This window comes from Schistocerca cancellata, chromosome 10 (genome assembly GCF_023864275.1).
Source record: "Schistocerca cancellata isolate TAMUIC-IGC-003103 chromosome 10, iqSchCanc2.1, whole genome shotgun sequence".
Lineage (NCBI taxonomy): Eukaryota > Metazoa > Arthropoda > Insecta > Orthoptera > Acrididae > Schistocerca > Schistocerca cancellata.
In genome coordinates, this window is record NC_064635.1 from 56,464,571 (window position 1) to 56,586,466 (window position 121,896).

Sequence of the window (121,896 nt, forward strand, 5' to 3'; positions counted from 1 at the left end):
ACATACATGACCATATCAGCAGAACTAATCAGGTGACAATTATAATTTAAATAAATAAGCACAGCAGGCACATAATAAAAAAAGTGACATCAGTGAAAAAGCAGTGCAGCCAAGCGATGCATAATATACATAAGTAACAACCCTGTTCATTATTCAATCATTGTCAAAATCAGTTAACACAAAGTATAAATCACGTAATCGCAAGCAGCAAATTACGTCTAAAGTACGTACCTAAGTGGAAATATGTTACCTGAAAAATAAACTCAATTAATAGTTACCTTTTTAGTTTATTACTTTGTTCTTCGAAATTGGATTCTTCCTGAAATTTTCTCGATAGCAAGTCCTCTTAACGTCGGGCACACACAGAATTTACCTGAAGTACTTAAATATTTTATACAACCGTATCCTGAAAAATACTGAACGTTAATAACATAATTTATCAAGTCACTATAGCTTTATGCTGAATTTATTCTGAGAAATTAGACTGTGTATTTGTTTACGGCTGTCAGTGCATTCGCACTGAGCGCTCGATCAGCTGTAGGTAAGCGTGACGTAGGAAGTAATTGTTTGCGGTCAACGACTGCCTTGTGCGGCGCGCAGACTTGACTGTTGCTTTGAGTATGTGCCGCCGCCAGAACAGGGCGCGGTATCCTTGTATTCTCTGCGTGTTTACGTATAACTGTTAGTTTCTCAGAAGTATGTCATTCCACGAAAATTTTAACGTTCGATGCATGATGTATTCCCTTAGAGCGCCGAGATTTAAGAGTTTCTATTTCGACAGTGTTATCACGAATAATTTTGCGAACTCTATATGGACCGTTATAAAGCAGAAAAAATTTGCGACTCAAGCCTTTTCCTTTGTGAGACAAGCGGTGAGACTTAATTAACACCTTTTGACCAACTGACAAGATTTTTAAACGACCAGGACGTTTAGCTGATTTCTCTCTTCTAACAGCCACAGATGCAATATTTTGTAGAGCCAGGTTGACAACTTCAGAATGCCGCAGTTTCCGTGAAGGCGGAAAAGAAACGATTTCAGAAATGCGATTTGTCGGTGCTTTATTTTTTAATATCAATATAGGTGGTAAAGAAGTTGAATCATTAGGGAGTTCATTCAGAATGTTTTGAAAAATATGAAGGTACTGATCCCACGTTCTGGGATTCTGATGACAATAAAGTCGACACAATTTATTGATTTCCTTCATCCATCTTTCTGAAGCGTTAGATTGAGGGTGAAAAAGTGAAATGAAAATTGGTTTAATCTTACGACGCCATAGAGCATGAAGCCAATTTTTAGAGCGAAACTGTGATCCATTATCTGATATAACCTTATCAGCATGACCCACTTCTTTAAGAAAATGTTTGATGAAAGCACTAGATACTGAACGAGCTGTTGCTTTGCGTAACGGTGTAAAACACACATATTTTGATGTCAATTCCACTGCTACCAAAATGTATGCAAAACCATTAGTAGAACGAACCACTGGACCGAACAAATCGACTGCACCCATCTCCTTTAATTTCGGTGGAATGATAGGAAACAACGGTGCTCTGTGAGAAATAGTTGGCGGCTTAGCCTTTTAACATAATTTGCATTTGGCAAGAACAGATCGAATACGTTTTTCCGTATTAATGAAGTAGCAATTTTCTCGTAATTTATGAAAGCATTTTCTGGGACCAAAGTGTGCATAACTGAAATGTGTATACCAAATCAATTTATTAACCCACTCATCAGGAATGCAAACTAAGCAAACAGAGTTGTCAACTGATTTTCGTTTAAAAAGAATATCATTGCGAACTAAATAATACTGTCTAATCGCTACGCTTTCCTTTCTCGTCCACTTCTCCTTAATGTCCTTCCAGAGTGGATCCTTGTTTTGCTCCTTAGCGATGTCCTGGAGCGAAAACGAAATAAAATTTTCAAACGCAACACCTTGAATATACATCAAACAATAATTGTTTTCTTTGCAGCCCTCCTCAGCACTTTGTTTCAAACCCATAGGTGCACGTGACAAAGCATCAGCAATAATATTTGAAGAACCCTGTATGTAAACAATACTAAAATCAAATTCCTGTAGATACAGCGCCCATCGTGACAATCTCTTATGTGTTAATTTTGTTGACATAAGAAATTCCAGAGCTCAATGATCGGTGTAAACCTTAGTATGTCTGCCATACAAAAATATATGAAATTTTGTGAAAGTCCAAACAACAGCCAAGGCTTCAAGTTCCGTAATCGAATAATTCTTTTCTGATTTAGAGATAACACGACTTCCAAATGCAATAGTTTTCTGTACTACAACGCCGTTTTCTTCTATCTCTTGAAATAACTGTGCACCTAGGCCTTTGTATGATGAGTCCGTCGCCAAACAAAGGTCTTTAGATAAATCCGGATGTGAAAGAAATGGAGCAGCAACTAAAGCATCACGAAGTTGTTCAAATTCTGATTGAGCTTCCTCATCCCAACACCCTCATTAGAATTCTTTCCAGATAGTTCACATAAACGAGGTGTGGCCAAATTGTCCAATCTAACAAAGCGTCTAAGAAAATTACAGACACCAAGGAAACATAGAGTAAATATCTCTGGAGTGGGCATTCCGTTCTGCGCATGTTGTCAACATTAAACCAGGATTGTCACGTGTTTTCGGGACTTCGCTTTGCGTGTGTGCTTTCTGCAGCGTTTGTAGTCAAGAGCTTTTGTTGTGTTTCACCGTTTGTTGATAGGGTAATAGGGGTCTAGTGCAGCAGGGGATACAACCCGTCGGCTTTGAACAATGACGTCATTCCTTACTTATAGATCGTAATGTCTTCACTTCGAGGCATAGATAATAAAGCAGTTCTGTGTTCTAATAAGCACTATCATTAAAATAATTGAATGTAAATCTAAAAGCGATCGCTTGATATTGGGTGCATCATTTTACTGATTGCTTAATGAAGTAGGATCAGTTTATTCTATCTCGTGAGATTTTTTTTTAAAAAAGCCAAAAAACTCTTATTACGTACTGAAGGGAGCTAGAACACTAAGAAGAATCGCTTCTCGGCTTTTGACAAGATATTGCTTAATAAAGTAGGATCAGTTTATTCTATCTCGTGAGATTTTTTTTTAAGCCAAAAAACACTTATTAGGTACTGAAGGGAGCTGCTTAATAAAGTAGGATCAGTTTATTCTATCTCGTGAGATTTTTTTTTTTAAAAGTCAAAAAATCGTTTCTTTACTGATTGCTTAATGAAGTAGGATCAGTTTATTCTATCTCGTAAGATTTTTTTTTTAAAGCCAAAAAACTCTTTTTATGTACTGAAGGGAGCTAGAACACTAAGAAGAATCGCTTCTCGGCTTTTGACAAGATATTGCTTAATAAAGTAGGATCAGTTTATTCTATCTCGTGAGATTTTTTTTAAAAGCCAAAAAACACTTATTAGGTACTGAAGGGAGCTGCTTACTAAAGTAGGATCAGTTTATTCTATCTCGTGAGACTTTTTTTTTTAAGTCAAAAAACACTTATTACGTACTGAAGGGAGTTAGAACATTAAGAACAATCGCTTCTCGGCTTTTGACAAGATATTGCTTAATAAAGTAGGATCAGTTTATTCTATCTCGTGAGATTTTTTTAAAAAAAAAAGTCAAAAAACACTTATGCTTTTGACAAGATCAATGTTTATCTCTCTCGCATTCTTTTGTTTCTCAACATTCTCCTCAGCTCTTTCATCTCTGTAATACATGCTCTCTGGCGACTTGTGACGTCATTGTTCAAAGCCGACGGGTTGTATCCCCTGCTGCACTAGTCCCGGTAATAGCGATGGTGAATTACTGTTGTTGCTACGGATGCAAAGAAAAATATGTGACTGGAGGGATAGTAACTTTTCATGGGTACATACCATGTAGCTCTAATTATAGTTATTATATTAGTAAAGACACTGTATATGTTTAAAAATTTCGAGACGCATTATAATTAAGGCATGATTCTGTAGACCTATTTTTCTACGATTTTATGACTATATAATACATATTACGGCTCGTACAAAAGCTTACAAACAATCGCTTCCTCTCGTAAATTTGTTAGTGGAACAGGAAAGGGAATGGTTAGTTGTTTCAGCAAATACTATCCTCCATGCATTTATCAGTGACTTGTCGATTATGTATATAGATTACTCAGTCTACTCCTTATTTAATAAACTGGGAGCAAATACGTAAAATGCGTTAAATAAATACTTCAAAGTGTCACCAGTAAGAAAAATTGTGCTTTAGGTCGCAAAAACGAGAAAATAAATACGCAGAAATAGCAGAAAAAAGGACGAATTAGTAGGGATACAATCGCTGATGTGTGTCAAATTCGGTGTTTATCGGACACTTGCAAAAGTACTAGCGTACTGTCAAGTCGTTTTGCAAGACTATCACTGCAAAAATGTACGTCAGGCTCTGTAATACTATAAAGTGCTGTATCATACCGAAAACTACCAAAAATCGAGTGCATCTGAACTGTGACACCTATCGCAAAGAAGCAGGATGTAATATCACTTGCCCTTGAAAGTTACGTAGCTGGTATCAAATGGATACTGTTAAAATGACTGCGCAACATTTATAAATAATCCACGACACGTACGAAAAGAATCCGTCTGTACTAGGGATGTAGTGACATTCTAAATATACAGGGCGCTATACGGACAAACACACGACGTCCCGAGTCACGTGACCAGGCCGGCAATGTATGTTGACAACACAAAATTTGTTCTGCGCATGTGAATGCTCACTCCAGAGATATTTACTCTATGCAAGTAAACTACGAACATCACGTTTTGTGGTAGGAACAGCATAATTACGAATAGCGTCTAGTTTCTCTGGATCAGGAAGAATATCTTCTGTAGAAATAATATGACCAAGAAATTTCACCTGAGAATGACCAAATTCAGATTTTTCCAAGTTCACTGTAATGCCAACTCTTGCAAAAATACGTAATAATGAGTCAAAAATTTTGTTATGCTCACTCCAAGAACGTTTAGCAATAAGAATATCGTCAACATATGAAGTAATATTGTCACGAAGATAAACAGGTAAAATTTCGTTTAAACTAGGAATTAATGCTGCAGAAGATATAGTAAGTCCAAACGGTAATTTCCGAAATCACCTTTGGGTAAAATAGTCATATCCGGTTATTCTTTAGCGACTCTCTAGATAGATTGATAGTTGAAGAGTTGTTTTGACAGATACAACGAATAGTAAAAGAGTAGGCAGCGGTGCAGAAAACTAAAAGGGAAATAGCACCACTACAGCTCGGGGCCCTTTGCACGCTACGGCACATATTCACTTAGTGTAGCGAATCCCCTGAGGACTTAAATAGCCGCACATAAATTCCAGTACGTGACTTAGTGGCCAATTTGGTGGAAGTGCGTACATAAATTGATCTAACCATGAACATGGATGTACGTCATTCTTAGAATTGCGAAAGATCTTAAATTTCCGAACAGTTAAAAAGTGTTTATAGTCAAAGTATTCGCCTCGTGGCGACAAGACCTACCGCGTCTGTCCCAGTCCGAAAGTCGATTATTGTCAAGTTCGCGCGCCTGGCGCTCCCTTGTTGCATCCCGTAAATGAAATAAATTATTTCCTTCAAAACCCGCTGCTATCTGTGATTCCAAATTTCTTCTACTGTCTTTTCCTACGATTTCGCTTTCAATTTGTTTAACTTGCTTTCGTAACGCCTCAAATTCCCTTTTAACGCGTTCATTAAATTTTCCCTGACTTTCTACATGTTTATTTATATTCTGGTACTCTTCTGTTTCTGCAAATGGCAATGGAGCTGTATCATCTGAATCTCTGTCCCCATTTAAACCAAGATTTGCCAATTTATCTGAAATCTCCTCAACTCTTTCCGATTAAGTCACCTATTTATTCTTTCTGTTTATTTACGTCTTCCATAAGTGTCGCGACTCGGGTTTCAGTATTGACACATTTAGTAGTTAACTGTTCATACTGTTGTGTTAGGTTATTTATTTTGTCATTTGGTACTGATTCCTCGATTCTTTCAAATATTTCTTCCTTATCGTGTGCACGTTGTAAATTTAACTCTGAAAATTTTTGTACTATCACGCGGTCTCTTTCTTCCTGTTCTCTATCCTGTTCCTTTTGTCTAATTTCTATTGAAATTAATCTATTATTGTGAGCGTTCAAAATCCGTTGTACTTCTTCTCTAATTGCTTTCTTTAATTCATCTTTCATGTTTTTTAAACATTTCCCTATTCGTGAGTCTAACCGTGTTTCCATTGTTCCCACATCAGTTTCTAACCGTGTTGCCACTGTTTTAAATTCAGATCCTAACTGTGATCCCAGTGAGTCTAACCGTGTTTCCATTGTTCCCATCTGTGTTTTTAATTCAGATCTTAACTGTGTTTCCATTGAGTCTAACCGTGTTTCCATTGTTCCCATACCAATTTTAATTGTTCCCATTTGTGATCCCAAGTTTAATATTGCACCCATCAACTGCTCCATTTAGCTGGTTCAAAATTCTTTTCGCACCTAACATTTCCCGTAAAACTAACTTCCTTCAGCATTGCCGTAAAGCTATCTGTGTTCGATACTATTTCAGAATCTTCTGTCGTTAATCTCCTATTCTGAAAATTATCCGATTGTGAAAAATTTTGAACTGGTTCCGAACTATTTTCCCGGCTAATTAAATTGTTTTCTACTTCATTATTCATCATACTGTTCTCCTGTGTTGGCGAGTTCGCCATGTTAACAATTTCGTCAATCTGACTATCCATCATTTTTGCCTTTTTCATCGATCGCGTAATCATTTACAAAACTCGTCACTATACGAAAATTACACACAATATAACACTTTATCACCAACAATACCATTCACACGAAATGCTTCCCGACAAACACGATTAACGAACAATTGAAATCTTCATAATTGCACAAAATTGTCAAACCCGTATACAAGACATCAAAAATTAAATTCTGCAAAAATACCATTAGAAGAATAACAAGACAACTACAAATGTTCAGTTACCAAATCTACACATGCAATATAGACTACAATTACTAAACTGCAAATTACTACAACAATCCTACTGTCTGCTATTTTTACTATCAAAAGAATTCCAAGGGACGATCCGAAGCAGCGGTCGCCACGTGCATGGGGGCTTAATTATATAAAATGCAATAATTTTAGTTTTAGTAGCCGTGTGTCCGGTTACGAAGTCTCGTAACCGGTTGGCCCTGAGTAGTATTAGTACGCAATCTGACTGCATAGAATAACAATGAAGAATGAAAGGAAATTTCCGTTAACACAATTTATTAATGAAGCCTACAGCAACTATAAAATCTACGAAACAACTAAGCACAAGTGTAACTGTTCTCTGTGTGGAAGTGTGATTCAACGTACACATCTGGCACGGTTCTTCCTCAATACGACAATATATTTTAAATACCATTTACAATGAAAAGTAATTTTAAAAAACCAGAAATACTATAATTGTACATAGTAACCAGAATTACAGTCTAATACATAAACACAAGCCAGATGCTTTGTTGACTGAACCTGTGGCCAAGAGGCACCGTTATTTAGGAAATTGAAATAAAAAAATTTTTTGTTACCTTCATATATATTGACGAAAAATACACTATGATCATTGCAACATCCCCAATCAAACAGCATCTGCTGTCTCGTCCAACAGAACAACTGCACACGACATACCTTCAACTAGTACTGCTATCGACATCATCTCAACAAGCACTGCCCACGGCAACCTCTGAACTACTACTGCCCAGTGGAGGCGGCACAATCATACTCTTTGGCGCAATCTCTGGCACTGTGACTCAGTGTAGCCACCTTTCATGGTTTATGGTGTGAGAGTTGTTCAAAGTATTTTCATTGGGGGGAATGCAGTGGGGGACCCAGAGGACATTCTAGATAGATCCTCTCTTGGAAATGCCGAATTTGTAGCAGAAATAAATTGACAGAGGAGCAGGAGCGTAAGATCTGTGCACTTCAGGTACTGTTACAAGACGCAAAGGAGGAATTATATAGGTTGAGGAGTTGAAGGGCACCCGGGAATGGGAACTGTACCTTGCGTATAAACAATAAATCCGACCAACTCTCTGAGTTGAATGGAGAGGAGCCTCTTGTAGCTGTAGGTGTAGGAAACATTCAGCAGTTAGGAGGCCTAAGTCAGTTGCAAAGTCTAACAGAGAGAAGAAAGTTCTGCTGCTAGGTAGTTCACTTGGCAGAGGTGTGGGCCAGCAGTTGCAGGAAGTGTTGGGGAGTGAACACCAGGTCACCAGCATTGTGAAGCCTAGCGCAGGGTTGGCTCGGGTGACATAGGTGAGTTATGTGGGAATTTTACGAGAAAAGATCAAGTAGTGATTGTGGGTGGAGCTGAGAATAGTCTTGATAGGGACGGGGAATACTGTATGATGTAGGTGGTGACCTGGTAAAGATTGCTACTCAAACTGGTGTTACTAGCTTGCACTTCGTGCAACTGTTTCGGTGTTATTATCAGCCTCATCTTAATGCTGTAGTTAGGTGTGTTAACATGGGGCTGGAGAATGCACTGATGGAGGAGGGCGTGGCTCACATTGCACCGGTGCCAGTTGAGTCTATCAATACAACGGGTTTCCCCAGGCATGGCCTGCACCTCAATAGGTATAGGAAGTGGAGACTGGCAAAGCTTATAGGTGACAGTGTAGTGGGTGGCGGTGGGATCACTCATGGGAAAATTCCTATAGAAGTTGGTGTTACAGCTGCACTTTTTTTAGATTATTGACAAGGGATTTCACATCGATTCCGTATTTCTGGTTTTCCAGAAGGCTTTTGACACTGTATCATACAAGCGGCTTACAGTGAAATTGTGTGCTTGTGGAATATCGTGTCAGTTATGTGACTGGATTTGTGACTTCCTGTCAGAGAGGTCACAGTTCGTAAAAATCACGGAAAGTCATCGATCAAAACAGAAGTGATCTCAGGCGTTCCCCAAGGTAGTGTAATAGGCCTTTCGCTGCTCCTTATCTATATAAACGATTTGGGAGACAATCTGAGCAGCCGTCTTAGGCTGTTTGCCGATTACGCTGTGGTTTATCGACTAATAAAGTCATCAGATCAAAACAAACTGCAAAACGATTTAGAAAATGTATCTGAATGGTGCGAAAATCGGCAGTTGACCCTAAATAACGAAAAGTGTGAGGTCATCCACATGAGTGCTAAAAGTAATACGTTAAACTTCGATTACACTATAAATCAGTCAAATATAAAGTCCGTAAATTCAACTAAATACCTAGGAATTACAATTACGAAGAACTTAAATTGAAAGGAACGCATAGAAAATGTTGTGGGGAAGGCTAGCCAAAGACTGCGTTTTATTGGCAGGACACTTAGAGAATGTAACAGGTCTACTAAGGAGACTGCCTACACTACGCTTGTCCGTCCTCTTTTAGAATACTTCTGCGCGGTGGGGGATCCTTACCAGATAGGACTGACGGAGTACATCGAAAAAGTTCAAAGAAGGGAAGCACGTTTTGTATTATCGCGAAATATGGGAGAGAGTGTCACAGAAATGATACAGGATTTGGGCTGGACGTCATTAAAAGAAAGGCGTTTTTCTTTGCGACGGAATCTTCTCTCGAAATTCCAATCACCAACTTTCTCCTCCGAATGCGAAAATATTTTGTTGACACCGACCTACATAGGGAGAAACGATCACCACGATAAAATAATGGATATCAGAGCTCGTACGGAAAAATATAGGTGTTCGTTCTTTCCGCGCGATATATGAGATTGTGATAATAGAGAATTGAGAAGCTGGTTCGATGTACCCTCTGCCAGGCACTTACATGTGATTTGCAGAGTATCCATGTAGATGTAGATGTTGATGTAGATGTATATATTGATTCAAGTCAGTTCAAAATCAAGTATACCCGATTAAAGGAAGTCCGTCTAACAAAAGAATCACCTGAGGAGGTCAGGTATTCAAATAGTGAAGGAATCAGCATATTTCTTCAAAATATAAGAGGTCTTAGAGATAAAGTTAGTGAACTGCTTATAGATGTTGGCTCTGTCATTATTGGTATATTCGAGCACCATTTAAATAGTTTGACAATTGCGAGGCTTCCTTTACCAGGATACAGATTAGCTGGCTGTCTTTCAAGCGTTCTCTGAGGAGTGGAGGCGTGGCCATGTACATAAAAAACAGTATTCCATTTGAGTCCATAGACATAACGCAGTACTGTACTGAGCAGATATTTGAATGCTGTGCAGAGGCACAACTTCTGATTGTTGTTGTTTATAGGTTTCCTAACTCTGACTTCAGAGCATTTCTGCTCAAGCTAGGGAGGGTTCTTGGTTCACCTTATAGGAAGTACCAAAAATTAGCTATATGGGGTGACTTCAGTATTAATTTTGTATGCGTATGATGTTAAAATTCATACGATCTGATGTAGACTATGTTCTTTTCCAACCAGTGTGCATGAGAACAGTAGCGCAGCCATAGACAATATTTTTATTCATTCTTCATTACTAGACAGGCATTCTGTTAGAAAAAGGGTGAATGGCCTTTCAGACCATGATGCACAAATTTTAACACTAAACATAGAGAGAGAGAGAGAGAGAGAGGGAGAGAGAGAGAGAGAGAGAGAGAGAGGCCAATGTCAGAATACTCAGGCTAATGAACGGGGGTCGACAAGAGGCTTACGAACTTACACCACTTATTGTCCGAACCATCCATTTCTAAGCCAAAAATATCTCTTGAGAATGGGAAATGTTACTCCAAAATATAATACCACACGTCATAAGCGGATTAAAATAAGCGAAGTAGATTACTCTTCGTGTGGAACTACCACTTATTTCAGATGCTTCGAATAGTAAACATGGTAGCATTAAGTCTTTGAACAAGATCCTAAATGTGGGTTTTCCATGACAGTTTATACCTAGAAATTTGAGCTGTTCAGTTCCACTAATCTTATGCTCATTCTGTGAACTTAAAACGTCGGATTTGGTTGAATTGTGTGTTAGAAACTGTAAAAACTGAGTCTTACTGTGATTTAGAGTAAGTTTATTTTCGACAAACCTTGAAGTTATGTCATGAAGTGCACTATTTGAAACAGTACCGATGTTGTACACAACATACAGTACTACCAAGCTAGTGTCATCAGCAAACAGAAATAGTTTACAATTACCTGTAATACTAGAAGACATGTCATTTATATAAATAAGGAACGGAGGTGACCCAAGAACTGATCCCTGGAGCAACCCCCCTCCCATCCTCCCCCTTACATATTCCTTCACTTTTTTTTTGCGGGAAGGTGTGCAGTATATTACTGCATCCATTTTCAGTAAGTTACCACAAGAATTCAAAAATTGTAGCAGTAACCCACGAGCTTTCAAATCGAGACTGAAGAGGTTCCTCATGGATCATTCTTCCTATTCTGTCGAGAAGTTCCTTGAAAAGTGTTATATTGAAGACTGCGTTTACATAAACTAATGGCTTGTCTTTTTTGGGGTACTCAAACGTTTAATTTTAACTGTTGTTCTTTCATGTTGTAATTTCATGTACTGATACATTCATGACCTTGGAGATTTGATCGTCAATTTGATCCTATCGAACTAAATGGGTAAAAAAGAAATAAAAAAAATAAAAAAAGCAATCCAGCATGGATTCCAAAAACACTGATAATGTGAAACTCAACTCGCACTTTTCTTACATGACATAATATAAGGTTTGAATCAAGGCAGTCAGGTAGAAGCATTATTTCTTGATTTCCGAAGAGCATTTGACTCAGTATCACATCTAGGCAAAAGTACGATCATATGGGGTACCGAGAGAAATTTGTGACTGGATTGAGGATTTTTTGCTGGGGAGGACGCAGCATATTATCTTGGATGGAGAGTCATCGTCAGATTTTGAAGTAACTTCGGGTGTTCCCCAGGGAAGTGTGTTGGGACCCTTGCTGTTCATGTTGTATATTAATGACGTTGCAGGCGATATTAATAGTAACCTCAGATTTTTTGCAGATGATGCAGTTATCTCTAATGAAATATTGTCTGAAAGAAGCTGCATAAATATTTAGTCAGATCTTGATAAAAATTGAATGTGGTGCAAAGATTGGCAACTTGCTTTAAATGTTCAAAAATATAAATTTGTGCACTTCACAAAACGAAAAACCGTAGTATTCTATGGCTATAATATCAATAAGTCGCTGATGGAATCGTCCAACTGATACAAATAGCTGGATGTAAGACTTTGTAGGGAGTAAAGTAGATGGTAGACTTCGGTTTATTGGCAGAATAGTGGGAAACTGCAATCACTCTACAAAGGAGATCGCCTACAAATCATTTTTGCGACCGGTTCTAAAGTACTGCTAAAGTATGTGGCATCCATACCAAACAGAAGTAAAAGAGAATATTGAACGTATTCAGAGAAGGGCAGCAGGAATGATCACAAGTTTGCTTGATCCGAGGGAGAGTTTCACAGAAATACTGAAGGAATTGAGCTGAAAGACTCTTGAAGATAGACGTAAACTATCCCGAGAAAGTCTAATAACAGAGATCCGGAAAGGGCGTTAAATGATGACTCTAGGAATATACTACAATATTCTACGTATTGCTCACTTAGAGCTCATGAGGATAAGATTAGAATAATTACAACATGCACAGAGGCATTCAAACTATCATTCTTTCCGTGCTCCATATGTAAATGGAACGAGAAGAAAACCTAACAGCTGGTACATTGGTACGTACGCTCTGCCATGCACCTCATAGTGGTTTGTAGAGTGTAGATGCAGTTGTAGCTGTAGATGCGGAACTGCCGGATCTCGGTAATGGATAACAATACTTTAAAAAGTTTCAAGTTTCCCAAAGAATATTATCTTAAGAACACATGGTAAACATTTCTCCGATCTCCTATAATTAGAAATTATAGAAAGGGCCATTCCCCACAACTGGTTATTTTCGCAGCCAACAACCGTGGTTTTCTGGGGTTTCCTCAGGAACCGCCCATGAACAAATGGTGCTTTTGTAAGCCATCTAAGGCCCACTCTAGACCAAACCTAATGGGAAAAAACCAGCTGATTTACTCAATTTGCCCGAGTTCGAGGAAGTGTGTAATGTTTAAATTTTGACCCTGTACTGAAGGACAGTTACAGTAAGCCCGTTCTTTCGAGAGGTACACAAATGGTCATTAGGCGAAGGTCCACGCAAAACACGTAGCGTCTGCTACGGAGGCCCATGCCTTGATTATTTCATCTAATTGAATAATGTGTCCAACACCTTCATAGTTCTCCTATATGTAACTGAAACTCATTCAACCTGATATTTGAGCAGACCCATCACCTCAAACAGGTCCCATAATTGAAGTGTTCTCTGCGAAAAAGCTGCAATAGTTTAGTATTGAAAGGTCTGATATTTCCCTTACTTACAGTTACAATAAGATTCAAATTGCATTACGCAGAAAGTACTGAATAAGTCTAATTTTTTAACTAACTATCACACAGCTACAGCAAGTGCCAGAATAATATTCTGCATAGGCCTATATCTACATCTACATCTACGTGATTACTCTGCTATTCACTATAAAGTGGCTGGTGGAGGGTTCAATGAACCACCTTCAAGTTGTCTCTCTACCGTTCCACTCTCGAACGGCACGCGGGAGAAACGAGCACTTAAATTTTTCTGTGCGAGCCCTGATTTCTCTTATTTTATCGTGATGATCATTTCTCCCTATGTAGGTGGGTGCCAACAGAATGTTTTCGCAATTGGAGGAGAGAACTGGTGATTGAAATTTCATGAGAAGATCCCGTCGCAACGAAAAACGCCTTTGTTTTAATGATTGCCACTCCAATTCACGTATCATGTCTGTGACACTATCTCCCCTATTTCGCGATAATACAAAACGAGCTGCTCTTCTTTCTACATTTTCGATGTCATCCGTCAGTCCCACCTGGTGCATATCCCACATCGCACAACAGTACTCCAGAATAGGGGGGACAAGCGTGGTGTAAGCAGTGTCTTTGGCAGACCTGTTGCGCCTTCTAAGCGTTCTGGCAATGAATCGCAGTATTTGGTTTACTCTACCCACAATATAATCTATGGGATCGTTCCAATTTAGATTATTTGTAACTGTAATCCCTAAGTATTTAGTTGAATTTACAGCCCTCAGATTTGTGTGACTTATCGCGTAATCGAAATTTAGCTGATTTCTTTTAGTACTCATGCGAATGACTTCACACTTTTCCTTATTCAGGGTCAATTGCCACATTACGCACCATGCAGATGTCTTATCTAAATCATTTTGCAAGTCGTTTTGATCATCTGATGACTTTACAAGACGGTAAATGACAGGATCATCTGCAAACAGTCTATGGTGACTACTTAGATTGTCTCCTATGTCGTTAATATAGAACAGGAACAATAGAGGGCCTATAACACTTCCTTGGGGAACGCCGGATATATGAGGTGTTAAAATACGTTGAATGAATTTTTTTTAGGAAAAAAGTCTACAAATGCTAGAAACGTAGGTTTGCCCTTCCTTGATCTTTCTTCTAAGATAAGTCGTAGGGTCAGTATTGCCTCACGTGTTCCAATATTTCTACGGAAGCCAAACTGATCTTCCCCGAGGTCGGCTTCTACCAGTTTTTCCATTCGTCTGTAAAGAATTCTCATTAGTATTTTGCATCCGTGACTTATTAAACTGAGAGTTCGGTAATTTTCGCATCTGTCAACACCTGCTTTCTTTGGGATTGGAATTATTATATTCTTCTTGAAGTCTGACGGTATTTCGCCTGTCTCATACATCTTGCTCACCACGTGGTAGAGTTTTGTCAGGCCTGGCTCTCCCAAGGCCGTCAGTAGTTCTAATGGAATGTTGTCTACTCCCGGGGCCTTGTTTCGACTCAGGTCTTTCAGTGCTCTGGCAAACTCTTCACACAGTATCGCATCTCCCATTTCATCTTCATCTACATCCTCTTCCATTTCTATAATATTGTCCTCAAGTACATCGCCCTTGTATAGACCCTCTATATACTCCTTCCACCTTTCTACTTTCCCTTCTTTGCTTAGAACTGTGTTTCCATCTGAGCTCTTGATATTCAGACAAATGGCTCTCTTTTCTCCAAAGGTCTCTTTAGTTTTCCTGTAGGCAGTATCTATCTCACCCCTCGTGAGATAAGCCTCTACAGCCTTACATTTGTCCTCTAGACATCCCTGCTTAGCTATTTTGCACTTCCTGTCGATCTCATTTTTGAGACGTTTGTATTCCTTTTCTCCTGCTTCATTTACTGCATTTTTATATTTTCTCCTTTCATCAGTTAAATTCAATATTTCTTCTGTTAACCAAGGATTTCTACTAGCCCTCGTCTTTTTACCTACTTGATCCTCTGCTGCCTTCACTACTTCATCCCTTAGAGCTACCCATTCTTCTTCTACCGTATTTCTTTCCCCCATTCGTGACAATTGTTCCCTTATGCTCTCCCTGAAACTCTGTACAACCTCTGGTTTAGTCAGTTTATCCTGGTCCCATCTCCTTAAATTCCTACCTTCTGCAGTTTCTTCAGTTTTAATCTACAGTTCATAACCAATAGATTGTGGTCAGAGTCCACATCTGCCCCTGGAAATGTCTTAAAATTTAAAACCTGGTTCCTAAATCTCTGTCGTACCATTATATAGTCTATCTGATACCTTTTAGTATCTCCAGGATTCTTCCATGTATACAACCTTCTTTTATGATTCTTGAACCAAGTGTTAGCTATGATTAAGTTAAGCTCTGTGCAAAATTCTACCAGGCGGCTTCCTCTTCCATTTCTTCCCCCCAATACCTACTATGTTTCCTTCTCTTCCTACTATGAAATTCCAGTCACCCATGAATTTTAAATTTTCGTCTCCCTTCACTGCCTGAATAATTTCTTTTATCTCATCATACATTTCATCATCATCTGCAGAGCTAGTTGGCATATAAACTTGTACTACTGTAGTAGGCGTGGGCTTCTTGGCCACAATAATGCGTTCACTATGCTGTTTGTAGTAGCTTACCCGCTTTCCTATTTTCCTATTCATTATTAAACCTACTCCTGCATTGCCCCTATTTGACTTTGTGTTTATAACCCTGTAGTCACCTGACCAGAAGTCTTGTTCCTCCTGCCACCGAACTTCACTAATTCCCACTATATCTAACTTTGACCTATCCATTTCCCTTTTTAAATTTTCTAACCTACCTGCCCAATTAAGGGATCTGACATTCCACGCTCCGATCCGTAGAACACCAGTTTTCTTTCTCCTGATAACGACGTCCTCTTGAGTAGTCCCTGCCCGGAGATGCGAATGGGGGACTATTTTACCTCCAGACTTCTGACGCTACAACCATTTTATATATTTTTTCCGGTAGCCTGATACACAGGCAGAGTCAAGTTAAAACATATTCTGACTCGTCAGAGATGATAAAGTGAGATTTGTTTACCGTGTCTCGCTTTATGGATTTCGAGCAACGCATGAACTTTAAGTTTTGCTTTGCGAAAATGTACCAAAAACGCATGACATGTTGAAATTGGTGTGTGACGATAGTGCTGAAACTCTAAGATTGTTTATAAGTGATATGAGCGATTTAAAAACGGAAACGTTCGGGACGTCCATTAACCCCAAATATAGGAGAAAACATGCAAAAAGTGGCAAAAATTGTTCGTTCAAACAGTATACAAACTATTAAGAACTAATAGAAGAGCTTAGCATCTCGTAAATGTCCTGCACTTTCGGCCGGCCGCACTTTCAAATACGAGTGCCGTCTGTTACGCCGTCGCCTTTCCTACAACCGCCACCGCGCTATGAGGTCGCTGCAACGGACGATTAGCCGCTGCCAATGAGATGCAAGCATCGCCTTTCTGGAGCCCCATCGGAGGGTGAACTTGTTCGAACATTCATGCAGTGATCCCATCGTGTGTGTTTGCCAGTTGAATAACGGTTGCATTTTGCAAACTTTCACAGTGGCCAGGGGTCGATATCTTTTGAATAGACATTGTACTGAATGAAGTGTGACAGATTTATAAATCATTTTGTATCTGTATATATTTCTAAATTCAAATGTGTTAGCAACTGACGTTGCCTATACAGCAACAAAGCTATTTATTATTCTCACTATTTGATGTTAGTTGGAGAATAAATTAATATCTGAATTCTCTGTTCGTGAATGGCATCTGTTCCTCACTCCTGTACCCACTAAAAAGCACACAGCGTGCAAAGGAAGACACAATAGGTCCGTCCAAAGTATTTTAACCGGTAATTTGCAAGTGAGATGGCTGAGTCCAAAATTTGTTCCCAGACTTTTGAGTGATGGATGGAAGGAAAATTGAGTCAGTTTTCACAGAGATGAAGGATCGTCTTCATTCGGGTCCGGCCTTCTTTTTCAGGAAAATGGTTTAAGATTCGGAATTACGTAAGTTTTTAACAGTGTCGAATCTGGAACTTCAGTGTGCCTACTTACAAATCGCCATTCGTCTTACAAAATGTTAAATATACTCCATACCCCAAACATTTCCTCCCCCCCCCCCCTGCCCACCCATTTTCCTGCAAACTATGCTATGGGCGGTTTTGTTCATGCCCAGAATTGCATCTGGATATGAAATTTGGGCCTAAGAGTGCTACCATGAAACGAAAATTCGGAGTTCTCTATGGAAAACCAATGAACCTCCTCGTCTTGGTTCAAATGGCTCTGAGCACTATGGGACTCAACTGCTGAGGTCATAAGTCCCCTAGAACTACTTAAACCTAACTAACCTAAGGACATCACACACATCCATGCCCGAGGCAGGATTTGAACCTGCGATCGTAGCGGTCGCGCGGTTCCAGACTGTAGCGCCTAGAACCGCTCGTCCACTCCGGCCGGCTCCTCCTCGTCTTGAAAACGAAAGTTATTCCAAATCGAATACTGAAGTCATATTCACTGTTTTTGTTTTCGGTATTGAGGGCATAGTGTGATCAGAGTTCGTTCCATGAGGAACAGCAGTAAATGCCTAAATTTACTAGGGCGTAATGCAAGATCTGCGAAACGGAAAGAGATCAGAAAACGGAAAAATTGTTCCTGTATGCCCATATACACCTTTCTCTATCAGATTTAGCACCATGCGACTTCTGGCTCTTCCCTAGAATTAAAACAGGGTTTAAAGGAGAACGTTTTGACACCATTCGCGACACTGAATGGCCACGACAAAGCAGCCGAACGTCCTTCGAAAGGAAACCTTCGAGAAATGCTTCCAGTCATGGATTCAAAGTTCAGATAAGTACATCGCTAGCCAGTGACAGTACTTTGAAGGAAATTAAATCAAATTTCATGTAAGCTTATTACTTTCTTTCTAATAAAATTATTCGCCGTAGTTTTTGATCGCACCTCGTACATTTATATTCTGCAAACGACTGTGAAGTGAATAGCAGAGGGCGACGTGTACAGGGTTACTGTATATTCCTCAAGTCCTCCTCTAATATTGGTTCTTGAAAAATTTTAAGTAGACTTTCGCGGGATAGTTGGTTTCTGTGTCAGCATCTCCGTGACTCTCTCCCAAGGGGGAAACAAACTTGTGGTTACTTGCTGCCCTCCTTTGTGGAATGTATACATTCAGTATTGCCTGATAGTCCAATTTCTCGAGCAATAATCAAGGATGGGTCACATAAGCGTTTCGTCTCCTTTGTGGACTGATCGCATTTTCTCAGTATCGTACCAGTGAATCGAAGGCTGCCACTTACTTTACCTACCTGAGGCAATGTGAACGTTCCATTTCATCTCCCCAGAAATTGTTATATCGAGGTATTTGTATTAGTTGACTGTTTTCAGTTGTGAGTCAGTGATATTGTAGTCACAGAATAATACGTTTTCTGTTTTTTTGGGAAGCATAACTTTATATTTTGGACATTTGAAGCAAACTACCAATTTTTGCAACTCTTTGATGTCTCGCCGGCCGGAGTGGCCGAGCAGTTGTAGGCGCTACAATCTGGAACCGCGCGACCCCTACGGTCGCTGGTTCGAATCCTGCCTCGGGCATGGATGTGTGTGATGTCCTTAGGTTAGTTCGGTTTAAGTAGTTCTAAGTTCTAGGGGACTGATGACCTCAGAAGTTAAGTCGCATAGTGCCCAGAGCCATTTGAACCATTTTTTTATGTCTCAGTGAATATTTGGACAGCTTTTTTGATAGATAATGGCATCATCTACGAAATGTACGAGGCTCCAATTAATATTTTCCGCCAGGTCATTAATACACAATATGAAGAGCAAGGGTTTCATCCATCCTTCCTTTAGCATGCCTGAAGTTATATTTACATACCGGTACGTCGATGACTCTGCGTCCAAGGTAACATGCTGCATCCTTCCATACTCATAAATTGTATGCGCTCGAACACTGAGAGCATATTTTCTTGTTTACAGTTACCTGTTTTGGAAGGTTTCTCATTTCTGTGCTGCGTTCTCCGCCTATGAGTCAGGAACCCAACCCAAACCTGTTTGTCAAGCGCATGCAGAAACCTTCCACGAATCGGCACGGCGCACCTTCCCCCCCTCTCATGGTATCGTTGCACAGATCCCCACTCCAGACGGTACAGGTCACATTCCATAGTCAAGGCAGGAGGGGGCGTTGCACGCGCGGATAACAAACTGGAGTAAATTGGCTGTTGGCCGCTTCTCGCTATGTGCTGCGCGACACTTACGTCATTGTCACTGTAGTAAAGTTTATTTTAAAAGTACCATCGAATAATGAGTGCTGCCACGTGAAGTTAATCAAAAAAAGTAATACGAGTCAGTGGCGGAAAAGTAAATGACACTCGTCGGTATTTCGTAATTTTGTTTTTCGCCCACGTTGAGAGTACTTTCATAATCGTTCGTCTCAGATAACATCTGTGCCAGATTACTTGCCAATCTGTGATCAGAGGGTATGTTTTTCAAACCTCATCTTGCTTCGTTGTGGTATTTGTTTTTGTAACCGGTGTTGTTTGTTTGGGTTGGCGGGTGAGTGAAAGTAAGGTTAAGGACGCAAGCTGGCAAAACTTCAGCAAGGTCACTCACGCTTTCTTGATCACGCCAGCAGTAATTGATGAATCATAAATTAGTGGCGTTAACAGCGGTTGTACTAGCGGGAGCTCAAATGTATACAGAACAGCCGTTTCCTGACGTGTTGCTGAATTCTTATCTTTCAGCTATAGGCGATAAATCGTACGACGTCACATTGTCGGAGGACGAAAAATAGACACTAATTATTGGATACTGATAAGAGATCTGTAGTAGTGAAACCTGTTTAAGTGTGTTTGCGTACCATCTTTTCAAAGAGATCTGCTGTTCAGAAGTTTTGTTGGGAATATGTGCCTTCCAGCAGAGTGAGAGTTCCAGTTCCATCACACACGCAGAGAGAGAGAGAGAGAGATGTCCAAAATGACAGAACAGAAAGGTAGGCCAAATATCATCGGATATTGGATGTCGGAGAAGAAGAGGCAGAAACTGAACTGGACAGAATTTGGAACTACGTGCAAGTAAGCGAAGATCATTTAATACTTTTCAATAGATTACTGATAACTAATTCATTATGAGAGCCACAAGATATATATAACCAATAAGTCATTGATAAATTGTTGAGTTGTATCCATTTAAATATTTTATAGTTCGTTGTTGCATGAAAAGCTAGCTAATATTAAAAGTAGGAGAAGTATCGGTTTAAATTCATCTGAGCTAATTATTCAGTTAGCATTCTGTGACTCACAATCAACTTTTTCCCTGAAGTATTCATTTGGTGAAGGAAATGTGTTGATGCATGAAACCATTTCTGTGGTTGTCAGTGCATTCAGTCCTCCGATACGGCAGAAACTTGAGCTTTCTGCTCAGTATATTAGGTTGCCGTTGTATAATCATAAATGTATATTGCTTTTTCCGATTTTATACGTTTCCAGTGAACGTGAATATGTTTCTGTACTTATAATTCCAACATGTAGCGTTCTTCTCTCTGTATTTATATTCTTTCTCATACAAATTGTTGCCTCCAAATGTCCGCCTTCTTTACTGGGTATTGCTACAAATTATGAGAACATCCTTCTGAAATATTTTACTCCTAAAGCAAAGTAGTAGTTAGGCCTACTTGTGTTTTGTAAATTGTGTTTTATAACAACGGGAATAATTAAGGTAGACACACTAGTCTTTGACAGTAGGCCCATAGTGAGGAGATTTATGTATTTCCTAAGAGGTTCACAGTCCATTGCTTAAAAATATACCCTTTTATAATCTAGGCTCCCATAAGATCATTGTGGATACTCTGAGTAACTTTTCACCAAAGAATTTGAAGTCAGTATCTGTACTAGTGCCAATTCTTGACACACAAGATTTTCATATGTACCCAGTCATTGACAGTTAGCTGACTGCAAATTTAAAGGCTTCTAAATCATTCCATGGCAGTTCAGATATGGAGAACTTAGTTCATAGAATAGTATATAAATATGTATCTTATTAATGAAGTTTAAGGTGGTTAGAAAAGTTTGATAAAAAATTATGAACAGGAAAAGAAAACATGTCTAAACAATAACAGAAATCAAAAACATGCTTAATAAAGCTGTGGTCAAAATTTTTTACAACTGAGGCTTGGGAACCTGTTTTTTAGTCTTACTCCTGTGACCAAGAGAAATGTCCTGATAACTTCCCAGCGGAAGAGTCGATACAGAGAGATTTATTGGCTGTAAAATATGTCTTGAGTTAGGGACCACTGAAATAAGCACTATGGTATACTGCTCTGAGAGCAGAACTCAGACATGTGTAATGTCAAGTAAGGTACACGACCATCAATGAAGAATGTGATAGACCTCGGATTTATTGTTTCAGTTCTTGGAGCCAAGAATTCTCTCATTTGGGGAGGGGAAAAATCTCATAGAAGAAGTAAAATTACTAACAGCATTTGATTTTACAAATACAGAGAGATTTTCTTTGTCATCATGCCCTACACTGTATGCATAGGCCTGCAATGTTATTCCCCATACATGTGATTACTTTGCCTGTTTAGATTGCAAAGATCAACGGAAATGAATTTCCCATAGAGGATCGTATAATGTAGTTAGTTTTGGTCACAGGTATGTTTTGAACTCAATTGTAAAAATGTAAAAGTAACACCATGGTACCAGTCATTGATCATTGATTTGAGGGGGGGGGGGGGTGTTGCCAAAGACTGGAACATCACAGAAAATTATGGACCAGTCTTATATACTTCTCCTTAAAATTAACAGCTGGGACTGATCACCGTACAATATCATGGATCAGTCTGATATAATACTATTGCTAAATTTTAACTTGCAGATATTACTCGTTATGCATTAGGGATGTGCCCTAGTGTAAATTTTGTCATTTTGAAAAAAAAGTAAAAGCTGGTCTCAGGCCATGGATCTGATGGCCTAGAAGACATACAATTTCCTTACACATACTGAAGAGATAGGTTTTACTTTCTGTAATCATAACAAAAGACAAGTGTCAGTGACTGGAGCACTGGAAAAGACTTCTGCTTCTACCTCATCTGTTTGTTAATGGTGAGCTACTGTGATTACAAACCAGTATTAGTTAGTTAAGCTATAGATTTTCTTAAGAACTCTTTGATCATAATGTAATCATTGGAATTATTAAGAAGAGTGCTGCTGCATGACACTATGTCTTCAATCTAAATTTGACTTCCAGGAGTCCCATTTCATAGGCTCGCATAACAGGGTATATTAGCCTGCACCTGAAATCTTGTCCAGGCCTACACACTTTTATTCATTATAGAGCTCTGCCACTTTTTTAGAAATGATCACCTGTGATGGTTCTAAACTGCAGATTTAGCATTGCTGAGAGCGACGTAAAAGGAAGTGGATTTAGCAAGCGTGGCATAACTTGTGTTTGATTATCAGTCTGTTCATAGTGAGTCATACCATTTCCTTGGCACAGCAGAAGTTTCGACACTGTTTTACAGTTGTGGCACATGTGAACCCTTACCGGACAGTGCTGAAATAGAGACCCCAAATCTTTTATCTGTTGAAGTTTTCTTTTATTATATATTTCTACCCCATGTCAGACAATTGGTATCATTATGTTTTCACTTGTTACCAAGTCATCAGATGATCTGAGTACATAACATAGTAAAGTGTAGACTGAAGAGACCCACTCGCAGTTTAAATTTGTCTATGTTTTGATATGTTTCAGTTCTAAATCCCCCTCTGAGCCTTTTCTAGTGACAAATTTCTATGTCAGCTATTTAGATCATCTGATGACAGGAGTTGGTAATAAGTTAGAACTGACAATGATACCACTTGTGTGAATTGAGACAGAAATACATAATTAAAAAAAAAAAAAACAAAAAAACATAGAATATTTCCCTAATGTGAGTATGCCTAGTCTGTAAATGATTTCTGTGTTGGCATAATCTGTATCACTTCAGGCAGGGGGTTACCTTCATAGTCTTGGATGTTACTGAATTAAGCAAATGTTAAAATTCAGGAGTAACTAAGAAACATATGTTTTTCTGTTTTCTTCAAAAAAATTCCTGCTCCGAGATACAGGCCTCCAAAGATGACTCTGCAAACACCATTTTGAAGATGCGAATTTTGGAAAAAGTTTTAAATGCTGTAGGCCTATCTCTGTAACAGTTCTAGATATTTTGTTATACTTTTTTTTATTTGAAAGATAATTGCTTTATGATACAATGGTATCCTCCATTTGGACATAACTGTCAAAGTTCTTTTACTTTCGCCTTTTGATTTTTTTTTTTATTTACAGGTTTCCCCCCCCCCCCCCCCCCCCTCCAAAAATGGCAACCCAGGAAAGTTTGATTTTTTTCTGTTGATTAGTACCATGTAGTACAAGAAGTACAAGGCCATCATTGGAGTAATGTCCAGGTTTCAATTTTTACAGGAGTGACATATTTTCAAAACAAGACCACAAGTGTTGCAGTTGTAACTGATGACACAGGACATGACTCAGCACATGCTTTGCTAGCAATGCGCAAAATTCTTCAGCTGCAAACAGGGGCAGAGAAGATCATCATTATTTCTGATGGTGCTCCCAGTCATTTTAAAAATCATTACCAGCTGCTTGAATTGAGTAAATCGCTTGTGCCAACTGACTTGGCATACAGTGCTATTGGTCGTGGGAAGGGGTCTTGTCATGGTGTAGGGGCCTGCTGAAGCACCATGCTACTAAACATAATCTTTCCAGGCCAAATGCAGTGGCAATTCAGAATGCTGAGGATTTTACAAGAGTCGTGAAATCTTACACATCCACAGCCCTCATTCTTTTGTCCAAAGAGGAAATCGAAGAATTTTATGAGCAGGGAAAAAAAAAAAGAATGGTCTGAACAAACAACTCCTGTGAAACGAATACAGAAAACACATTTTTGTACTCAAAGTGATGGGCGAACTCATATTGCACACACTTTAAAGAGCAAGAAAGAAGAAATTTTGTTCGTTCGTCCAACACCACAGAAACAGCAGGATAATGTTCAGATTCACAACCGGAGAAGGGGGATGTGTGTGGCTTGTGTGTATGAATGTGAGTGGTGGATTGCAGAGAGTATGGACAGCAGTTATGAGTTAAATGAAATTGTAGTGAAGTTTATGCTACCGCATGGACCAACTGCTGGATATAGGTTTCCAGCTGAAGGACAGCAACACCACCATCAGTGCTCACTCCCTGTTCACAATGTTTTGAAGATTGTAAGTCCTCCAGTTCCTATTGGTTCAACGGGAAGGCATCACTCTGTATCAAAGGATGATACTGAAGCAGTGGAACACGTTTTTAGTTCATTGACTGGCTAATTTTAGTACAAAACAGAGCCCACAGAAGTTGTATAAATTGAAACCTTTAAGTCTTTGGACCTTTCACATACACTTTGGAACCATTTAAAATGCTTGAAAAATTAATCTCTTACTCATCTTTCAAAACTAAAATTATGTTAAATAAAGACCAGCTTTCGATTTTTATGAGCCTGTAATGTGATAATGTGGTAATAAAAAGGGGCATATGTATGGCAAAAATTTCAATTGTATATAAAACCTGTTCAACCTAAAAGTGGAAGCTCTCCTTTTCAGGGAATGTAGAACTTTATGGTACTAATCAACAGAAAAAAATTAAAATTTATTGGTTTGGCATTTTTGAAAAAAAAAAATTCCATAAATTATAAAAAAAGTTCAGAATGCTATAGTAAAAGAACTTTGACAGATAAGTCCAAATGGAGGATTTCTTTGTAGTCATAAAGCAATTATATTCCAAATAAAAAAAAAAAAAATATCTAGAACTGTTCCAGAGATACAGCTTTTTAAAATTTTTCCAAAATTCACATTTTTAAAATGGTATGCGCAGTGTTGTCTTTGGAGGGCTCTATCTCAGAGCAGAATTTTTTTTGGAGAAAACAAAAAATATATATTCCTTACTTAGTCCTTCATTTTAACATATGCTAAATTCAATAACACTCGAGACTAGGAAGGTAAATTTTTTTCTTAGCCTGCCTGAATTATATGAACTATGCCCGCTTTCTTCCTCATACAGCCCTTACTGCTCTCCAGAAAGGGGCAGTTCGAACACCGTGCATAAAGTAAACGTTGCTGCAGTGTATCTCCCCAGTATATCTCTGTTTCTGTTCTCAAAAGGACATCCCTTTTCCCTGCAGCACAATTTACTCTCAACAGTACATTATCACATGTCTGTAGGCAAAAAGTGAACTGTCAGAGCTTGCTGAGACTGCATGTTCATCAAATTATTTCGGATTATAGGTTGTGTCATTAGAAAAGACTAAAACACTATACCACAAATGTTTTGGCTGTATTTGCGTTGGTCCTTTTCAAGGCAACTAAACTGCTAGATTTTGGACATGTTCTTCCTGCTCTGGAATACTGGTTTCATTCCTCTGTGATCCACTAGGACATAGTGTGTATAGGAAACCAATGCATACCAACAGATATCTGCATGCAGTCACACGACCATCCAGCACAAAAGATTACTGGGCCACATATGCAAACGGCCTGAGCTCACCTGATTAATGGTAGTGGTAGCCTCCAGTGTGAGCCAAACTAGCTCCAGTCAACATTCTGCATAAATGGATATAGGATTAAGAGCCTACAGTGAACAATGGGGTACTGTGATGTACAACAGAGGAACAGCTCAGTATTGCTCTCTTACTTAGGGTGAGAGGTGTCAGTGACCTTGTAGGCTAGGTGCTGTGCCACAGAGGAATTAAACCAGTACTCTAGAATGGCTCCAAGATCTGTTGAGGTACACAAAGCATTCCATAGATGCTCTCCACATTGCAGGTATCTATGAACCTCGATGTGAATGCACCAAAGTTGACACTGGTGGAACTGGGAGCACTTGCTTGTCACAACATGTGCACTACTTGCAACTGCTGCAACACAACAACTGGCAACAGTTGGACACCACATGGACTGCAGCTGACCCATCCATTTTCAGTGACATTATGTGCTAGCTCAGTAGCTTTGAATGAAGCAGTGGAAAATAAGAGAAGCTATCAAAATGATGTCCTACCATAAAGAAGAGGGAGAACGGCTGCAAGTCGCCAACAACCCGACTGCCGGCAATCTCGGTTTGACCGGGTTCTTGTGTTCACCAGCCAGCAACATTATAAAGAAGTGGCCATGAGAGAACTCCTGCGCAGTGTCAATACCTCGTTGCAGGAAAATGCTGCTCCCGAGTCAGAGCTGCCAATTCATTGTGGCCAGCCAGCCTTCTGCCAGAGTAACACAGTCACCCGTACATACGCATATTTGCTCGAACTGTCCAGCGGAATACCAGAATGTCACGTTAGCAGTTACATCACCACCTAGCAGTGGCAGTCAGTTATCAAGCTGTAGCACACTGTAAATATCGCACTAAAAGTATGCCATTTCTCTTTGAATGCGAGTCCGGAATTGCACTAAAAATTACGCCATTTCCCTTTGAATGCAAGTCCGATACCACACTAAAATTGTGCTGTTTCTCTTTGAATGCCTGCTGTTGTGCAAATAAAACAGATGAAAACCTGTTTTATAGCACTCTATCCATGATGACTAGAAACCTGTGTCGAGTGCTGAAATGATGGTCAGCCATGATATGATCAACTCAGAGAAGGGATGCGGTTGTCTGTTTTCAATTGCACACACTCTGATGCGATGTCATCCTTCGTGGCACTGTGAGTGCTCGTTAGTCACAGCAACGGGACACTATATTTGTTTGAAAGTACATGTAACGTATTGTCCAAGTGTGGGATATGAAGGAGTTTTGAGGAGCAGTTGATGTAACAGTGCCATGCCCGAGTGGTGAAGCACACTGTCAATTCATTTGCTTGGCTTTGATTCCGGCTGTTGCCTTCCTGTTTTTTCCCTTTTTTAATCATCTCATTTTGTTCCTCACTGTGTTAGTCTATTAATTGTAAAATTTATATCTAAAAACAAAGAAGATGTGACTTACCAAATGAAAGTGCTGGCAGGTCGACAGACACACAAACGAACACAAACATACACACAGAATTCAAGCTTTCACAACAAACTGTTGCCTCATCAGGAAAGAGGGAAGGAGAGGGAAAGACGAAAGGATGTGGGTTTTAAGGGAGAGGGTAAGGAGTCATTCCAGTCCCGGGAGCGGAAAGACTTACCTTAGGGGGAAAAAAGGACGGGTACACACTCGCACACACACACATATCCATCCACACATATACAGACACAAGCAGACCTTGTAAAATTTAAATATATTTAAACAGTTAAATTCATAAACATAAAATAAATATATTCAATTTAGTTACCATTACTACCATTTAAGTTAAAAGACTATAGATGGTGGTAAAAAGTGAATATATGAGGAAAATTTAGTATTGAAGTGTTTTTTTGTAGATGATGTTCTAAAGAGCCCCTTTCGGAATAAGCTTTAGAAGAGAAAATCATTTTTTGAGAGTAAAGTAGATCTACTCCAAATGTAATTCTAACAGCAGGAGTGTGTGGGATGAGGTCACTGATTTTGCTCTAATTGTGCGAGTAGAAGCAGGGAGATGCCCCATTCAAGCTCGTTGAATATTTCACCTGAGTGAGCTGTAGGGAAAGGTAAAACACACTTAGAGATTTACCCATAGGATATGAGGAATTTTTGAGCAGCAGTTCACATCTCGGTGTGATAGCAGAGTGGTCAAGCACACTGACTGGTAATTCGTCGGCTCAGGTTCGATTCCTCCTGGAACCATAATTTCTTTTTCATTGTTATTTTATTCCTCACAGTGTTACATGATTAATTATAAAATTTAAATACATTCAAACATTTCATTTTATATATGAAAGAAATTAATATACTTAATTTAGTTATGATTACTAGCGTTTTAAGTCAAAGGCTGTAGGCTACCAGATGGTAGAACATTGGTAAAATTTTGGCTTAGCCACCACTGCATCAAAATAGGCATTATATAAGAAAGAACATCCTCAGGATCTCGTATCTTTGTCGCCCTAAAGAAGACCTCTGCAAAGATGGTGTAAATGTTGGTGGTATAGTCTTTTATAGTGACACAGCCTAACACAGAAAATAATTTTATTCAACTTGACGTTGGCTGTGGAAGCATACAAACTTATTCTATATATTCAGTTTAACACGACAGAGTGATTTTAGTAGGCTCCATAGAACACTGTAGGTGTGTTGATCTATACTAGTTCTGTGGAATCAAAAGTGTCGCAAAGGGTGAATACCATATTGTGCACCAGAAAAGAGAGAAGCAGCTTTGTGAACAAAAAAGTATTGGGTTCATAAATATCAAACATTTGAGAGACAACAACTTCTTATTTTCCTCCTGTCAAATTTTTATGATCACAAATTAGTTACATTAAAATTGGCTATTTTATTCCCCCTGCCCCTTTCTCCCTCTGTTGGCAGAATTTGTGTGGACATTCACGACATCATCAGTCTAATTCATTGGTTCACCTGATCTACAGTAATCTCCTGTAGCTCTGCATCTCAGAGGCTTCAGATCATTTGAGTTTTTTCTACATTTCCCTGTTGCACACCCACACAGAGCTGCAATACCAAACATTGCTTTTAAATAATTTTAAGAAACTACTGTCTTTATGTGAACTCAGTGTCAGTAATATTAGGTAATTTCAACACATATTATTTTCTTATAATGTCAGCAATATTTAATATTGCTAGGAAGTTAACTATATGATGTCTTCAGAGTTGTATTATGTCAACACATTATTTAATGACAAAGTATGCATTTTCTTTTTTTATTTCTTTATTTCAGGAGGCACGGATTTGACTTAGTTAAGGTATGTTAACGTAACTATATTCAATCAGCATTGATAATTTGTTATTACTAGTTTATTTAAGATATGAAGTGATATGGTAATGTTAAATAATTAGCTCATTCCCTGGAGCTTAAAGTTTTTGTTACGATACAGGTTCCATTACCGAGAGAGAAAAAAAAGGGAAGTGAGATGCTGTTATACTTATTCGGTTCCACTGTAACTGTGACTTTATTAAACTCAAATTTTCTGTGACCAGTACCATTAGAGGTGCAGCATAAACATATGCAGGGAGTTTCAGACGGAACTGTAAATATTTTATGATGTGGTCATTGTTATGATCTTTAGTCTGAAGACTGGTTTGATGCAGCTCTTCATGCTACCCTACCCTGTGCTAGCCTCTTCGTCTCATAATAACTACTGCAACCTACAGCCTTCTGAATCTGCTTACTGTAGTAGTTTCTTGGTCTCCCTCTATGATTTCCTCCCCCCCCCCCCCCCTCCACCTCCTGCCTTTCCACACACAAATCCCTCCAGTAATAAATTGGTCATCCCTTGATGTCTCAGAATGTGTCCCGTCAACTGATCACTTCTTCTAGGCGGGTTGTGCCAGAAATGTTTTTCCCCCCTAATCTCTTCAGTGCCTCCCCATTAATTACATGACTTACCCATTACAACCTTCAGCATTCTTCTGTAGTACCATATTTCAAAAGCTTCTATCCTCCTCTTGTCTAAAATGTTTATCATCCATATTTCACTTACACACATCTACATCCACACAGATACTCTGCAAGCCACCGTATGGCGCGTGTTGGAGGGCACCTGTACCACTGTTTGTCATTTCCCACATCTACATCCAAACGATCTTCCTACTCATTAAATTATATTTTTACAGATGTAGGGCTAGCTGCCGTTCATCACACCAACTGGAAATTTTGTCTAAGTCGTTTTGTATCTTCCTACAGTCACTCAACTTTTGACACATTACCGTACACAATGGCATCATCAACAAACATTTGCAGATTGCTGCCCATCCTATCCGCCAAATCATTTATGTGTATAGAGAACAACAATGGTCCTATCACACTTCCCTGGACACTTCTGATGGTAACCTTGTCTCTGACGAACACTCGCCATCGAGGACAACGTACTGGTTTGTATTATTTAAGAAGTCTTTGAGCATCTTGCATGTCTGTGAACTTATTCCGTTTGCTCGTACCTAACAGCCTACAATGGGACACCATGTCAAATGCTTTCCGGAAATCTAGAAATATGGAATCTGCCTGTTGCCTTTCATCCATAGTTGTCAGTATATTATGTGAGAAAAGGGCAAGCTGAGTTTTGTCCAAGCAATTCTTTCTAAAACCATGCTGATTCATGGACATAAGCTTCCCAGTCTCTAGAAAGTTTATTGTTAATTTGTTCAAGGATTCTGCACCAAATAGAAGGTATTGATATTGGTCTGTAATTTTGCGGGTCTGTTCTTTTACCCTTCTTATATACTGGAGTTATCTGCACCTTTTTCCAGTCGCTTCAGACTTCATGATGGGCAAGAGATTCACAATAAATGCAAGCTAGGTAAGGGGCCAATGCCGTCGAGTACTCTTTGTAGAACCGAACTGGGATTCCATCCAGACCTGGTAATTTATTTGCTTTCAAATCTTTCAGTTGTTTCTCTACTCCAGGTATGCTTATTACTATGTTGTCCATATGTCAGTCTGTCTGATGGTCAAATGATGGTATGTTTGTACGATTCTCCTGTGTGAACAATTTTTTGAATGTGAAATTTAAAACTTCAACTTTCCTTTTACTGTCTTCAACTACCCCACCAGACCTGTCAACAACAGACTGAATGGAATGTAAGCGTAGGCTTCCGCGGCCGTTGTCATCTTCAATAAAATTCTTCAGTTTAACGTAAGGCCCTGATGAAGGCTAGCTGCAACGCTGGCCAAAACATTGGCGCATTTTAAATTATGACAATGCGGTCTGATACCCTGAAGAATTTTATTGAAGACTGAATGGAAGTTGTGGACCCATTTAGCTATTTTACATATGACCAGAATTTTCTTGGGTTCTCTGCCAGATTAAGGTGTGACGGTAGTAGTTATTGTACGTTTTGCGCATAGCTCTTTTCACAGTTACACAAATCTCTACTGACCTTCGCTCATTGTCATTCATGCGTTCCCTTTTGAACTGAGAATGGAACAGCCTTTGCTTCTATAACATCCTCCAAATTTCATTATTAAACAATATTAGGTCTTTTCCATCCTTTATCCAGACACATACCCCTCCAGACCATGATTTACAATCTGTTTAAACTTTGCCCATAATTCCTCTACATCCATTTTACTGGAACTAAGTGATGCCAATTAACTGTCTAAGTGAGATGTTAATAACCTTTTATCTGCTCTATCTAGCAGAAACACTCTCATAGCCTTCGTGACTGACTTATTAACTTTCGTAATCATAGTTGCTATAATGACATCATGATCGCTAATCCCCGTTTCTACACTGACATTGTCGATAAGGTCCAACGTATTTGTATCTGCAAGGTCTAAGTATTTCCATTGTGTGTGTGTGTGTGTGTGTGTGTGTGTGTGTGTGTGTGTGTGTGTGTGTGTGTGTGTGTTTTTCAAAAGTACTGTGTGACACATAGGAGACGGACGGTTTTGAACTGCATAGTACTGAGGGCACGGTGGTGGGAGGTGGTCGTGGTGGGGATAGTTCTGATTCACACAAGAAGCCATTCCATTTACTCAGTCACTATGGAGCAGTCGGACTTGCAACGTCGAATGTTTGTCTATGACAGTTTCATGAAAAGTGGTGAGTCTATTATTGCCACGCAGTGATTGTTTCGTGCGCGGTTTAATGTCGGTCGACATGGAGCTGTTCCGAGCCGTAACACAATCCTCAGATGGGTGGAAAACTTCAGATCAACTGGAAACATACTGGATAAGAAGCATCCTGGCCCAAGACGCAGAGTAACGACACCAGCAAATGTTGAAAGGGTAAGGCAAGCAGCAGTCAGAAGCCCAGGACGGTCAGCTAGACGTCGTGCTAGTGAGTTACGAATCAATCATGAATCAGTTAGATGAATTTTGCATAAAGAACTAAAATTCCATCCCTACAAAATGCTCATTGTCCAACAACGTAAGGAAACTGATTTTGCTGTACGAGAAGACTTCGCTTACAGAATGCAAGGGATTTTCTGCTCGAGTGAAAATGAAATTTTATTGATGAGTGATGAAGCTCATTTTCATTTAAACAGGACCGTGAATAACCAAAACCTACGTTACTGGGCTCCAGAGCATCCACACCTTATCCACCAGTGTCCTCTACACTCAGAAAAAAGGTAACAGTCTGGTGTGCTCTTGGCTCTGTTGGCATTATTGGACTTAGTTCGGTTCGTTACACTCGTATGCTTGAAACCAGAACTAAGAGGACAACAAATCCCTTTAAAACGCATTTGGTTCCAGCAGGATGGGGCAACATCGCACACCCCAAACACTTCGATGACAGTTCTTAGACGCATGTTTCCTGGCCGGATTATGTCATGTTTTGGCAATGTTCCTTGGCCTCCCAGGTATCCCGACTTGTCAGTATGTGACTTTTTTCTGTGGGGGTACCTTAAGAACTGTGTCTATAACCACAAACCACGAAATTTGGACGAGTTGAAGAATGCAATCATTCAAGAAATTTCTGCCATCCCTGCAGAGATTTTAGTCCATGTGCTGGAGGATTTTGAGAAGAGACTTGAGTCCATCATTCGAAATGATGGACATCACCTTGATGACATTATTTTTCACAAATAACTTTGTTAACTAAAATGGCAAATAATGAGCTTAGATTTTGTGTAAATAAACATGCATTAATTTTAAAGTTGGCTGAGTATTATTTCATTAAAAACCGTCCGTCTCCTGTGTGTCACCCTGTATTTTGCATGTCTGTCTGTCTGTCTGTACCCCACACAATGCATCCCTGGGCATCCCAGTCTGTACTCAACAGGTAAAAGTTTCCTGCAACTAGTATTGCATGATGTGGGTATTTACACGCTGTTGACTGTAGACTTTCTTTGAATGACTCTAGAAACTGTCACAGCAGAATTGGGTGGCCATTAAAAACTCCAGTAATTAATTTGGTTTCACCTACACCTGTTCTACACATCAGATGACTTCACTGTATCTCAGAGCTTTGACCTCAATAGACTCAATGTTTGCATCAACTGCAATGAACACACCCCCTCCTATGGTCTTTAACCTGTCTTGCTAAAATATGTTCTGTGACTTGCTAAATATCCCAGAGCTTTCCACTTCAGGTTTCAGCCAGCTCTTGGTCCCAAGAATAATTTGAGCATGAGCACTTTCCTGGAGTGCAGTACATTTGAGAACTGTATCACAAATACTTTGGCAGCTTACTGATAAAATTATGACAGGAAAGGTGTCTTTATTCTGAACACTGTTTGACTTTCCTTGCTCGATATCGACTGGCAAGTGTTCCTCAGAGTACCTCAAACAACTGCCTAGCCTAAAAAATCCTCATGTGGACTCCACAGGTACTCTGCTACCCGAGTAGCTGCTTCCTTTGTGTTGTGCACCTCTTACCTATCGAGGGGAGACCTACACTTCCCACACAATAATGCAGGTCTAGAAATGTGCAGCCAAGACTGTCACAGACTCGATGAAGCCCTTGGTTGAGACTCTCCACTTGGCTCCAAACGAAAGGATCCACATCAACTTTGGGAATGATGCTGCATATTGAGAGCTCTGCTTGTGCCCCATGCATGAGGCCAGCAATCTTCACCACCTCTGCCAGCTGCACGTACGAACTGGGGATCGTCTCGGAACCCACGCGACAGGTGTCATTGGTGCTGATGTGAGCCACAACATGCAGACGACTGTACCCTGCAGGTTCGATAGCCACAGGCGAGGCCACCTCCAAATCGTGGATGAACCCTCCCCCTCTGGCAGACATACTGAGTGCACACGGAGTTTCTTTCCAGCCCTGAACGCTATCTGCCTAAGGGCCTCCATAACGCACCTAACATTGGAGCCCCCAGTAACTACTAAACCCCTCTCCCCGTATGCCTGCTCGGACCCTGCTGAAGGAGTGGTCACCTGCCCACTCACAGGGTGAATGGGCGAGGCCAGGCAGCCCGTCTCCTCATTGGCCCTCTGCCTTGAATGACACGAATGCATTACCACCTACCATTCGCCCTGTTGTGAGGGTGAGTCCACCACATCGGGTTCACTAGTAGGTGCCTCGAAAGCAGAGCCCACGGGCAAAACAAGTGACACCTGAGGTGTCCAATACAATGTGCTGATTCTCCACCACCGTTACACCCCAAGGTAGCAGCCTGAAGATGACTGACCGTAGTCAAAAGCAGATGCAGCTTTCGTGAACTGCAGTCAGCTCTTCCTGCATCCACAGACAGTATGCACATATCCTAGTCTTCCTAGCAAAACTAACGAAGGAAGTGAACTATATAAGCAGACAAAACTAGATATGTAATTTGCTACCCTCCTGATGTGTCACCAGTGGATGCTGATGCGTTACTGAATTACATAGCTAGGATTTTCACTGAGCAACTATTACAGTACAGACTGAATGAATTTACACATACAAAAATGTGAGACTAAACCTCTCATACAGAAAAATATGCACAAAATTTAGTAAATGTGCCACTTGGAAACACAGAAAAAGATAAACACTCAACTTAATACTCCATAGATGTATATCAGCCAAGAGCTGGAGCCTGACCTGCTTACTAATTGGACGACTAAACTCCGTACAAGTACTTTCAGGAAAGACTTCCTGACACTTAAATCCATGCTCGGTGTTAAGAAATTTCTCTTCTGTAGAAACGCTTTTCTTGCCATTGCCTGTCTACATTTTATATCCTCTCTACTTCCCCATCATCAGTTATTTTCCTGCCCAAACATCAAAACTCATCTACCACTTTAAGTGTGTTTCCCTTGGCATCACCTGGTATAATTTGTCTACATATCCTTTTTCCTTGTTTTGCTTTTGTTGATCTTCATTTTATATCCTCCTTTCAAGACACTGTCCATTCTGTTCAGCTGCTCTGACAAGTACTTTGCTGTCGCTGAAAGAATTACAGTGTCGTCGACAAACCCAAGTTTTTATTTCTTTGCCCTGAACTTTAATTCCTTCTCCAAATTTTTCTATGGTTTCCTTTATTGCTTGCTTATTATATAGATTGAATAACATTGCGGATAGGCTACAACCCTGTCTTACTCCCTTCTCAGCCACTGCTTCCCTTTCATGTCCCTCTTGTTTCTGTACAAACTGTAAGAAATGTTTTGCTCTCTACATTTTACCCCTGCTAACTTCAGAATTTGAAAGAGTATTCCAGTCAACATTAGCGAAAGCTTTCTCTAAGTTTATAAATGCTATAAATGAAGGTTTACCTTTCCTTAACCTATCTTCTAGGGGACGTCGTAAGGTCAGTATTGCCAGGTGCGTTTCCACATTTTTTCAGGAATCCAAACTGATCTTTCCCAAGGTTGGCTTCTACCAGTTTATCCACTGTTGTGTAAGGAATTCGTGTTGGTATTTGCAACCATGACTTACTAAACTGATAGTTCTGTAATATTCGCACCTGCCAGCACCTGCTCTATTTGGAATTTCTTCTTGAAGTCTGAGGTTGTAATGTAGAATAATTCTAATAGAACAACCCATGTGTCAATATTATGAAAAGGATAGGTTGTTACTCGCCATGTAGTGAAGATGTTGAGTTCCAGACAGGCTCAACGAAAGGACTGCTAAACAAACAAGCTTTCCGTAATAGACAGCATACACACACACAGCCACACAAACACAGCTCAGACACACAACAACTGTTGAGGCTGTCCCCAGCAGCCTAGGCGGTGGTCATGTGTATATGAACTGTGTTTATGTAATTGAGTATGTGTATGTTTTATATTTCGAAAGAGGGTGTTCTGGCCAAAAGCTTATGTGCTTATATGTCTTTTTGTTGTGCCTGTATGTGACTCACCATCTCCACTATACTGTGAGTAGCAATCTATTCGTTTAATAATATTGTCATTATTCCGTCCCGGATGTTCCATCGTTTCGTTTCATATAGCGTGTGTGTGATTTTTATTAGTAACAGAGATATAGCTGTCAGAGAGTAATACAGACAAATACAAAAGGTGCTAAGGAACAACAAATGTTAAAGTTCAAAGTTGGTTTCACAAATTTCACCCACGACTGAATTCTCTTTACATCTTGTGTAGCTCTTTATATGTCCTCTTAGCACCTGGCCTGGTCTTAAATGGCTGCCTGTGGCCGAGTACTCAGCGCACTATTTTCAATGACGTGTCTGTGAACGATAAACTAGTCCGTGTACGTCATGACCTCTAGCAGCGTATCTGATGCCTTCCAACGGCCGCCGGTGTGACTAGGGCTCAGCTTGATGGCTGACAGCTGGCCCCTATGCAGTGTGGGGCCTGCCTGACGGTTCTGCAGTGCAGGTGGCTGGTGCAGGTAGACGCTTAGCTGAGGTATAGTAGTAAGTAAGCGTGACATGTTAAAATGATACAGTAGAATTGGTCAGCAAATCATAAACACAGTTGAAAAATTCAGTTATATGGACTCGAGCACAACTTCATAGATGGAATCGTAAATTTAAAAAAAGACAGTTGTCAAAGCAGCTAGAGTACCATCACATGAACTGAAAGTCTGTTTCTGTAACCAGCAGTATCTCTGTAATCAAAAGAATCGGAAGGCTAAAGTGCGGTTCTGGCGTACCTGTGTGCTCTGTTATGTACTGCAGTTGGCAACTCTGTGATGCATATGGTAAGTGGCTGACTGCATTTGTATTCTATATGGAGGGTGGGAAGAAAACTAAATGTGGTGACAGAGTGATCTGTAGTGAAGCATGAGGCCAAGGTTAGGTTGGAATGTGACACTTTGGTTGCGAGTTGGTGAAACCAATGAATTTCAACAAAAAAATACAACAATCCATCATGTTCAATTCTCACCATGCAGCATGCGATGGAAGACACAGGTATACCGTAACTGCATTTGTACCAAATACACATGTGCTGTGTGGAATGTGTTACTTGAATTAATGTATAGTGCTACTTCCTAAAATATTTTCTATTCCTGCTGAAACAACCTGTGTAACTGATATTAGTAGTATTTGGTTCTGACATATGAATGTAATAGCTTAGTTGATTTGCAAATATATGCATGTCACTTGTGTGACATTGCTGAAACTTTATCTCAGAAATATTGGTACCAAACAAACAAATAATATCCAAACATGTAGCACGGAAACAGGTCACTTACCAAATGCATCGACAGAGAAATGGTATCATGGTTTTTGATACACACTAAGGAGCATTATGTAGACTGTAACAACTTCGCTATTTTTCACACTTGCATTCACAAGATGCTTTGGAGTAAAAACTGTTTTTGTCCTGTTGTCGGATATTCACATAACGTGCTTCTTTACTTGCACATGGACCTTAAGGCTAATTTTGTGTAGCCTCTTGATTTAAAAAGTTGGTATCTGCAGTTTCATTGTTATGCCACACCCCTAAGGTACCATATTTTGTGCTCTGGATACACCTATTTGACAATCTAGTAATCAGTTTAACAGTCATTTTAAAAGCAGATATAATCATATATATTAGATACAATCATATGTATTAGACAGTCATATAACATACTATTTTATATCCTACAGTTAGATAAATACAGTACATAAGCTCTGATAATTTAGAATAACTTCCTTTGAGTCCCATTACATTGCATTCCTGTACCATTACTACAAAGGGAAGATCACATTTTGGCTTAGGTTTTCATAACTTGTTGCAGTAATAGATTTAAAATTATTCTTGTTGTCTCCTCCTTACACACCCCATAAAAACTGTAGTCTGTAGCTGAACAAAGAAAACATTGTGGAGGTCTCAAGTAAAGAACTATTACAGTCCCATTGATGAAAGTACTAATGAGATAACTGCTGCCCGTTTTATACAGATAATGAAAGTTACTGTTATAATATGTTTATTAAGAACTAAAATAGTCCATTAATAATATTTTTAGAAATTTAGTAAGCAGGTTAAGTAAGGAAATATCCTGAAACTGTATTAAGCCAACATTTATAAAATTACGCATTTTGGGATTAATTGCTTTTATACTATTTAAAATTTTCAGCTGCTGGTAATGGGCTACCTTGAGCAGGAATGGCAGACATAGTTTTTCAGTTCCCTTCTCTGACGAGAAAGACAAGTAATAATGAAAAATATGAATAAAATTTATGGGTGATGAAATAAAAATGTTCTTTGTAAACTGTAGATTAGTACACACTCAACAGTCAGGAGATCCAGAAGTAAGACCACCCTAACAGCTGTGATTCACGTAGCACTGCTGAAATACCAATTGGTTCTGCTAAGAAATTAATCAGTGGACTAATATAGTTGAGGATACTTACTAGTTACTAGTTATGATGTGTTGGGAAGCACCACAGCTATTGCTGAAATGAGATGGGGGGTATATGTTTTCTAGCTGCTATTTAATTATGTGCTCACACCACGAGTCGTGCTCAAAATATTTGGCTGTGGTATGGAACAAACAATGCTGTGGAACATAACAGCTTGGATGTAGATGCTTTTGTCACTATCCAAGTTACCCAAATTTCCCCTCTTACCTACATTGCTTCTCAATCATATGCTTCAGCCTTATTTTATTTCTGTACCTCTTTCCAAACCTCATCCATTCTATTTCTTTCTTCCCCCTTCACATATTTTATCTGCAGCTATCTACCACTAATTTGCATTCTCAGCGCATTATTTTTTATGAGTTAATCTCTCAATTTCAGTTACCAAAAGCCCATTATTTGTAATACTTTGAATTTGGAACCTCAGCAGTTAGGTTTTTTGTTCCCTCCCCCCGCCTCTCCACGTTCTTGTACATTGTCAGAACTGTGATCAGCATGTGGAATGTATTTGTGGTTACCTCAACACCTGCCTATCTCACACAATACTCTTCCCATTCATTCTCTGTCTTTTCCATCTCCGAAAGTATGTAACATAGGTGGAACTAAATTTTTATACTTCTGTCTGTCAGCTTTACGACAGGTGTGTTCATTGAGAGGGTGACAAGTTGACATTTTGTCTTTCGTTGCAGACATTACCATTAAGTTTACTTGCATTTCATATCTGTGATTATATAGGTTCTTGAATACTTTGTGATGGAAACTTATTGATCAAAACTCATACTGTATAAGATGAGAAGCCAATGTTGTGTTGCAAAATGTCATTTATCTAACAGATGCTCTTAATTATTTTTGTCCCTCGACAGCTGGACTTGACGAGATCACTAGAAGACCAAGGTCCCTTCTGTGTAATCCTGCACAAGCTTACTGATATCATTGTTCTTGCTGGTCAAGGAGATAAAAAGGTATTTTTTTCTTTCTTTACAATTGTCTGTCTTGAGTTTTAACAGTTTAAGTGTTGTGTGGAGTAAAAAAAAAAAACTTTGAGGCCAACCTTTTTTTTCCCTCTGTGTATATAGACTGCAGCAGCGAGCGAAAATTTATACAAAGCTCGGGAATCGAACTTGTCTCCTTCTTACTAGGCAGGTGTGCTAGCCACTGAGCCACCATGGCACAGTGGTTCGCTCAACTTCACGAAATACCCTGGCACACCTCCCTCCTTGATCCAAATTCTCACTGCCACCGTTGATACAAATTTTGACTCGCTGCTTCAGTCTATATACATAAAATCATGTATGTATGAGACCAGTAAAGGCTCTGAAATTGTGTCATTTCTTTTTTAATGTGTGCAAAATACTGCAATTTACAATAAGATCTTACAGATTTACTTTCTTTGATTTAATCCTTGTTTGTTGTGTAAATATGAGACTTTTCCAGCATACAGCACCCATGTGGGAGATCCCAGCAGTCATTTAGTTCAGCCTGACAAAGAGATATGAAGTATATGATGATGATGATGATGATGATGATGATGATGATGATGATGGAGGTCCCATATTCCAAGGAGCGTAGGGGACGATGCAGGAGATCTGCTCCACCTTACTAGGCAAGGTCCTAGTGGAGGTGGTTAGTAATTTAAAATCCAGATATGCGTAGGCTGCCAGAAAAGTTCTCAGCTTCACCCAGAGACTGCAGCACTACTTGCATAATTTTTTCCCTTTATGTTGGTACACATGTTAGTAGATGGCATGTACATTGCAAATCATACCAGGCAGCAGTTGACTGTAACCTGTTGCGTGAGGCAATTGCGATGAACATGGTGTTTGAAATGGAAAAAAATCAAGTATTGTGCAGTGATTAAAGTCTTCATAAGAGAAAGTTTAACACCAACAAAAATTCATTTGTGGCCTGTAAATGTGTGTGGTGGCTCTTCACCATCAGTTTCCACCTTGGGAAAATGGGTGACTGAGCTTAAACATGGCTGTGAAAGCATCCAAGATAATCCACGAGAAGGGCATCCAAAAAGTGCAAGCACACTGCATATCATCGACAAAGTGCATGAAATGATTTTGGAAGGTTGGCATTTAAAGGTGCTTGGAATTGCTATTGCTCTATGGATATCACAGGAATGTGCTTGTCATATCTTGCACCAGGAACTGAACATGGGAAAGCCTTGCACAAGGTGGGTGCCACATGTGCTCACTGCGGACCACAAATGCATTCGCACAACGCTTTCCGAAAAGTGGTTGGTGTGTTTTAAGAAAAATAGAAGGGACTTTTTGCTCTAGTATCTGACAGTGAATGAAACATGGATTCACCTCTGCACACCTGAATCCAAACAGCAATCCATGCAGTGGATAGAAGATGGTTCTTCAGCTCCAAAGAAGGGAAGAACAGTGCCATCAGCGGGAAAGATCATGTGTCGGTGTTTTTGGATGCGAAAGAAATATTTTTGATTGACTTGTCTTGAAAAAGGTAAAACCATATCTGGAGAGTCATACTCTCAACTTCTAGTGAAACTGAATGCAAGGATTTGTACCCAGCTTAAAGAAAAAAGAAAAAAATCATCTTCTATCAGGTCAGTGCCTCTGCCCACAAGTGTCTTGGCAATGGTGAAATTGAGGGATCTGCACTATGAAGTGCTTGAACGTCCATCTTATTGCTCAAATTTGACCCCCGTGGACTTCCATCTATTCTCAAAACTGAAGAAATTCCTCACTGGTTAGCACTTTTCGCCCAAATAAGAAGCCATTGTAGCTGTAGATGGGTATTTTAAAGCATCTCTGGAAGAACACTATGAGAGGAGATAATGACATTGGAACACTACAATATGAAATGTATTGATATTATGTTGAAAAATAAAAAACTTCTTTGAAAGCATAAATTGTCATTTTCACCATCAGGCCAAGAACTTTTCATACAGCCCTGGTAGATTCTGATTTTTGTGTGTGTGTGTGTGTGTGTGTGTGTGTGTGTGTGTGTGTGAGAGAGAGAGAGAGAGAGAGAGAGAGAGAGAGAGAGAGAGAGAGAGAGAGAGAGAGAGAGTGGGGGGGGGGGAGATCGGACTTTGTTTATCGAGGGGAATAGCAGGCATATTTAATGAGCTAATAAATTTGATTGGCATTTTTCCTTTTTTCTTTCTGATAAATAATTTTGTTGACAATTTTGGCATGACCAAAGTCTTCCCAAGATAGATAACTGCTGGAGGAGAATATCCACATAAAATGTCTTTCTGGAAACATCCCCCAGGCTGTGGCTAAGCCATGTCTCCGCAATTTCCTTTCTTTCAGGAATGCTAGTTCTGCAAGGTTCGCAGGAGAGCTTCTGTAAAGTTTGGAAGGTAGGAGACGAGATACTGGCAGAAGTAAAGCTGTGAGGACGGGGCGTGGGTCGTGCTTGGGTAGCTCAGTTGGTAGAGCACTTGCCCGCGAAAGGCAAAGGTCCCGAGTTCGAGTCTCGTTCCGGCACACAGTTTTAATCTGCCAGGAAATTTCAATATCCACATAATTTTCTTCTTTCTAGAAGCCAAATTAGCAACATAGGCCCAAGATGACAGCTCCATTGAAAAGTCAGATTTTCAGCCATTTTAGTTTCACAGTGTCCTTTTGGCAAAGGAAGATTGTGTTTTTTGTGGAAGGGCCTATTTGGCACTTCTTCAGAGTGACCAGCATGAATGTTCCCAAGGGTCACCCACTCCATTTGTCTGACTTACTGCAGGAGGAACAGCACTGCCTCCCTAGTTAGGTTGGCAGTGTAGGACTATTGCGTTTCCTCGAGGTGATAAAACTGGGAGGCACACACTCCAGAGCCCAATGGGAAGCAGCTCCTGCTTGCGATCTGTCAGTTAATTGAAAGATAGGCATACAAGTCAGCAGCCATCTTACTTAGTCATAACACATACCGGATGGTTTTGCTTTGAAGCCAGAGGTATTCAGTAAATGAGGAAGTAGAGTTTGATTGCATGTTTCAATAATGCAATCACAGATACAACACATACTTACTTCCGGAACAGCAGGCGATCTGCATACTCCTGTACATTGCACTGATGGCAACCAGTGTCCCAACATGCTTGTGTTCTTGTTTTTGGCTGTATGTTTATCTTCCCTTGATTGGTTCTCACTAAATAATACTTGCATTTTTTTAATGTTTGACAATATCATCGTATTATTTACTTCTGTAATATTCATGTTTCAGTATTCCGTGGGTAGGTTGCTGCGACCATTTGTAGTCCAGAACTGTAGTATCTTGGCTATTCCCATTTTGTAAAGGCTGTCTCTTTTTTTATATTTTGATTTTGAGAACAATATACTGAGCTCAGTACTGAATTCAGCTTTCAGTATCTCAGTTACTTCTGTAACCGTCCCCTCATCGCTGATAAATTTCAACACTCTGCAACTGAAACATCTGTTTTCTGATACTAACACTCAAGCTGGCAGACAGTTTTGCAGGTAAGGTCTGGATTACCTGAAAAATTATAGGAAGGAGTAGATGAGCTGCAAATACCATTTGATAACTCATTCTCCAGTTTTTCTCCTTATTAATCTCGTTAACAGAGACTGACAATTTCCTCAAGCGCCTCACATGCCTTGGCCCTTCCCAAGTAATAAACACAGCTGCACAGGCACTGCAATGGATTTGAAGGTCAGTGCCTGTACATTGGTATTCTAAAGCAATAATGCACACTTCCTGAAAACATTAAAAAAAGTTAACTTGAAAATTTACAAACTCCCTCTTGTGTAAATTATTAACCATTTTGAGCATTACCTAATAGTGCTGTTTCCAGCTATGTCTGTAGAGTTCCAGTCTGCAGATCACAAGTTTGCATCTTTGAGTTTCATTAGAAGCAACTCTTTTTTTATGTGAAGTATATATTTATTTTAAAATTTTACTTTTCTGGGGGTCTACAGCCTCAACATGTTTTGAAAATGAAAACGTTATCCAAGAGGCTATATTCTTTCTGATATATGTGCGAGTGGCCAATTTCAATTGTGGGACATTTTCAAGCATGTATCTTAAGGTTACAGCTTCATTTCACATTGTAATACAACATTGGTACACGTGGACAGGTATGCGTCATATTTCTGTGCATATGTGGTACAAAAACAATTACAATAGTGTACTTGATTATGTCCATTAGCTGACCATTCCAAATATTAATGACAAATAGTGAATCAGTGTAACAAGGGGTAATTAACAATTCAATTTTATAATAAATGTAGAATTCAAATATAATAAATAAGAAAGGCCTTGCTTCTAACAAGTGACGCAATTGACCATTTTGTTGGAGGATTAGACTGCTACACACACTGTCGTCGCCAGGTGTGTCAAGAATAGTTGCAATGCTATGTACATTGTATGTGATAAGATTCAGAAATGTTCAGTGTCTGTTTTTGTTACAAGAAAGTTTTTGAGAAATGAGTCTTGTTGCTTTTGGATATTGGTATTGGGTCCCCAAGGAAAGTGTAGAAAATTAAAGAGGGCCTAGTAAGATCCCCTTTTTAGGCCAAAATGCAGATTTTAATTTTTTCTGGCAGAGAACGCAGGTTGAATTATGTTAAAATCACAATGACACTACAAAATTTAAGTTTCTACCAGTGTATAGAATGTTCAGATACAAGGATTACTCCAGAAGAAAGGCACAGCATTTTTTTAACCATCCAATTTATTTTCCCTACCTTTGATGTTTTTACAATTGTTGATACATTTGTGAGAGACAAAATGTCATTTTTCCACATTTACCCCCTCCCTTTCAATTGCCCAAAGTCAGGACCAGCACATTTGAGCCACTGTTTATCAGTCTTCATAAGTCATCTTCAAATCTTGGTCCACTTCACCAAAGAGGTGTAATCCTAGAGTGCCACATTAGGGCCATAAATGGGTGTTTCAACATTCAGGATTCTCGGAACCACCTGACACAAACGCTTTTCAGCTTCTACTGTCTCGTTATTCTGCACACTTCTCCTACTTCCATTCTGATTGACAGTTTATTCACTGTTATACGTTTGTCAGCCAAAATGTGATTGTGAATACACTGCACACTGTCAGGAGCCTGTGCAGTGCTCGGTCTGCCACTGTGCAGGAGATCGTGAGTATTGGCGTGCCCATTTTCACCAGGTGATATGCCGGTCTGACTACAAACTGTACCATGTCATCCTCATACATCTTCTTCAGTAGTGAATGTTTGTGACACTCTAGTTCGCACGACATAGGAACTCTAGAACAGCTTGTTGCTTCAAATGAACATGAAATGCAGCAGCCATCTTGAGCGTGTGCTACAAAAGTGCAACTTGCAGAAGTAGTGTGGATTAAATTTGAATGCAAGTGGGAAGTATGTTTCTATGACTTCTGTGAATAACAAATATGTAGAACAAGAGTTGGCTTTGTGAAAAAATGTTTTTCTTTTGGAGTAACCCTCGTAACTCACGGGAATGCTGCTGGGGAATGTCCACCACACCAGTTCGTCGAGGAAGTTACGCATCTGCTTTTCTGTAAGTTATTTGAATGTCGTGATGGTACAGTGCTTTCACTGGGCCATTGATTTTACATTCCAGCTGTTTAGTCCATCTGATAACAAAGTGTCACAGCACGGTTTGTTCCTTCTTATTGCCTTTGTCTTCTTCTTCTTCTTTTAAGGGAATAGAACATAAGAAAGCAAAGTGTTAGTTGCTCTATCAGATTAGAAGAAGAGCTACACCACTTCCCTCAGACATAAAGTAAAAGATATCAAAAGGTAGCCGTACATAATGTGGTTGGTTAACAGACCGTGTGCAGTACCGTATCAGCTGGCCTCTCACATTAATTTAACATAGTTGTAAATGATAAATTAATGCCATTCTCACACTGTGAGGCCTCATACATTAAAAATTGTGAACTGTCACTGGAGTTGCGTGGCTTGGATGGCAGCAGGTCATTTTGGCTTAATTTATCATTTAAGTTGTTAATGACTGTTTTAGAATCCTTAATTTTGTTCCCAACATCATGTACGTTCTTTTGTGACCAACAGCTTTGCAGGTGAGATATGCAAAGATAAATGTGTAATTTAATGTCATTGACTTCTGTGCTTAAAAATGCTGTTTGTATCAGCAGATAGAAAAATTTCACAGGGTGTGCCTTCCTTCAGGAAGGTGTTATCATCCACTTATCTCTCCTGTTAGCTCATATCTAATCTGTGACACCTGAACTTTGTTTATGACTGGCAGTTTGAAGCCACACTTCCTGGACACAGTGTAGCCTCAGCAAAGAATCTCTTATCTTACACATATTATATATATGAAATTTAGACAAGTCCATTACATGTACAGGGTATCCTTAATTAAAGCTCAGTTTCAGAATGCTGTCGAAAGAGCACTACTGCTCAGAGTGACATCAAATTTGGATAGCGTATTACTGACGCAGGGGGACGGAGTCGTGGAACAAAAAAAATTTAAGGAAAATTTTACCAGTGGATGGGCACAGTAAGCATCTAAATGTAAATGGGGTTGACTACAAAAGACAGATGAATCACAATACAATGGCTGGGGAGTGAGTTGCACAATACACCATCTGTACTGTTCAGCATACACGACTGCACAATCTCAGCAGTCGACAGTTGTTGCACTGTTATTAGGTAAGCCCACCCGTCACAGCAAGGTCGTACCACATTGGGTGGAAAAAATCAGTTTTTAATCATCCCGAGGCCATAAACCACATAAAAAGTGAAATGACATTGGTTTCTAATTGTCTTGAGACTGGCAGGAGGCATGTTTGATATACTGCCCACTGTTTTCTGCCATACGTTGAAATCTGGAAACAGTACGTTCCACAACAGATTGGAGTTTCTCGGGGATCACGTTGTGAATATGTTGTGCAGTGTATGCGTTCAGTTCTGCTGTGTTCATAATTGGAATACTGAACACAACATCTTTCAGATAACCCTACAGCCAGAAGTCACAGGATTAAGATCAGTTGATCTGAGTGGCCAGACTGTTGGGAAATGGCAGCTGGTAATAGCAGCATTTGCAAAGTGCCTCTGCAACAGCCACTTCACTGGTTGTGAAATGGGTGGAGGAGTGCCGCCTTGTATAAAAGTGATCCTATCCACACTGTTGAAGAGTTGAAATGATGTTGATGTGCAAAAAACTGTCATAGCATTTACCAGTGAGTATACGGGTAACAGGAACCCACAGGACTGATCTCCCCCCAAAAAATATGGCCCTATGACAAACAACGCCGTCAACCCACAGCACACAGTCATGTTTGCAGAGTAAAGTGGTACTGGTCAAAGTGCCTGCAGATTTTCCGTTGCCCGTACTCTCAAATTCTGTGTATTGAGATATCCTTTGAGATTGAAATGGATTCCATATGTCCACAGAATGTTCCTTGCAAGCAAGAGATTCCAGAGTGAATGTTTGTCTTGTTGGCAAGTCAGCAGGATGCAACTCCTAAACATGGCTGATTTTGCACAGTTAGCGATGTAGGATGTTACTAAGGATTTTGTGCACCGTGCCAACAGGAATGTCCAACCTTCAGACAGTTCCCCATATGCTGCCTGTTTTCACACCACCACTTAGCCCTGCTGCAGTGCTGTGGTCACATCTTTGACAGACACTATATCAGCTGCTTTCCTCCCTCTGCACATTGCACTTTAAAAGAATGTCTCTTTTTGAATTTTGTAATCATTTTCTCCGGATCATTAGCAAGCATCAGACCAACACCGTGGTTCATACATTTTCAGGGCAACTGGCACACAGTCACTTTCCTTGTAAAAGATCTTTACTAGCAGTGTGGGATCCTTCACGGAGACAGTCATGCTGGGGGTGGTCTTGGATGAAAACTGAGCAATAGCCATGTGCCGCACATCTGTTGGTGTGGATATTCTGATGCTGACAGCACCATCTGTTGGACAACTTTTCGTTAATCCCCCCTCCCCCCAAGGTGTTTCCCCGTGTCAGTAATAAGCTGTTCAGTGGTTCCCCTGACGTCATTGTGAGCAGTGGTTCTCTTGACGTCATTGTGAGCAGTGGTTCTCTTGATGTCATTGTGAGCAGTGGTTCCCCTGACATCATTGTGAGCAGTGGTTCCCCTGACGTCATTGTGAGCAGTGGTTCTCTTGACGTCATTGTGAGCAGTGGTTCCCTTTATGTCATTGTGAGCAGTGGTTCCCTTTATGTCATTGTGAGCAGTGGTTCCCTTTATGTCACTGTGAGCAGTGGTTCCCTTGACGTCACTGTGAGCAGTGGTTCTCATGACGTCATCGTGAGCAGTGGTTCTTTTGACGTCATTGTGAGCAGTGGTTTTCTTTCTACAGTGTTTTGGGACTGGAACTTTAATTATGGACACCCTACACTTTAAATAAGTATATCCTGGATGCGTATAAGAAATACCAGTGGGATTGTGACTGATTGTTGTGTTCCTATCATTCCTTACAGAAATAAGTTAGCACGACTTTCTGTGTTCTTGAGAAAATGAAATTCATAAATGTTCAAAGCAAATCTCATTACCTGAATATTTTGTACATGTTTGTCACCGGAGCTTAATTCTTTCTATGTGACTGTTTTTTCCCACTACTTGGTTCAATAGCTCAAGCAGAGACCTTTGCCTTTAGCATGCAAGTGCTCTGCCCCCCAAGCTATCCAAGTGCTGCTGGTGACCTGCCCTCACGACTTCTTCCCGAAAGGCATACAGGATGTGTTCTATGAAGTTCGGAAGGTAGAAGAAGATACTAGCTGTGAGGAAAAGTTGCGAATCATAGCTCTGTCGGTAGAGCACTTGCTCATGAAAGGCAAAAAAACTCTGGTTTGCATCCCGGTCTAATGAACAGCTTTAACCTTCCAGGAACTTTCAGCTATACAGTCTGCAAAAGGCTGTGAAGACTTGTATGACAATGAGCATTTGGGGAGTTCACATACGTCACTGACTGATGATAACATTTCCTGTGTGGACGCAGTGGTGAAAACAGATTGCTGTTTGCACCCCGAGGACATGTCCCGAGAATTTGGCATTTCAAGAGGGAATGCTTACAATGTCGTTCAAGGGTCCTCATGATACCAGAAGGTATCTTGTCTGGGGTGCCTAAGCACTAAGCCGTTAGATGACATTATGAAAGACGAGCAAATGATTGCTTCACTGAATCATCTACAACAGCATACCAAGGAGGGTGACGTTTACCTGGACTGCACAGTTATGTTACTGGTGATGAAGCACGGATTCTGCATTTCACACTAGAATCAAAGCTGTAGAGCATGGTGTGGGAACACCTGGGTTCACCTGTGACAAAAAAGTTCTGTTGGGAAAGTGATGTTATCAGTCTTCTGGGATTGCCTTGCACTGCTGCTGCTAGATTTCATGCCACTAGGTGCAACAATCAATTCTGACAGTTACTGTTCCACACTGCTATGACTGCAGACTGCTGTCAGGAAGAAGCAATGGTGCATTATCAATGTGGACAGTGTGATTATTCTACACGACAAAGCGAGGTCAAGTGTGGTAATCAGAACCACCGACTAGCTCTGGTCATTTCACTGGTAGAGTCTGGACCTCACTCCATAGTAATTTCCACAATTTTGATCCATTGAAGAACTTCCTGGTACGACAGCGATTCACGTGTAACGATGGAGGCAAGAGAGCAGTCTGCGGGACAAATTATACCATAAGGGATCTCAGATTTAGTCCAGTGATGGGACAAATGTCTGAATTGCTGTGGAGACTATGTGGAAGTATAGTGTAAGGTACATAGAATAGTATGTATACAGGGTGAAAAGTATTTAAACCGACAAACTCTGGGAGGTTGTAGGGGACATCAAAACAAATATTTTTTCCTAATGTCATTTTTTCCTATGAGGAGTATTTAAACCGGTAGAGGAAGATTTCTCTGGCGGCTAGTTAATTGAAGTAACAAACACTTTTCCATTTTTTATGACCAAGGGACAACACATTAACACAACCCAATTTCAATTACAGTAGAGTTTCAAAAATGCCTCCATTGACACGTAAACAAAGGTTACGCCGCCAGATCATGTTCTGTCTGACAAGGGCAAAAACCCCAGGAGTATCCTGAATTGTTCCTGCTGCTGCTGCTGCTGCTGCTACTGTCCGGGCAACCAGATCCTCTTCTGATGCAACAAGAGTTTCATAAACAAGGTTGCGCATCTCTCCCCACACAAAAAAGTCCAGAGGGGACATATCTGGGGATTGAGTAGCCCATGGTACAGGACCACCTCTGCCAATCCACGTTTCTGTGAATCGAGGCACACGACGACTGAAATGTGCCGGCGCCCCGACATGTTGGGGACCACATACGTTGTCTTGCAGAGAGCGGGACGTCTTCCAGCAATTCTGGCAATGCTCTGGCGAAAAAATTGTAATAGTGCCTGCCATTTAATGGCCTAGGTAGCAGATACAGCCCAATTAAACAGTCTCCAACAACACCGACCCACACATTAATGAAGAACCGCACTTGATGAGTGCTAGTAACTGTGGCATGTGGGTTATCCTCACTCCAAACACGCGAATTGTGCATGTTGAAGACTCCCTCACGCCCGAACGTTGCTTCATCAGTAAATAACACTGTGGATGGAAATGTAGGATGCATTTCACATTGTTCCAGGTACCACTGCGAAAACTGTGCTCTGGGTGGATAATCAACTGGTTCCAGATTGTGGACACACTGTAAGTGAAATGGACGTAACAATTGCTCTCGAAGGACTGTTCTTACATTCGTCTGATTTGTCTCCGTGTTACGTGCAATTGCACGAGTGCTGATTGAAAGATCCCATTCCACATGCTGCAAGACAGCTTCCTCAAATTGGGAGCGTTCTTACCGTGCGATGGTGTCCCTTTCCAGGTAATCTGCTAAATGACCCGGTCTCACGCAGACGTTGGTGCATAGCAGCAAAGGTCATATGATGCGGGATATGGCAATTAGGATATTGTTGTTGATAAACCGGCTGTGCAGCTCGTCCGTTGTTGTGCGCTATGTAGTACGCACCAACCATATCAGTGTACTCACTCCAGGTGTATCGCTCCATTAATAAACACAGACAATGCACTACTACACTGGTGGACAGCAGTTGCTTACAACTGAAGAGCGAATATGCCCTCTAACATCTGAAGATCGTAATACGGCCTCTAACAACTGAAGAGCATAGTATGGCCTCCACCGGTTTAAATAATCCTCATAGGAAAAAATTACATTAGGGAAAAATATTTGTTTTGATGTCCCCTACAACCTCCCAGAGTTTGTCGGTTTAAATACTTTTCACCATGTATTTGTAATTATCTGTATGTAGTTTATTTCCACTAGTAAAAAATAGCGGCAGAGACTTTCTGATTTGCCCTTGTACATCCATTTCAATATGCTTACTGTTTTCAAGCCTTTGCCTACCTCCACAATTTTTATGTCTCACACATTCCTCCATTAGCAAATTGACAATTTCTTGATGCCTCAAGATATGCCCTATAACTCATCCCTTCTTCTAGTCAGGTTGTGCCATAAATTTCTTCTCTGTGCTGATTCAGTTCATTACCTCCTCATCAGATATTCAATCTATCCATCTACAGGGTGCATTCACAAAGTTTCAAGACAGATTTAACTGACCAGCTGCACCGGCAACAGTTCCCTCCGAGATGATGCAGTGCCCAGAATGCTAGTGCTGGGAGTGTCAGTTGCCCCTGTCGAAAACTCATAGATCTAAAATGCACCATCATTTGGAGCAACATTATTTGGTAAAATTCTAAGCAAAACTGAACAAAACCACCACAGGAACTTTTGGTATGATTCAAGAGGCCTATAAAGAAGAAGCCACATCACATGCATGGTTTTCATGTGGCACAAGAGGTTCAAAGAAGGCTGCAAGGGTGTTGAAGACGATCACTGCACGGGAATAGCTTCAGCAAGTACCTGTCTAAAGTCCAGAAAAAGAAAAGGGTGAGTAGTAGCAAGGGAGTAAAACATTTTGAGCACACAGAACCAATCGAGAGGCATGACAGTGCAGCACCCACCGAGCCTTGCACATTACAGTCAAAAGGTTAATACAGTGTATGGATTATTGTTCTACATCTTTCTTATGTTTTAGTAACTTGTTCTTTTAATTGTTTCATATCCTTCAAGATTCTCTTTCTTCATGGGACCTACAAAATTTAATGAATGAAAAGTGGTGATGCCATCATTTGAATAATTGTTTTTTCAGTCACCAGTTTTTGTCAATGATTTTTAACTTTCCAGGCGGAAGCAATGGTTCAGAGGGTCGAGAGTTACCTAGATGCCCATCCGGAGGTGGCGGTCATCGATCCTCTCGACAACGTCAGGAAACTACTCGACCGATTCCACTCGTACAGCATTAGCTTGCGCAGTGGTGTCGATAGCCTCGGTAAGTGATCGGTGATAACATATGCCTATTGAGTGTATTTTAATATTGAATAATTACACTGAGATCCCAAGTAGATAAGGAACAATTCAGCTAGTTTGTTTTTCTCATATTTTTAAATTTGTGTTGACTGTAACAATTTGTGCAGATTGGAAAACACAGACAGTCTACAAAGGAGACTGGTTACAAAACACTGGTGTGACACTTCATACAATATTGCTTAGGTGCGAGGGTCCCAACCCAGATATGACTAATAAAGGATATTGAATGCATAAAAAGGAGGACAATGCAAATGCTCACTGTTTTTTTTTGATCTGTTGGAAAGCATCGTGGAGATGCTGAAAAACCTGAGCTGGCAAACTCAGTATCAACCACCACACGATATCACTACTGTAGGGACTACACATCATTTGTAATCCATTTTTCAAAAGGTAAATTCCAAAACAAGATGTCACTGTGAATTACCTTTGTGACAGTAAGAGCAGCGAGCTATCCAGTGCCATTTCCCTTAAGCCTACATCATTATTGTAGATAAAGGTGAGACTCAGTACATCTGAAAAAACATCATCTGTGTACGATTATCCACTGAGTCACAATGCGTGCAGAAATGTGTGTCAAGTGATTGTGATGGACGCTCATTAAAGAGATTGTGATGAAAAATAAGAAGGCAGTAGCTGCAAAAGTCACTGTGGATCTCAATGTTGTGCTCATGAACACTGTCAGTGTGAAGGGAGCTCTGTAAACAGGGAATTGTTGGGCAAGCTGGAATTTCAAGTCATTTGGTTGGCTGTGTCTTGTTTCAGACTGATTCCAATTTCTGACCCCTTTTAAGTCCCAAGAGTGAAACATAGAAGGGATTTGATGGTGATACAGGCAGTCGTGTTGTGGTATTCCGTGAGCCCCTTGGTTACTCTGCAATGTCGCATTACTGCCAAGTATTATGTGACCCTTTTGGCTGATCAGGTTCATCCCAGTGGTACAGTGTTTGTCCTACAGTGGTGACACTGTGTTCCAAGGTGACAGGATACCTGTTCACACAGCTTGTATCATCCAGGACTGGTTTTGTGAGCAGGTGGATGAACTTTCACATGTTCTGTGGCCACCACAGTCACCATAACCCAATATTATTGAGCCTTTGCTGTCTGCTTTGGAGAAAAGGTATGTGATCAATATCCACCTCTGTCATCATTACCTGAAGTTGCCACTATTTGGCTGGAAGAGTGGTATAGGATTCCCTTGAAAACCATTCACGGCCTGTATTAATCCATTCTGAGACAACAGGTTTCATTGTGTTTTGATGTGTCCATATTTTTGTCAACCCCTGCACATAAGGCTCATTTGGCAATAGATGTGAACACAGTTCTGCTATCTTCCATAATGTGACTTAATTGGAACAATGATGAACACACATTAAAAAAAGTTTTGCTTCACTTCGGTTCCGAGAGTTCTGTAACCTGTACAGAAAATTGGAATAGAGATCAACATAAACATCATTTCTGCCCTTTTGATTGCTCATGAAAACCACACATTGCACGTTGTACCACCATCCAGTGAGACCTTCAGAGGTGGTGGTCCAGATTGCTGTACACACCGGTACCTCTAATACCCGGTAGCATGTCCTCTTGTATTGATGCACGCCTGTATTCATCGTGGCATACTATCCACAAGTGCATCAACGCACTGTTGCTCCAGGTTGTCCCACTCCTCAATGGCAATTCAGTGTAGATCCCTCAGAGTGGATGGTGGGTCGCGTCGTCCGTAAATAGCCCTTTTCAATCTACCCCAGGTATGTTCGATAGGGTTAGATCCTGGAGAACATGCTGGCCACTCTAGTTGAGCGATGTCGTTATCCTGAAGGAAGTCATTCACAAGATGTGCACAATGGGGGTGTGAATTGTCGTCCACAAAGACAAATGCCTCACCAATATGCTGCCAATATGGTTGCACTATCAGTCAGAGGATGGCATTTACCTATCATGCAGCCATTACGGCACCTTCCGTGACCACCAGCAGCATACGTCGGCCCCACATAATGCCACCCCAAAACAGCAGGGAGCCTCCACCTCGCTGCACTTGCTGGACAGTGTGTCTAAGCCGTTGACTTGATGGGGTTGCCTCCAAACACATCTCCGACGATTGTGTGGTTGAAGGCAAATGCGACACTCATCGGTGAAGAGAACGTGATGCCAATCCTGAGTGGTCCATTCAGCTTGTTGTTGGGCCCATCTGTACCGCACTGCACAGTGTCGTGATTGCAAAGATGGACCTTGCCATGGGTGTCGGGAGTGAAGTTGCACATCATGCAGCCTATTGTGCACAGTGTGAGTCTTAACACGACATCCTGTGGCTGCACGAAAAGCATTATTCAACATGGTGGTGTTGCTATCAGGGGTTCTCAGAGCCATAGTCTGTACGTAGCGGTCATCCACTGCAATGGTAGCCCTTGGGTGGCCTGAGTGAGGCATGTCGTGCACAGTTCCTGTCTCTCTGAATCCCCTCCATGTCTGAACAACATCACTTTGGTTCACTCTGACACCCCTGGACACTTTCCTTGTTGAGAGCCCTTCCTGGCACAAAGTAATAATGCATACGCGATCAAACCACGGTATTGACCATCTAGGCATGTTTGAACTACAGACAACACAAGCTGTGTACCTCCTTCCTGGTGGAATGACTGGAACTGATCAGCTGTTGGACCCCCTCCGTCTAATAGGTGCTGCTCATGCGTGGTTGTTTACATCTTTGGGCAGGTTTAGTGACGTCTATGAACAGTCAAAGGGACTGTGTGCGTGATACAGTATCCACAGTCAACGTCTATCTTCAAGAGTTCTGGGAACCGGGGTATGCAAATTTTTTTTCAGTGTGTGTATTTGGAGCACGTTTTGGTGTTTTCTCTCTGTTTTCGACTTTGTATACAATCTGCTAATATCATCTGTATGTTCGTTTGTACATGTCCACTTGAAAAGACTGTTAATTTGAAATTGAGCAATGGTGCTGAGTAGGGCATCTTATCCAATTTCCTCCTCAGCCAAACCATGACTTCTTTTAAAACTAAAATAATAGATTGAAAAGAAGTCCGCCTCCGTAGCCAGATGTAAATGCGACTGACAGCCATTGGAGGATCCGAATTTGATTCCCGGTACTGTCAGGGATTTTTTGCATGATGGGAGAAAAGGCACGGCGTGCACTCAACCTTTTGAGTCCAATTGAGAAGCTACTTCACTGGCTACTAGCGGTTCCAAGGACAAGAAACCCGACAGTGATTGGAAGAGCAGTGTGCTGACCACATGCCCCTCCACACAGCATGCGGTGACACCACTGGCAGAGGACGACACGGCATTTGGTAAGGCCTGATCGGCCCATCTAAGGCTAGAATGTAGAACTCGACCTGTATCTTTATAACGGAATGAAAACAGTACAAATTACCGATTAAATCACTGAATGCATAGATAAGTCTTCTTATTTAGGTCTCTTGAAGACAACATCAGGATGGTTAGGAGAAGAAAAAAAACGTGGAAGTAAAATGGTGTGTGCTGTGCATGGTACACTGGATAGTTTCAAAAGTAAATGTTGTGACTCGCCGATCATTCAGAGTGCCGCCGCACAATTACACACGTCCTCTACATGCGGCGCTGTCTGCCAGCCATGCAGCAGCCGCGCCACCTAAGCGGCCAGCCAGCCAGCGGCCGCTAGACTTGGACTCAGTGCTCATTCGAATGTTACCCTGTTCACATGTCTTGCTTGTCAACTTGCTCTGTGACATATGTATTGTGTCATTTTGAAATATATGAGTTCAACTCGACGTTATAACAATTGGCGACGAGGATGGGATTTTTCCTTTTCATCGTTGACCCACAGGTTTCCATGGCTACTGTCGAGCAACTATTGCAAGGTCTCATTGAACAGCAAACGCTTCTAACATCGGCGATTCGCGATTTCATCGCGGCGTCAAATGCGGGGCGTTTCTCGTCGTTGGCTATACCTCCTTTTCCTCCTTACAACGAGACGGTGGAAGACTGGTCTGATTATGAAAAACGTCTTCGACAGCACTTCTTGGCATTTCATGTCACGGACGAACAAACATGCAAGTCTCTGTTCCTTTCCTGGATTTCACCTCAAATGTATTGGTTGTTGTCGCAATTGGCTCCTTTGAAGGATCCTGCCCCTTTGTCCTTTGCTGAAATGTGCTCACTTCTGTCTGTCTATTTTCAAAAGCAAACGCATGTGGTAGCCTCTCGTGTTGCCTTTTATCGTTGTCAGAAACAACCGCATCAATCCCAGTCCAAACGACTTTGAAGCTCATATCACACTCAAACCCACTGCTTGGCCTAAGTTTTTTCGAGCTCGGCCCATTCCTGTGGCCCTTCGTGATCGGGTAAAATGGGAGCTGTATTGTCTCACTACTTCAGGGGTCTCGCTTCCTGTCACTTCCAGTGAGTGGTCCTCTACTGTCGTTGTCGTTGCTAAGCCAAATGGTGATATTCGTCTCTGTGGCGATTTCAAAGCCACTGTAAGTGCTCAATGCCTCATCGACACTTGCCCTATGCCCCGACCTGAAGAACTGTTCTCTAAACTTGCTGGAGGCCAGTATTTTTCTAAAATTGACCTTTCAGAAGCTTATCATCAACTTCCTCTCGACGCTGCTTCCCGGCAGTTTCTGGTCCTTAACACACCTTTCGGCCTCTATCAATACCAATGCTTGCCATTCGGGGTTGCTAGCGCCCCTGCTCTCTTTCAGCGATTCTTGGAACAGTTATTGCTCCCTGTCCCTGGGTGTATCAATTACATGGACGACATTGTTGTCACTGGCTCCACCACTGAAGAACATCTTCAAAATCTCCTCACACTTTTTCATGTCTTACAGACTGCTGGTCTTAAGTGCAATCTTCAGAAATCACAATTTTTTCAGGGATCTATCACGTACTTGGGGTTTCAATTCTCTCGGGATGGTATTCGTCTGCTTCAGCAAACTGTCGCTGCGATCGATGCTCTTCCTCGCCCTACATCTGTTAAGGAACTGCAGGCCTTCCTGGGGAAAATAGCATACTATCACAAGTTCTTACCGTTTGCTGCTTCAGAGGCTCAGCCGTTTCATCGCCTGTTGCATAAAAACGTACCTTTTCACTGGTACGCTTCATGTGATGCGGCTTTCCAGAAATTGAAGACTATGCTGAAACAGGCCCCGTGCCTGGCTACTTATCGACCTGGCCAACATTGTGTTCTTGCCACGGACGCCTCTCATTACGGGGTCGGTGCAGTCCTTGCGCACCGTTTTTCAGACGGCTCTGAACAACCCATTGCTTATGCCTCCAAAACGCTCACGGATGCCCGACAAAAGTATTCTCAAATTGAAAAAGTAGCTTTGGCCACTATTTATGCTCTTCATAAGTTTGGTGTTTTTCTCTGTGCATCTAAATTTCACCTTGTTACGGATCACAAACCGCTTGTTTCCTTGTTCCATGCATCATCGTCACTTCCCGACAAGGCTGCACACCGCCTCCAGCGTTGGGCTCTTTACTTGTCTCGTTTCAATTATGAGATTCATTTCCGGCCGACGGCTCAGCATGCAAACACTGATGCGCTGTCTTGCCTTCTCACGGGTCCTGATCTGGCATTCGATAAGGAAGAACTTTTGTGTTTCCATTTGGATGTTGCCGAGCAGCGGGTTGTGGACGGCTTCCCCATCACAGGGGACCCGCTGGCGGCTGCTACGGGTTCTGACCCTACCCTCTCCCGCTCTATTCAGAAGGGTTGGCCAGATTGTCGGTCCGCTAAGACTTCTGATCCGCTGCGGAACTACTATGCTTTGCGTTACCGCCTCACGGCTAGGGATGGTGTTATCCTCCTTTCCACCGACAATGCTTCGCCGTGTGTTGTGGTACCTGCGTCTTTGCGTGCTTCGGTCTTGCGCCTCCTTCACCAAGGGCACTGGGGTGTGTCTCGCACAAAATCTCTGGCGCGCCGTCATGAGTACTGGCCCGGCATCGACTCTGAAATAGCACACACGGTCGCTGCCTGCAGCCCTTGTGCGTCACAGGCCGCCGCCCCAAATTCATCTTTGTCACCGTGGCCTTCGCCTGAGAAGCCCTGGGAGCGTGTTCATGCTGACTTCGCGGGACCTTTTTTAGGTACTTATTGGCTCCTCGTAATTGACGCCTACTCTAACTTTCCTTTCATTGTCCGTTGCACGTCACCTACCAATGCGGCAACCACCAGTGCTCTCGCCCGCATTTTTTCTTTGGAAGGCCTTCCCTCTACTCTTGTTACCGATAATGGTCCGCAATTTGCCTCTTCCGATTTTGCAGATTTTCGTGCTCGTCACGGCGTTATCCATGTCACGGCCCCTCCGTTCCATCCACAATGAAACGGTGAGGCTGAACGACTGGTCCGCACATTTAAGGCTCAGATGCGGAAACTCCTGACTTCTGTTGCTGATGGTGCGCTTCTCCAGTTTCTGGCTTCTTACCGTTTCACCCCCATGGGCGACCACAGCCCGGCTGAGCTCTTACATGGCCGACAGCCCCGCACACTACTTCATCTTCTGCGGCCTTCCACCCCACGGCCGTGGGTGCCTTCGCGTGGCCGGTTCACCGCCAACGACCTTGTCTGGGTACGGGGATATGGCAGGCGGCCAAAATGGAGACCGTGCCGCATCTTACGACACCGTGGCCGACACCTGTATGAAATCCAGATGGACACAGATGTTGCAGTGCGTCATTCGGACCAGCTTCGGCCTCGTGTGCCGGCAATGCCTGTTGTGAATGCCGATACACCACCTTCAGCTCCTCCTGACACTCGGGATCTTGGCATCTCTCATTACTCACAACGCAGCCCTCTCACCGTCATCTCAGTGCTAGTACAAGAAAGGCCACCACTAGGAGACGTGCCCATGCAGTAACCAGATGACCATCATCTGTCAGAGCCAATCTACTTACCTCCTTCTCCTACGGACGCCGACACATCGCCCATGTCTCCTGTTATATCAACCGGACTTGCCGCAACGGGCAGATTGGTGCACGGGGCCCTAGCAGATTCGACCCCTATGTCTCCTGTCATCTCGACCCGTTATCATCGGGGACACTTCCGTCCGTATGGGAAGCCTCCTCCTCGAGACTTTACGGCCAGTCAAACAACGCCTATGGACGTTAGCAATCTACAGGCCACCTCCATCAAGACCAGTGAAAAAATTTCGAAGGGGGGGAAAGTGTTGTGACTCGCCAATCATTCAAAGTGCTTCCGCGCAATTACACACGTCCTCTACATGCAGCGCTGTCTGCCAGCCATGCAGCAGCCGCGCCACCTAAGCAGCCGGCCAGCCAGCGGCTGCTAGACATGGACTCGGTGCTCATTTGAATGTTACCGTGTTCACATGTTTTACTTGTCAACTTGCTCTGTGACTTATATGTGTTATGTCATTTTGAAATATATGAGTTCAGCTTGACGTTATAACAGTAAACTATCAGTGTATGTGATAAAGATAGTTTGCAATCATTGTGTGGTAACAGTTTTTAATTATGGCGTTGAGACAAGGGCTATTAATGTGAAAACCGTTCAGTTTTAGTGGCGCTCAACAATCAATGGGAAGATGGATGTCGGAATTACTAATTGAGACAGGAAGACAAATTGGTCGGGGTGTATACTGGGGCCGGAGGGGTAATTATGACTAAAATGAAATGATAATGGGTGGGACATTCATCCAGGCTAATAGATTGTACATGGATGAAGAAAGTTTTTTATATATTCAAACACGTAAGGAAATATCAAAATCAAGACCTAATGGGAGATTGGTGAACATGCCAAAACAACTTGGATGTGTGTAGGTTAAGACCACAATGCTTTAGAGAGTTTAGGGGAGGCCAGTATCATGCAGTGGACTCCATATTGGGAATGAAATCATGATGATGATGATAGGTAGATAGACAGATAATAGATAGATAGATAGATGCTCATATACAAATCAACTAAATTATTAATATGTAGTGTATGCCTTGATAAAATGTGTTACCTTCTTTGTTGAGACACTCAGCATCCTAACAAGATATTATGAATGATTATGACAGTATGCAATCATGTAACTAAGTTTATGTAAAAGAGCAGACTAGTACTTACCAAACAGATAAGATAATAACACTTTAATGCTAGACCTGTCATATTTTGAACCGAAGGAACCATACTCTCACTATGATGTCAGTCATATGACAGACTGATGAAAACTTCCCTTGCTCCGAGATCAAACAAAAATATTGAGCCACTTAATATTATCAAGAATGAATTATAAAATATAATACCAGATGCCAGATTTTAAGTTTCTTCGTTCTTTCCTTTCTTCGCTGTATAACAATGTGTTTTGAGTACAAAGTGTCCATAAATAAAGTTTCAGTTTCAAAATTCTGTAGAAAGAGAACCACTGCTTAAAATTAGATCAAATTTGAACCACATAATATTGACACAGGGCGAAATATCGTGGAATGAAAAACATTTAATGAAAATTTTATCAATAGATGGCCCTGCAAGCATCTTAACATAAATGGGATCGACCACAAATGACACATGAATCGCAATATCACAGCTATGGTTCGAGTTACACATTATACCACCAGTACTGTTAAATGTGTGTGATTGCGTAAGTTCAGCAGTCAACAGTTATGCACTGTTATTTAGGTAAGCCCATCCACCATGGCAAGGTCATACCACATCGGGTGGAAAAAAACGGTTTTTAGTTGTCCTGAGGCCAGAAATCACATGAAAAGCAAAATGGCATCGGTTTTTAATTGTCCTGGGACCAAAAACTACTTAAAAAATTGAAATTATGTTGGTTTTTAATTTTCCTGGAACTAAAAACTGCTTAGAAAGTGAAACAACATCAATTTCTAATTGTTGTGAGACAGGCACAAGATGTGTTCAGTATGCTGTCCACTGCTCTCTGCCATAAGTTGAAATCGAGAAACGACATGCTCCACAACAGATCAGAGTGTCTTGGAGGTTATGTTGAGAATGTGCTGTGCAGTGTGTCCATTCACTTAAGCTACATTCATAACTGGAGTACTGAAAGCAACATCTTTCAAGTAAACCCACAGTCAGAAGTCACAGAGATTAAGATCGGATGATCAGCTGATCTGGACAGCTTGGCTGTAGAGAAATGATGGCCGATAATTCTAGCATTTCCAAAATGTCTCTGCAGCAGCCACTTCACTGACTGCAATATGCAAAGGAGCACCATCTTGCATAAAAATGATCCTACCCATACACCACACTGTTGAAGGTTTGGAATGACATTGTTGAGCAAAAGACTCTTGTAGCATTTATCAGTGACAGTACGAGTAACAGGACCCACAGGACTAATCTCCTTGAAAAATTCAGGCCTGTGACAAGTAATACCGTCAACCCACACCACAGAGTCCTCTTTGCAGAAGGAAGTAGTACCAGTTGCTGCGTGTGCAGATTTTCCATTGCCTATATTTTGCCATTCTGTGTATTGACTTGTCCTTGGAGGTGGAAATGGGTTTCGTCTGTCCACAGAATGTTCCACAACCATTCGTTGTTCACTTCAGTGTGAGTAAGAAATTCCACAGTGAACATTTGACTTGCTGGCATGTCAGCAGGAAAGAACTTGTGAACATGGGTGATTTTGTATGGATAGCAATACAGGTTGTTTTCTAGGATTTTATGCACCATGCATGTGCAATGTTCGGGAAATTCCCCATGCACTGCATGTTTGCACATCACTGCTTGGCCCCTCCTGCAGTGCTGCAGCCACATCTTTGACAGGTATCAGATTGTCTACTTTCCTCCCTCTGCTACATTGTATTTTCTAATTTTGTAATCATTTTCTCCAGACCCTTAGTAGACTTTGGACCGATGCCTTTTTGTATACCCTTGAGTGTCTGGAATGTCTGCAAGGCTACTGGCACACAGTCACTGTTCTTGTAAAAGAGCCTTACCAGCGGAGCGCGATCCTTCACGGAGACAGCCGTGTTGGGGATCTCAGATGCAGATTGAGGAACAGGTGTATGCCACGTGTCTGTTGGTGCACGTATTCTGACAATTAAAGTGCCATGTATTGGTCAAATTTTTGTTAGCTTTTTCATGTTCCATAATGGTTCCCTCTGCGTCAGTAATATATATGGTGTTCAAGTTTGACATCCTTATGAGCAGTGGTTCTCTTACTACAGCATTTTGAAACTGTAACTTCAATTATGGACACCCCCTACAAATACACATATATTGAAATGATGAATCCTGAACTATTAATTTGTTTTCTGTTTCTCAATGATTGATAATGAAACGAAATAATAAAATTACACTATTTCTAAAACACACACACACACACACACACACACACACACAGAGAGAGAGAGAGAGAGAGAGAGAGAGAGAGAGAGAGAGAGATTAGATACTGCGAAAATGCATTTGTTATTGTTAACCATAACAGGCTGTTCCTTTCCCAAGTGGAGATGAAGCAGTATGTACTCCTGTTTACCACATAAAATTATTTCTATATTTTATGTGAAAAATAATAATGTGAGAATAATTCATATGTTAAAACGTGAAAATTGACAGAAATATGTACTCTTATAGTAGCCAGTGGTAGACCTAAGTCAAGGTCCAAAAGAACAATGATAAATGTTTACATCATTGTGTGACATCTGGTCACGTGTGTCCGATCACTAGCCCATTTTTTTCCATGTATTGTATTTTACTTTTAGATGCTACAGTCTATAAGATGCACCATAATTTTAAGCAGTTATTAAAAAATAACATTTTTACAATTTTTATTATTAGATTTCAGAACAAGACCAACAAAAAATTCTTTGTTTATAAAACCAAACTAACCTTTAAAATCCCTGAAAATAGTCATCTGAACTTTCTTCTTCTTCTTTCCCTTCCCCTACATGTATAAGATGGTCTTCACTGCCATATGCTGCACTTAATTGAAAGATTTAAAAATTTTGTCTTATCTCACTTTAGACAATGACTGTTTTATACACTGACACGCTTGTTTGGTTATAGGTCATTTTAACGCTACCTTCAGCGTGAACTCATGATGGGTTTCATCCCTCATTCATTTGTTCCATTCCTCTCTCATATGCACTTTAAATGGTTTATTTATTGAGACATTGAGAGTTTGTAATTGTGAAGTAAGTCCTCTCCAAATAACAGCAACCTCTGTATTTCCTTGTCTCAATTTATCTTTCACAGAATTTTTCAAATGACTTCTTCAGTATGTTGCACCTTTTCTTGTCTCGCGCATTCTGTTAATCCATAATTTCATACCAGCCTCATCCATCCAACCCTTTTCATGTACATGAACACCACCATCTGCTGTATTTCAGAAGGTTTTACGCGTGAAAATGATCATTGGATTAAGTTTCGTACAGCCTGCACAACATGAAGAGACAACAGTGTAGGGCATTTTTTCATGTCCACTTGTTTTTATAGCTACAGTTTTAGCACCTTTCATGGCAATACTTATATTACTCAGCACATTAAATGTCGGAGGACTCATTCGTATTCACTATTTTGCATAGTTCCATACTTACTGGTTTTCTTTCGATGTTGAATATCCTTGTGGCATTTTGTGAGAGATTTTTGTTCACATGCTTCATAAACCTGTAGCACCAACCAATTCCACCCTTAAAGTCTGTAAAGTTCAACTGTAGTGCTAGCTTATGTGCATGTATTTGTATTATTTTTGTTTCAATTCCATTGCCATTTTGATGGTGTCCATGAATCCATTTCAGTATGTCAGCTTTTAGTTTTGGCCATGTTACATTCACTCCCCTATTTGCACATTTAGTCTTCCTGTTACCGGTCACACAAATTGCCTTCAGTTCGAGTTTACTGGCACCGTAGGCTGTAATGACGCATCATAGGCTAGACAGTGTTCTGGGTTTGTGATGGTGGGGTGGGAGGGAGACAGTGTCAGCAAGCTTGTGAATCCCCGTAGCTCATGTTTGTCGCATCAGTGCACTGCTGGTGCCAATTGAATCCATTGTTGGCATATAGAAAAAGGTTTCCTGCGGCATCGAATATATGGCAGTTTTTAGGACTGGTGGGAATTTTAAATCAAACATTGGACGTTGTTATATTAGTTTCAAATATAAGAAGCACCTGAATTTTAGAGGCAATTTTCTGAAGGAAAAAGGTGTGTCTTGTAGTTAATAAAACACGGTATGGCACAGAGGATTCTGTACATCAGTGTCTAAATACTTTTTCAGCAAGGATTCCTCATATCCAATTATCAGTCATTCCCTTTCCTGTTCCACGTGCAAAGGAAGAGACGGAAAAACAATTGTCTATATACCTCCAAATGAGGCCCCATCTTGTTTTCACATAACTTATGTGAACAGTACATGGGCGACACTAGAATGCCGAAGAAGGCTGGTTCTGTAAAGTTTCTCAATAGGGTTTTGTGAAAAGAACATTATCTCCTATCTGGGGATTCCCCTTTGAGTTTCTGGAGCTCTGAATTGGTTCGATGTCTTTCTTTGATCCGACCTGTTATGGGTCCCAAACACTCGAGCAGCACTCAAGAATGGGTCACACAAATGCTCTGTATGTGCTCTGTTTTATAGATAAGTTGCACTTTCCTAGAATTCTTCTAATAAACCAAAGTCGACCATTCACCTTCCCTGCAGCCGATTTATGTGCTCGTCCCATTTCGTATTGCTTTCCAACATTACGTCTACATATTTAATTAATGAGACAGTGTCAAGCAGCACACCACTAATCCTGTATTTGAACATTGCAGGATTGTTTTTCCCATTAATCTCCATTAACTTACATTTTTCCACATCTATAGGAAACTGTTGTTCATTACACCAAATAGAAATGCTATCCAAGTTTTCTTGTATCTTCCCACAGTCAACAATGACACTTTCCTGTAACTACACTGACATGAGCAGTTGCAAATTGCTGCTCAACCTTTCTGTCAGATCATTTATGTATAAAGACAACATGAGAGATCCTAATCACACTTCCCTGGACTACTACTGACGATACCCTTGTCTCTGACAAACACTCGCCGTCCAGAGTAACGCACAGTTGTCTATTACTTAAGGAGTCTTTGAGCCACTCACATATCTGAGAACCTATTCCGTATGCACAGGCCTTTGTTAATAGACTACTATGCTGTCATAGGAGGAGGAGAGGTGATACCCCTACGTGGCGCGTCCCAGATGGCGGATAGGGAAGTCCTCACCGGTTTACTGGCGGACTTGAGTGAAATAAAATAGCTCTTGCGGACCAAACACACCCTCTGCGATTAACAACCAGAGCTGTAAATCGGAGCTTGCTCCAACTAAGGTTGACAACCTTCGAAAGTCAAAAATCTAAAGGTCTTTTAGGAAAAAAATTCCACTGTCCTGCTCAAAAAGGCAGAAAAAGGATACATCGGATTCGGTGGGTAGTCAACTAGAAGACAGCAACGGATCGGAGCATTTGCAACCATCCAATTGCACACTAAAACACAAAAAGAAGATTAAACATGAGCAAATAAATTATATAGTAACACACAACATAAACTCACTACTTCAGACCGGAAAACTCAAGGAGCTCACAGATGAACTAAATAAACAAAAAAAATTATTAACAGGGATCCAAGAAATGAGAAACAGCACAGAGGACCCATTCGAATCACAAGGATACAGAATTTATAATGGGAAACCAGGACCGAGGGCAATGAAACAATGTCCCCAGTTTGGAACAGGGTTTTTAGTAAATATAAAAATAATAGATTCAGTAACGGATTTCCAAGCAGTATCACCAAGAATTGCGACTCTAAGCTTTAAAACAATGAATAAAACCTATACAATAATAAATGCTCATGCCCCAACAAATGAAAAAAATTGTCTAACAAAAACAAAGGAAGAGGTAGATAAATTTTGTGACCTTCTAGAACAAACAGTGAACAGAGTAAATAAAAAGAATGTAAAAATCTTATTGGGAGATTTCAATGCTCAGTTGCGAAAAGAAAGGAAATATAAAGATATAATTGGAAAATGGAGTCCACATAAATTTACGAACAAAAACGGTCAAAGACTTGTAGAACTCTGCAGAGAACACAACCTTATATCTAAATCAACATACTTTAAGAGGAAGCCAAGTAAACTTAAAACATGGAAACATCCAGACTGGAGGAAGGGCGAGTGGCAGCTAGATCATGTCTGTATGGACAAAAATTTTCATAAGGAGATCCACAATGTTAAAGTACTGAGAGGAGTAGACACAGGCTCAGACCATTATATGGTTAAAATTAAAATCAGATTCACTCCGTTAAAGAAGAGGACCAGAAAAACTAATAAAATAAAAAGAAGGTTTGGCCCACATCAGCTAATTAAAAATAATAAGTACCAACAAACAACACAAACCATCAAATTTACAGATGATCTAGAACAACTAGTGCCTAATCTTAAAAAAGAAGCAGAGAATCTAGCTCCCTTGAACCCACGAAGGAAACATGCATGGTGGACATCAGAATGTGACAAATTCCATGAAGATAGACACCAAGCATGGTTAAAGTTTCAAACACATAAAACTGAAGAAAATGCCGTCAACCTAAAAAATGAAAGAAAAAAAATTCATTCAAAATATTAGAAGAATCAAGAGAGGATTTCATAAAGATATTATAAACTCTATAGAAGGTAATTATCATAAAACCAACTCCAGGAACTACTATAAAATCTTTGGGAAACAACTACAACAATATGAGACCCCTACACTAATATTGAAAGATAAAGATGGAAGAATGACACACAGTAACAAGGAAAATGCAGAAATCATGGCAAAAGCATTTAACAAACTTCTGAATGCGAGGAACCCAAGGAACCCTTGCAAATCAGCATAAATACCCCAATAAAAACCAAACCTAACAAACTAGACCCTCCAACTTTCCAAGAAGTAGAAAAAATTCTTAAAGAACAAAAAAATTATAAGGCATGTGGAGAAGATCAGGTTTTTGTTGAAATGTGGAAATATGCAAGTGACACAGTCAAGACCTCCTTACACATGGCTCTAACAAAAATTTGGGTAACAGAACGAATTCCCGATCATTGGACCACAGCTATCATCTACCCACTACACAAAAAGGGAGATAAGAGCAACCCAGACAACTACAGAGGAATCTCTCTCCTAGATTGCACATACAAAATTCTATCCAAGATCCTATATGAAAGAATCAAGGAGCAATTAGAACAGGAGTTAGAGGAATATCAGGGAGGTTTCAGACCATGGAGAAGCTGTGCAGAGCGGATAATTAGTTTAAAATTGATTATGGCATACTACAAGAAACGGAACAAACCTCTGGCAACAACATTTGTAGATTTTAAGGAGGCATATGACTGTCTCCACGGACCTTCAGTATTAAAAATTTTAAGAAATCTAGGACTCCATCCAAAAATTAATTAAAATAATACAACTCACTCACCCCAACACCAAATCAAAAGTGAAGTTTAGAGGAGAAATTTCGGAACCATTCCTCATAAAAACAGGCTTAAGACAAGGTGACTGCCTACCACCATTGCTGTTCAACTGTGCACTGGAATACATAATGAGAGAACGGTACAAGGACAATCCAAAGAGGATAAGAATTGAAAGTGCAAAAGGTGATATTAGCTTAAACTGCTTGGGATTCGCTGATGATCTTGCTCTCCTAGCCAACACCGTTCAAGAAGCCAGGCAACAAGTAAAATCACCACAAGAAATAGCAGAGAAAGTAGGCCTTAGAATATCATTTGGAAAAAACGGAGATTATGCTAACTGATCCACCACTTGCAAACAAAATTACAATAGGAGAACAGGAAATCAAAATTGTTGATAAATTTAAATATTTAGGCGAAATAACAACATACAATCTAAATGAGAAGCCATCATGGCAGAATAGAATAAAAAAAAACTGAACTACGCAAATTACATTAACAAAACTACATACAACAAAAAAAGCCTATCTATAGATGCAAAATTAAAACTCTATAAAACAGTTACACAACCAGAAATAACGTATGCAGCTGAAATTATCTTCAAAACAACTAATACAGCAGAAATTGACAGAATACTAAAAATAGAAAGAAGAATAATTAGGACATGTATAAATAAACAGTATAAAATAAATGGACTTGGAGAATAGCATCAAATGAAACAGTACATAAGAAAATAGAACCAGTCATGAGCACAATCAGGAAGAAACGCATCTCATTCTTTGGACATCTGATGAGAACTCCAGAAAACAGAATTAGTAAAAAAATAATACAAAAATTGTGGAATAGCAAGAGCGACATTAAATGGATCTTAGAAATTAAGGAAGATATAAAAGAACTTCAAATTACAGTAGATGACCTAAAAAACAAGACAGAGAAAACCAGAATACTGCAAGACCCGCAAACCAGACTACAAATGAAAATCAATAAAAGGAGTACAGGAAGAGTGGTCTCAGATGAAGAAAGAAAGAAAATATCTGAAAGAATGAAGAAATATTGGGCAGACAGAAGAGCAAAACACCTTTCATATAAGAATAGACTCTAATAATTATATTACCTAAATATCATATTAAGTTATCGTTGAACCAAATCGTATCCCTGTGTAACAAATTGTTTAGAACTTTGTATTTTTTACTAGAGTGGTCCAATGAAGGCCATAAAATAAATAATAATAATAATAATAATAATAATAATAATAAGACTACTGTGGGGCAGCGTGTGAAACACTTTCGAGCCTGTTGGCTCTCAACACAGGTTTTGCAGGATATCATGCGAGGAAAGCGAAAGGTGAGTTTCACACAAGTGATGCTTTCTAAATCTGCAGTGATTTGTGGACAGAAGCTTCCCTGTCACAAGGAAGTTTATTGTATTAAAACTTAGAATATGCTCAGGTATTGGGCAGCAAAGCAGTTTTAAGCCTTTCACTGCAACAGACATGCTTTCTGCATTCTGTGCTGAGGTGGCTTTGTTGCGGCTGTGCTGCTACTTGTGCTCAGAAACGGCATTCCGGCTGCTATGAAATAATCGCCATCCAGTTTCAAGAAAACTATTTGCTAAAAAATTTGATTTTTGCGCTTCTTACAGTAAGGTATCTTTTCTCGATAAAGGACTGAATTTCTTTTTGTTATTCATCTTCGTTACTTTGCTGCACTAGATTAGGTAAAACATTGCATGAGATTTAATCTGCCAGGAAGTTTCAGATTTTAAAGAGTTTTCAGAGGTAAAAATGCGTAGCATAGACTTTGCATGTTGTTGAATTTAGTTTGTACATTGCAGTATGTGAAGTGTAGGTAAGATATCGAAATTTTAAGTAAAATTGAAAGCAGAACAATACCTCATTTCATTTTTGAGTTATTAATTTTTGTATCTGGCAGATGGTCACACACGATGTGGCCATTTCCGTATCTGCGCACAAGGAATTGTGTGGTCATCATAATCTTCATACTTCATAAACAGTTCAAGATATAAAAATGAAATTTTGTTGCAAATTAATAAAAATGAATTTTTGTTGCAAGTCATAGCAAAAAAAGAGGCACATGTTGTGTAAATACTTGAATCTTTTTTATTCACCAAGATATGGAAGTAACTCGTTTGCAGCAGTGATAGTTTGGTGGCTCAGGATGAATACAGGTGTCAAAAGCACTGTAGGAAAACCCGAGCGGCATGGTTATACACATCCACAGCACCTGTAGAACATGGAGCAGGACATATCTATACATCCATAGCAGCAAGAGGGTTAAGGATGTCAGTCTGTAATTTTGCGGATTTGTTCTTTAATCCGTCTCATATACAGGACTCATCTGTGTTTTCTTCCAGTCATTTGTGACCACACTGACAACTTTTGCTGATGTTAAGAGTTAACTAATGGGTATTGGTGTCACATATTGTCTTAATGAAAAGGTTTCCTCCTCTGATCTTTGGTTCTGAGTGACCTGTCACGCTTTTGCAACCATCCCCAACCTATCTGTTTTACTGCCTGAAGAAGAAATTAACATTTCTGAAAGCTAGGATGTTTTTTGTGCTTTTGTACATATGCCTATTGGCAATGCTTAGAATTTCACTATCTAAATCTACTACACTGTCTCCTTGTATCTATACTGTTCTGAAACTTTAAGTAATTGGTAACATTTTTAATTCCAGATGCCTTCACGCCAAATTTTGTGGAGCTGTTGTCTGAAGATGTGGAAGACAACCTGAGACGGCTGAAGGAGGCGGGTGTCACATTCCCATTTGGTGAGAGCTGTAGCAGGACTTTTCTGCTTAAAATCTAATGAAGCTTGACACTGTGTAAGAGTCCATTCTTTCGCTCCTTAGCAATGTGCACGACTGTCTGGACATTACTTGTGTCATTAACAGTGTTCTCTTTTGTGACTGCATACTGCTTCAGATGGCCACAATTCTTATGAGGCATGTATTTCAGGACAAAGTGGCTTGTTGCTGATTTCGTGTGTGAGAGAGAGTATTTCCCATGTTTAAATCTGAAGGATTTCTGGTAGTATACTGTTGGCTATTAAAACTGCTATACCAGGAAGAATAAGAATAACAAACAACAAATTTTTATTTATTGTGCTTGTATAGTATGGCTGGAAGAACACATGGTTAAATTTGTAGGTATTATCATACAATGTAGGCTTTCATGACGAGTACTGATTTAACTTGAAACTTTTAGACTCCTAGACCATGGTCAAAGTAGAAAATGTCTCCTAACATTTCATCTCTGGCTGTGGGAGACATCTTCAGAGTTGAAGTGATGAACTTCAACTGGGACTGGAGGGAGTGTTGAATATATAGTCATTGTAGAGAACACCACATGATGTCGGCTATGATAGTACCTCTGGTAATGGCAGCATTCTCCATTTAAAGTAATCGATCACCATTTTTATGGTGCAAAGTTTGTTTTATGTAATTTTAACACTTTCCTCTGTCGTGTTAAAATTATTATAGTGTTTATAAATGTTAGTAACCCCTCAATACATGCGCACATGATAATACAATATTTTTGATATGACACTTGCCTGACCAAATTTTATGTCATGATCGCCCTCTTGGAAAACACGGTCCATTATGGCTGATTTATCCATATGTCCCAGGTGGTAATTCTTCTTGTGTTAAAGTTCGTAGCTCGTGGTCTAGTGGTTAGCGTTGCTGCCTCTGGATCACGGTGTCCCAGGTTTGATTCCCGGCAGGGTTGGGGATTTTCTCTGCCCGGGAACTGGGCGTTTACGTTGTCCCCTTATAATTTCATCATCATCATTCGTCGAAGTGGCTAAAATTGGACTGTGCAAAGATTAGGACTTTTATGGGCGTTGATGACCGGTCATTTGAGTGCCCCACAGACCAAACATCATCCTCTTGTGTTAAACCAGGGGGATGTTATCGCTTCTTTTCATTGTACTGTTGTAATGGAGTTCACAATTACAAGAGAGGAACAACACAATAGAAGCCATGCATGCTGACTGTTACCTTCATAAAGATTCTAACCACCACCTCAGATTGGGCATACAAAATTTGTGAACTGACCTACTTAAAGGATGAGACTGAACATCCACAGTCTACATTCAAGAAGTATGGCTGTTCTAACCATGAGATAAATTAAGCACTTTACCCTAGGGATAGAATCAGCATCGATGAGGAAGAGTGGCTACCCAATGGTAAAATTTTCATTCGATTCATTAGTAAGATTACAGATCGCATTGTTAAAGTGTGGAGCAAGTATGGTGTGGAAACTATCTTCAAACTTACCAGGAAGATAAAAGAAATGCAAAAAATGTATGAAATCCTGTGACTATGTCAGGTGTATATAAAATTCCTTGTTGTTGTGAACTGGTATATATTGGTACCACAAAAAGAAGTGTTAGCACTTGTCTGGTTGAACACATGAGGAACTGCAACCTGTGACATACAGCTAATCAGCCATAACTGAACATGGTTACCAAGAGGGTGATCATGAAATAAAATTCAATGAGATGAACATCATATCGAAAACATCGTATGTAACATGTGCACAATTGTAGAGAGGCTATCGAGATTTATAAACACCATAGCAATTTTAACATAAAAGAGGAAGATGTTAAATTAAATAAAATATGGATGTCAATGTTGCACCGTAAAAGTGACGATCGATTACTTTCAGTTGAGACTGTTGGCATTACTGGAGATAATCTCATAGGCGAAATCATGTGATGGACTATAGTGCCCTCTACATTGTCTATATATGTAGAGGGTTCCAGTTTGCCTCTGTACCTCTGAAGATGTCTCCTGCAGTCAGAAGGGAAATGTTGCGAGAAAGTTTTATACCTTGGCCACGGCCTATCAGACAAAGTTTCAAGTGAAGAAAAATTTGTAGGTAATTGAAGAGTGGACAAGAGGTGAAATTTATTATACAAAGTGGCCACCTCTGGAAGGTATAATCTCTCTAACCTGGCTGGGCATTCAATCAGACTGATATCGAATGTTGGATATGGGTACAACATTTGATGCGGCTTCAGGTCTGTGGCAGAGCTCATTATTCATAGTGGCAGGTGAGAGGAGAAAAGAAATGAGAGGTGTTTTCAATGAGTGAGAGGCTGAGAGAATGTGCTGGCCAGGGCAGCAGTGAAGCCCCTATTGTATAGAAGTGGATCAAGACAGCAAGTGAAACATGCAGTCTTGCGTTAGAATTCTGAAAGATAGTGTCACTAACAACTCGAAGATAGGGCACTGCTGCTGGACAACAGACATCAGAAGAGTAATGCTGTCTGTCCAAATTACTGGCCATGCAATCAAAAGTGATTGTGTTGTTTACGTCTACATCTACGCTCTGCAGAACATTGTGAAGTGCATTGCAGAGAGTATGTTACATTTTACCAGATATTAAGCTTTCTTTACATTCAGTTCACATGTGGAACACAAGAAGAATGAATGTTTAAATGCCTCATTGTGTTCTGTATTTAATCTAATCTTGTTGTCACAATCCTTAAGCAGGCGACACACAGGGGTTTGTAGTACATAGAGTCATGATTTACCTTTGTCTTCAAGAGTCTGCCACTTCAGTTTCTCCAGTATCTTTGTGACACTCTCCCATGGGTCAAACCAAACTGTTCATTCAAGCTGCTCTTCTCTGTATACGTTCAATATCCCCTGTTAGTCCTGTTTGATATGCGTCCTCCACACTTGAGCAATATTATAGACTGGGTCACACAAGTGATTCGTAAGCAATCTCTTGTGCAGACTGGTTGCACTTCCTCAGTATTCTACCAGTAAACTGAAGTCTACCATTTGCTTTACTCGCAACTTGAGCCTGTGCGATCATTCCGTTTCATATCCCTACAAACTGTTACACCCAGGTATTTGTACGAGTTAACTGATGAATATTTATGCAGCTCCTTTCAGACAGCACTTCATAACAGATAACTGCATCATCTACACATGCTCTGAGGTTACTGTTAACTTTTTTGCTGCATTCTGTGCTGAGGGCAGCTTTTGTTGTGGCTGTACTGCTCGCCAAATGCCGGTAGCTGTGCTGAGAGACAACATTCCGGTCAATATGTAATACTTATCTGATTTTTCGAAAACTGGTAGGTGAAAAAATTTGGTCTTAGCACATCTTACAATCTGGTATCTTCACTCGATAAAGAACTGAATTTCTTTTCGTTGTCCATCATACTTCCTGCCCTGCATCAAATTAAGTAAAACATTGCACAAAATTTTAAAGATTTTGCAGAGGCAACTGCATAAACTTAACACATAGTTCATTTTAGCTCCTAAATTGCAGCGAATAAAAAGTAGATAAGATTTCAGAATTTTATTTAAAATTGAGAGCAGATTGATATCTTATTTTGTTCTCGAATTATTGGGTTTTATATCGAACTGACCACCATAGTGCACAATAATCTCATTCACATCGCGAATTGTGCAATCGTAACAATCGGCATATCTCGTAAACAATTCGAGGTATGGAAATGAGGTTTTTTTGCACAGTAATGCACATGTGTTGGATGACAAATAGTCGAAAGTTTTTTATTCACTGAGATAGGGAAGTGACTCTTCTGCAGCAGTGAGCGTTCAGCATCTCAGGACATGCACAGACATCCGTTAGCAAAGCTGGTGCACTCACACACATCCACAGCAGCTGGGGAACAGTGCAGCAGGACGCGTATACACGTCCACAGCAGCAAAAGCATTGATATCACATGCAAGGTTGTTAATATACAACATGAACAGCAAGGGTCCCAACACATTTCCATAGGCATACCTGAAGTTACTTCTACATCTGATGATGACTCTTTGTGCAAGATAACAAGTTGCATCCTTTCTATGAAAAAAATCCTCAATCCAGCCGCAAATTCCACTTGATACCCTATATGATTGCACTTCTTGACAATAAGCATAGATGTCACACTGAGTCAAATGATTTTCAGAAATGTATCACACAGGTTGATGACAATGAGAAGTTCAGTACGATAAATCTCCTCAGAGTCTTGACACACAAACGTAGACGCTTTGTGCAGCACAGTGACTTGCACGAAAAAACGGCAAGGTGCTACTCCTGTGCTCACTGTCATCGTCCGTGCACCTCTGTCGTTGCACCTTTCTTTGCTTCTGTATCACGGGAAGCCGTTGCAGTGGTCTCAGTGTTGGCAGTCTGTGGTGCTCCAGATGTTGTCCCATGTTTCTGTGGGTACTTGTCTTCTTGCAAACAACCCCATTTCAGGACCTTATGTGACGGGCAATATGATCGTGGGCAGCCGAGTGACTGATGTGCCTGTCTCCTCTGGCACTAATGTAAAACGATAACCTACAGTCTCGATAGACCACGATACTGTGACTGCCAAACACCGGTACGTGCCGGTAGAGATTTCTTCGTATTACGAGAGGCATAACATGATCTTCCAGTGTGATTTCCGAATGTGAAACCTTTTATGTAATCTGTACTTACAGGCAGAATGTCGATGCTCTTGTTGTCGTACCCCCAACACTGCACACTCTACTTACGAGCCACAATATATCGACTGTCTCAGCCGCACGCAGCAGACGGCCTCGAGACCGAGCCAATTGTTAGTGCAGCATCTTAGGTCGCACATTACTCCCACCGATATAATGAAGCCTGTACCTTCAAACTGATCACACTCCCTGTGTCAATTCCCGTATTTTTGTGTGTTATCTCCCGCACTTTCCCGGTGCCACACGATCTTACATCTCTAACTACGAACCTCTCCCCACCCCCCACACTTTCCCTGTTCTATGCCTGTTCGCACCCACTAAATCCACCTCATCCAGTCACATCTGCCGTCCCCCTTATGCTTATCTGCCTTCAAACCTGCTACCCACAGTAATATACATATATTTATTATTGATTATTTATTCTCTACTTTGACCCTTGTGACTTCTTGCCAATTTTAGTGAGTTTTCGCCTTCCACTATCTTCGTCTTCCTCAGATTTCATCTCGTTTTTTTCCCCCTTGTGCATCCATTTTGTCCTTTTCATACTTTTGATGCGTATTTGAGTGTATTTTTGCATAATTTTTCAGACGTAATTCTACTTTCTTACATAATTTTTTGCATTTTTTGCACCACCTTGCTCTTTCCATCTGCATCAATGCAGAAAAGTTTCCTTATCCCTAGCCAGATCCCAGTCCCACATAATGTTCCTGCGTTGTTGCGTGGCTCATGAAATCCCCCCTAATGGCCTTACCATCAAATTACCCATCTCTGGTTGCCACCCCTCCTTCCACAATGACCTCCACCTGTTCAGATTCCATCAATCCTTAGCCCTCACCAACATAGTCCTGCAAAACTATATCAACCAAGCTCAATCCTCCTTGCAGTATCTTCTCTCCGCCCACAAAATTCTACTGCTATGTAATCTCAAGTTCCTGGAACCCATAACACACATTGAAACTCTTGTCCTGCAGGAACTTGAGCAACAGGCACAACGCCACCTCAAAAAGCTCTCCATCCTACTCACTTCCTACTCCTGCCTCGGAGTGCTACTGTCCACCACTTCTACAACAACCTCCAAACCTCCTCCAGCCCCCCCCCCCCCCATCCGATAGCTGACAAACCCTGTCTCGCAGACCTATTACACTTAACCCCCCTCCAAAACTCCCTCCCACCACCACACAGAACCCAGATCCTAAACAGACCCGCAACACAGTTATGAACCTTTCCTCCAGAAGCCTTAGTCCCACAGAAATATCAGTCCTTTCCAAAGGCCTCACCTTTTGCCCCACTCCCAAATTCAACCATGCAGGACTAGTTAAAGACCTTCTCTCCTTCTCCCGGTCCCTACAGCGGAAACACTTTTTCGCCACCAACCCAACCAATCAGAGTCGACCAAAGACCAATATTGATCCTTGCCGAACTCAGTTCAATCCTCCATCCAACCGTGATCCACCCCCACTGCCTCCAAACCACCCCATTAACTTTCCAGAATTTCTTAACCTCGAACCTTGCCTCACCATCATTCCCCAAATCCCACAACATGCAAACTAACCTTACATCCACATAAAGAAGCGCAGTCCACCATCTAAAAACTGATCCCGACCTTATAATCCTACCTGCTGACAAAGGCTCCACCACCGTTGTTTTGAACCACAAGGATTATGTGGCAGAAGGATTCCGTCAGCTGTCAGATACTTCCACCTCCAAACCTTGCCACAGTGATCCCATTCGAGTAATCCAGCAGGATCTCCAGTCACTACTCAAATCCTTAGGCCCATCCCAGAACCTCTCCCCAGAGTCCATCTCTCTACTTACCCCTACCACTCCCTGCACTCCCACCTTCTACATGCGTCCTAAAGTCCATAAACCAAACCACCCAGGACGCCCCATTGTGGCCGGTTACTGTACCCCCACTGAGAGAATCTCTGCTCTCATAGACCAACACCTCAACTTATTACCCGGAACCTATTTTCCTATATGAAAGATACCAACCATTTCCTCGACTGACCCTCCACAGTTCCTGTCCCTTTACCACACGGTGCCCTGCTCGTCACTATTGATGCCACCTCCCTGTACACTAACATTCCTAATGCCCATGGCCTTACTGCTATCGAAAACTACCTTTCCAGGCACCCTATGGATTCCAAACCAACAACCTCCTTCCTAGTCACCATGACCAACTACATCCTCACCCACAATTACTTCTCCTTTGAAGGCATTACCTACAAACAAATCTGCAGTACAGCTATGGGCACCCGCATGACACCATCCTATGCTAACCTATTCAGGGGCCATCTAGAGGAATCCTTCCTAAAAACCCAGAATCCTAAACCCCTCACCTGGTTCAGATTCATTGATGACATCTTTGCTATCTGGATTGAAGGTGAGGACACCGTATTCACATTCCTCCAGAACCTCAACTTCTCCCCCATTTGCTTCACCTGGTCCTAACCCAACATGCCACCTTCCTAGATGTTGACCTTCACCTCAGAGATGGCTACATCAGTACCTCTGTGCATATCAAATCAACTAACCACCAGCAATACCTCCACTTCGACAGCTGCCACCCATTCCGTACCAAGAAGTCCCTTCCATACAGCCTAGCCACCTGTCGTCATTGCATCTGCAGTGACAAGTAGTCCCTCTCAAAATATATTGAGGGTCTCACTGAAGCCTTCACTGACCGTAATTATCCTCCCATCCTTGTACAAAAACAAATCTCCCGTGCCTTATCTTTCCAGTCTCTCACCACCTCCCAAAGTCCCACAGTCCAGCCACAGAGGAGCATTCCCCTCATACTCAGTACCATCCAGGACAGGAGCAGCTGAATTACATTCTCTGCCAGGGTTTCGATTACCCCTCGTCGTGCCCTGAAATGAGAAATGTCCTGCCCACTATCCTTCTCACCCCTCCCACAGTGGTATTCCGCCGTCCACTGAACCTACACAGTATACTCGTCCATCCTTACACAACCCCTGCTCCCAATCCCTTACCTCATGGCTCATACCCCTGTAATAGACCTAGATGCAAGACCTGTCCCATACATCCTCCTACCACCACGTACTCCATTTCGGTCACTAACGTCACCTATCCCATCAAAGGCAAGGCTACCTGTGAAACCAGTCATGTGATTTACAAGCTAAGCTGCAACCACTGTGCTGCATTCTGTATAGGCATGACAACCAACAAGCTTTCTGTCCACATGAATGGCCACCGACAAACTGTGGCCAAAAAACAAATCGACCATCCTGTTGCTGAACACGCTGCCGAACATGATATCCCTCATCTCAATGGCTGCTTCGTAGACTGTGCCATATGGATCCTTCCCACCAACACCAGCTTTTCTGAATTGCGCAGGTGGGAACTTTCTCTGCAATACATCCTACATTCCCGTAACCCTCCTGGCCTCAACCTTCGTTAGTCACTGTCCTCACTCATTCAGCCTTCTCCCTGTTCCCATTCCAGCACTACACAGCCATCATTCCACTGCCACACCCAGTCTTTTAATTTCTTTTTATTTCTCTCCTTTCTGCTACTTTCCTCCTCCCCCCTCCGCACCTTCTCTCCTGCCCTCTGTCTAAACTGAAACACTTCACTGCCCACCACTCCCACCATACTATCCCTCCCCCTCCCCACCCCAGCCACCTCCTTACACCCAACCAGTCACCAGTCCCATCATGCACTGGTGCTGCTGTTTGCAGTGTGGTTTCAGCTCTCCGAGACTGCAGACGTGTGTGTGTGTGTGTGTGTGTGTGTGTGTGTGTCCTGGTGACAAAGGCTTTAATGGCCAAAAGCTTTAATTGTGTGAATCTTTCTGTTGTGCCTATCGCGACTCAGCATCTTCGCTATATGGTGAGTAGCAACTTTTCCTTCTATGGTATTGGTACATTCCATCCTGGATTTTCCATTGTTTGATGATGTTACTCCGATGTATTTTGTGCAGTTATGCTGAAATGCTAATCATTTGTGTATTCAGACATTTAGCACACTTCATACCAGTTTGACATTTGGTGCTGGCCACGTTTATGGTATTGCAGTTTTAACAGTCAGCAGTGTTATTTTCTGTGTTTCTCAGTGACATTATGTAGTTTGCATGCTAATTGTTGCCACAGAACAGATGGAATGTACATCACAATAATAGGGTTTCTATGATCGAAATGACAAAGGAAAAATGAAAACTGAATGCAGACATCCACTCACCTGAAGTTGAATAAATGAGTGACATTTCAAAAGTTCTGCGCACTGTAAGATAAAATTGGAGAAAATATCTTTTCAGGCCTTCAGTATAATCTCCATTCTTGCTTATGACAGCTTTCCAACATTTTGGCTACTTCCTTATTCCGGATAGGGCACCTTCATTGTTGTGCTTTCTGAGTGCTCGGGTCACGTCACTGGAAGCTTCATCGTATGTATCAAAACATTTTCCCCAGAATTGTTTCTTCAGTTTGGGAAATAAACAAAATGTGATAGGCTTATAATGGGATCGTATGGTGGGTGCAGAGGTATTTCCCATCCGTATTTGTTGAGCATTTCTCTCACTGGTAGGACAATAAGCGATTTTGCATTATCGGGCAAAATGAGGACACCAGCTGCGAGCGTGTCAGACTGTCGACAAATTTTTTATGGACTTCCACTTCTTGGGCTGTTCTCAGTGCTTACTCAACTTCACGGAAACAAGTATACCACCACGATACTTTGCTACGTTCCACTACACTGTTCCCTCACACCTCTCACAAAGTGTCATAAATTTCTGTTGGGTTCTTTCCACATAGGGATTTGATTTTGATTTAGGAAACTGGTCACTATGTGTAATCCAATCTGAATCCATTTCAGATTCCTTTTTAGAATTGAATTACTCATGACACACCCACACAAACTAGCAACCTCATATATGACCATAACTCCTAAGGTCTCACTCACAGCTGACACAAATTTTGGCTTGATCGCACCACCGTAAAGGTTGCATGTGTACAGTGTGCAGGAATTTTGAAATGACCCTCATATACTGTAGGCAGTGGACACATTTAAAATGTTTTAAAATCACATTAATGTTAAAGTTTTTGATATTTTTTTATTATGTAAGTTCAAAGTTATTCCCTCCATTTGGGATTGAGTGAGGTACCACAATTTGTTACCAGCATAGTCTGAAAAGTTTGCAGAATCACCACCTGATGTCAGTGCTGGCACTAAGTTCCAATGTAATAATAGGTCATTTTTTGTGAGTAAGTATGATGCATCAGTGCTCTGGACAGAGATCTGTGGTGCAGACGTCTCTATGTTGTTTCCATGGGGTGGTTTGTAAAGATGCTAAAAATCGAGATTTGGGTAGTTGTTAAGTAATTTGTAAACAAAAACATGAAAGCAAAGGAAATTTCTGCTAGTTTACAGAAAATGCTGGGGCTCTTCTCCATCTTATTCATTTGTTGTCAAGTGGACAAATAGGTTTAAATTTGGTCGGGACAGCTTAGATGATGATCTGTGTAGTGGTTGGCCACAATGTGCCACTAAGACATAAATTATTGCAGAAGTGCATAAAATGGTCATAGAGGATCACCAAATGAAAATGGGGAAACTGCCGATGCTGTAGGGATGTCTTCTGAATTACATTTTACAGTGAAATTGGCTATGAGAAAATGGTCTGCTAGATAGGTGCTATGACTCTTAACACAGGATCACAGACACATCAGAATTGAAATCTTCAAACAATGTTTGACCCATTTTCAGAACAACCAACTATATTGTTTCTGCAGGTTTGTGACCACAGATGAAACATCGGTCCACTACTATACCCCAGATGCAAAACAGCACTAGGGCTTTGGAAACATATTGATTCACAGCCACCAAAGAAAGCAAAGCCATAATACCTTCAATGGGAAAGACCATGGTGTCAGTTTTGTTGGACATTAAAAGGATTCTGCTGATACATTATCTTCCCACTGGTAAAACAATTATGGGACAGTACTATGCTAACTTCCTGGATCAACCACCAAAAGAGACGCTAAAAAGGCCAGGTTTGGCAAGGAAGAAAGTCATATAATTCATTAAGACAGTGTACGTCTACAGACAAGTGTCATTACCATGGTAAAAGTATGTGAACTGAGCTATGAATTGTTACCACACTCACTTCATTTGTCTGATGTGACTCCATCAGACTCCCATCTCTTCCCCAAACTCAAAATTTTCTTCAAATGGGTTTTCATGTTGGCCATTGTGGGACCTGCAGATACACCACATCTTTCGCATGTCCCCAGAGGAAAAAGTCCTCGGAGGTGAGGTCCAGCTACCGTGCTGGAATTACCTGAATGGGACAGCCCCATCTAACCCATCGGCATGGGACCAGAACAGCTGCCTCTGCTGCTTCGTAAATTACACCTGTGCTCTGGAGCTGTGTTCTTGGAGTCACCTGCCTTGTCATGCAAAACCTTCTAACAATATCCATGAAGGTAGAGCGAGTAGGATGACTTCTATTAGGGTACCACTCGGCATACATCTCTACTGCACATGTGCCATTTTGGTGACATTCTCCATGCAATAAAATCATGTCAACTATTTCCTCATTTGTGAATACCACGTTGAATGCCTAGAATAGATGGACACGTAAATTAATATCACGATCACAACAGTGATACAAATTACAGTGTACACTACACTGGTGCCATGTACCTGTACATACTTCCACACAGAACAATCTGCTTCATAGTGAGCCGTTCCCACACACAGTGCTGATTGCCACCTGTTCCTGTACACAACTGCAGACGCAAAGTGTCGATTGGGCCGTATAATGGGGCGGCATACACTAGCCAGTACTCTTCTGTTGTCTGTACATAAATAAATACAACGTGCATGAGGGACATCGTTATGTCATATTAATGTTTGTGGCAGGAATCCCTATTATTACTTTCAGCCATGCGATAACAGTAAAAGTAAGAATACGTACGTCAATCACATCGCAATTACAAGGAATGTGCAGGTCACATTTGCATCGCGGGAAGTGCAATAGTGGTGTGTTTCGTTCATTTTGTGCCCCAACATCGCATTCCAATTTCTCGGGATGTAATTGACATATTGCGATGCACCCACTGCCATTACTATAGTGATTTCTCGTGTTATTGATAGCGTATGGAATAATACGGGGTCTCCATTTTAAAAGACACAAGTTCGTGTTGGAACCAATACATGCACATGGTTTAGAACATCTCATAGTATTAACTTTTGTAAACCGCTTCTGTACATTCATACCTGTAAAAGCCGTTTGTCAATATCGGTTGTGGTTCCAGAGATATTGGTGGTGAAAAGTTTAGGGGGGACACCTTGTATAAGTTGCTATGTGACCTGAGACTGAGATTGCTGCTGCATTCTTTGTTTTAGGGTCTGTCAGTTTTTTTGCTGCAATAATATCAGTGCGTTGCCGAAGCGTTTTGTTATGCAGTTGGCATTTTTACAAGTATATCTGTGGGTGAATGTGTCTAAATAACCAAACAGTTATCAAATATTAATGTAAATCATATTGATCTTTTACATTTCTTCAGTGGTAGCTGTTTTGTCACATACAATTAGGTATCATCCAGTAACCGCCCACCCCCGATTCTGTAAAGAATCAAACTCCCATTTATAAAATGGCTTCAAATATATGATTACTTTACAAATTAGTCAATGTGTTAAGTATTTTGTGTTAAGCATATAAAATACCTTTGGTTGAAGATACAAAACGCTAATTACATTGGTTTATTCACGCAAAGAATAATCAAGAAAAGATTTGAAATCATTTGTGAAATTTGTTGAAAGGCACTAAGTGCTGTCATTCTCAAATACTGGAGGAATGTAGTCTGGGTAATTTGTAAGCTGTGATCTCGAGTATATGATTTTCCTGTAAAAAGCTTTACAGTGCGACCACATAATGTGACAGATGTTCTAGCTGTCACTTCTTTAATGATTATTAATCCCTAGTCTGAATTCTGCAAGTAATCTTTAATTGTTTAATGTGAATTATTTAAGAGGTATGCTATTGCCTTTTTAAATAAACATATTTTAGTTACCACTTTCAAATCCTTGGGAAAATTATTAAATAATTTTAATCTCATATGGAAAATACTGTTTAGAGTTTTTCAGTTCTTTACATTTGGCAAATGTAAGCCCAAACTGTACCTTGTTCCATGACCATGTTTTGAACTATTCAGAATGTAAATAGAAAAGGGGAGAAGGAAAGACTGGAAAGCAAAGCCTGTTCTGCATAGGACATGTGAGCTTTCAAAATTACCCACAACGCACGTGTTTCGCCGGCCTTTACTCTGTGGACATGGTTCAAATGGCTCTGAGCACTATGGGACTTAACATCTGAGGTCATCAGTCCCCTAGGACTTAGAACTACTTAAACCTAACTAATCTAAGGACATCACACACATCCATGCCTAAGGCAGGATTCAAACCTGCGATCGTAGTGCTCGCGCAGTTCCAGACTGAGGCGCATAGAACCACTCGGTCTGTGGACATGACTGCTTGCACAAAATTCATGCATACGGTCATGTTTAAACAGAATAGGGTGGATCTCATTCTCACCTGTATGAAAGTGCTTTGTGGATTCACAGACAACTGATAATCGTGGGAAGTTCTTTTGAATAGTGTCTCCCGCTCCGTGAAATATTGTAATTTGTTCATCTCATAAATAGTTAACTTGTGAAAGAGCTGCTGTAAACACTCATTGGAATTTAAATGATAAGACAGTTATGCAATGAAATGAATGTAATTCAGCAATCTGGGACAATCTGGAACTACTCTTAAAAAATTTGTTCTTGTTCACTTGTACATACATTCACAATGTAAGCAGAGGTGAGCCACTATGTGTCTTCTCGTTAAAGGAAAACTTGTCTTCATTGAGTAAATTAATAGCGTCAACAGAAGAGCAACATTTATATTGCTTTATCCATGATTTCCAGCTTTTATAATGAGGTCGTTTACACATACGGGCAATGTACTTTCACCTAAACTGGATGAAAACAAATAATACAGCATCACCGTGTCAGTCTAAAATACAGATATATATATTAATCATTACAAAAGGACATAAAACACTTGATAATATCAAAAAGTGAATTTAAGCTGTCTATTCACATGTTGCAAGTTGACAACAAACACAGTATACATGTGGAGCAGACAATTAGACAGGCACATACTGTGTAGAGGTTTTCTTGTAGCCAGACAATCTGTCATGTGGAGCGCTGCAGTAGACAATGACTTTCTTGTTCTGTCGCACGTGCCGTGTAAAATAGGCTTAAGAGAATGCAGAAACCAAGGGAGAAGAGACCAGCCTAAATTAACATCATACGACTGGCGAGAACTTAGTGTGAGCGGTACTGAAATGCTGAAGCCCAAGTTGAGTTCCACAGGATGCTTCTGTCCTTGTTTTTCCCTTTGGAGGGGATGTTTTAATATAATGAAACCTGAGATTCAGCACTGGTTTTAAAATTATCTGTCTATTAGCTCTTATTCAGTTTTTCCCATTAAAGTGGCCAGTGTGTACATACACCTGTTTTGTTGCAAGTGTTGTTAATATTTGGTTGCTGTTGTTGCTTTGAAATAAATAAATTTGTATAGTCCCATAAGAAAAGAAAATCCATAAATTGCATCTGTGGATGTATAATGAGAATTTACTTTCAAAACGTTAGTGTGGTTTTCAGTAGACATTGAACTTCCTGTTACAGTGTGCAAGCCTTCTGTTGCCCATGGATCAAGCAGAGCTCACAAGGTTAGTTGTTTTGAAATATATATAAATGTTGTGTGTGTGTGTGTGTGTGTGTGTGTGTGTGTGTGTGTGTGTGTGTGTGTGTGTGTGTGTGTGTTTTACAAGTGTATGCATGTGCATGTTTGTGTTCGCAGGGAGTGAGTGGAACCATTAGTCTAAAACAAAGATGATCATATTGTAGATTTATAGCAAGGTCCCTGTTATCTGGGTTAATGTGGATCTGAGACTGTATGCATAATTCAGAATACACATTTTTACCAGAAATTGCTATTTTGTATATTTACGAAACATACTACATGTCACATCTGAAAACCCACAGCACTATTTATGTGTTACTTGCTGTAAAATTACAAAGTTGCGCTTAAAATAAATTGTAGTTCATATCACTTGCTTTCCGAAAATAATTTTTCAATATTTCCCATCCATAATAGCTCTCATTTGCTGGAGAGTCAAAATACACATTTAGTCTAACAGATTTTGCCTCACATACTCAGATAACTGATCGACACATTTCAGTGGCTCAGAGTGCATGGTAATGGGTTCCTCAATTACTCTTCTTTGCTCTCTTTTTCTCCTGGGCACACTGCATTCACTGTATCTGCGTCACATAACTGCTCAAACCCTGATTCCTGGGATAGCTATATAACCAATTTCGGGTGGTTTCATCATCTATATATTCACAATCATATACTTCTATTCTGAATGAAAATATTTGTTCGAATTATTTCAGAATACTTCCAGCTTCATTTTTTTATTTCTTTCAAAAATGCACCAAACTATGTACGGATAATCCACACCCGGGTAATTAAAGCTTGCTGTACTGTCAAATGTACAGTAAGATTGATTTTAGCATTTTTGTATGTAATATTTTGACAAGTGACTTATACATCTCTTCACCTGGTGTTGCAAGCGAAGATCTGGGACCTGCCCTACCTGCAACCAAATTATCTCAAAACCTTCACTGAAATCCCTTGGTGAAGAAGATTGGATAAGTCATTGATATATTGTGTAGAAAAGTCATAGTCACCCTTCAGCTGGATACATGGAGATATATTTTCAAAATCATTGCTGGGGGAACCTCAGAAATAAGAACAACAAATTAGCATAGCTATTTAAAATTTCCAGGACTATATTAATAATTGTTGGTGTTGAGTAAACATTTACCCCTCTCACAGGGTGCTTTCAGTCTTCTCATTTTTGTATTGTACCACTGTATATCTCAATTAAAAACTTTATCTTTATTTGTGTATAACTTGCAGTCAACATGGAAAGTATTCTCAGTAATTTTTTAAATATGGTATTATGTAACTTCAGATCAGCGTTTTGATTGAATTCGAGTTGTCCTAGCAGATAGAAGAAATCGTCAGATGGGAAACTAGCTTCATCCATCCACAACTTGTGTTCTGGACTCTGTACCTCAGGGAATAATTTATGTAGAGAGGTATAACGTGACACACGTGTGAAAGGATGTGGGGTTTAATTGAAACCAAAAATTAGAGCAAAAACCGCTCAACAGGTGGTGCTGAACAGCAACATGTTAATGACGTCACATGAGAATCTTGTATAAAATTTCAGTATGATGGGTGCGAGCTATACCAGTACATTACAGGATGATGACATCCCTAGCCTGGCTGATAAACTCATTCTGGAAGGGACAGCTTTTATGCAGGATGGCGCTTCATCCCACATTGCTACACATGTGAAAGATCTCTTATGCGTATTATCGGGCGAGGATTGCGTGCTGAGCTGCGACTTCTGTCATGCTTGGCCTTCCAGGTTCCCAGATCTCAATCTCTGTGATTAGTGGTGATGAGGTTGCCTGAAGGCACAAGTCTACCACATCATCCGACCTGATTGGAGATGCTGAAAGACAATATCTGACAGCAATTTCTCACCATATCCGCTGACATGCTGTACAGTGCTGTTCACATTGTCCCTCAACTGTAGGTATTGTTGATGAATGAATGATAGACATGTTGAGCATTTGTTATAAAGAACACGAATTGTTATGCTTATTATTGTTTTTCTATCATATGAAGCTAATGGTCATTTTGTACATTTTGTTGTGGCTTCAATAAAACCCCATGCCATTTCAAGCACATGTTAATTTTACCCCTATATCTTCATGTGCTCCTGAAATGGCACGGAAAATATATAAGTAGAGCAAAGAAGAATGGGAATCATTCTAGTGAAAATGTGAGCTGCAAATGGAGAAGTCCATTGACGTAAACAGCTTTGGCAAAGTGCAGATTGTTATGACCTGATACCTGGGAAGGAGCTTCTCTTAAACAGTGATGCTGGTGAGCTGTGCATGTGCTACTGTTTTGACATTTCTGGAAAGTATGGAGTAATAAAAATACCCTCAGCTGTATGTACCAATTTTCTGTGTATTCTGACCTGATCAGTGATACAATCCACCATCTCCAGGCTCCTCTATAACTCGTGGTGATCACGTTTTCAGTGGTGTATACACTGAGGAACAAAAGTCATGGAATACCCTCTAATATTATGTCAGATCTTCTTTTGCCTAGCATAGTGCAGCAACTCAATACGGCACGGACACAAGAAGTCGTTGGAAGTCCCCTGCAGAAATAATGGGCCACGGTGCCTTTTTTTTAACTGTACATAATTGCAAAAGTATTACCAATGCAGGGTTTTGTGTACGAACTGACCTCTCAATTATGTCCCATAAGTGTTTGATGGAATGCGTGTTGGGCGATCTAGGAGGCCAAATTATTCTCTCAGATTGTTCCAAATGTTCTTCAAACCAATCACGAACAGTTGTGGCTCAGTGACAAGGTACATTGTCATCTATAAAAATTCCACAGTTGTTTGGGAATATGATAGATGAACATAAACATTTCCAGTCAATAATCAACTCACTTATACCAGAGGACCCAGTCCATTCCATGTAAATACAGCCCATACCATTATGGAGTCACCACCAGCCTGCACTATGTCTTGTTGATAACTTGGGTTCATGGCTTTATGGGTTTTACACCACACTTGAATCCTACCATCAGCTCTTAACAGCTGAAATCGGGACTCATCTGACCTGGCCATGGTTTTCCAGTCATCTAGGATCCAACTAATATGGTCATGAGTCCACGCAGGGCACTGCATGCGACACCATGCTGTTAGCAGAGGCATCGTGACGGTCGTTTTCGCCACAGTGTCCTAACATATACGTTCCTCGCATGTCCCTATTGATTCTTGTGGTTATTTCACGCCGTATTGCTTGTCTGTTAATCCTAACAACTCGACACAAATGCCACTGCTCTCAGTTGTAGTGTGAAGGCAGTTGACCACTGTGTTCTCCTTGGTGAGAGGTATAGCCTGAAATTCGATTTTCTAGGCATATTCTTGGCACTGTGGATCTTAGAGTATTGGATTCTCTACCAATTTCTGAAATGGAATGTCCCATGCATCTAGCTACAACTGCCATTCCACATTCAAAATCTGTTAATTCATGTCGTGCAGCCCTAATCACTTCAGAAATCTTTTCACATGAATCACCTCAGTACAAATGATAGAAATTTTACAGAAAGTGGTTGAAGAACAGTAAAACCACAAGTTGGCGACGAGATGTTGGACATCCACACTTCATCACTGAACGTGAAGGTGGAGGATGGGAAGCAGCCTATGGTAGTTCTGACAACAGAACATTATGCTCATACAACCATGAGTTTTATGAAGCGGACCATTCAACATATATTGTTGAACATGAGGCTCTGCAGAGACGACGTCTACATTTTCCCATGTTGACTGAATGACATTAACAATTTCAATTGCAGTGGGTCCTGGGTCAAAGAGATTGGATGATGGATCAATGGAAATTTGTTTCCTGTTTGTTGAATCATATTTCCTTTTCACCAGGTCGATGGTCATGTCCGGATACACCACTGTCCAGGTGAATGAATGCTCAAAACACGCACCATGCCATAGTCACTGGCCACTTGAGGCAATATTATGCTATGGAAAAAATTCACATTGGCTTTAGGAGCACCTGTGATACTAATCAAAGGCACTATGACAGCTGTACACTTTGTGAAAATTATTTCGGATCACCTGCATCTCTTCGTGCTTGATGTCTTTCCTGGTCGCTAGGGCATCTTCCAGCAGGATAACTATCTATGTCACAAGACCAGAATTGTTCTGCAGTGCATAGAGGAAGATGGTGGTGAACTATGTTGATGTTTTTTGGCCACAAAAATCTCCTGTTCCGAAACTGGTTAACACATCTGGTATGCTGTCGGGTGCCAGCTCTGAGTTCAAAAACCACTGCCCCATAATTTACAGGAATTGCGTGGTCTGTGTGTAGACATCTGATGCCACATACATGTGGAAACATTTTGAGGAGTTGTCAAAACCGTGCCACCCCGAACCCACACTTTATTCCGTGCTACAGATGGGTAAACACACCATTAAGTAGATGGTTATAAAATTCTAGCTAATCAGTGTATGCAAATGATTTGATGCATAGCTATGTCAGCTCTGTGAATCTGTTAGCAAATAATGCTGATAGCAAATAATGCTGCAACACCAGAAAGCTGTATTGGAACGTGAAAATACCTGCAGAAGACTGTCAGTTTACCCACAGAAATGTAACGTGTTGTGCAGAAATAGGCATGATACAGATTGGTGATCATTATTTTAAACTGTCCTGTCTCGAAATGTTCACGTTGAGAAACTTAAAGTTGGACATCTGCAGAGAACTTAGATTGATTGAAAAATCCCAAGAAAACGTAAGTCTCAGAAGAAAGATTTTATGAACATGTGACGTCTTCTTTCGGACATGTTTGAAACAACATGCACCACCCAGAATTCGCAGATGTGATACATATTATGTAAATTGAAGGTAGAGAAGAGAGAAAGCAAAAGAAAGGGAAGGAACTAATGATAGCAATGACATCGAGGCTTTATATGGAATCAGTGGACTGAGTAAGAGGTTTATGAATTAATGTTTTCACATTGTTAACATGCTTTGTTCATTGTATCAGAGTGCACAGTTTCTAACCTGTTGTTGGTGCCAAGGAGCTCTCTGCATAGCACATTTTTATGTTTGATTAAAAAAAGCAGTGTAAATGAGTGAAACAAATTAGTTGTCATTAAAGTAGTAGTGTAGCACTATTCAGTTATTAACACCACTCTTGTGCATTATTTTCTTCTGGTTTTAAAGCTATAACTGTTAAAGTGAAGTACATTTGCAGGAGATCTACTATTTTTCAACATGATTGGCATGATTAAATTTTAAATAGAAAATCATTAATTTCATTTCATAATGATTCTACAGTCGCGTAGGTTTTTCATTTTGATTTAGAGGCTTAAATATAACTGCAGAATATCAATACAAGAATACTGTTATAATGATAATTTGTTTTAAGAAAGGCATTATCAGCGATCTTATATTAATATGATAATTATAAAACAGTCTTGATCACAAATTTCTTTTAATCGGAAAGACTGGTTTCAATCCATAAGGATCATCTTCAGACTCCAGAATGTCAGGTGGACTTCCATGGAGCAAGCTGCACTGATCCACAAAGCTGAACTGACTGCTGGAGCCTCATTGAAAATATATGTACATGAGGTGGCGTATTATGTAGTCGCGGTGCTTAGTTTTTTTTTTTCTCTTTCCTCACCTTCAACATCACATGAACAGGAGGGCTCTGGTTATCATTTTGGTGTGCAGTACTTCTCACCCAGGCTGCAGGGAGCTTCACTCAGTGCACGTGGAAGTTTAAAATCTGCAGTATAATGGAAAGGATGGAGTGCTACTCCCCATATAGAGGATACATTGAGCTGGAGACAGTCACAACAAAAAGGCTGCTTTTGGCCACAGGGCCTTCTTATAAAGTAGAAAACACCCCACATTCTCACAAACACAGCTCATACACATATGACCACTATCTGTGGTTGTTGAGCGGCCTTAGCAGACAGAGACAGTGGTCTCATGTGTGAGTTGTGTTTGTGTGTTTTCTACTTTAGAAGAAGGCCTTGTGCCTGAAAAGAGAAATGTTTAGCAGTCTTTTTTTGTTTCTGCCTGTCTGCAACTCAGTGTCTCCTCTATATGGTGTGTGCAGCAAATCCTTTCCATAATATTGTTGTTATTCCATCTTGGGTTTCCCAGTGTTTGGAAAGTTTAGAAGCTGTACTTTCAGAAGGCCATAAATGCATACTACCAGAATTATGGCTCGAATTTTCACATGGTATCAATTGCTGGGGCTGCCATCTTACAAATATGCTTTTTTTTTCTCCTTAAAATATGAGGTCAACTTGGTGATTTGGTGATGTTTCCTTGTAAGACTTGCTTGAAACACGGTGTGTTAACACATGCAGTACTCACAGAGTCATGCTTCTCAAAATAATAATTGTATGATCTTTCCGTATTTTTCATCTAAGTGCATATGTGTAGTTTCAATAAAGTGATCAAATTACAGCAGAATGGAACAGTGTGCATGCTTGACAGTGGCAACAGATGGACATGCTACATCATTTTCAGTCTATTTCCACTGCAGTTGTTCAGTATCAAAGCTACAGCAATTACTTTATGATTTTTACCCCAAGAATCCTTATTCTGCTGGTTTTAATCACATTATTGAAACTCCACATTTTTCGTTCATAGTGGGGTACTGCATTGTAAGTGCTCTCTAGTTCCCATTTTTGTCCTTTGCTGCCATTTACTTACACCTGAAGGGTGCTATTATTCACTGTACATTTAACCAAACTGTGCCTATTGTATGTAGAACTCCAGTCTGAATGCTAGATGAGGAGACAGTTATAAATGTAAATTATTTCCATCATGTCTTATTATTTTACATAATACAAATGACTGTAATTGGACTTTTGTTTTATAACTGCTAATAGCAATGAGGAATAACTGTACAGTGAAGTAAGTCCAAGGAGTCTAACTTGAAGCTCAGTCATTTACTTTACACAGTATGAATGATACAACATATAATTATAATTGACAGTCACAGCCCTCAAAACATAATCCATAATCAATGAATTTGATATTGATTCCTTACACGATATTACTATTCCCAATTTTTTCAGACTGAACTGCATTAATTTTAGCTGGCTGACTCCAAAAGATAATTTTATAAGGCAAAACAGACTGCAAAAACATGCTTTTTCAAATTGAAATAGTTGCAAATGAAATCCTAAGCAGAGGCTCAGAGCTGTTAAAACAGGAAAATGAGTACAAAGATGATGCCACACTTGCCACTCTTTGTGAGTAGTTTTTAATATATTTCTTTATTTATTACATTGTTTTGGCTGCTGCCATCATCCCCAACATTAGTGCATACCTCGGGTAACACTTGTATCTTTGTAAACATTGTGAGCTGAGTTGACAGTTGACATCCCACTTAGATGTACGTTTTGTTGATACTGACACTGAGCGTTGTTTTACAAGTTCTACGTTTTTGTGAGTGTACTTTTTAAAAGTTTTTAAGTTTTAATGTTTGATCTTTTGCAGCTTGATATTGTATAACAAACGCCTCCCACTCTTATGTTTCTTTAATCTTAATTACAAATCTGATGATGATATTAGCTAACATGATGTATTAAATAAAGAAGTATATTAAGTGATCTAGAAGGTTTTATTGACAATATATCGACAATGGTAGCAAACTCATTCAGGAAATCTATTTTCTATATTAATTTGCTAATTTCTGATGCAAAAAAATGAATTTACTCAACCTTGACTTTTGAGCAATAAAGGAATTTGGAGTCCTGCGAATCTTGTGTTAACAATATTCCAGTCCATCCTGCAAACACAAGTTTCTTTCCTTTTCAAGATGTGCCTCATCTTTAACGAGCGTGGAGTACGTGACTGTCAGCCTCCATGTGTGGCTCAGAGCTTCATCAATCACAACGCCATCCTGTACAAGATATATGTGGTGGGAGACAGACAGCACATCGTCGAGAGGCCATCCCTCAAGAACTTCTACCCGTGTGGTGAGATGTGCCGTCTTTGCTGTTTTTGTGCTGCTTTAAACTTTGGACTTAGTGCTGTTGTTGTTGTTGTATTTGGTCCAAAGCCTGGTCTGATGCAGCTCTACATACTAGTTTATCCTGTTCAAGCCTCTTCATCTGTAAATGACTACTGCAACTGACATCTATTTCTACCTGATTACTGTATTCATGCATTGGTTTCACTCTACGAAGATTTCGATTTTTACCCCCTACACTTCCCCCCACCCCCCCCCCCCACCCCCCCCCCACCCCCAATTACCAAACTGATAATTCTATGATGCCTTAAGGTGTGTCCTATCAACCGATCCCTTCTTTCAGTCAAGTAGGGTGATAAGTTTCTTTTTTCCTCAGTTTGATTCAGTACTTCGATTTTCACCATTCTTCTGTAGCACCACATTTCAAAAACTTCTTTTCTCTTCTTGTCAGAACTAATTATCATCCATGGTTCTCTTCTGTAAAAGACAAGGGGTGTCCAACCAGCAGACTGCATGCAGCCCAAAGCAAGTTTCAGTGTCTCCCAAAAAGTGAGGGTCTCTCACATGATCAACAAAAAATAAATTCCATTAAATTACAGTTTTGTAAAGTTGTGATATATTGAATATTTTCAATTTGAAACTGCTGCTGCATAGTTTCCCTCTCTCTCTCTCTCTCTCTCTCTCTCTCTCTCTCTCTCTCTCTCTCTCTCCCCCTCTCTCTCCCCCCCCTCTCCCCCTCTCCCCCTCTCTCTCCTCTCTCTCCCCTCTCCCCCCTCCCTCCCTCCCTCCCTCCCTCCCTCCCTCCCTCCCTCCCTCCCCCCTCTCTCTCCCTCCCCCTCCCTCCCCCCTCCCTCCCCCCTCTCTCCCTCCCCCCTCCTCCTCCTTCACCCCACTCCCCTCCCTCTCCCCCTTCCCCCCTCCCCCTCCCTCCCTGCCCCCTCACTCCTTCCCTTCCTTTTAGAGTAGCCCAAAAATACTTGTCTTCGCCTATCATGGCTCAGGTGAGCTGAAATGTTGGACTCCCTTGCTGCTGACAAATACCTTCACGAAACATTTCCTAACATTTAAATTTATAGTAGATGTTAACAAATTTCTGTTTTTCAGAAACCCTTTTCTTTCTATTGCTAATCTGCTTCCTATATGCTCTCCAACCATCATCAGTTATTTTGCTGTCTTTTACTCTTAGTGTCATATTCCTAAAATAATTATATCAGCATGACCAGATTTAATGTAATAACATTCCATTATAACACCTTGTCAAGACACTATCCGTTCTGTTCAGCTGCTGTTCGAAATCCTTTGCAATCTCTTATAGAATTTCAGTGTCATTGACAAACCATAAGTTTATTATTTCTTCTCCCTGAACTTCTTTACTGCTTGCTCATTGTGCAGATTCAATAAAATCAGGAATAAGCTACAAAACTGTCTCAGTCCCTTCTCAACCATTGCTTTCCTTTCATGCCCCATTTTAGTTAATGATTTTGTTATCCCAATCCAAGTACAAACATAAATAATGACATTCCAATTGGAATGTTTGAAACACATTATTTTCCAAGACAGTAATACAGTTTAATACACAAGAATTCTACTGGGTAGAAAGTATAGAAAAATCCTTTGACATTCTCTCCATATAGATTATGTGATTCATTGATCATGTTATTTTATTTTTTTATAGTTTTCACAACACAAATACATAACCTTTCACAGTACGTAACCAGTTTTAGCCTCTTCATATTGCCTATAGATAGGAAGAGGAAACAAAGAATCATTATAAAATCTACCAAGAAACTGTAGGAGGGACTTTGGTATGCTTAACCCTTTAACTGCTATAAACAAGATAACTAGCCATGTTCCACCACTCCATAGGTGCAGAGGATGTCTTTAAATGCAGACCCTGGGTTTTCCTGAAGCGGTGGTGTTGTGTTTACATGTCCCGTTCCACCAACCTCTCACTGCTGTGGTTGAGTTACTCCCATATCTCAGTGAATAAAAAAGTTTGGACAATTTGTCATACAACATCTGTGCCTCTTAGTGTGCTATAATTTGCAAAAGAAACTTCATTTCGATATCTTGAACCATTTATGAAACATGATGATAGTTATGGCCACAGGATTCACAATGCACAAGGATGGAAATGGCCGTGTCGCGCCGGGAAGTCTGATTGATATAAAAGTCTATAACTGGAGAACAAAATGAGATCTCATTCTGCTCTCAGTATTAAATGAAATTTCGATATCTTATGTACATTTCATATGCTACAGTATGTGACCTTAATCAACCATACACAAAGTTTACACAATGTGTTTTTACATCTGCAAGTTCTTTAAAATTGTGTGAAATTTTTTAGTTAATTTGATACATCGTAGTAATAATGGCATATAACAAAAAGAAATTAATTTCTTTATTGTGTGTAGATATAAGACTGTGAGATGTGTAAAAATCAATGTTACCATCTAATAGTTTTCTTAAAATCGAATGATAAGTATTTCATAGTGGCCACAACACCACCTCTCAGCAGTGACAGCAGCATTTGGTGAGCAGTACAGCCATGAAAAAGCAGCACTCAGCACGGAATGCAGATAGCACAACTGCACCAACAGAAAGATTCAAATTACTGAAACTTAATGTATCCATAAGATATTGTTCCAACGAACCCTTTGCCCTATCTCTCCATCCCTCTGCTGCATCCTCAGACTGTCAATAGATAAAAAGAGCTGCCAAAGAATAATTATAGAATCTGTAAAATCGGTCAAGTAACTATTTACACTATGTAATAAAAATATACCTAAAGGCAGATACTCCAACATTCTTGTTGCATTTTCAAGAAAAATAAAGACAACAGCAGGTACAGGTCAAGGTTTTATAGGTGGAGTAAAATATTTTCTGTGTCTTTTCATACAATCTACATTTGTGAAAGGAATAGATACTTCAACAGATTTTATAATTAAATTCTTGACACTAATGTCATGTGACTTTTTAAACAGTTTCAAAAACTTTTGAACAGTTTTTAAGTTTCAGCATTTGCACACGAAAAAGGAAGAAAGAAAGATCGGAGACGGGTCACGGCAACATCTCACAAACATTTCTTCACGTGTGTTTCACAGATAGAGACACAATTTTTTACGACAGCCACGACGTGTCGAAGGCAGATTCGCAGTCGGCGCTCTCCGTGCTAGACCCGGAGGACGCGGCAACAGTTCCCCAGCCACCGCCCCCGGACCCCGAGAGACTCCGGGCGGTCGTCGACGCACTGCGCTCCAAGCTCGGGCTGGCGCTCCTCGGCGTGGACGTGGTCGTCGAGAACTGCAGTGGGCGCATCGCCATTATTGACATCAATGCCTACCCTGGTGGGTGTACAGCATGCTTCGGACTGTCCCTCTGGGTTGTTTAATTGCTGTGCAACGTATCTGAGATAAAATTTATGAATGAATGAATTGAATATGCTTCATAAATCCAGTTATCTCTACTGTATTTGGATTTAATTCTCTGTTCTCAGAGCATAGAACACGAGTGTGCCAGCAGATTTCTGTCATCTGCATCATCCACCGTGTTACAGTTTGTTAAAAAGTTTTGACGAGTCTGTACTTGATTGAGGGTTGTTTGATTATATGTAATTTTACACCTTATATCATCGACTGTAACAGTCTTAGAGGCGAGGAACTATCGAATCGGTAAAAAGATTCCAATACTTCGTTAAAAGATGCCCAAAATATTTTCTGTATACAGAGCTGCACGGCCTTAGTCTATCTGCAGAACAGAATCACGAAACCACTGAAAATTGCTGTGAGGTGTGTTTATTTATAGATAGCCCTTTGTGGTCAAGTGACTCTATTTAGTTCACCTATGTATTAACAAAATGTGTAAGAAATTAGCAACGCTTTGTGCATGGCATGTTTAACACTACGTATCTACGGCTGGAAGACTTGTCTGGTGTAGTGGTAATAAAGTGTACACAAATTTTCTTCATGGATCAGTCTATCTATTAATGAAAACTGTATCAAAATCCTTAGAGATATTCCTGAGATTAACCTCCACATACAGATGGAGAAACAAGACAGAGGAATTTAATTCTTCATAGTCAGCCATTTGTAGACTTAGAGAAAGCTTTTGACAGTGTTGACTAGAATACTCTCTTTCAAATTATGAAGGTGGCAGGGGTAAAATACAGGGAGCAAAAGGCTATTTACAATTTGTACAGGAGGCATGAAAGGGAAGCAGTGGTTGGGAAGGGAGTGAGACAGGGTTGTAATCTATCCACGATATTGTTAAATCTGTATATTGAGCAAGCAGTAAAGAAAACATAAGAAAAATTCAGAGTAGGAATTAAAATCCGTAGAGAAGAAATAAAAAATTTGAGGTTTTGCTGATGACATTGTAATTCTGTCAGAGAGAGCAAAGGATCTGGAAGAGCAGTTGAGCGAACAGGATAGTGTCTTGAAAGGAGGATATAAGATAACATTAACCAAAGCAAAATGGAATTCAGTCGAATTAAATCAGATGATGCTGAGAGAATTAGATTAGGAAATGAGACACTTGAAGTAGTAGATGAGTTTTGCTATTTGGGGAGCAAAATAACTGATGATGGTCGATGTAGAGAGAATATAAAATGTAGACTGGCAACGGCAAGGAAAGAGTTTCTGAAGAAAAGAAACTTCTTAACTTCGAGTATAGATTTAAATGTCAGGAAGTCCTTTCTGAAAGTATTTGTATGGAGTGTAGCCATGTATGTAAGTGAAACATGGACAGTAAATAGTTTAGAGAAGAAGAGAATGGAAGCTTTAAAAATGTGGTGCTACAGAAGAATGCTGAAGATTGGATGGGTAGATCATGTAACTAATGAAGAGGTACTGAATATAACTGGGGAGAAGATGAATTTGTGGCACAACTTGACTAGAAGAAGGGATCGGTTAGTAGGACATGTTTTGAGGCATCAAGGGATCACCAATTTAGTAATGGAAGGCAGTGTGGAGGGTAAAAACTGCAGAGGGAGACCAAGAGATGAATATACTAAGCAGATTCAGAAGGACATAGGTTGCAGTAGGTACTTGGAGATGAAGAAGTTTGCACAGGATAGAGTAGCATCACGAGCTGCATCAAACCAGTCTCTGGACTGAAGACCACGACAACAACAGTTCAGCCAATTTACAGAAAATATTGATAGATTATATATGCAAAGCTTCCTCAATAACTCAGTTTATTAGTGAAAACCACATCAAAATCCCTAGTTCCTGAAATTGGTCTTCACAGAGAGACAGAAAAACACAACTGGAGATTTTATAATACGTATATATTCTGGTAGTAATAATTTCATGTGGCTCAATGGCCCAGAGCAAGTCTTACAGTTGGATACCACTTTGGCAACATGCATGTCCCTAACCTTCACCAGTTATTCAACTGGGCAAAGGGGACGTACTGTATAATTCAGTGTGAAATCCGAACTACTGCCATTACTGGTGAACCCCCACATCATTAAGAGATAACTGATAGGTTAAAAGACAAACTGAAAAAACCAGTGGTCTGACCAAGATTCAATACTGTGACTTTTTGATTTTCATGCGTACCCTTTACCACTAGCCCTCAAGGCCCAACATTGATTCTAATCAGACTTTGCTGCTCTCTGGAGTTGTGTTGCCTGCTTACTTTACTCCTTTTCTCATCACTTACTGCCTCCTCTCTAGCTGAAAAGCTTGTGATTCTTATTGTTGCCATGAGATCTGCTCCAAATGCTGCATAAATATGGAACTGATAACAACACAGAAATTATACATTCATCATTATGTAGTCGTAATACATTATATGCCCAGACCTTCCTTGTAATTCAGTTTATCTATTAGGGAAACCACATCAAAATCCCTGCAGTAGTTCCTAAGATTAACCTGAAACATACAGATAAAAACTGTGATGAAGAATTTTAATTTGTTATATGTTTAGATAGTATATGGCAAAACAATAGTAATGCAAACTATTGTATAGAGCAGATACTCATGGACACCATTACTTCAGGTTAAAAGATGGTTTCTTGGTGTCAAGTATGAGGGTTGTCTGAAAATTAAGGTCTCCAATGCTTTTCCGCTTAGTAAACATCATTTTATAGCAAAATCAGTTACAGATTCTGAAAGGTTGGACTTTTAGCTATCTTTCAATGTAGTCTCTGTCACAATTGATGCATTTTTTTAGATGCTCCAGAAGCATTTTCATACCTGCATTATACCACTCTCCTGCCAACTCATTCAGAAAGGAATGGACAGCAGCCTTCATCTCTTTGTTGTTGCTTGATAATTTAATTCTGCCCAAGTGTTGTTTCAAGTTGGGAAACAAATAGTAGTCACTGGGAGCCAAATCAGGGCTGTACGGAGGATGGTCAGCGATTTCCCATCTGAATTTGGCGATGAGACCTGTCATGGTGCTGGCGACATGAGGGCGGGTGTTGTCACAGTGCAAACAAACTCCCTTTGTCAGCCGATCCCTCCTTTTGTTCTGTGTAGCCCTGCCTAGCTTTGTTAGTGTCTTTCAGTACCTTGCCACATTGGTTGTTGTAACTCTTTTCAGGTAGTCAACCAGCAGAACGCATTCTATACCCCAGAATACTGAGTCATCACCTTCCCCCCTGACGCCATTTGCTATAACTTCTTGACATTTGGAGAACGGAATGCTACCATTGTTTTAATTGTTCAGTAGTCTCTGGCATAACGTAGTGAACCCAAATCTTGTGTCCGATTATAACTGAATCCAGAAATTCCTCACTCTCTTCCTGGTAGTGGCACAGAAACTTGCGAGCACTTTCGATGCGCTTCTTTTTGTGTTCATCAGTCAGCATCCGTGCACCCACCTGGCATACACCGTGTGATACGTCAAAATGTCCATCAAAATCTTGTCCACAGTATTCTTAGAGACATCCCCCATCAGTTCGCCAATCTCTCGTAGTCACACGCTGATCCGCAGGCAGAACTTCTTCAACTTTCATCATTGTCTCATTCAAAACTGATGGACGCCCACGGCTTGCCTCATCGTGCAAGTTTGTACAGCCATCTGTGAAACACCTACACCACTTATGAACACTTTTTTACATTCGTACACTTTTTTCCGTACTCATTTGTCAACTCTTGAAGGATTTCAGTAGGGGTTGACCCCTTAAACCACAGAAATCTAATCACATAACGCAATTCACACTTGGCAGGAGCATCCATTTTCCTTTCCATCGTTAATGGCTACTATGCCAAGAATGAGTGTCACAGAGAGGTGGAGACTGGCAAGAATAGTGGTGTGGGAAGGAAGGAACACAGTGCTGTTATCAGATTAAGCTAGATTGCTCCGTGCAGGCAGGAGCTCGTTGAAGACCTTGCTTTACAGACGATCCTAGTACATAATTATTTATCAGTTGCAGGATATAAATGAAATATTTAAAAATATAATACATGTAAATCTGACACTGAGTACCTATTGTCTCTTATATGTACATCCTTGATCTTATACATTTTTTTGTTAGTCTCTAAGTATAGAAACTTACAGTCTGCATACTGTGTCACCAAACTCACATCAGTAACTTATGACTGAATCATTTGATGTTTGTGCAGTGATTTTACTCACAATTTAGGACAATTGATCATAACTTCATCAGAGATGGTAACTTACAATTTCTGTGTCCTGGATTGTAGACGATGAATAAAATGAGTTAGGCAGAGGAAGCAACAAATTTTGTTTGCATAATGAAAAATGACCAAATATCAGTTTTATTTTATAACTAGACTAAAAACATGTCATTTATTGGCAGCATAGTTAAAAACATTTCTATATTGTACTAGTTTGTAAAAAATTATGTAGTATCCAAAACAATCGACCAGTCACTCTGCTGACCAAGTACAAAAATTAATCTACTATTTCAGCATCTCATTTCCTAATCTAGTTCTCACAGCATCACCTGACTTGCTTCAGCCTTTTTTATAAAGACAGTTTCCATTCTGTTTCAATTGATATTGCAAATCCTCAACAGAATAACAATGTCATCAGTACACTTCAAAGTTTAAATATTTTACTGTGAACTTTTTCTCTTTTCAAATTTTTCCTTATTTTCCTCCCCAGCTTGTTCAATGTACAGTTCAATAACATTGGGGATTGGCTACAACCCTACCTCGTTCCTTTCTTAACTAATGATTCGCTTTGATGTCCTTCAACTCTTATAATCGATCCAGTTTCTGGACAAGTTTTGGATAACCCTTCACCCCCTGTATATTATGTGGTAACTCCCCACATGTTACCGCATTACTAGGCCTCTCCATCTCTGATGGCAGCAGTGGCTGCCGCCTCTCGTCCGGCCACCATTTGAAGCACGGACGGTTGACATGTGGCCACACAAACAGCATCCTACCATTTCCACCTCACCGAGCTTCATCGTCGAGGCTCACCTGCTAGCCGATGGCGTCCATTCCAGAATCGGCATCTAGAAACAACACCTGCTTTCCTGTAGAGACTGTCCCGAAACAATGTGGGTGCTGATGCTCAGACTGTGCCAGTTGGCACACCTTTGAAGTACAGTGACTTACTAAGGCCACCGCCTCAACTCCACACTTCACTTTGCTAGTTGCACTGTGGTGATCGTTGTGCTCTGACTGTATTGGGTCTACTATTGGACTTCTGTTTGGGTTATTCTATTTGAATCAATTCCTTACCAGTGCTTGCACTTTTGGTCACTGAGTAGTGGTCACAACCTTTATCACTGTTACCTTCATTATTTCAAAGAGTGTAGTACCACTCAACACTTCCACAAGTCTTCTCTAAACCTGCAAATATTCAGTTTATCTTCTAAGAGGAGTCATAGGATCGATACTGCCTCGCGCATTCTGACATTTCTTCAGAACTAAAACTGGTCTTCCCCGAGGTTGGATTCTACCAGTTGTCGTGTCAGTGTTCTGCGAGCATGCCTTATTAAACCAGTGCTTCAGTGACCTTCACACTTGTCAGATCCCATCTTCTTTGGACTAGAAATTATTACAGTCTTCTCGAAGTCTGAGGATATTTCGCACGTCTCATTTGTCTCGGCCTCCGAGTAGAATAGTCTTCGTCTCGACAGGCTATACCGATGATCTAGTGAATTGTGAGAGATAGTCGTGTAGTCCGAGGAACTTGTTTCGATATAAGTCTTCCTGTGCTTTTTTGAATTCTTCTCTCAGTATCGTATCCCCCGTCTCATCTTCATGTGTCTCCTCTTTCTTCTCCACAGGAATCCCTTCAAGTTCCTTCCCCCTGTTCAGCCTTTCTGTATACTCGTTTTACATTTCAACTTTCCTTTTGTGCTTAGTACTGGCTTAGTATCACCCCAGCCATTCCTGCTTTGCCATTTTGCACTTCCAGTCAGTCTCATTATTTGGACATCTGTATTCATTTTTGCCAGCTTCATGTACTGCAGTTTTATATATACTCCTTTCATCAATTACATTCAACTAGCTGAAAAACTTGGCATTGCCCAGGTATTCATTTTGCCAATTATTTTCTGTTAGAAATGAAGATAAAGAAGTGAACTGCATTTGCAGCGAAGTACCAAAAAAATTGATTTCCGTGCATTCGTGGAAATACCTTTGAAATTATAAAACAGTTGTACAGAGAAATATTCATAATTTACGCATGTATAAGTACAGTATCCTTGTCAAGAAAAATCCCAGACAGTTTCTGTACACAGGGCACAGCTCCTTCGCATGCCTGCAATGCGATTTTGTAAACAGCCCTATGGCAATGCCTTTTCGTAGCACTACAAATGGCTATAGTACTCACCTGTGTAGCAGTGGAGAGTGAGCAAAATCGTTGCCAGGTATTAGGGTTTTCATTAAGATGACCTGATTCTAGATGTGTCTCAGTAGTAAGGAATAATTGTATTAAAATTTCATGCTTGATGCAGCACTTTTTTTCCACATATCTCGGTATTTATTAGTCATATCTCTTCAACTGTGTGTCGTGTAATGATATATTTATGTAGGTACATTCAGCAACATATGTGGATACTGTCAGGAAAATGTGTTGTGAACAGAGTTAGTAGAAGAGAAATAATAAATTTAAACTTCATGCACAGTGCTGCAATTTTCACGCAGCTCTGTGTTTACAATGTCATATCCTGGACTATGATAGGTTGGTGGTTCTTCCCCCCCCCCCCCCCCCCCCCCCCAGCAATTGTTACCTGACAGTAAGGGAAATGTGTACTAAATGTGGTTAAAATTGGGCTAGTGGTTTAGTAGATGTGGAAAACACACACCCTTTTTTGTGATACATATGGACATGTTGTGAACTGTACGAGGGCTTCTAATGGATCTCGTCTTTTCGCCATCTTTTCCCCTGCTGCCTTCATGTTTAATCTCTGAGCTACCCGCTCATCTCCTAGTGTATTCCTTTTCTCCATTTCAGTCACATACCTAATGTCCACTTTGCAACTCTTAACAACCTTTGGTTCCTTCAATTTACTGTGTCCAAACTTCTTAGTTATCTACCTTTCTGCAGTTCCTTCTGTTTTAAATTGCAGTTCATAACCCATACATTATGACCAGAGTGCACATCTGCCCATGGAAAGACTGTGCTGTTTAAAATCTGGTTTGGACATCTGTCTTAACATTATGTAATCAGTCTGAAATCTTTTAGTCTCTCCAAGTCTCTTTTACATACACAGCCCTTTTACACGATTCTTAAAATGAGTGTTAGCGATGATTAAATTGTGCCCTGTGGAAAATTCTCACTCTTTCGTTCCTTTCCCCCAGATCATATTTTGCTATTATTTTTCCATTTTTTTATAATCAAATTGAAGTCCCGAATCTCCATTAAATTTTCATCTGGATTGTGAAATCAAATGTGTTAGTTCTTCTCTTGTTAGAACCGTGTAACGTTTGTGGCACTCGTGTGCAGGTTATGACGGCTTCCCCAACTTCTTTGAGAGCCTGATGACGTGCATCCTGGGAGCCGTCGAGTCACACCGAACAGACATGCCGGATGCGGTCCTCTCCAACGGATCGGACAGCTTCTCCAGTGGACCTGGCAGTTCTGCTTGCAGTGAGTTTAAGTTTTAAAAAATTTATTTTTAATCAATGAGTTTAGCAATTTATTCATTTTAACTTGCAAGAGGTGCTTCCCAAGGATGGAATAGACTTTTTGAAACCACCTACGCATTTCTGCAAGATAGGATATCAGATATTACACTCTGCAACTTTTCAGCCTAGTGAGCCCTTGTTTGTAAATGGCACCATAACGTGGCAATAAGTTTATCAGAATGACTGTGTTCATTATTGTTATTCAGTTACTTGCTTTAAATTTTTTTTTTTTATTTCTCATCCTTTGTCGCATTATTTAAATCATTACATTCACTTTTTAATTTGCTCTCATTATTATTATTTCTTTTTTTCCATCTGGAATCTTCTCCCATATGATTTTAATTACCTTATGTATTCAATTCGGGGTTCAGTATGGGTGGTCTTGGAATATTAATCACTTAAGTATTTTACCAAGACAAATGTATTGCATAAATTTCATGACTACACTAATTAGTTTTTGGTGTTGTGATTTTTTTCTGTCAGAGTATTTATGATACTTTATCATACAACCATGAACCATGGACCTTGCCGTTGGTGAGGAGGCTTGCGTGCCTCAGCGATACAGATGGCCGTACCATAGGTGCAACCACAACGGAGTGGTATCTGTTGAGAGGCCAGACAAACGTGTGGTTCCTGAAGAGGGGCAGCAGCCTTTTCAGTAGTTGCAGGGGCAACAGTCTGGATGATTGACTCATCTGGCCTTGTAGCACTAACCAAAACAGCCTTGCTGTGCTGGTACTGCGAACGGCTGAAAGCAAGGGGAAACTACAGCCGTAATTTTTCCCGAGGGCATGTAGCTTTAATGTATGGTTAAATGATTATGGCGTCCTCTTGGGTAAAATATTCCGGAGGTAAAATAGTCCCCCATTCGGATCTCCGGGCAGGGACTACTGAGGAGGACGTCGTTATCAGGAGAAAGAAAACTGGCGTTCTATGGATCGGAGCGTGGAATGTCAGATCCCTTAATCGGGCAGGTAGGTTAGAAAATTTAAAAAGGGAAATAGATAGGTTAAAGTTAGATATAGTTGGAATTAGTGAAGTTCGGTGGTAGGAGGAACAAGACTTTTTGTCAGGTGAATACAGGGTTATAAGTACAAAATCAAATAGAGGTAATGCATGATTAGGTTTAATAATGAATAAAAAAATAGAAGTGTGGGTAAGCTACTACAAACAGCATAGTGAACGCATTATTGTGGCTAAGATAGACACGAAGCCCACACCTACTACAGTAGTACAAGTTTATATGCCAACTAGCTCTGCAGATGATGAAGAAATTGATGAAATGTATGATGAGATAAAAGAAATTATGCAGGTAGTGAAGGGAGACGAGAATTTAATAGTCTTGGGTGACGGGAATTCAATAGTAGGAAAGGAGAGAGAAGGAAACGTAGTAGGCAGGGTGCGATTTGTGCTTTTACCAGTGGGGGGGGGGGATGTCTTAGGGGGTTAGTAGAATTATATATGTTACTAGCTTGGACCGTGGTGTTACGCATGGTTAAACAGCTATTTATAAATAGATGGTAATGCTGAAACTCACTATTCACGCGTATGTACTATCAGAAAAGCCATCCCTTGTTATATCTTTAAAAGTACATTATAGGTAAAGCTTATTTACAAAATCATCTACATACAGGTATACGAGAGGAATTCAAACAGTAGAGGCACATTTGTGAAAAGCTGTACTTATTCTGATGTTAGAAAACTGAAACTTATTAATAGTATTAATAGTAAGACTTACTAAAAACTTTCAGTGTTCGGCTCTACAAATTTAAATTATATGTAAAGTTTTACTCCAGTGCGTGGGAAATAAACATCCCAGGTTGGGATGCATAAACTAAATCCAGAGGAGGGGATGGTATGATGCAAAGGGGGGGGGGGGGGGGGAATCCCCCCCCCCCCTGCAAATCGCACACTGGTAGTAGGTGAATATGGATTGGGGTTAAGAAATGAAAGAGGAAGCCGTCTGGTAGAATTTTGCACAGAACATAACTTAATCATAGCTAACACTTGGTTCAAGAATCATAAAAGAAGGTTGTATGCGTGGAAGAATCCTGCAGATACTAGTAGTTATCAGATGGATCATATAATGGTAAGAGAGAGATTTAGGTACCAAGTTTTAAATTGTAAGACATTTCCAGGGTCAGATGTGGACTCTGACCACAATCTATTGGTTATGAACTGTAGATTAAAACTGAAGAAATTGCAAAAAGGTGGGAATTTAAGGAGATGGTACCTGGATAAACTGACTAAACCAGAGGTTGTACAGAGTTTCAGGGAGAGCATAAGGGAACAATTAACAGGAATGGGGGAAAGAAATACAGTAGAAGAAGAATGGGTAGCTCTGAGGGATGAAGTAGTGAAGGCAGCAGAGGATCAAGTAGGTAAAAAGACGAGGGCTAGTAGAAATCCTTGGGTAACAGAATAAATATTGAATTTAATTGATGAAAGCAGAAAATATAAAAATGCAGTAAATGAAACAGGCGAAAAGGAATACAAACGTCTCAAACATGAGATCGACAGGAAGTGCAAAATGGCTAAGCAGGGATGGCTAGAGGACAAATGTGAGGATGTAGAGGCTTATCTCACTAGGAGCAAGATAGATACTGCCTACAGGAAAATTAAAGAGACCTTTGGAAAAAAGAGAGCCCCTTGTATGAATATCAAGAGCTCAGATGGAAACACAGTTCTAAGCAAAGAAGGGAAAGCAGAAAGGTGGAAGGAGTATATAGAGGGTCTATACAAGAGCGATGTACTTGAGGACAATATTATAGAAATGGAAGAGGATGTAGATGAAGATGAAATGGGAGACACGATACTGTGTGAAGAGTTTGCCAGAGCACTGACAGACCTGAGTCGAAACAAGGCCCCGGGAGTAGACAACATTCCATTAGAACTACTGACGGCCTTGTGAGAGCCAGTCCTGACAAAACTCTACCATATGGTGAGCAAGATGTATGAGACAGGCGAAATATCCTCAGACTTCAAAAAGAATATAATAATTCCAATCCCAAAGAAAGCAGGTGTTGACAGATGCGAAAATTACCGAACTCTCAGTTTAATAAGTCACAGCTGCGAAATATTAACGCAAATTCTTTACAGATGAATGGAAAAACTGGTAGAAGCTAACCTCGGGGAAGATCAGTTTGGATTCTGTAGAAATGTTACAACATATGAGACAATACTGACCTTAGGACTTATCTTAGGAGAAAGATTAAGGAAGGGCAAACCTACGTTTCTAGCATTTGTAGACTTGGAGAAAGCTTTTGACAATGTTGACTTGAATACTCTCTCTCAAATTCGAAAGGTGGCAGGGGTAAAATACAGGGAGCAAAAGGCTATTTACAATTTGTACAGAAACCAGATGGCAGTTATAAGAGTCGAGGTGCACGAAAGGGAAGCAGTAGTTGGGAAGGGAGTGATACATGGTTGTAGCCTCTCCCTGATGTTATTCAATCTGTATATTGAGCAAGCAGTAAAGGAAACAAATGAAAAATTCGGAGTAGGCATTAAAATCCATGGAGAAGAAATAAACACTTTGAGATTCAGCGATGACATTGTAATTCTGTCAGAGACAGCAAAGGACTTGGAAGAGCAGTTGAACGGAATGGACAGTGTCTTGAAAGGAGGATATAAGATGAACATCAGCAAAAGTAAAATGAGGATAATGTAATGTAGTAGAATTAAGTCTGGTGATGCTGAGGGAATCAGATCAGGAAAGGAGACGCTTAAAGTAGTAAACGAGTTTTGCTATTTGGGGAGCAAAATAACTGATGATGGTCGAAGTAGAGAGGATATAAAATGTAGACTGGCAATGGCAAGGAAAGCGTTTCTGAAGAAGAGAAATTTGTTAACATCGAATATTGATTTAAGTGTCAAGAAGTTGTTTCTGAAAGTATTTGTATGGAGTGTAGCCATGTATGGAAGTGGAACATGGGCGATAACTAGTTTGGACAAGAAGAGAATAGAAACTTTCGGAATGTGGTGCTACAGAAGAATGCTGAATATTAGATGGGTAGATCACATAACTAATGAGGGGGTATTGAATAGAATTGAGGAGAAGAGGAGTTTGTGGCACAACTTGACTAGAAGCTTCATCAGTTGGTAGGACATGTTCTGAGGCATCAGGGGATCACAAATTTAGCATTGTAAGGCAGTGTGGAGGGTAAAAATCGTAGAGGGAGACCAAGAGATGAATACACTAAGCAGATTCAGAAGGATGTAGGCTGCAGTACGTACTGGGAGATGAAGCAGTTTGCACAGGATAGAGTAGCATGGAGAGCTGCATCAAACCAGTCACAGGACTGAAGACCACAACAACAACATCATTCAAATAGGAATCTTGGAATAGGAAAACTGCCGTTTTCAAAAAAGTCAATGGAACTTACGATTTAAATTACTGGTTGCTCAAAGCGCAAATCTCACAGTCTCGTGAGTGTTGTTGAATGTCATAATTTTGAGGAGGTCGGTCAGTGGTGACTGTGGTGCGAAATTGTTGCATATCTGAAGTTTTTGACACTCATTAATTTTTTGCAGTTGCATAAACTCTTGCCAGAGTTTTCTTCTTTTCCAACTGTAGCCCAGATGTGTCACGCTTGTGAGAAACTCACATGCTTTTAACTTGCACTAAAAAAAAGCATCCGATCACAGTCTGCCACATACGAGTCAGCTGCAGAACTCTAACGTGTCCAGTAGCCATATCCTCTCCCTGTGACTGGCATGTACACCCAAGCATGCATAATTTCAAAAGTCACTGTTAGGAAGATGTGGCAGTCCTCAGCTACACAATTTTCTTCACCCTATCTTAATCTCAGTGATTACAATAGTTACATAACAGCATTATAGGCATTAATTTTTATTATTGAAGTGCACTTCGTCCAGATTGCCCAGAAATAAATAAATCTAATGTTACTTTATCTTTGAGAAACAGGAAAAATTATTTATAACTGACACTTTGTTAGGGTACTACAGTCAGAGCTATAGTCACAAGTACAGCCTGTAGAGATGAGGTCTCGTCCTTTGGTAGCACAGCACAGTTATGCTTTGTGCATGTCAGTGATGTCTATTTGCCAAATTTTGTGGTTTGATCCTCACTTAAGCCTGTACAAAGTCACATGTAACGAACTGAAGAAAATGATTATCTGCAAGTGTTTACGTTTTCAGAAATGACCTTGGAAACCTGGCACAATGACTGTATTCTGTAAGAAGCTGTGAGGCTCATTTCTACATATCAGGTACTTTAAACAAACAGAACTGCCAGTATTGGCCAGCAAGTAGTGCTTGTAAACTTCATCAACCCCCTCATAGTGACCAAGGACCTGCAAAATGTGGAATGCGACGATTTTTACTTATTATAACGTGCGTTTTTCTGGAACAACAGATAAGTCACAGTGTTACCTTATAATCTGGTAAGAATTTTTTTGCTTAATCTGAGAAGATGCTGAATTTATATCAGTAGGGTTTGGTTTCAGTGGTGTGGTGCTACTTCCTGTTTCTTCTTCTTCTTCTTCTTCTTCTTCTTGCATTAGAGCCTCTGTAGGACCACTGGTAGCCCCATCATAGATTGCATTTTCTGCTTCTGCTCCCAGAATATCTTTCTCTTCTTCCATCTTGACTGTCTTCAGAGATATTCAGTATTCTCTTTTCTTGTCTGCTCCACTGGAGACTGGTTTTGCTTCCCCTGTATCCTTCTCTGTCGTCATTCTCCGGCATATTGGTTGGTGTGTACTTGCTTCTCCAATTTTCCTTTCCTTTTATTTTGATCCTCAATTCAACAAATACTTTTGGAATTCAACAACACACACGGTTCCTGTCTTTCCACTTGTACTCCCTGTTGTTTGCCGTACTCTTTTCGTCATTCCATCCAGATTCACTCTGACTTCATGTCCGGTAAACCTTGCCCTTCCCACTCTGATTTCTTCTAATATTGTTCTTATGTTTAGGCAGTTTCCCCTACATTTTCGCATCCATCTTTCACCGCTCCTTTTAGGGCCTGTTATTTTCCTCACTGTTTCTTACTCATATTTCTCTGGTTTTCTGCATCCTAGTGCCATCATCGCGGTTACCTGTGTGTACTTACTGCGCATCATCTCGGCCACTTATAATACTGCATTCCTCATGTTGCCGTGTAGTGTCTCATCTTTGCTTTAGTAGATATTTGTTATTTTTCGTGTCTGTATCTCTGGTCATAAAGAAGGCTGACCACATCTTCATCGTCTCTACTATTTCTTCATTGCTCCTGTTTCTCCCTGTCGTATATTCTCCCAGGTATTTAAATTCGTCCTATTTCCGCATAGTGCCTCCTGGTGATTTCCATACCACTAGCTATTTTGCTAAGGTTGTCTACATGTGCCGTGTTGTGCCATGTCTTAAGAGACTCCATAGCTTTCTTGAGAGAGGACATGGCGTTTTGTCTGTCAGACATGTGAAGTGGCCCTTCAATCTCTGGATCTTGTACCAAGTACTCATTTCTAGTGGGGCCACCTAAATCTTGGACGTAATTGGAAAACCAATGGACACGAAGCTCTTTTGGAAAGTATGACTGGTGATATCCGAGCAATTCCATGTGCTATGTTTGAAAGCTGCATGGACATATGTATTTTTGACACTTATTGATAATGCATTTACCAAATGACATTGTATGTTCAATTTTAAGGAAAAAAATTCTAATCCATTCAGAAACAACTGGGTTTGGGTTTCAGAAATGTAACACTTCCTGATTGTACTCTGTATGTAACTGAGTACCCATTTCTGTCCCAAAATGCCACCAGAATATAGAATGAATAACTTTACTCTAACCAGGGGCCCTTACAGGCTGCTCAGCTTCTTCAATTTTCTTCATATGTAGACGATTTGAAGGTCATTGCCTGGACATCAGGCACAGTACGGTGCAATTCTCAGAAGAAGTTGGAAGGAAAGAGGTCTTCAAAAATGTTTTCCGTTCACAGTTAAGGGCAAAAAATTTTTGTCATATCAACGTATATGCCAGTAGGTGAATGCGTACCATAAGAAGACGGTAATCCTATTGTCACTAGTTTGAACTTCACGTGTAGCATAGTTTTATTTTATTAGAAGTCCATGTTTATTCACAAATGGAAATATATACTAACAAATGTTTTTGATAAAATTAACATCTTTTTATTTTTAATTACGATTTGTATGAAAATGTGAAACATCAAGTCAAAAATAAAGTATGTTTTTATTTCTAGAGATTGAACACTATTATTTATGTATTTAACTTTCCTCGTGTAATAAAGAAGCATTTTGCGCATGTTTGTATTGAGTTTTAATTTATTTACATATAACCAGTAATTAAAAATAAAAACATTATTTTTATAAAAAATTATCATTCAGTATTTGTTAATTAACATTTCCATTTGTTAATTAATGTGGAATTTAAATAAAAGTAGAAAAAATAACTATGAGCGAGATTCAAATAAGCGAAATCACAATTAATAACTGTGTGTGTGTGTGTGTGTGTGTGTGTGTGTGTGTGTGTGTGTGTGTGTGTGTGTGTGTGTGTGTTTTACTGCTGCAGGACATTGATGTCCAGGCAATGACCTCCAGATGCTTTGAAGATGAAGAAAATTGGAGAGAAGGTGTCTTTAATGTTGTAACTGTTCTAATTTGAAAACCATTGCTGTTGTCTTTTAGGCAATTCATTTCTGAGGAGAGTGTGTCAGTTGCACAACTTATGATTCCATTCATTTCGTTATCGTAGTTAGTCAATAAAGAATGGTGCAAGAACTTTTCTTTCTTGGTAGACATAATTTTGTACTTATCATTCAGTTTTCAATGAAAGCACAATCACAGTAAAATGTATAGTGAAATTAGTAACTACCATTCCATAAATAGAGGCGTTACATTCTTAGTGAAATGAAAAAAGACCAAATGTAGGCCCAGTAACACTGTCATTTTATTTTTGGTGGAACGTAATGTACACACACATTTTCTTTTGGCTTAGGCAAAACTAGCAGCAGCACGAGCTCACCAGGTGACCAGGACGATTCTGGCTTCGACACGGGGGGTGACTCGAGTGACGAGAAGAAGAAGAAGTGGGGCCGACGCCTTCGTGGGAGCGGCGGCTTTGCGGCGGTCGCCGGCAAGTAACAGCTCAGGTACGCAGCTGTTAAACATCTCTGTTTGTGGGAACCACTATTTGTAATGTAACTGCATCTAGCGTTGTCTGCATTTGTTAATTAATTGGGCATTTTGAGTGTCATTTCCATTGTAATGTTACAGTTCTTTTAATTTAGAAAATTGGAGTTGTGATCTTTCATTTCTGGAAGTGCCTCATTAATATGTGCAGCATACTGTAACCTGTCATAGTAGACTAAAGTGTGTATCTGGTGGAAACTGCAGTGCTTGAGTCGTGTTTAGTTCATAGATCTCGCACTGACAACAGGTGTAAATTTTTAATCAAACAGCGCTGTACGGCCGTATCAGTAGCAGTACAGTTATGTAGCTACTGCCTGTGAGAACACTGTGACAATGTAAATAAATGTCACCATAATTTCAATACTGCAGTGCCTGTATTATTCCGAATTACAATGCAATGTTCCTTTGGACATACATGCATTGTAATTCATAGTAACACAGGCACTGCAGTATCGTATTTACCCATTGATTCCCGGCAAGTGGCTTTCAAGTAAAATGTCTCCCCTGTACAAGAATATATCTATATATAATGAATGTACGAGTACAGGTTGTAGATGCACGGTTCACGATGTATGGAAGCGTGGGTCCAGCCATGAGTCGTGCTTGGATAGCCAAATGCTAAGGCGACTGCTTGTGATAAGCAGGAAATCCGGATTCGAGTCCCAGTCCAGCACAAATTTTCATTGTCGGCATTCTGTTATACAGCTGATAATTGTCCATATTCAGCTGTGAATGCATTTCTTCTGTATAATTTATCAATCATCTTTCAACAGTATTTATCTTAAATGCCCGTACTACATGAAAAATTGACATCGTGTGAAGTAGGAGTGGTTCAGCACAGCTTTCTCCAGTAGAAGGAAGCTACAACAAAAATGGTGCATTCGGCCAAACAATCCTATTAACACACAGATTTCATGCACAAAAAAGAGTTATTATAATGATGATGTTAATCAGAGTATAATTTGAACAGAAAGTTGAGTTGGCCACTGAAGCCAAAGTGGCAATCTTAATTAAAGTCAGTCTGTTTGAAAAGCTACACAAGTTGACAGCAGCAAATGTAATTGAAATTCAAATGTATTCTCTTCAAAGACTACTGTTGCTCCGAGTGAGTGATTCAGGCTCGTATAATGTGTAATTACCCTTTTAATAACATTGGTAATGATACGTTACTGACTTAGAATTTTAGCAATTTTTGTCAATGTTAGGCATCATAAAATGAACATACCCACTTATTCAGGTGAGGCAGATGCTATTTCAACTAATCACAAAATAATTGTACTATCTGATTATAAAACAGATAACTTTGTTTAAATATTTAACCCTTTGACTGCTTTTGATGAATTAATTATTTACGCACTGCCGCTCCCCAAGCACTGTTACAAAGCTTAAGTGTAGTCTCTGGGTTTTCCTTCACCGCTGTTGATGATTTAACTTAGGCCTCTTTGCTGATCCCTGAGTGTTGATGACCAGTATGGACTCACGTCAGCTGTTGGTGAGCTTAAATGTACAACAGAGTCTCTGCCCCATATTTAAAAAGCTTTTCACAGACCTATCTGCTAAGTTGTGACCATGTACTTGATCTGTTATTATTTGGTTTTGCTGCATCTGACTTCTCTGTTCACCTGTCTGTCCCTCAGGATTGGCATCACAATGTTTTTCTCATACTCTATTCTACAAGGAAAATGACAAGGCACAGTGGTTGCACTTAGAAAGAGATCGTGGATATACTCACAAAGAGTAACAATGAGGACGAATTATTTGATGTCGACATACGTGATAAGTCCTTCAGAGATTCTGAAAGTGACAGTCATAAACTACAGACGTCATCTGGAGTAATGCTACAGTCTTATGTTTCAACAATTACTGTATCATACTTACCTGACTATAACACAAATTGTTTCCCAAATTCATCATTTGAAAAATATGGGCTCATCTTGCATTCGCAGATTAAGATATTGCTTCTGAGGTCAACATTTTTACACTGTTTAATAGAGTAATACAGGGGTCATATTATGTTTACAGATAAAATTTGACTATTGAGGTTTCATACAAATTTATTTTGAACAATGCTGTAGGGTATGCCTTCTCACACAATACTTGAGTTCAGATAGATTCAAGATTTCCCAATACATCGAATTGCTCAATACGTTATCGACCTTGCTCGAACAATCACATGACCTGTAGCTTGCAGTGCTATCGTAAGGGATACAACAACAATCTAATGCTCTGCAAAAAAAATTTACAATTTTGTGAAAGCCAGGAGGAACAACATTAAATTCTATCAACTTACAAACTGTTGTTGTATTTAAGATACTTTACACATATATTTTTGCTGCTTTTTAAGTAAACGTAACATTCAAAGGTGAAAAACTTGTCCTTCAAAAACTATTACTTGATTCTTAACCCATGTGTATATTTTATTTGGCTGTGAGGAATTAATGATTCACCAGGTAGGTTGCAAATGAGAAATTCCACTGCTGATCTCATATTAAAATACTGGAGCTTTGGAACTTTAGAACAAGATGATGACATTCAAGTGCAACAAGAAAGACAATTAATCCAGAGTGAAATGTCTATGTTTACATCTACATCTGTATCTGCGTGGATACTCTGCAAATCACACTTAAGTGCCTGGCAGAGGTTTCATTGAACCACTTTCACGATAATTCTCTTTTATTCCAATCTCAAGCAGTGCACAAAAAAGAATGTGTGCGAGCTCTAATGTCCCTTATTTTATGATGATGATCATTTCTCTCCCTATGTAGGTTGGCGTCAACAAAATATTTTTGCATTCGGAGGAGAAATTTGGTGACTGAAATTTCATGAGAAGATTCCACCGCAACAAAAAAACACATTTGTTTTAATTATGTCCACCCCAAATCCTGTATCATGTCTGTGACACTTTCTGTTTCTCAATCGTGCAAAATGTGCTGCCCTTCTTTGAACTTTCTCGATGTACTCCATTAATCCTATCTGGTAAGGATCCCACAATGCGCTGCAGTACTGCAGAAGAGGACGGACAAGCGTAGTGTAAGCAGTCACTTCAGTATATCTTTTGCATCTTCTAGCTGTTCTGCCAATAAAATGCAGTCCGTGATTACCTTCCCCACAACATTTTGTTCGTAACTGTAATTCCTAGGTATTTTGCTGACTTTGTGGCCTTTAGATTTGACTGATTTATCTTCTAACTGAAGTTGAAAGGATTCCTTTTAGCACTCATGTGGATAACCTCACAGTTTTCATTATTTAGGACCAGTTGCCGAGTTCCACACCATTCAGGTATCTTTTCCAAATTGTTTTGCAATTTGCTTTGATCTTTTGATGACTTTACTAGATACTAAAGACAGACCTAAGGTGGCTGCTCATATTGTCTCCTAAATTGTTCATATAGAATAGGAACAGTAGAGGACTTATAACTCAATGTGGGGAACACCAGAAATCCCTTCTGTTTTACTTGATGATTTTCCATTACTGCGAACTGTGACCTCTATGACAGGAAATCAAGAATCCAGTCATGCAACTGATATGATATTCCATAAGCACGTAATTTGACTACAAGCCACTCGTGAGGTAGTGTGTCAAAAGTCTTCTGGGAACCTAGAAATACAAAATCGATTTGAAATCCCTCGTCAGTAGCACTCAACACTTCATGTGAATAAAGAACTAGTTGTGTTTCACAAGAACGATGTTTACTAAGTCTGTGTCGACGGTGTGTCAATAGACCATTCTCTTCAAGGTAATTCATACAGTTTGAGGTTATGTCAAACAAATGAAGTAAATCATATTAAAGTGACTGTAATTGTTGTCGCGAGAATATATTACAGCAGAAAGACCTGTTGTGGAGATCATATGAAAAGTCATCACTAGATTGTGGGACAAGCAAAAGTTCAAGAATTGGAGCAAATAGTGATTGTGATCTTTTATTTATTTATTTGTTTTTTGTTGTTACATATGACCTGCACTTTAGAAGATATCACCATCCGCATTTCACCGTTGCTTACGAACAGTGACCAATTTGGCTGAAGAACTACAATGGGCGCCGGGTTGGGGGGCTATTGTTGAGCAACAAAAATTTCGTCATGCAGCCAACCATGGGAATGTATATTGCATTACATCTACCATGTTTAAACTGCAGTTCGCCTGAACCCATTTGTACTCAGAAGCAAACTGACTTTAAAATTTGTCAGATACTCAACAATAGCATACATTTCTGCAGGAAACACTAAAAGACTCAATGGGCGCCAGTGGTTTACTTACACGTTTCATGCAGCATTGTTGTCGACACTCACCGTGAGGTACGACGTGAACAATTGAGGGTGTCAGCTGCTGGTTGTACACAGCCAGTTAGAGAGTGGCGGACAGGCAATATGTTTGGAAGCAAGAAACATTGTAACATTCCCATGTCATTATGGAAGTGATATCTGCAGTGTGTTCAGAAAATAAATATCTGTGTTCTTGGGTCCCACTGTAACAACCACTTCAGAAATGGCAAAATATTTGGAAGCAACGGCCAAATATTTGTGACAGTGAATATTATAAGTTTCACAGCTGTCCTGTTAGGATGATGGCAATAGTGATGATGATCATGATGATGACTATGATTGAAACTAATGATAGTACAGATGGTAGGCTAAGTAAACTAAAAAGCAGTGAAGATAAAAACTAGCGTAAAAAATTTTTTTATTCATTTTATTTCTCCTTTTATTGTCAAAATGTAGACAATCAGTAAATGGCATAAATTTAGAATATGTGTAATGTTAACTTTTTAGACAAATCTCCTACAGCAATAAAAGTTTGTAATTTTGTTTAGTCATAATAAGTTAAAAAATAATTTTTTCTCTTGTATTCATGGTCATCTTTCACTCAGGTAAATATGGTAATTCATAGTTCTTATTACAAAGTATTTGAAAGTTATGGTTACCAAAACTGGGTTTGACACTGTTGAAAAAGCCATCTTCATATCTGGGCAGATTTGTTACAATTGTAAATTTGCAGAGTAACTACTAACATACAATAATATTCACCTCAGCAGTGACAAATCTGAGAACAACAGGAGGAGACGTTGCAGAAATCACTCTAAAAATATTCAGCACAGGGCAAGCCAGACCTTCGGGTAGCCCTGGCCCAAACACGTAAAGTAGTGCGGTTAGACGCATCGGGCAAGAAGCGTGCAACACGCAGCTAAGCCTGTATCGAGCACACCTGTGGTGGTCAAAGGGTCATAAAATATTTTAGGTAGCTGTAGGTGTATTATGAATCTTTATAAAGATGTCAGCATCTGTTTGTTACATTAAAACCATATGGTACACTGGTGTCTCTTTGAATGAAGCTTTATGGTGTTGTGTTGCAGGTTCCTGGGGACAGTTGTGCCAGATGAACTCCCAGAGCAGCTTTGTGTTAGCTGCCTCAGTGTGTACATTCTCTTCTTCATTGGCCACCAACAGAGACAGTGATTTACATTCCAGTTTCTGCACTTTTGTCTCTCTGGAACCTCTTCGGCTGACTTTTTTGTGTGTATTGACTGTGTTTGAAACAGGAGGAACTCTGACTTTTCAACTGTGTTCATTTAGTAGACAAAAAAAGGGGAGATATTGCTGAAATTTAAAAAAGTGTTACACCTCTGTTGCCTTCGTGATACTGTTTCCTGAATGAGACACTCTGAGTCCCAAGAACAAGTTAAATTATTGTATTCAGATCTCTCATAAAGCATTTATTTAGTGTCTAGAAATGTTTCACTATTTTAAGCATGTATTAATGTTCGAGTGTTCTTTAGGCATTGCTTTTGTGCAACTGTCATTTTAATATGTCAGGTCATTGTCCAGGCTGTGATTTGCATTTGAGTGTGCCATTCCAGTGTCTGTCGCCTTCTCGCTTTTTATGCTTCTACTGCTAAACTAGATGATTCACTCACATTTCTGTAAAATTGGTATTTCCACAATCTGTTTTCTCCTTGAGGAATGACAATTTATTATATCTTGTAACAGAGCTGGTGACAGCTATCACAACAGTATTAGAATATGCTTTTAGTGCTGCTCCAGGTAGTAGAGTATTGCTATTCCAAAATGTTACTTTCGGTATTGACAGGCCAGCAACACAACTGTGTTCTTATTTCAAGTCGGTGTGAATGTACTATAAGCTGCACGAACACCATGTTCATCTTTAAAAAAACTCCTCCAGTGTTAAAAATATAATGGGAGTACATATCATTGCCTCTCTCATTTAAATAATTCCTGTTAGATTAGTGGAGAGTGGTTTCATATCTTTTTTTCTGTACATTGCTCACATCACTCCCAAACCAATTGGTGGGTTATCATTTGTTAGCTGCTGCTGTAGGAACACAAATGCCTGGCAAACCTTATAAGTGAAGTGTGTAATGTCTTCTGAGAGGAAAATGTTCTACAGAGAAATTTGATATTTTTAGACACTTGCCTGAAGCAAATCACAATACCTACTTAACAGTTATTGAAACAGGAGGAAGTAAAATGAGCCTACAGAAAAAAAGAAGAAGAAAATAGATGTTCAGGTTAGAGCTTTCAGAAAATGCTGCTCCTTTATAAGAGAAAAGGGGGGGGGGGGGGGCACTGACTACTTCCTCAAGCTGTCGGAAGATTTCTAAGTAAATTATCCTTTCCTTTCTTCTCCACTTAAAATCCCTCTTTCGTCAACTATTTCCTCTCTCAAAGAAGGAAGCACTAATTCAAAAAATTAGCTAGTTCAATATTGTGTGCACTGCCCCCCTCATTACCATCAGCTTTAGGTGGACCCTAATTAGCTGGCTTCTGTTTCAGAAATTCTGTTTTGTGTAGTACAAATTTTGGTTTTTAGCATTTGTATTTTGGTTTGCAATTCAGTTCATTTCTTTGTTATTTACTTTACGCAGCTAGTCCTTCTAGAACTCGTTGATAAGATATTTTATACGGAAAATGCTGGTCTTGTATTCACCGAAATGAGGTCACGTGTTTTTGCAAGACTGAATTTCCTTTCTTCATATATCTGTTCTGAAACCACAGAAACAATTATGCTGCAACATGTACATTGCTTTTTGCCACTGTTCTTATACTGCCATTTTCAAAGTACCGATGAGCAGCAAAATACTAGCTTGCTTCAAGAGAACTACTGATCCGAAGCAGTTAATGTGATGTGATGTGTGTCAATTCAGACAGTAAAATGTTTTTCCCGCTCTCTGTGACAAACCTGATGGCTGATCTTCCTAATATTAAAGGAGTAGCTTCCCAGTGAAATTCAGAAGTGAATCATCTGTGGAGGTGAGGCAGTTTTAAATCTTTGCATTAATTGCCTTGAAGATTTATAGGTTGATGCCAACAAACATTTTAAAATATTCCCACCTTCTTGTTGTTTCTGTCATCATACAGAGGCAGTGGAATCTAAAAATATCATTTCTCAGATTCGATGGATTGTAGAAATTTTGGAATTATGTTTTCATAGTAACAGTATTATGTGTGTTACAGAAAGATGGAATTATATTCAAACATTCATTAGTGCTGTGCATTCTGCAGAGAACCCTGTGACATACTTAATATGTACAGTGGATAAATGCAGATATTTGCTAAATTTTTGTTGCTGTACTTCTGTGCTAAGAACATACTAAAAATCGCTTTGTTCTAACTTGTTGCTTCCAGTGATATTACTCAGCATCTTGCACTATCAGAAATATCAAGTAATACTTGTTTAAATGCCCATAGTTTATTATATTTCCAACACTACAAGGGAATGACTTTACATCTTGTGTAGAAAAATTGTCGATTCCAATTTCTTCTTCTCTGTGTAGAGCCTGGTCATTGACCTCAGACTATTTAAATATTGGCATTTACTATTATTAACTGATACAGACTTATGAATTTTATTATAAAGAATTCTCTGCTCGGTTATAAAGAAGAATAACACTCTTGATGTCTAAAGGGAAGATTTTTACAAGCGTAACACACAAATTTCCCATCTGTTAGTTCATTTAATTTAGCTTTGAACTTATTTTCATCAAATTAGTGAGCTGTAAACTATACTGTCAATTGCAGAAAAACATTATATGTAGTGCTTGAGAGTACATGACTGTGAGATCGATGGTACAAAATCTGCCATTGACCTTTTTAGATTGTCATTTGCTGTGGAGGCTGTTTATGAACATACCCCAATAAGGAGACCAGGAAATAGTGGTTTCCACTATCTGTTGCATATGGTACAATGCTCTTTTGATAGGCTGTCAAATTTAGCTTTGTTGGATCTCTGTTTGCACATGGTCAGTTTTGTAATTGTGAAGAAGTACATACAAGTTTCTTTACAAGAGATCTGTATGTTTCTCGCAGTTCGTGGTGAATTTCCATTATGTATGCTCTGAACAGACTATTTATTTTCACTGTCACACAGTGGCAGTGTGGAAGCTGGTATTTGTGATCTAATCACAGTTATCCATTACTCTTGAGAACCAATTGACCCTTACTGTTCTGTGCACAGGTGGCTGATGGGTGTAATTGATTCGATAGAAATCAAATTATGTTGACCTTTATGTATTATTTTCAGGCCACTGCCATCATTAATTAACAGACAACATTATGATTAGTGTGTCTAAATCTAAAGAAGCAGAAATAATGTGAAATTAGCAGCTGCTGAAATGTTATGTATAATTCACTTGGAAGTCATTTTACGGATTTCTTTAAACAAAATACCCATTAATCTCTATGTCATCTGCTAACTTAAATGGAAGTGAACAGAAATTATTCAGTACTTTTTGATATCAACTGATTTCTATCGATTCAGCTAATCCCATTAGTTGTCTCACCAATTACCTTCTTGGGATGTATGTGTATAGTACTGAAATGTTCTTTGCATTATTATCCATTCAGTGCAACCGGCAACAAAATATTGTTCCAGAGAATGAGTGCAGTCTTACAGAACTACAATTTGACTGTGTTTTTTATGCCTTACCTTCCAATGATTGACATCACTGCTGCTTCCAAGTCTTTAAAAGTTTCTATTACCAAATGTAAACTTTTTGAAATTCTCACTTTATTTAGAACTCCAGTAAGAAATTTTTATCGGTCATTCCTTTTTGAGATGTATATTAAGAGAGAAAACAGACTGTTTGCAGATGGTTGCCTCAGGTGATGCAGTAGCTGTATATCCAATCAGTCACTTAACACTTAAAAATACTTTTTCAACCAAGTATGCTGAACAACTATCTAGCTTTTGTATTTGGAAGGCCTACATAGACTTTTTACATTTCTTGTGTACCATTGCATGAATGATTGTTGCTGGAAGAGATGTTTTGCAGTTTTGGAAAATTTCCAGTTTTACAGTGACAAAAGTAGAAAATTGGTTGTTGTCGACCTCGAGTAGCATTTACTGCAGGTACTGGTAGTTTTATACTTCAGGGTCCAATGATGCAACGATGTGTGTTCCGTGTGTGCTAAACCTGATGATGATTGTCAATTAGCAATTATTGATTTTTGTTGACTGTGTACATAAATTTGTTTTTATTGTGCCACAGTAGCGATTGTTTTGCCTTATTTCAGACATGTAAATTCAGAATGTACTTTGAAGTTAAAAATATTTATTACTTCTGTCATATTATGCATAAGTGGACATTTATATCACAGATGTGTGTTAATTTGTACCACATGAGAGTAGAATGTTGTGGCATGTGTGATTTATTTAGCAGGTCATTGATAGTAGTAAATGTTACTGTGGTGAGTTTACAACAAACTTGTGGTGTTGGATGCAATGATAACTTTTTATTGCAGTGACATTAAACTGTATTTATTTTTTATATAATATGTTTATTCATTTCATTTTGCCTTTATACTTGCCATATGGTTATCAAAACAATGCTTTGGTGGCTTTCATTTTTGGGGCCACTCTGACAAGGTATGAAGGTCACTTTGATAGACATATTTTGTGCGTTAGTTTCTATGAGGAAAGAAAAACATCCAGTTTTTTCACAAAAGCATGTTTCATTTGTGATGACATATCTACATACAGTCAAACCCCTTTTTAAAGACTCTCTGGGGACTCAAATATTTTTTTCTTAAGTAGGATTTTTCCCTGGATGGG

General features: G+C 40.0%; 1 protein-coding gene across 1 annotated transcript; it reads left to right on the forward strand.

Annotated features, from left to right (window-relative positions):
* The first annotated feature begins 19,589 nt into the window (after nucleotides 1-19,589).
* Nucleotides 19,590-121,610, forward strand: LOC126106368 (inositol-tetrakisphosphate 1-kinase-like). The gene is made up of 11 exons (XM_049912632.1): nucleotides 19,590-20,480; nucleotides 29,219-29,243; nucleotides 39,549-39,647; nucleotides 51,884-52,028; nucleotides 70,139-70,231; nucleotides 84,619-84,662; nucleotides 92,462-92,621; nucleotides 95,719-95,961; nucleotides 103,496-103,639; nucleotides 111,638-111,791; nucleotides 117,182-121,610. Exons 1-10 carry the CDS (start codon nucleotides 20,374-20,376, stop codon nucleotides 111,781-111,783), a joined length of 1,206 nt encoding a protein of 401 aa, XP_049768589.1. The 5' UTR covers nucleotides 19,590-20,373; the 3' UTR covers nucleotides 111,784-111,791; nucleotides 117,182-121,610.
* Nucleotides 121,611-121,896: the final 286 nt, after the last annotated feature.

Coding starts and splice junctions, on each gene's coding strand:
- LOC126106368 (XM_049912632.1), top strand. CDS start 20,374: ATGTCCAAAATGACAGAACAGAAAGGTAGGCCAAATATCATCGGATAT. Junction 20,481..29,218: donor GAATTTGGAACTACGTGCAA/GTAAGCGAAGAT, acceptor TCTTTATTTCAG/GAGGCACGGATTTGACTTAG. Junction 95,962..103,495: donor TGACATCAATGCCTACCCTG/GTGGGTGTACAG, acceptor ACTCGTGTGCAG/GTTATGACGGCTTCCCCAAC.